The following is a 121718-nucleotide window of genomic DNA, read 5'->3' on the forward strand; positions in this document are numbered from 1 at the left end:
TTGAAAATTAACTACTTTGTTAGCTCCACCTCTCCAACCATGAAAGGGTGCTCTCAAATTTTTTTTCTAAATAGGTCTGGAGACCCCTCAGTTATCTTGAAGCTGTATATCCACAGGACTATTTTCCTCTACTTCATGTTGATAGGTTGCTAGACTCCGGAAAGTTCCTCTGGCTGTTTGATCAACTGAAGATTTTAAGTGCCAAGGTGATAGCAATGAATAGTGTGAAGGCAAATACGCTGGCACACTTATACAAGCAGCTGAAAACTATCTGGAGCCCACCAGCAGTGCCAGCACAACTCTGCAGTCTGGCCACCTGCACTCGTAAAAACAGGAATGATGCACGTAAGTGTATTTCATTTTATCAAAATAGTAGTGGATACCTGCATAAGAGAGGTGCAGAGGCACAAAGACAACAAATGGAGTTAAGTGTTGCTCGTCTTTCTTATTTGTCAGCTAGCCAAAAAGGGAAATGTGAGAATGTGACTGAAAGGCTAAAGGAAAAAAAGAGTGAATAGAATAAGAGAAACTAGAGATAGAAACACCTTATTGAATTGCTTGATTTATCTCCATGTGCAGGATTAAAACATTGTTATTTTTGCTCTGTCAGTGTTATTGAGTTGTTAGTGACTTTCATTTGTAACTACAATGAAGTAACATACTGTACAACTACTACTTCTTAACTTTGTCCTGCAAGGTATTGCTGGTTTCAATGAAAACTATATTTATAGGTGTAATTCACAGCAGATTTAGCACAAAGTCATTGAGTGACTTTGAATTTAATAGACACTACAATCTTTAATTTTGAAAATGAGGGCTAACAGAAGTACAAGTCACAAAACTCTCCCGATGTGGTGTACAGGAGAAATACAATGAGTCACTGCCTGAGATGCAGGACACTACTGGAAGATGTCAAAGACTTAGTTATCTAAAACACTGATTAACTTATCTACAAATAAGATGAGGCCAGTCAGAGACGGCATGTCTACTTGCCTGTGTGCAGATAATTTCAGCTGGAGCAACAGTAAAGAGTAATTTTTTACATCTAGGAAATCCTTTTCTTTGCTATTTTTTTTTCTCTGTAAAAAAAGAGGAAAAAATTCAGTTTACTAACTTTTCCCAAAGAACAGCCAGATTCCTCCTTGAATACTGAGATGTGATTCCCTTCCATTTAAGAAAAGCTGAGATCTCTAGAACCCCACATGTGATGGAGAAAGTAATTATTTTAGGCTTACCACAAATCCATTAGTTTTCAGTACAGGGCTAAAGGATGCCGTATTTTTTTTGCTGTGGATACTTGTTCATGGGGACCTGTACTGAGAATTCGTGGTAATAAATACTTCAGGAAGAGATCATATAAGGCTGTTCCATCCTAAGACCATTGATGATTAAATTAACTACAATAGCTATCTAACTCTTTTTACTCACATTCCTCTTTTCAATTTAAGGCAGATGTTATTTATTATTTAAGTCTTTCTCTACTCCATGACATTCATGCAGGAAATGCCAAAACAAACAGATTCAGGAAAACACTATCTTTGGAATGCCTGGTTTCGTCTGCCGGGGAATAGACACCAGATCTGAATAAGCCAACCTGTGGGTTCCTCCATCTGGTGGCTAGACCCTGTGCACAACATGCATTCAAAGCAAAAAGCACATTCAATTAAATTCCACTAGTCACAGCTGACAGTACAAACAGCCCTTTCAGTGACAAAAACTTGATCAAAGAAACGGTAAAATTGGACTATTGAGCTCTTAGGTAATGTCTTCAATGTAAAGTTCACTATTTTTCTGAACTTCATCTCTTTTATCTTCCTTCCCTCACCCCTCCCACTCACAGAAGTTGTCTCTCACTGGGCTGGGTGGTGGATTCTTTCACTTGGCAGTTAACTCAGATGTTTGCTGTGAGGACATAGGTTAAACAAATTGAAGGCTGACGCTTCCCAGTACCTCTTCTGGATTCCCCTTGTGCCCCCGCAAGGACTAAAGTCTTTTTCTGCACTTCACTGGGAAAGAGCTGTAGAAACATTGCTGAAAATCATGGTGTGTGTATAAAAAATGTCTAGTGACATGGGGTGCTGCAGTGGATGTCTGTACTAAGCTCTGTGGTATCTTGTAACAACACATGAAGGCAGTGATCTCAGACACCTTTTAATACAATAGAGAGGGAGCTGCTAGAAATGCTCCTCCTAGGGATTTTTTTTTTAAGGCTATGGAGTATACTCTCACCCTAGTAATTATTGCCACAGCAGACCTGAATATCTTTTTTTCTTTCTTATCCTTTTAGAAGGAGTTACAAGAAAGGCAGAATCCTTCAAGTTTTGTTTTTTTTTTTTTTTAAAGAATGGTAGAAGTACAGCAATGACACACAACCGAGGTGTGCCATCTCCAGGACTGCACACACAATTGCAGTAACTACACAAATTGTCCATGAGAGATCTTCTAAGCCCTTTCCATGCTGAGTTACTAAGCCTGCATGCATAATTTTAGCAAATGTTTTTATACAGAAAAGATAAAGCCTCTGTTTGCTTTACCTTGCCAACTGGAATTACCTCCTCCTTATCGGGACTTAGCCTCAGCCACTGCCTTCTCATCCAGGCTCCTATCTCAGCCAAACATTCTGGAAGCAGAGAAAAGCTCAGCATTTCACAATCTGCTGCTGCTTTCCTGTTGAGCTTAGAGTAGCCTGTCAGTTACATCCATTTGATAAACAGTCCAGTGCTTTTTATCAATAAACTGGCTGACATCACAGCCCAAATCTGACATCAATTCAGCAGAACTTTCAACACCTTGTCAGGATGGACCTCAGCCAGCCATCGCTGCTATCCTCCAAAAATCTTGATTCATACTAAAAAGCTTCAAAGAAATCAACCTATCTTGGATTTCTTCTGTAATATTCAATCCAAGTGGCTGAAGCAGAGCCATGGCCCTTTAAAGTTTAAAATGGTTCTTTATTGAGTTTCAACTGTATGTTTGTTTTTATTTTTCTAATTCAGAATGTGTTGCTACGGAAAGCACCCTTGCTTAGGATAAAAACATATTTCCTTCAAGTGGGTGGGGTTTCTCAACTGTTCCCACCACACTGTACTCCCTGTTTTACTTCAGAGCTGGGTGAAGCTTGGTTGAAAATCCCTGTGTAAACAAATCAAAGTGCTTTATTCAACAGGTCATCTTTGCTTTTTCCTTTTTTAAAGATTAAAACTGTAAAGACTGAAATCCACTGAAGCTGAGTCATTTTACCCCTCATTCTTACTTGACAAGTACCTAAATTAATTTTCATACTCTTTCTTCTAATTTTGTAACCCATATGTGAGAACCCTCTCCTCCCCAGGATACTTAAAGAGAATTTAAAAATGAAACATTGGAAAATGTTTTGTCTCTAAATCAAGTTTACAACAGTTTAAATTGGCAGTAAATCCTTTCATTTAACTGAATTTATTTTGGACTTTTACCATAGAACTGTAGCCTTCAAAATATTTTCTTGGAAATTGTGTTATGAATTATGATAACCCAGTAATATACACAACCTGTATTTTCATCTGGATCATGAATCCCACCCCACAGTTTTTGATACTTCTATCAATGCTAAATGAACTTTTTAACAATTATTCCAAACAGACCTGTTAAAGCATCCACAGCTGCAATTAATTATAGGAAATAATTAAAAGGATTGGAACTATTTGGATGACTCTATACATCTATTTCAGCTGGGAAAGGTAGGAAAAAAACCACAGTGCGAGTGTAAGAAGCCTCCAAATACTATAAAATTAAATGGAGCATCACTGTGTCTGTCTGGAAAGTTTCAAAAAAAATAAAATAAATCAAACACAGATTGGGTCTGTTTGTGGCGGAGCTCTTTTCATGGGTGACACATCTTGGTCATGCTTCTTGTATTACAATATTTACTTTAACTGCTCTGATAGTACCATGGATACGTATGTAACAAAGGTAAACAATAGACTAGACCCTTCCTCAGTGAGCTGATCCTAAATGAGGCATGCATAAAGCAAAGTGTGCAAACTGCATGTTACCTTAATTCTTGCCATTCTCACCTTTTTTTTTTTAACTGCACATTTGAAAACAGGCCTAGTCGATGAGGTTTCTATTTCTCTTCCTGCACAGATCCTGTATCACTTTAACTCATCCAGTAGCTCAATTGTCAGATTTCTGGTTGTGGTGTTCCCTATACACAGAAAGCATTCTCCGCTCAGGAACAACAGAGCGCGTAGCTGAAACCTCCCAGATGGGCCAGAAACATAACCATTTTGGAAAAACGTGAGAACAACAGAGATATTGTAATTCTGGCTGCTGCTGTTCTCTCCGGCTAGCTGCATGAGAGCCACGTCTCTTGCATAAACCACCATCTCTAGCTGGGACGTGGCCAAGGAGAAACTCTGTTTCTGGAATGGTCCAGAAAAGAAGATTTTTGGCCACACTAAGTGCTCAGTATAAGATTTAGGCCTCGTGTTTTTGCCTTTCTGTCTGTGATTTCCAAAAAAAACATCTCACTGCCACTGAACTCGTATTTTGAAGGGTTTCTTTAACCTCACAGAGAAGAAAAGTTGTTTTTTTTTTAATTAAATGCTAAAGTTTTACTGAAATTTATGCTCAGTAAGAAATAGTATGTACATGTAAAACCAGATGCAGATTCTGTGAATGATTCAGAGGAGAAACAAGTGTTGCAGGTCAAAGTTATTTCTCTTTAGTTTTGCACCTGAACAGACCATCATTTCCGGAAGCCTATGCCATAAGAACTTTCTTTTGGTTGTGCTGTTCAACCCACAAGAAATGGCTCATTTTGTTCAGCTTAGTAGCTCTATAACAATTTTTACTTTTGCATAACCTTGCAGGATCAAATCCCTAAAAAGCTTCACAAAGTTTGGTCACCTTAATGCCAGCATGTAAAGCAGTGGCGTTTGAGGCTTTTTTCTTCAATTTCTTTTAATGTAGAGAAAAGTGATAGTTGAACAGAAACCAGGTTATGCTCTGCAACAGTAAGCATCTGCACTATGATATAGGGCCTATAGTTAATTTGGTAGATTTGACTTCTAAACTGCCCAAGATTATCAATTCTATCTACATGACACATCACAGAAGAACAGAACATCAAGGAATTACAATCTTGTTTTGTTAGTAGATGAGAATAAAACCCAGTATTTCTTGTTTATGCTCAGAATTAAAATATCTGAAGTTATGTCTGAGCTCCCTGCTGCAATAAGCAATTAAGCAATATGAGCTGTCTTTGTGACCAGGCGCTACCTATTGCTCATAAATAGTTTCAGCAACAGACATGTCTGACCTGTGCTAAATACAGTTGCCTAACCAAGATTGATAGACTATTAAACTGTGATTAGGCCTGAATGAATAATTATTTTTAGGAGCAGCAACTGTTTTCAATTTCATCGAGCATCTATATCTTCTTTTAAGTTATAGGGTGCTATAGGTTAAGCATACTGAGGTTAGCCATCCTGAAAAACATTGAGAGTTAAACCAAGAATTCATTATGTTTGCAATTGAATCCTACTACACAAAAAACCAAGACTGCACTTTAAAGAAAGCATATCTTGTGGGAGGGAGGAAGTAAAATGAAATTTAAACCCAGGTTTAACATCCTAAGGTCATATGCTGTTTGTCTTTGTACATCTCTTGACCTGTTTTCTGATCACGTAGCCCCCCAAAGCAAATCACTTGCCAGACTTCAACCTCCTCTTGCTCAACTCAGGAGTACTTTAAACATGTTATACTGTGAACACAATGGAAATTTCTCAATATTGTAAACTAGAGCAAACACTTCTTGGTTGGCTCAAGCGAGTCTTGTCTCTGTTTCAGTAAAACATTCTCAATGCTATGCCAGGTTCCTCATGAAAATTCAGAAGTACTCACCCCCTAACAAGGTTAAAAATACCCAAAAGGTAAATGCAGATTTGCAAAATGATTTTAAGACAGTAACCAAGAAATCTGATTCAAAGCAGGTGGCAAGATGAAGGCTCGGAGCTGAGGTGTGGTGTTCTGCTCCTGGCTGCCCAATGGACACGGCAAAAATGAGGACACTTACTTCATCTTCACACTTTCCCTGACACTGTGAGCTTTCTACAGGCTTCCCTTTTAGCTTTGTGTTCCTCATTGGCAGCTGTAGCAGAGAAAAGGTGCAAGGATTAACCAAGGTTTTAACCACCTTTGTTTCATCGAGGCCTGCCTCAATGGGTGTCAGAAAAACACTAGTTCAACTGGCCCCTTTTACGATGCCGGGGTCGGCCTATTCTGGCCTCCAGACTCGTGGACAGAAGCATAAAGTGGGTAAAATGACCATAATGTTAGTTTTCCCTAACTTTTCTGTGCAGTTCGGGGCAGGGACCCTGCTGTGCCAGGGCCACCGGTATCTCTATGGGAGAGGGATCCTGCTCCAGCCCACCTTCAGCTGGGGAGAAACCGAAACCTACTTGAGCAAAACTAACTACACAAGAATAAATGCTACTCCCCCAAGGGGTGTAAGCAAGCCGTGATGCCATCACCCTGAGAGGAAATAAATTTTTGGCGTGAGTCAGGCCCAGGGATTAGCTTGACCATGGGAAATGGCAAACACACACCCACAGGGAGCTGTGGTCTCTTTTCCAACGTTGTCACAGGATAAAATGCCGGCAAAAGCCACTCCCGACCCACCCCTGAGGGAAAAGCGGCCGGCTGGGCTGTGGCCGCCCTCCCCGCCTCGCCTCTGGCAAAGCCACGGCCCGCTCCCCTGAGGGAGCCATGGCGGCGGGGGGGCTGTGCCGGAAGGGGCCGTGCCGGCCCGGGCTGGGCTTGGCTGGGCGGTGGCGCCCGGCGACTCCACGATCTCCTTCGAGATGCTGCTGCCGCTGCTGCGCCGGGCTTGGGTGGCCGCTGCCTCACGGCGGGGGACACGACGGTGCAGCCTGGGAGCCTGCTGCTCCTACCGCCTGCGAGACGCCCGTGAGTGCCGCCGCCCTCCCGCGCCGCCTCCCTCACGGGGAGCCGCCTCCCTCAGGGGGTCCGCCCGGGGACGGGCTCCCTCAGGCCAGGGCCGCCCTCGCCCCTCGGGGCGAGCAGCTCCTGCCGCCCGCGGAGAGCGGGTCGCTGCCCCGAGCCCTCCCCGCCCCGGCTCATCGTCCCCCGCCCCGAGGGACCCCCGCTGCCCGTCGCGCCCGCCCCGGCCTGCCCGGGGCCCGGCTGAGGGGCCTGGGCACGGGCAGCGCCCATGTCCCTCCCTCGCTTCTGAGAGGCCTCGAAAAGTTTGTGTGGAAGAGGCGGGGACGCCAAGTTCAGCCGGGCTTTGTCCGTGACAGGTCCTCCGCTGACACATCAGGAAATGGCACTGACAATAACAGCGGTGGTGCTTCTGGAGAGTATTTTGCTCCCCAGCTTCTGCCGTACCTGCCCGTGGCGACCTCGCGCAGGCCGATAAGGTTTGCCCCTTACTGAGGAAATGGAGAGGGAAGGTTGTTTAGCTGCCTTTCGCATGAGTGGTTTGTTAAAGGACTTAATTTCTTTCCTTCCAGAAGACCCCAAGTGGTTGTATCTAACGAAGTAGCCAGTAACGCCGTGCGTCAGAGACTCTCAGTTTTGGGTTCAGAGGGTGGGCAAAGCAAAAAAACCTTGGTCTGCAGGTTGTTGACATTGAGAGACGGCAGGTGAACAAGTGCTCCCCATCCACACAGATCTCCGTTCTGTTCTCAGAGTAAAATCCCATGGAGACCGTGTTCATCCATCTGCCCTGCTCGTGCCGGTTTGAGACACCCGAGCTGCCCCCAAAATTGGTAGTTCAGGATTTTACAAGTGTGGGGATGATCGGCTTTAGGTCCCGACTGCATGACGTAGTCTTGGTCAATATTGGTATGGGTGCTTCAGGAGCACTGTTACAGCCTTAGCAATGGCATGACCCTTAAGCATGCCTAGGCAAAAGACCAGCACCTTCAAGATAGTGTTTTTGCTTTCTAGTGGGAGTTATCCTGCGTCTGGTGCAGTCTGGCGTCAGTTGATGGTACTGGTGGATAAGGAAAGCTGAAGTGGTGTGCTGAGACTCTGGCAAAGCTGTGAAACAGAACCCACCTTAAAAATCAATTGGCAATAAAAGGGAAACAATTTTCTGGCAAATAAGGAGACAGAATCTCTTTGAAGAGCGTTTTGCAAATGCAGGAAGGTATCAGCACAGTTGTAAGTCAAATTAGACAGGGAAATTGTGGATGCTCCATCCCTGGAGGTGTTCAAGACCAGGCTGGATGGGGCTTTGAGCAACCTGGTCTAGTGGGAGGTATCCCTGCCCATGGCAGGGGGTTGGAACTCGATGATCTTTAAGGTCCCTTCCAACCTAAACCATTCTATGATTCTGTGAAATTACTGCACTTCCCTGTGTAGCTCTGAGTCATGCAACTGGAATGTATTATTATTTTACTTGCCTGTGTATCAGCTGACTTGAATTAGCTTTTGGAGCCAATATGCCAAAGCATCTTCTCTTGCCAAAAAGTTCTGAAGTGTTTAGTTGGAAATTTTCTACCGTGCATTAGAGCCTGACTCTCTTCATCATCTTCCAGTGCATCCACTTTGGCAGAGTCCGCTTACGATTCCTGGTGGCACCCGACAGTCTCCTATCAATATCCAGTGGAGAGACAGTGTTTACGACCCCTTTCTGAAGCCTCTGAAAATCAGCTACGACCCAACAACATGTCTTCACATCTGGAACAATGGATATTCATTCCTGGTTGAGTTTGATGATTCAACTGATAAATCAAGTAAGCAAAACTCAGAAAAAATCAGTTTATTGTTTTAATGCTTAGAGAGGAGAAATATTTGCATGGTTTAAAACCTTAGGACAAATGTTGAAAATGAGTGTGAAGTAAAAGAATGCTTTAGCTACACGTGGGTTTACAGTGATGGGAGCTGTAATGCAGAAGTTCTATATAGGTCTCACTTTTACTATGTACTTATTGCCAGGGACATTGTGCCCAAATCCTCTGTTGTAGATTGAAAATTATTCTTATTGCACAAGCCTTAATGCCCTGCCTTTTGATTAGGCCTTGTAATATCACAGTTTTGTCTATATGAGTCAATCTTCAGTCGTATATATATGTATGTACTTAATTTTAAATGAGATTCCTATCTAAGTAATCTGCCACTTATCTCTTGTGGTGTTAACACATATATTTAATGCATTTGAAATAATCGGCAGCAAAATGACTTTTGGTTGGAAAGCATATATACTTACCTCAGTAAGCTTTTGGAGAATTAAATAATAGTCAGCTGCTACCACAGGGAGCAGGTGCGTGTGTTCCTGTTGTTTTAGTATAAGCAGGAGTCCGTGCATGCGAAATCCAATTATGGATTCCAGCAAGTTGTTGTGAATCAGCTCAGTGTCAACTCAGTTGAGTTTACCAAAGGATGTTGCTGGTATAAAGACAGTATTTTGTAAAGGTGGCTGAACTGGTAGCAGTTGGCCAGGGATATTGTGAAGCACATGATTCATGTCAGTTACTCATCTTGTCCTGGAGGGAAAAATTGAGGGACCCTGGACAAGTTTGAACCTGTTTGATTAGAGTAATATATGTTTAAGGTTACCATAAGAGTTACTAGATCCTCACAGGGGATTTAGTAATGCTCTTGGGAAAGAGGTTTTCAGCATGCTAATACATACGCTTTGTCTCTGCTATACCAGTATTTTTGGTTGATGTTTGGAAAGAGGCTGATAAAACAGTGCAGCAAAAACAGTAGTGGTGGAATGCATGGAGCTTTCAGGGGCTTGTCTAGCGTTTGGGTTTTTTTTTGCTTTTATTGCTTGTAACTCTTCACCCAGAACATCAGTTTCCAGCCAGGGAATATTCTTGCCCTTGTTCATTTGAGCGCTATGATATGTAGTGGAGAAACCAAGTAGTGCCCTTCTGTTTTTATAGTACAAACTGCTATTGCGTTAGTGAGGTGGGGTTAGAGGAGAGACTAAGATGGAGACATCACATGTTAGCTTATCAGTGGTTTTTAACTTTAGATCAGTTTTGCTCTTAATTTAGCAGTCTTTTACTTTATACAGCAATACCCTGCTATCTATTGAGGATGCGTTCCTGAGAAGTGTAATGTTTTGCGATTCGATGGATACCGAAGTAATTTTTTTTTCTTCAAGAATTGAAGTAATGGAGGGGAATTGCCTGCAGAAGGTTAAGAAATAAGCAACACTTAAATACACAGGGACAGTTTTTGTGATATAGAAGAATGGAACCATCAGGGCTGTCAATTAGAGGGGAGCTGGCCTTTCATAGGCTAGCTATTCAGAGCACATCGCAGCTCTGAAAGATCTTATCCGCTTCATCTATAAGACCAAACGCTTGAGATAAATTTAAAGTGTGAGCATTCTTGCTGCCTCTTTCTGGATGGCTGCCTTTTCATCATCATCATCATCTTCCTCAAATGAATTAAAGTCAGTGAAGGGTGATGATGGCTGGTGGAGGATGGCATTAAACGATCAGTGGCAGGACTCCAAAATGGCAGAGAAACAACAGATCATGGGATGTTGCTGTATAAATAGCCAGGTTTTCAAGTGCCTGCCTCTCTCTTCCACCTTTCTCTCTTTACTGTTGCTATTTCTGATTTTTCTTTCTGCCAGCTTCTGTCTAAACAATAATAGAAACCCAGAGAAGGAAGCTTATGAATAAACAAACAAACAAAAAAGCAACAAAATTGAAACAGAAGATGAAAAAGACAAAATGAAACATGCATCCAGGATAGACAAAAATGCCCAACTTCTGAGATGAGGCAAAACAAGACTTGGGCAAAAGATGAAGGTAGTGCTGCCGTGGGGTGTTTGCTTGTGAACAGAGCAGGAGGATGAAGAAGAAAGAGGGAGGGGAAGGTACGTACAGAATGTGGTCCCGTCTGTGTGCATGAGTGCCATCTGCTGCAAGGAAATGAGACTGAAACAGAACTAGGGCTACAAAAAAAAAAAAAAGCCGATGTGATTCTTTCCTCTGGTTGTTGTTAGAGTTCCTTTAAATTTCTATTTGGTTTTGAAATTATTGAGACTGGTAAATTGAGAGGAAATAAAATGGCAAAAAGGCTTGTGAAGGGACTGTAAGTTCCTGTTTGTTTCCTGTCACTTTCTAATGTCCGCTATAGAATCTGATTTGCTACATATGTGTGCCTGTGCCTAACTCTACTGGTGAGGTAAACCTTCAACTGAATGTGATTATTAACATGAATGTAGTCACTTGTGAGTTTACGTCATCACATAATCAGGAATGGATAGTGTTAGAGTGCAGAAACTTCAATTCGGAAAGAGTTGGCAGTGTAGGCCATCCTATCCCTGAAAGTTACCTTTCTCCAAGGTGATTTTTTTATTGATGGTCAGTATTGCATTTATGTGAAGAGCTCAGCAACACTGGATGAAATTAATTAAATGTCAGTTTGCTTAGCTTGTTTTAGCTTAGTCTTTTATCATGAGCTAGCCTATCTAGTTAGAACTTCAAAACTGCTGTCTGACTAAAGCTCTTAATGCCTCTCATTTTCTCCTTAGCATCAAAGTGATTAACTTTTTTTCAAAAGTGTATTGGGATTATGTATTTTATACAGTGGTTTGCTATAAAATTTAACCATGAGGTACAGTTAAGTAAAAATTAGCAAATGGGTCTCTACAGCCACGTATTTGTCATTAGCCCTTTGGAAGTAATTATGGTCTCTCATTTATCTCATGCTCTGATGTAATAACGAGTAAGATGACTTTGCAGGATGTTCCTGCTTCAGTTAGGAGGAAATGAGTAAAAAAACCCAACACTACACAAACTAGGCATAGACTTTTTCATTCATGTACTTGCAAAATGATGAGATGCCTCCTGAAATCAGGAGAGCAAATTGAATGGTCACTCTTACTCAAGGCTAAAAAGTGTATTAAAGCTTCCATAAACTCAGAATCTTGCCTACAGGCGGTCTGTATGTTTAGATGCTTTGTGAAATTAGCTTGAACAGTTTACAGTAGACACAATATTAGCATATTTCTGGCTGTACAGGAAATCTTTTAACGTTGGTTATGCAGTCTGAAGGCTGCATCGAAGCAGAATAGTGTGTTTGGATTTTTGTAACTTAAAGCAGAACTGAACGTTTGACACAATGTACTGATTCTACTGGCAAAATTGGATTTTTGAAGTCTTGTATTGTTATAGAAAGTTTAAATATGTTTTGTAGATATTGAGGCTGCGCTGGGATGTCATTTAATAGATGCATCCATTGCTTTATCGTATGTGTTTCTTCTGGCGAGGCAGTTCTCATGCCTGTTCAAAGAGAAGACCATAGAGAGTAACATGTAATCACCATGACTCTGCCAAACTTTGTGAATTGGAAAAAACCCAATAATTCCCTTGAGGGGAGAAGGATGAGGAGACTTAGCTTATAATCTTCAATTTGATATAATTGATTCAAACTGCAGGGAAAAAGTGTGATGTATTTGCTTAAACAATTTTGTCATAGCAAAGTGAATTGTAAAAGTAGCTGATCAATAGGGGACTGTTTCAGTTAAGAGAGTTGCTGATTTCTTCCCTGGGCAAGCTTAGTTCAAGCAGGATCTTGCTGTGTTACTTTTCTGGACAATTCTAAATCATGTTTATGAATATATGTGTCTTGTTTTGTTTTTCAGTAATCATTGGAGGTCCCTTGGAAAACCAATACAGGCTAAAGCAGTTCCACTTCCATTGGGGAGCCATAAACGAGTGGGGTTCAGAGCACACAGTTGACAGTAAATTTTACCCGGCGGAGGTATGAGATAAAAAGCTGAACGATGCAAATACTTGTGGGGACTGGAGGTTTGGTCTCGGGTTGTCTGTGTTGATACTGCATGCTGGAAAACTCCCTATTTGAAGAATTGCAGCTTTCTGTTAAGGATCAGACCTGGTAGGTGCCACAGCTCATCTACCATTGTATTAGGAAGTTTATACTCACTGTATTTTCTGGAGAAGAACAGAGTCTTAAAATTGAACGTTGGCCTCATTACTGAAAGTTTCAGTAATGTTTTCTTCTCCCTGAATGTCCCCTGGGGTAGCTGCTGGACAAGCCAATGGCAGGCAGCAAAGTGTCATTGCTATTCCAGCTCTGTCTGGATGGAGTGGCACAACTCTGCTGGTCCTTCCCCCTTTTAAAGGGGAAAAGGATGAGACAGAAAGCAGACCAAGGGCAAAATCAAATCTTAGTGAACTCCCAGGTCCCAGCTAATGTGGTGCGGATCAGGTGGACAGGAAATACTGAGGTAAATGTGCAAGCTCAGATCTCAATTTAAAAAAATTAAGTACTTTACCTCTGAGCTGTGGTAAGTTAAGAGTTCACAACACGTAGGATCTGTTTTCTTGGGAGTACGGTAAATGCACTGCATCTCAGCTTCAGCCTCTAGTGGACCTCCAAATCTCCTGGTCCTTACTGCTTTAAAATCACTTTGTTTATTATAACTAAACGCTTGCAGAGAAACAAAGCACATACTAAATACTCTTTTTTTTAAAAAAATATTTAAAGATAAAATGGAGGAGTATTTAATTCTCACACCCATACCTGTAACTCAAGAAGCCTGGTCCTGCTTACTTTGTATGCAATAACTGTCTTGTGTATGTGACCCCAGGGCTTTGGCTAGTGTTAGAAAGTTTATTCCAGTTATCAACAATGGTTTTTTTTTGTGTTTCTTAAAGTTATTAAAACAATGTACAGCAGGGTTCTGTGGTAATATAGTGGTTATCATGATCACTTAATTTTCTGTTTTCAACTCGTAAGCAATTATTAAAGTAGCAAAACTTTTGTGATTAAGTAACTACTACTGCAGAAAGAGAGTCAATAAAAAGGATGGGGCCAATGGGGAGAAATACAGATTAAGTTGCTCAGAGAGGAAGGTGTGACAGGTATAAACATAGTTATAAGCCAGAGATGCAGAATTTGAAAAATGATTCTTGCATATTTTTGAGAAGACATTTATCTCCTGTTAACATGTTCATAATGATGCTTGTCAGCTTGGCAAGACGTTAACAGCAAGACTGTATGACTAAGTTTAGAGACTGGTGCTGGCTATCTATTTAACACACAAACCCCCTGAATTAAATGCTTGTATTAAACTGTAAGCAATGCAGAGGAAGCTTAAGTGATATGCAGGAGATTGTTCCTTAGCAGAAAGGTGTGCTCTGTTCTTCCTCTTCAGAGATGGAAGAGTCCTTCAGTTCCAGGTACACTAAGCCTTTTTTGTGTCTGTAACTAGCATTCCTGTAATCAGTCTCCCACAGATGAAATCCCTTTCATATGTGTGAAATGTAGTTCTGTGGGTCTTTGGCTATTGTTTAAGAAAAGGGAAGAGGAAAAAAAAAAAAAAGAAGGGAAGTACCATAATTTTCCAATAAAATTTTGGTCCTCATTTTTGTGGTGTCTGATTGCTGAGGTAGCTCACTGCAGTGTCTCAAATTGCCAAGGACAAAGAGATCAAAAGTCAAGTTTCTTGGTATCGTTGCTGTGCTCTGTGCATGTGTTGATTTCTCATTCGTTTATGTTTCAGTTGCATTTAGTACACTGGAATGCCGTTGTGTACCCAACTTTTGAAGAAGCTGTAATGGAAGGTAACGGCTTGGCTGTCATTGGAGTGTTTTTAAAGGTAATTTCACTTTGTGTGATAAGCTGTAATGATGCCTTTTTATTTTCAGTTTGTTAAAACCGATTTAGGACAGAATACCTCTAGATTTTTGTTGTTTTCAAAAAATACTAATTAAGGTATATATGTAGAATGTCAGCTTAATGATTCTCTAACTCCTGCCTGTCTCCTGCAGCTGGGAGCACATCATGAAGGGCTGCAGACACTGGTTGATGCCTTGCCAGCGGTTAAACACAAGGTAAGTATTTTTAAGCGTCCCACCAGTTAATCACTCAGTGTAGCTAATGCAGTCATTCAACCCAAGGAATACTTTGAGAATAGCAAAACACTAGTAAGTGCTTTCTTCCTTAAATGTCACTAGGGGACCTGGTTGACTCCCTGGGTGAATTGTTGATTATACTGAAGGGGTGGAAAGCTAATTTTTAAGGAGGAATTCTATACTTTTAGCTTTCCAAACCTCTTGGTTTAAGAAATGATGCTCTTGAGATTGTATCCCCTTAGAAGGGCATGCACATGTTTAATGCTTGACCTCACTAGAGCTTGCCCTTCTGCTTCTATGAAAACATATGCCACTGGATTAGTTTGTGTATGTTGTTTAACTGGGAGGAGCTTTCTGTACTGTGTAAAGTGGTAGTTTATTTCTTGTGGAGTTAAGACTTTCTTATTTTTGTCTGATCTTTGAGGAGGAGATTACTTTTTGCCTTTTTTTTTTTTTTTTTTTTTTTTCTTTAAACTAAATTTTCTGCTAGGGCAATAGGACTTTCTCCATAGCTGATTTCTGACTTCTGCCAGGAGAGGGAGTGTTGCGTCTCTGATACTGCTCAGAAGCAGCTCATTCTCCTCTGGGTGCCTATGCCTTTTTGAAAGTACACACAAAAAACACACATCAAGAATTTTGCTGGCTTGTGAGCACATCCAGTTGAAGTCGCTGTGCCATTATTTATCGCAAATAAATCCAAATAAAACAAATATTTATGGCAGTGCAGTGAAAATTCCTCCAGATAGATGCCAAGCAAGTCAGTTCAGTGCCAAAAAAGACCTATGAAGGTCTGTGAATATACATCCGTTATGAGAAGATAATGTTTTACAGCATATGAATTTGAAAGAAACTAAAGATGTTTAAAAAAAAAAAAGGAAAGTAGTATCAAACATGTTCATCAAGCTGCATGTGGGCTGCTCTGAAAGAGATCTCATTTCCAAAGGGTGACAGTCACCCAGCAACTCATCAGCACTTGGTTTAAAACGTTTGAAAACTGTTGTTGCCTTGCCAGAGTTATCACTGACTAAAGTACCAAACCCTGAGGAACAGCACCCTGGTGAGGAGGAGGAAGGCCAGATAACACCTATTCTGATGTCCTTGCACCTTCCTCTCTTACATGATGGGTGGAAGCTCCCATCTAGAATCTCTTGTCCAACTTGCTATTTTTGAAAAATTCTTTACTGTAACATTTCTCATTCTCAGCAGGGAACCAATAAAACCTATCTAAGGCAAAACAGGATCCTCGTTTCCTGCGTTGCCAGTATATCCTGGAAGTACCCCAGGAGTAAAATGTTTGTGTAGGAAATCTGGGCTCTGAAGCTCCTACATGCTGTCTGGTATCTCACTTGTGGGAGCGCACATTCTGGAGACAGGAATATGTGATGTGATTTAAATAAAATTTTAGTCCTCTTCCCTCTCCCTGCTGCCTAAAATCACGTGGTGAAAAATAAAAGAACTATTGTTTGCAGTCTATTAAGTATATCTGGCAGAACTACCTGAACTTATTCTGCCACTTATTCTTTCTTTTTCTTGTTTGCTTCTAGCTCCCACAAAGATGTAGTCAGTTGCTCGTTCGTACTCCTCCTTTCTTCTGCACTGAATTCCTAATGGCTTGTGGGGACAACAGAAATATTTAAATTTTGTCTACTCACTAGCTGCCTCTTATTCATTAAACCCAGCTTACCAATTTTGTACAAGTTTATGGGGTTTTAAATTACTATTTTATGTAGATCATTATTAATAATAGCAATATCTAATTTTGCATATGCATATATAACCCATACAGTATTTAATCTTATTGTTAAGATATTTTTAAATCTTCTGTCATTTTTTTTTCTCAAACTGCAGTTTTTAAAAATAAATTCTTTCTGCGGTTTAGGATACTGTTGTCGAGTTTGATGTCTTTGATCCTTCCTGTTTGATACCTTCATGCCCTGATTATTGGACCTACGCGGGCTCTTTGACTACTCCCCCGCTTACCGAGTCAGTCACGTGGATTATTAAGAAGAAGCCAATAGAGGTTGATGAGAATCAGGTAAAACGCATGCTTACATTTCAAATTATACCATACCTGTTTGACTGTCTGCTGCTGTGAAGAGGAAGATGCACAGAAGTTGTTGCTTACCAGTAATTCCCTGTGAATACACAGAAATCAGTGGCTGCTTCACCCCCAGGATTTGTTTGGGGAGGTATCCTGACATTCCCAACAGCTAATACTGAAAGACTTAAGACCTCTTCAGTAAGCAGTTTAAAGATGCTTCTCCAGCTCTTCAGTAGAGTTTTATCTTGATTAACAAAGCTTTACACTGGAAGCTGCCCCTTGAAAACTTCTAAGGTTATTTATTGGAACACTGCATAATTTTGCTCTCCTTACCAAGATGCAGCCCTCTTTGTGGTAGGGAGGGTGGAGACAAGGCATGCTTTGTGAAATTCCAAACTCTGACCTTTTGTGCATATTCTCGATAGCCAAGTGCATTTGCACAGAAGTCTTGCAGAGGCTGCAAGGGCTAATCCTCTGTTCTTCCCTTGGGCGGGCTCTGAGGGTACAGAAGGGGATTGTGGGTGGCTCTAAGTCCTTCACATGCCATTCTGATGGTGAGCGACAGAGTGAGTGCCTGCTGGATTTTCTCCTTTGCCTTTTGTAGGCATGTTTACTCTGCATTTGGCTGTGCTGTCCTTGAATTCCTTTTTTTTTTATTATTATTATTCCCCTTTAAAAAGCACAGACAAACAAAGATTTTAGCAAATGTTTGTATTACAGAAGTTATTTCAAGTGGAGAAGTTTGTGGTCCATAGTCTGTTTTGACACCAACCCAAACTTCTCTCCATATGCCCTCTACTGCTTTTAATTTTAGTACTTCATGTTTCAATGTAATGTTATTCCTTTCTAGATGTAGGGACAAGTAGAAAGTGGTCAGGAGGAGCACTCACTGGAACTGTACTACAATTGTGGATTTTTTTGGAATTTTTCAGGATTTTTTTTTTTGTCTGTTCAAAGAAGCGGAGTACTTTGAGCAGCATTACACCATAGAAAAAGTCTTGGAGATTCTTGCAAAGCAAGTAAAAAATGAACAATGCCAAAAAGTCTGCCATTTTTTCATGGTTTAAGAGGCATTGAAAGTTATCTGTGCATTGTCCCTGGTTTTCGCGGCTTTGATTAAAAATGAAGTGTGAGACCAACCACATGAGGCAAAATACTGATTTTTATTTTTTGTAACACAACTTTTGCGTGGAGCTGATCCATCTAGAAAGTCATGCTCCAAACAAACACTAACTCTGAAGAACAGGCATGTACATGATCTTGATGTTTTAGTTTACTTAAAGGAACAGGACGGGAAGAACTGAAGATCATTAACAGAGCAGAGAGAACTGAATGCGTGGTGGAACATTCTTCTTTTCAATTGAAACTTTTCCCCCCTTTTTTTTTTTTTTTTTTCCCCTTGGCTCTTCTTGTCTCTTTCTTTTATGGCATAGAAAGGCTCGTAGTTTACTTAACATTGTAATGCCCTTGTGAGCATTAAAAGCCGATCTGCTGCATACTTTATTTTAATCCTCAGTTATAAATCACTAAGAACAACAACTGTGTAGATTGTTGCTTGTTGAGGTTCTCTCTTTTCTGGGTGCCAGCATATGCGTGTCTGTGTAAGAGAACAGAACTCCAGGAAGGGTGTAAATTAAGAAGGTTGGAGAAACTTATTTAAAGATAGCATATGTTCCAGTGTTGGAACAGGAATCGGTTCTGTCTCAGACATGCCACATTTGAGATTGAGTTTGCTTAAAGATGGCAGATGACAGACAATTCCTCTTCTGCATTGATATGGATCATGATGTAATCTTTACCAGCAGGTGATGAAGATGTGGCAGAAGTTCATGCTAAAATTTCTCAGAATGCAAATATAATAGTACCTCTGATTATTTTTTTCCAAGCGTGAATGATTGTGTTTTGTTGTGAACTCCAATAATTCTCCAGTTAGTAAAGTCACAAAATTGGACATTTCTCATCCTCAGCTGGAGGCATTTCGGATGCTGCTCTTTACTTCAGATGGTGAAGAAGAAAAGAGAATGGTAGACAACTTTCGTCCTCTGCAGCCATTAATGAACAGAACCGTCCGTTCATCCTTCCAAAGCAGGCATCTCTTGAATACTGAAGTACAGCCCAATGACCACGCTGAGCAGATCAGGCCGTAGAAGGTCCATGAAATGTCAGTCCAGACTGCAGTACCTGGATATAACTGACATTATTTTTTAATTATTTGTCCTTTTTCTGCAGTGTGTGTATGCCGTACAGTTTCACAGCCAGCCAGTTGCAGTTCTGCTAAGTGCCATTTGACCTTCAGTAGAGAAGTTGTGGGTTTTTTTAGATTTTCTTTTTTAAGTAGTAAGTGATATTAACCCTTAACAAATTGGCTTACTTTAAGGGATCAATAAGGAATTATTTTGACAGTTAAAGGGAAAGTAAGGGCAGGTGATCTCTTCCCCTGCTTCTTTTCTGAATTGTTCTGTGTCTCTTCAAATGCTCTTTCAGTGACTTGCATGAATTAATAATCCCAACTAAAAACATGTTAGCAAGCAGAAAGTGGGAAGAAGTGAAAAGTATTAATTCTAATCAGGTCCTTTTGGGGAATTGTTTCAGAGGTTTGGGAAGAGAAATAGATTCTCTAGTCACATATGCGGGGACATTTTATCTTCTTCCTTTTTCCTTGGTACTTAGAATGAAAAGAGAAGGAAGAAATTGGCTTATAGAATCTAACCTCTTTCCATTCTATTGACTGCCTGATCCATGTTTGATATGGCTGCCACAAAATGTCCACTTTATCTACACCACAAGCCAGAAGACTTTTTCTAAAACCTTATGACAATTGTAGAAGCTTTTAGCTTTGGCAGCATTTACTTTTCTGTGTTAATAATGTACCAGGAGAAAAGTGAGCAGAAGAGAATTCACCAGTATCTCAAGATTGGCAAGAGCAGCAAATTAGGCAAAAATGTCCAATTGATCCCAGGAAACTGATCACATCAAAGGAAAGCTAAATTAGATACACCCCAGCTGACCCTCCCAATGGGATTTTGGGGGGGGGGGGGGGAGGGGAACCCAACCAATTTCTGAAACCCAATCCAGTGCTAGGAGACTATGGACAAAATGCAGCATTCAGTAACTCATAGAGCACCAGTGCACTCTCCTCAAAGTTTTGTCTTAAGATGCACTTTTTTTTATGGAAATAGTTACCTAGCTTTAGGACAACTGGGGACCAGATTCTATTTATAGCACCTTATGGTAATGAAGTTAAATGGTGATTGCAGTTTATTTGTGGACCAAATGAAATTGTTGTGTGAGCTCCCAGCTCTGGAGCCTTATCCTAAAGTTACGGTCCAATTGCCACAAGTATTGTCTACCTCTGAAGCATACTACTGCTGGCCTTAATTTTCTCTCAAGCACCTTTCTCACTGGCTTTTTAAGCTTTATTGTATTTAACAGTGTGCCTGTGCGTGAAATTCATGAACTAAATGTATGGTCAGATTTTCTGATGAGAAGCAGGTCTGTCTGTAAACTCACGATATGAGCTTGATTGATTGTATTTGAGGAGTCATCTTGGAGAGCAGATGTTACTTGGTCTGCTTCTCCCAGTAAGCAAAATCACTGGTTCCTGCTGCGGTTCAGCACAAGTGATGCCAGGACACTGGCTTGTCAATGCTAAATTTGGAACTTCAGACTTGATACTTCTTTTTAAGTCCAAGGGTTCAGTCTAAAAGCACTTTAACACTTTTTAGTGTGGCCCTGATGACTTTAAGGCTTTTGAATGTTCTCTTTTAACCAATTAACTGCCTAGGTCCTGCCTTTGCTTCCTTAATAGTTCTACCTCAGGCTGTTGTTATGTTGCAACAGTTGTGCCTTTCTCCTTTGGCAAATAGAAATGTGGCCACCTAACTTTAGAGTGACTCTACATGATAAATGAGACAAAATCTCTCTTCTGTCCCAGTGTAGCCTACTTATTTTTACTATGTAGTATATTTAACATGGCCGTATATATCTTCAGTTTCCTTACCTCTCCCAAGCCCTTACTGCTCAGTTTAACCTTACCATGTTGGTTGAACTCCGTAGAACTATACTGTCTATACCAACTTGGTTGAACTATATAGTCTTTGGCATCGTCAGACAGACTTTTTATTATGTTCCTGGTCTGCAGAATCTATGCAGACATAAAATTAATCAGTTTCTGCACTGATTGTTTCAAATATCCGGAAACAGGGTCAACGTAGAAAGAATGAACTTCACTGAGCTACAAACATAAGCTTTACAGGGATTTTCTGTTACAGTTGTTTTGCTGGTTTTGAGTCTTGCATTTATGTGTTTTAGCACCTCTGGTTAAGAGATTTTGGTTGCAGGGTGGATTGTCGTTGAAATTAGTGGTCTGGGAATTTACAGAAAGGTATTTTGGGTTTTGGGGGGCGACTTTTTTAACTTCTATGTTACAATGACTGTGCTGACCTTGTAAAAGCTAGCTTCAAGAAAAATAATACTGTGTGCCTGCGCGCGCGTATGTAAAACAGGAGATGGGATAGAATTCTTTTGCCTTATTCTCTGTTGTGTGTGGGGAAATTATTTGATTTGATTGTTGGACTACAGCTAATATATGTTATGATATTGCACAAGTTAAACTCTGTTTGAAAGGTGTCTGCATAGGAATTTTAAGGCTCTTCTTTTAGATGGTACAATACAAAAGGGTCAAAGCACACACTTATATTTGTTCTTGCATAGTAGTCACTTCCGTTACTTAATACTGTACTGGGAGGCATTCCTGTGACCATAAGTACTAGGAATTAAAGACTGTAATAGAAATAACTTTAAGGAGAGCTTACTGAAAAGGGAGCAGAAGGTTTTTGAGCGTAGATCTGCATTTGTCTTGCCTTTGAATATTTCTGTTAAATATCGCTGTTATCAGAAGTCTCGTTCTTGGTGACTTCATAGCTGGAACGACTTCATTTGGCGTTTGAATGTTTGATCCATACTCCTACGTTCCAGAACTTTCACAACAGTGCAGCTCAGGTGTACACCACCACAGCTGCCTGACCAGTCTTTTGTTGTCTTCTGTCATGGGTGGTATTTTTACATCATTGTTATTTTTACCGCAAGTCTGCCAGGAGTGTATCTTTTGGCTTTGAAAGCTATAGAAACGGAGATTGCTTTGATCTCATGAAAAACTGCTGGGTTTTAAAGTACTGGAATTCTACATGGCTTACTTTTGAGGAAAGGTCCCTTTTTCCGTTCAACTTCATAGTCAATAGTATTTGCTTTAAAAATTGAATGCCTTAATTTTGAATATCTTAAATTGTATTTCTTGGCACATCTCTGCTTTTTACTTTGCGCATCTTGATTTTGTGGCAGTTATTACATTGTGTACTTTAATGTATGTTATCTGCCTAATCATAATTTACAGAAATAATTGTCTTTGCAGACAACATATGTAACAGGGACTGCCTTTTGTTCTCCTGGGATACAGGCCTTTTTCCTCAGTTTTTACCTGATACAAAGAAACTTCTAGCTGCTGGATTTTAAACTGTTATATTAGTGTGCGACTATGCAATAAAGAAACACAGAGAAACCTGTGTCTGTATCTCATTGTGTAATTAAGCTCTTCAAGTTAAAAAGTAGAATTTTTTTTCTCTCAAGAAAATAATACAATTCCTCCTTGAGAATGAAGCAGTTCATTATAAATGGAGTCTACTCAGATCTCAGACATTCTGTGATACTTAAAAGCCATGAAAGACTCTGCTGAACTGTATTATAATTGAAATGAAAGAACAATGACCTCCCTGTTGCCGCTGTACTGATGGAAGGATATCTAATTTTTTGTTACATTCAGCTAGTGCTACATGCTGTCTAAAATGGGATTCTGAATTTTGAAGATCGTTGCTAAACTACTTCACTTGACGCTGATCATTAAACTCGACCAATTTGACTAAGCTCATTTTCCCACTGTGTAATTGGTCTTGATAAAACTGAACGTTGATCCGATGTGGGGTGTAACTCTCAGGAGTGTCAGATTTAGTGGTTGGGGCTACAAGAATCTTACTGAGTAACCTGAAAAGAACTTTGAGTAAAAAAACTTGCATTTATCAGTAAAAATTGGCTAATCAGGTGAAATAAGTGTTAATTTCTCAGTCTCACTGCTTAGCCATGCTTAAAGTCTAAGTGTCTCTGAAGGGAGCCTACAGGAGAGCTGGAGAGGGATTCTTTGTCAGGGAGTGTAGCGATAGGACAAGGGGAAATGGTTTTAAATTGGAAGAGGGGAGATTTAGATTAGATACTAGAAAGAAATTCTTTACTGTGGGTGTGGTGAGACACTGGAGCAGGTTGCCCAGAGAAGTTGTGGCTGCCCCATCCCTGGAGGTGTTCAAGGCCAGGCTGGATGGGGCTTTGAGCAGCCTGGTCTGGTGGGAGGTGTCTCTGCCCATGGCAGGGGGGTTGGAACTAGATGATCTTTAAGGTCCCTTCCAACTCTAACAGTTCTATGATCATATAGATAGGTTATGCTTAGCTTGTTTCATTCAAACAAGTTTCCACTTCTTTTGATGGGCAAAGTAGGAGATTACATTCCTGGTTAAGGAATTTCCACCCCCTAAAATAATTATAGGCAATACTTTTATATAAGTTCTCTCAAAATGTGCTATTTGGTGCCCTTTGTGGTAGGGAAGCCATATGAAGAAAGAGCGGCACAGGTTAAGAGTGAAGCCAGCTCCACTATGATTGCTATTTAAGGGTTCTAGAAGCTACCACCGCTTCCATTTACCCGATACTAATACAAGACCTTATAAGCTTTTTAATTATTAGAGGTGTTTGCTAAAGAAATGGCTTATTTGGTTCCAGCGGGCTGTCTTATTTTGATCAAGGCAGCTCTCCCGATAAATGGTTAAGAACATACACATTACTTCTAACAAATGGCCAATTTACTTCTGATATTGGTAATTATTTGTTTTTCTGACAAATAATTCTTTCCGTCTTGCTTTTTGATGTGACAAACTCGAAGTGCCTGAGTATTAGCACATGGAGAACTGATTGTATAATCAAATAGTCTTCAAAGATTCAGCGGAATAACTTGGGGGCCTGAAGAGAGTTAATGTTCGTGCTCAGAACCGATAATAATACTTAGCATTTGTGAAGTGCTTTGAAGATATAAAGCACTATATGAGCAGGTATTTTCTCAGCAATACAAATGGAGAAAGAGTTGCAGAAGTAACTCCGACTGATAAATTTGCAAGGCGGTAAAGTACGTGGTTGACTTTAAATAAGTCAGTTCAGTGGCTGCTACTCCACTGCCACTCGATCCCAGGATTTCCAAATGGGAATGCTGTCAGAACTGAGGCTGAAGTCTGCAAATTCTTAGCTGTCGGTCTACTAAGAAATTCCCTTTTGGAAGAACTGGATGCAGAGAGAAAAAGATAACTTGGTCCCATTCTTGTGAAAGCTAATGGAAATTTCTGTCAATTAGCTTGATACCAGGTGTAAAATGCTAATCATCAAGCAGTTAATTTATTTGCCTTAAGGTAAGAAGTTAGTCTAGAGCACTGGTGAAGTAAATCCACTGATGACTGTTGTTGTTCACCCAACTGTACACCTGAGTTCGAGCATTCATCTGAAAATACCGTTTCAATTCCAATCCTGTCTGCTGGATCCTGATGTAATGAGGTCAACACAGAGGCAATCCCGTATCTTGCAGGTACATGGTGGGTTTTTTCCTGATTTTTATGGCCCTGTGAACATTTTTGCCTCGGAAAAAGTATGAAATACAGTAACAAATAAATGCTGGTAAATCTTTGAGAAATAATCCGTTTAGATTACAGCCATACAGCCCCTGCGATGGGGCTGATGTTAGGCTGGGTGGGCTAGAGAAAGGCTTTTGGGGTATTAGGAAAATTGTATGTTAAATATGTTTCGCTGATTACTTTTAATTAATTTTTATAGTCTTTGCAGTCTCTTCAAGGATCCCATTTCTCACTGAAAATGAGAAAACCGTGCTCGGCGCAAAGGTAATTTTTGTGTAAGCTTTCTTCCTAAATAAGGCTGCTTATATAAATGGAGAAAGGCTCAAGGTGGTGTTAAGGCTCTGGGCTGTTGTGGGGATCAGCCACAAGGGGTCAGGTTCTGATCGGCGCTTCCAGGGGCCGCTCAAGCTTCCTCTAACGGTGGGAAGCCCTCATGATGCCAACTACTAGCGCGAGGCGCCTGAAAATGTGACAAAAATGTGACAATCTTTCCCCAGAATGCAGATTTTCACGTTTTCTCTGAGGTTTCTTGCAGAAAACCTGACCCACCCTACAGCTTGTACTGAAGCGTGTCTGAAACTTGCAAGGAAGCGGATGGTCCAGGGAGGAAGGACGCCGACCTTGGTTTTCAACTCCTTGTGTGACACCAACTAATCCCTTGCTGCCAAACAGCTCCTCAGAGGTACCACTTCCCCCTCTCACTGGGAATGATTGTTGTTGGGAATCAGGGCTTCCAGGCTTTAGCCTCTGAACTCATCTCCTGTCCCACAAGGACAAGAAAGAATCTGAATTTGCTAAGAAGTGGCTCCTTGGGCACTTGTGTGAAGTATCCAAGCCTCCATGGACGCAAAAAACGATGTTTTTGTTGAGGTAGCGTGATAGAAGTTGTTCCTGTTGCCTGCACACTTGCCACATAGTGAATTATTATTTATTATATTTTTTTTTTTTTGGCAAACCAATGGTTTTGGCGATTTTGGCGTCTTAAAATGACAGGCGGATTTCTGCAGTGCCCCTGGGGAAACGCAGGCGATGCAGCAGCCGGGCCCTGGCCTGTGTGTCCAACAGAAGAGTGTGCGGTAAGTGCCCCGAGATGGGATGGGGCTGGGGGGGGCACTGAGAGACGCAGATTTTGTAGAAATTCAGATTTACACACACACACACACACACACACACGCGGAGACACAGCCTCCTCTGTAAGAACACACGGCCCGGTCTAGGCAGGAGAATGAATGGCAACAAACCCTCCCCTCCTGGCGACTGACACCCGGGAGCCCCCCGGGAGCCGGCAAAGAGCCGGTGGGGGCCGCTTTGGTCCCTTTGCCCCCCGGCTCTTTTGGGGCGCGGGGGGGGGGGGGGGGGGGGGGGCGAGCTGCCCGCGCCCCGAAAAAGCTCCGCCAGGGAAGCTGCTGGCGCAAACCAGGGGCATTGCAACACCCACCCCTTCTTCCTCCTCCTCCTCCTCCTCCTCCTCCCGGAAAGGCGGCCGGGCCCTCGCTCCCCGCCTAAGCGGGAGGCGCTCGCCGCACGCCGCCCACCGCCGCCGGAACAAAAGGGGCGGCTGCATGGTGGCGGAGGAGCGCCCGGCCTCGCCCGCCCCGCTCCGCTCCGCGCCCCGCTCCCCTCCGCGCCACCATGTCGGGCAGCAGCGGCGGCGGCAGCAGCAGCAGCGCTACGGCGGTGAAGAAGAGGAGCCCGGCGGGCTCGGCCTCCTCGCTGGCGCAGGAGGAGGAGAAGCAGGCGATGGAGAAGATGCTGGAGGCGGCGGGCGGCGGGGCTCAGGAGAACGGCTGCGCCCGCTCGCCCTCGCCCTGCGCCTCCGCCGAGGGCGAGGGGGTGACCCTGCAGCGCTCCATCACGCTGCTCAACGGCGTGGCCATCATCGTGGGCACCATCATCGGCTCCGGCATCTTCGTCACCCCCACCGGCGTGCTGCGGGAAGCCGGCTCGCCGGGGCTGTCGCTGGTGGTGTGGGCCGTCTGCGGGGCCTTCTCCATCGTGGGTGCCCTCTGCTACGCTGAGCTGGGCACCACCATCACCAAGTCCGGCGGGGACTACGCCTACATGCTGGAGGTCTACGGTTCCCTGCCCGCCTTCCTCAAGCTCTGGATAGAGCTGCTCATTATCCGGCCCTCCTCGCAGTATATCGTGGCTCTGGTCTTCGCCACCTACCTGCTCAAGCCCATCTTCCCTACCTGCCCGGTGCCCGACGAGGCTGCCAAGCTGGTGGCCTGTCTCTGTGTCCGTAAGTACCCGCAGACCTTCTTCCAGGTGCCCACGTGGCTGCCCGCTCACCATCGCCTTCCCCAAAAAGTCAGCCCAAACGGCCAGCTTTGTAGGAGGTGCACCATCCTGTGCTGAACTGGCAGCATAGCGGGGTTTTTGGGGGGGCTGTTTGGAGTAGCACGAGTAGGAAATGTGGCCCCATCCCAAATAAATTGAGCAAAAAAATTTCCAAGCTGCCGGTTACGGGCTGGCGAGCCTCGCTGGGTTCTGGCGGGGCGGCGAGCAGCGTGCGATAAACGCAGCCTGCCCTTTGCCCGCGGGCTGGAATGGGCTTTCTCGTGCCCTACGGCAGGAGAGGGTTGGGGCAGGGGAAAAATCCCCCCGCGGTGCTGGGGGGGCTGCGGTGGCTGGGGATGGGGGTTTGTGTGCAGGCACAGGGGAGGGTAACGGGGTGAGGAACACGCGGCTGGGAAATTGCCTGTCATGAGCAACTGGTGCTGAAGGTGGCCTGTGCTGCATCAGCGCCAGGCTCTTTTCAGCACCAGTTCTGAGATGAGACCTTTCTCCTGTGGATGTGCACCCATACTATGCTGGAAACCCATCTGGGTGGTTTTTTGCTGGCAAACATCGTATCTCATGAGGCGTTGCCTTGCAGAGGAGTTCAGTCGTGCTGTGATGAATTTAGGGCCACTGATGCCTGCTGTGGCACGTGGTCTCTCTTTCTCCTAATGCAGTTTTTATCGTTTCTCTAGTATTTTGAAGTCTGCGGTTTTGCTGGTGAAGCCCCATTGTTCACTCTTCCAGTGACAGCAAAATAACCCCATCCAAATTCCTCATTCTTTAAATACAGGACCATTTTTTGCCTTTCTCATTTCATAATCAGTCTGTGTTCCACTCCGCTAATAGTTCTTGTGCCACTGTGACGGTGTATATTGTGAGAGGATACAATTTTTTCCGAAGACTTTGGAAAGCATTTATTTGCGGTAAAAAGTTACAGTCAGGTGATCTTTTCATTATTGTTTCTTTTTTTTTTTTTTTTTTTTTTTCATTTTGAGGTTGTGAAGGGAAGTCTGCTTGTTCGTGCTGTCCAAAGGGAGATTGTGTTAGATTCCTTTGCCCTCTGAGGATTGCAGGCATTCAAAAGTTGCAGCACATGGTCGTTATGGGGAGATATATGGTCTGTAAATGTCTTCATACACAAACTGACCGAGTGCATCACATGGCTACTTAGCAGATATAATAAGATAAGTAACAGGGCAGCAAATTGTACTTTCTTTGGGCAAGATCTAAACTTATTCCCCAGGTAAGTTTTTAGGAACGTCAGGGCAATTGTATGGGTGTACAGAACATAGTTCTGCTGCTGGGTTTCTTGCATCAAGTGGGGCTTTGTGAAAAATCTGGTTTTAGTGCTTTCCTGCCAGTCTGCAATAGGGTTTCTCCTTTATCAGAGAAAAGGGGCATGTATGCACGTGGTGCTGACAGTATTTACTGAGCAGCTAACAGAGTTGATTAGGTGGACTTTCTTACTGGTTTATGTCAAAATTTTGCTGTTCAAGAACATATTGTAGTTGACAAAACCTTTGAGAACGTGTTTCTAATAGTAAGTAAATTTTCATCTGCAGGAACTTTCCCAAAGTAGTCGGGATGAGGTGTCTCTGTTCCCATTTTACAGATCACAAAACAAATAGAGGGGAAAAGTAGACTTGCCCATGGCCAGGTCTGTTCGGAGACAGAGTGGATTGCAACACAAAATTTATTGATGCCAGGTCTCATTCCCACATATGCTTCTCCAATAAGTAAGAAAAGTGTCTCCAGCTTTCTTTTGCTAGCAATTAGTAGTTTTCCTGAAGCAGATTTTGTTCTTGGACCTTTATCTTGAAATGCCAAGGAAAGAGTTGCTGGTTCTACAAATCTGCGTCATTTCCATGTGTTTCTTCTTTAAACTTTACTCCCCCCCGCACCGCTGGCTACTATTTTGTTTATGCTTTGAGTTAAATTTTTGTTTGTCTCCTTTGGTACAAAAGGTTAGTTCATCGTGCATTGCCTTCAGCAAGTTAGTTTACTGTAACTTTGATTTTTGGAGTTAGCTTTTCTACTATCTGGTGCCAAAACCACATCATGAATTAGGAACAATAAATGAAGTAAATCTGGTGCAAGGACTTAGCGAGTCGCACAAAACTTCTACGGACTAACAAGTGGCTTTGTTACACGGTTCTTCCAAACATACCCCTACCCAGTGGGATGATATTTTTCTCAAAGAGCCTTAGGGTAGGAAAAATGGCTTATTTAAATGTGCATACGCTCTAGAGCATACGTTAACGAGTTATCTCAAAGAGACGAAGAAGGGTTTAGGAAGCAATAGGGAAACCTGGGGCCCCCGGCTGGAATACAGTTGCCTTATTATGTAGCCAAAATCCAGCCCTCTAGAACAGTACCGGCTGTATTCTTTGCAAAGTTTGTATCTCAACATAAAATTCAATTGACTGCATGGTTTCTAGTAAGAGGAGAAAGAACAAAAGTTATTTGTTTCCGCTTTGAGTGTTGCTGGTGTTTCAACAGTTGAATAAATAATGTGTTGTTCCATATTTTCCACCATGAAGTATAGAAATGGAATTCTTAGGCATTAAGATAAAATAAATAAATCACAGTCTTGAAAGAAAGGAAAAATCATTGGAATAGGGAATTTTGTTCCCCTTACAGTGCTAAAAAACCAAGGTGGGTGGTAAGTAGAATTTAACTACAAATAGGTATTTTCTGCTCTCAAGATTGTAATCTACAGGTAATTGGTATGCAAGGCTACCTCTTCCATAAGACAACATGAAAGCTTGTTACAGTTGCCAAATAAAAGCGTGGGACCTCACTACAGGGAAGTCTTCCTGTAGCAAGATGGGTCAAGCTTTTCATTGTTAGCATGGCTTATTTGATGTTCACCATGAAACAGCCAGTGCTCCCCGGTTGTAAGAATTTGCAGGTAGTTTGGCTTAATGCTTTTCAGGCTGCGGGTTACTTAGGTAACTCGTAAACTGCGTGTTATTTTATCTGTAAGATTGGATGGCTGATGCTTTTAGGACTGATAAATCGTAAAAGCAAATGCTAAGGGATAAAAACACATAAGGTCCATCTGGTATCCAAGTGTTTTTTAAACAGAAAAAGAGAAAGTTAATGAAGCTGAGAATTTGTGCATATGCCTGAAAACCCAACAGTTATTTGAATTCCCCCAAATAGGATCTCATCTAAACCAATTTTACACCTTCTGTAGAGGCTGGAGGGACAGTTACTAGGTCCTAACTTTTCATATTTGGTGATATCTCCATTACAGTATCAGTATTGTACATGGCAAAGAATTAAACTGCTAAGGATTCTGTGCTCTATGTTTCAGGTGCACATTTGAGGCTATGTGGATAAATGAGAATCCGTTATATTTGTTGTTTGTTCCTCTTGAGAAGGCCTCACAGTGGAACGCACATTTGCACTGCGCTTCCAACATACGTCTGTCTTTTTCTGCAATTTTCTCCAATTTGTTTTCACTTCAAATTAAATGCACGCTTTCTAACAGAATATTTAGGTAGCAAGTGTAGTTTTGAAAGAACTTGTTGTTTATATATGTTACAGGACTGTCTTCACATAGCAGAAGGAGCATCATGTAAAACTGTTTAATCCTGTCTTTTTTATCCTGTTGAAGAGGTGGTGTCCGGGTGGTGGCCTGAACAGTGACATGGAACAGCATCCGACCTAAAGTGCATCTCTGACGGCCTGTAGCACTGGCGGGTCAGATTCTCTTTTGCAGCTGGCTGCCACCTGTGTTACACTTCTTATATCCGAACTGATAAATCTCAACAAAAATCATTAAAAATGCACAGAGCGCAACGTAATACGCAGTGTATGTTCTAGAGGTGGCTCACGGATGGAAAATTCCAAGTTATCCGGTTGAAGATAACATGCATATTCTTTATTTCCACCTGTGAGTTTGCAGATTTTCTACACGTGAGAGGTCTTTGAATTGTGGTGCAGTAAATTCCTGGTAGATAAAGGAGACAAGGGATAGTGCTGCTTCCAGACCCAAGCTGGTTCTTGCTTGGTGTTTCACAAGAGCTTGGGCTGTTCTTTCTACACACATTCGTAACCGCAGCCTGCCACACACCCCCTGTGTGCTACATAAAACAGATTATTCTATCGTTTTCCTATTTCTTGACAATATAAGCTGCTCCACAGAAGCTTGAGAAGCTCTGCTGGTTGCATATAATTTTACTCTTGATCTTCAGTGTCAAATCAGTGATTTGATTGTTAGCTTCTGAAGCCTTTTATCACTTGTTAATTATATATGCTAATCTGGCACTAATAACCCCAATATTGCTGCATCAGTATCTGCTACCTCCACAGATAGTGTTTTAATCTTCTTTAAAAATTCTTTAAACTTCCTTTGCTGCTCCTGAAATATTATTTTGGGTGCTCCTCCTGCAAGCGTGGAATTCCATTAAAGTGATCACATATTTCTCATTCGTCTCTTTTGTTATGAACAGCCCTAATAGTGGAAGAATTAGTAGGAGTCAGTGCAGAACTGAGTCGTGCTATTGCACATGTCATAGGGAAGCCCAAGTGCCTGACACCCCCCTGAGTACGTTGCGAGTTAGAGGAGGAGAAGGGTATCAAATCCAGGATTTGGCAAGTGTATACGCATGTGCCTTGAATGCTTGCCAAATTATGGCTGTCGTCCATAAGTGAATATTCAGTGTCACTAGAAACCATTTATGTTGAAAGCAGGAACATCTTTATTTAGTATTAAGGTTTTACTTTAAATCTGACAGTTTGGCTGTTTGACCAGCTGTTTAAAGCAAGGTTATGGGTAGATTTTGAACTCATTGGGTATTAGATGGTGAGCAAGGCAAGCAAAAAATACATCTCATGCTTTTCTGTTTAAGACGGGTTTATTCTCCAGCATACTTGGAATTAATCTGCCAGGACAAGCAGGGTGTGAAGCTTTGAAGACTTTTTTTTTTTTTTTCTCGTTCAGATAGGTGGATTAAATTACTGAGGTGTATCAGCAAATATGCATTTGTTTGATCAGAGTGGAAGGAAGGGGTCTTTGTAGAATCCCTGCTGTATGGCTAATGCTGCAAGACTGAGATTGCTTTTTTAAATCCGTGTTTAATTAGAGAGAGTAGCATTAATGAAAATAGCCTCTGACACTAGCAGGACTCTTGAAATGGATGAAGGTTTGGAGAACTCTTGTAACACAGCAAGCAACTATTGCATTTCTTGGCACCCTTGTCTTGGCTTTCACAACAAATGTCCCATTAAATGTTATTGTATTTGAATGATTTACACTACCACTGAGCTCCCTCAGAGCCTTTCTTTTCTGACATGGACAAATGGGGAAGACTTTTTCAGAGAAACTCGGCATGGTCAGTCTAATTCGAAGCAACATCACTGGGTATTTCAAGTATTCCAGTAGGCTCATAGTCCCGGTGTCAGCTGAAGCCAGTGGATCAACTGCAATGGATGAGAAAGCAGTTTCTTGCCAGCCAACATGCAGAGCTCAATTCTGACCCTCTGCATGGCATAGGTGGTATGATTCAGACTAAAACCTGCCTGGAATTTTTCACAAAGCTCATGACCCAGGATTTAGCACTCGGTGCTGAAGTTCAGCCACCTTCCTGTGGATTTGTGGAACCTAATTCAGTACAACTGTGCGAAGGTACTTCTCTGGAAGGGAGCAACATTGTGGGCCAGGTGAGATGCCATGTTTTGCAGGTCCAGTAGCTGACCATCTGGCAAAGATGGTGACTTCTCTGTTGGGCTTAATGTGTACAAAAAATATTAGCAAGTACTTCTTGCTGTTAGGAAGATACTTCACATGAGGTGGGCATGGTGGAAAAGTTGTTTAGCTCATGATAGTTATGGATTCCTTTTAATTTGCTGGGAATGGAAGAAATATACCTCTTTCTCCCATTGCAAAGTCTACATTTTGTTTGTCTTCCTATGCTAAAATGACTAATTTTGTGGAATTGCTGCATGAGGTAATCTAGAAACTTCAACAGTAAAAACACAAGCTTCTTTCTAAGGAGACAAAATAGTAACTTCTACCACTATCTAGGAGTTAGCTCCCCTAGCATTGATAGAAGTCTTTGCAGTTTTTCCTGTACCACACAATTTGAATAGTGTAAGCTGTGTCACTGTTGTTATGGTACCTTGGTACCAAAGCGATAGGTGTATTTACAGAGGCTTGAGATCCAGCCTCTGCGGTATCTGCAAACCACGACATCCTTCACTGAGCTCTTCTCCAGGCCCTCCTGGTGCTGCCTTTTGGCCCTGACTGAGCTGCACTGCTTGGCAGAGCTCTTGAGAGAGAGGTGGCAAGCAAGTGCTTGTCCATTTATTCTTGCAGAATTTGGGAAATTTGAGGGTGTGGATGCTCCTGGGAGCTGTGGTACACGATGAAATGCTGGCATCATCCCGCTTTGCGCTAACTTCTCTGGCTCCCAGCCCGTTTCAGCACCAGGGGCTCTGTGGAGCTGAAAGCCAGCGGAGAGATGGAGCTGTGACACGTTCTGGGTGTCTCTGGCAGTTTCTTGGAGACACCCAGAGTTCGCGGTCTCAGTTAGGGGGTCTGAGATGATCCCTCTTCTTAAACTCTAGTGCTAGGGCAGTCTTTGCCTTCTCCTTTCACCTGTTGTTTGTGGATGTGCCCACTCCCTGACTCCTCAACATCAATGTTTTGGGAAGAAAAATTCAAAGGAAACTGTAAACTCTTGCCAGGTGTGTTTATTGTTATAAGTTGATCTTAATATAGACACATTTGCTCTGGGGCCAAGTGCTCCTCTCCAACAGCCTCATGTGCCACTAAGCGTTTCCCTTCTACAGACTGGTTGCCCTGGCTGTTAAGTTTCTCCAGGGACTTGTCCTTGAAGAAATATCTGCTTTCCTTCTGCTTTTTCTTTTTAGCACCTTGCAGGGCACGAGTCTTATCTCAATATGTATCAAACTGAAATTTCCCTAACCACTTTCTGTGTACGTCCTTGTAGCTATTTCTCAGGTTAGATTGTGCTATTGGAAATAGACAGCTGAGATTATTGGAAAACATTGCAGCATCACAGCTACCTGAATATAAAGTGGGTGGTTTTAGGCCTTAGTGAATAGCTAAGGCATTGATATCCCTGTGGTTTAAGGCACTGTAGAGTATAGCAAAATTCCTTGTTTGTACTGAGTGGAGTAACTCTTTATTTTCAATGTGTCTGATCTCTTGTGGGCTTAGGCAGCAGTTCTCTTTAAAGCATGTGGACCATTTTGTGTCTCTGCCATGCTCTGCTGTCATCCCTGTGGTTTGTTTCTTGCCTTGACTCTGTTTGAAACCTGGTTGCACCATCTTTGGTAGAAGAGAAAACTGCTTGTCCGTCATCTGCACTTTATGAAGAGTGAAAGGAGCAGCCTTTGCTGTAGGATGGGGCGATAGAAAGGAGCTGACAACTGTTCTGTAAGTAACTGTGAGAAGAAAATCGACATCGTCCAGGGGCAGGTGGTAAATGGAAGCATCATCTTAAAAGGGAAATGTGTGAGTTACAACCTGGAATCATTGCATGATTCATCCTCTGTGTGTGGACACCGTTACAGTCCCTGTTTTGCTGGTGGGGAAGCTGAGGTGAAGGGTTTCCCTTCGTTCTTTCCCTTCCTTTCTGCAGGTTCCCTACCCTACTATGCATTTTCATTCTGGTCCTGTAGTACCATGATTAGGAATCCATGGTTAATTTGCGGCAAGTTGAGTTTACTTCTTTGAAGCAAGGTACTTACACACATTTGTCCTCGTTATAGAGGTGTACACTGAATTATGTAGGAAGCACTACAGGTGAAGACCAGGGAAACCTATAGGAGATGAAATAAAGGACCAAAGTGACATTGTGCAAGGCTCCCAAGGTATGCAACCTCACATGCAGCATGAATGCAGCTGTGCCAGTACCTCAAGAATTCCTACACCCGTTTCAGAAATGTTTCACCTGAAAAGCTGCTAAAGTTCTTGGGTTGAGCAACCCAAGGTTACATACACTGCCGGAATTGGACCCTTTTTTCTCCTGTGAGTGAGGATGAGTGCGCAGAGCAGCCGATCGGCTGCTCGTTTGCTTTTTCTTTTTTCAAAAGGAGTCTCCCTGAGCGCTGTCTCTACTCCATTTCCGATCCATGGCCACGTTCCATTACCCAGGAAAGCTGCAGCCCTGCCTTTTTTTTCCTATAGGGTGGTTGCCAAGACTGTTGCATCATAAATGCCAAGCCCCGGGTTACCTGCGTTAGGGCTCCATTCACGTACTGTTTGCTTTGGGCAGAGCCACGTGGCCGCCGGGCGGCTTTACTACATCCTGCCTTTCCTTTGTAAGCGCAGGAGCTGTTGTTACATATAGTGTGTTCATCACGGCCTTGTTCTATGTGGGGGTTGGTGTGATCCCTTTCCGTGTCTGCTTTGTGAGGATTTATTCCTACTGTCATCTAGAAATCATGTTTGGGAGGGATCTTGGAACTTAGGACTGGGAGATCAAAGGAATACGCCCACAAAATGTGAAGGGAGGGGGGCAAGGTTCTGGGTCCTGTGTTGTTTTAGTCGGTTTATCCTTGGTCCCTATCAGTAATGGTACCTGACTCTGCAGGGGGGTGCCAGCGGAGCAGGTTCAGTGACATGCCTGAAGCCAGTTGGGACTACTAGGACGGAGAAAATAATTGAAGCTGTTGGCTTCATAAAGCAAAAATCCTCTTTGTGGCTTGAGTATCTTGAAATGAAACTCACCTTCTCACCAGAAGAGGCGAAGGGCTGAACATGTTCTCTCTGCAGCAGCCAAAACCCAGTATCTTTCCTACTTTTGCCAGAAGTAATAAGTAAATAAATAAAAGCACCCCCTCTTACATCTGCAATCACTGCGGCTTTCTAGCTCCTATTATCCCAATTATGTAAAGCCTTTGGAGAGGGGCTGCTGGATCAGACAGTCTGTGTCACGTCAGGTCGTGCTGAAACCCATATTCCTAGAATGACTCCCGAGAACAGCCCTGATGGGTCACGCTGAAGGTCTGCCCCGCTGCGTGGCTGGCTGCTGACAATGGCCAGCGGCTGTAGCCTTAGGAAGGATGCTGCAGAAATCAGGGCAGCGCCGTCTGGTCTTTCCCTGCGCTGTATCATTTCCCTGGTTTCTAGTAAAGCTGTGGCTGCGCAGCTTTCCCCCGTTGTTCATGTGGAGCGGTTCATCCGAGGTGAACGGAGCGGTGCCAGGAGCCGTCCCTCAGCCCCTGCTTTGCAGGGTAGCATCTCGGATCAAAGGAATAAAACTGTCTGCTTTAAGAAACCCTGGCCCTCTGGTCTCCTGGGAAGTTGAGCAGCCACTGGAATTTGTCTTGGAGTTTTACTGAAAAAGCACTCGGTCTGTCTTTTCGTCTCGGTGTCTGTAGGTTTTTTTCTGGTGGGAGAGACTGGGGTTTTTTTAGCTATGTTGAAAGCATGTAACCGTAGTAACTCCACCACCCTCCCTTAGGAAAGACAAATATTATTACACGGTGGGAAATGCGAAGCAGAGAGATTGTGACTTGAAGGGCTCTGAATCACGACTGGTGTGGAAGAAGCTCCCAGCCGTTTTCAGAGTCTCTAAGTGTTTTCTTATTTTTATGGAGCCTGTTTATCTGGCACCGATATGTTTTTAAGGGCTGAATACAGGAGCTTCCATTGCTTTTCAGCTTTGGGCTGTGTAGAAAGCTTTTGCCTTTTATGTACACCACTGCTGTCCCACGGTCCGGCCAGCAGACTCCCTATCGAACCAGAACATGAAAAACGGCCCCGAGTAAGTCAGTATTTAATGTGGAGGCTGAAGCAGCTATTGTCAAAGAAACAGAATGCCTAAATGGGGAAGGGAATGTCACTGTCACACCTCTGAGGGCTGTCTTCACTAATGGGAAAAGTGTGCTTTTGGATGCGTTAGCTCATCCTTTAAATATCCCTCTGTAAACAAGGAGAGTTTTATTTTTAGCATAATCACTGGTCGAAGGGAATCCTGGATCCTCTGCTCCCTCCCCATCCTCCCTGTTAGGATTCACTAGAGGTGCTTTTAGCAGCTGAATTGTGATCTGTGCTTAGTGATATTTCACTGTGTTTTCTTTTCTCCCCTTCACCACCCCCGGTAGGACAGAAATGCTGTAAGCTGACCTCGCTAACCTTTATTTTCTCCTTCCCTGTATATGTGGACGACGTCTCTTTTAGCGTCCCGGTTGGAGCAGATATATCGCAATCTTGCTGCAGGGTGACAGAGTTGTGACCCTGCAAACCGTCGATAATGCTGGGCCCGATGCTTGATGCCGAAAAGCTTCCAAGCCCAGGAACGCTGTGTCTTTCTAGTTAGATGCACCATATCTGCCCCGAACAGCACGGGGTGGAGGGACCCTGGGACAGGGGGTTACGTCTGGGGGAGGTGGCGTGGCAGGTTTGTCGGCACGGTTCCTCACCGCTTGCTTTTGGCTGGGTGCCGAGGCAGCTCAGCCAAAGCCCAGCTCGTGCTGTCCTGTGACCTGTGCGAGAGCCCGCAGGGTGACCTGCCCAATGAAGGACAGCTCTGGGTCATTTCGGTCTCACCCATCCCAAAGGGGCTTGAAAGGCACGATACAAAAAAAAAGTGAATCTGAAATTCCTTATTCACTTCTGGTTTTCGTTCTTGTAGGATAACATGTACTTTTCTTTGCGAGGATGTCCAGCTCTTTCATTTCTCCAGGCTTTAAATGCTCTTGTATGGAGATGAAACTAGATCCGAGCAGTTTGGGAGGGATGGTGTCCTGGGTTGAGACACACAGGACTAACTTCTAATGCTGGGGAAAATTGCACTTTTAGAAGACTCTAGTGTCTGAATTTGTGAAAATATTTACTTTATAGCCAGGCAGGCTCTGTGGGATTCAAGGTTTTAGTGTTTTTCAAGCCTTACCAGATGCAGGGACAAGGAGGAGCAAGGTTTGGGCATTTCACCCAGGCTGGCCAACAGGATTATTTCATACCATGAACGTCACATTTAATATAAATTAGAAAAGTTTGCTGTGTAGCTCTGTCTCCCTTGATGGCCGTGGTCCAGACAACTCCTTGCCCCGGTGCTGGACCCCTGAGCCTTTCCTTTCCTCCCGAAGCAGTTGCGCTCGCAGTGTCCGACATTTGCTGTCCACTGCTGGGAGGGCACAGCTTCCTGCTGATAGAATTGGCTGAGTATAATTCCTGTATATCTTATATCAGTATCGGCATTAATACTGGTTCTTTAGTATTATTGTTAATTATTTAGTCGTAGTCTATTAATTCTATTTCAACCCTTGTGTTTCTTTGTGTTCCCCAATTCCCCTTTCCGGGTGGGGAGGGGTCATCGTGTGATAGAATAATTGTCTAACGACAATAGATTGTTACGGGTTCTCTGAAACCATAACAGATGGGGAGCCAATGATCCTGAAAGCAGGCATCGTATTCTGGGATGCTCCACTGGGGCTGGCTTTGCTCTTCCTTGCCTAAAGGTGCCCTACAAGCAGCCTTCAGCTGAGCAATATATGCACACTTAAATCCTCTCAGCCTGATGCCTGTTGCTGTCGTGCTGTGGCCGTAGCGGGCTCTCCCACCCCTCTGAATGAATGATGCAACTCGTGTCCCTTCTTGCCTGCATGAGCTCTGAGTCACCGGGAAGTCCTGTCACTCTCGCCGCTCGCTCGAGCGGGAACCCGAAGTCTAATTGTTGCTGTCGGACTCAGATACTGCCGTCCCTGAAGACCGAGCTCTCTGAAGCCAGTCTGTGGGTACGTCTGAGCCTGTCCGTGCCCATATGTTCCAGGAAGGCTATTCCCGGCTCCGTGTGCGTTTCCCTGAGCTTTTCCCGGTGCAGTTCTTCCTCACCGGCAGGGCAGGATGCAGGGTGGCAATGAGCCAATAAGACTCTTCAAATGCCCAAATACTCCTTCCTCTTCCCGTGCTTTTATTTCTCAGTTTGCAGTTTATTGTGCCCTTGCTGGGAAGCTGCGGGAACCTGCCTTTGCTCCGAGCTGGTGAGATGTGAGCAGCTCTGCTGCGTGGTCCTGCCGCAAGCCGGGGAGCAAAGGCAGGCACTGCCGATCCTGTGCGACCGACTCCTGTCGGAGGTGGGCTGGTGAGTCCACGGTGTGCTGGTGCTTGTGTCCTTCACGTGCATGTGTGCTCTTAGGGTACCTCGACTGGGTACCGGTCTGCAGCTGGGAGGTGACCTTGCTTCAGAGTAGGGGCACGTTGTGGTTTTCCCTGTGATGCTCCGTGTCTGTTGAGGGTGTGGGTGCTTTTGCTGGGCAGTAACCAAGCCATCCAAGTACTGGTATTTTTGTCTCCCACCTTTATCCATCGCCTTTCCCCCCTGTTCATGGGGCTCAGCCTCATTGGGACAGGTTTGTGGCCAGAGTCTCCACTGGCAGTCTCCTGGAGAGACCAGTGACCTGATGAAGGTGCTACCGATCCCCCTCATTTCTCTGGGGGTTCGACTAAGGCTGAAGTACCTACATCAAATGCTCTGGGCTTTAAACTCTGAGTGTAGATCTAGTCCGTAACCTCAGGAGAGGGTGATCTGCATCTGAGCTGAATATTTTGAGGAGCAGCTGTTTGGCTCTGGTCGAGGCAGTGGGGTCCTGTGAAAATGAGCTGCAGGATGTGGGAAAGAGCCTTTCCACGAGGGCAGAGGCCAGCCTGGAAAGGAAATGGGCACATGGAGGAGCAGTGGCCAGGTTTTATTCTAGCACGTCCTGTAACAGCGGCAGTGATTGCCTCACTCTGCCCTGCACCAGCTTTAGAAAAACTTGCCTGGCTCCTGCGGAGTAAAAATACAAGCTGCAACCTGAGCGGGAAAGGATCCCGCAGGGAAAAGCCTCCAGCTCACGAGGAAAGGTTGAGATCGCTCCTCCCCGAGCTGCTCGGTGACCGGTCGGCTCCAGGGGCTGGTGACAAGCTGGCGTGGGGGCAGCGAGGGGTGGCTCAGTGCAAGGGAGACGAGGAGGAGGAGGGAAGGGCATCCAGCACATGGGACACTGTCATTCTCTGCCTGACATTTGCCCGTCTCTATAACAAACAACAGGCTCTGGGGAGTGAGCAGGACACGAAAATAGTAAGTGATTTGGAAGAGCAGTAAAGGTTTTAGCCATTATTTTCTCTGAAGCAGGTGAAGCTTGGCCAGTCAGCAGCTCTGTGCCTCTAGGCAAGCCCTAGTTGATGCTGTCCCTCACCTGGTAGGGGTGTCACACTGAATTAGTGGCAGGAGCAGGCGATGCAGAGGAGAGTGATGGGGAAACAGGGCCCAAAAAGGTAGGAATTTAGTCTTCATTAGCTGCATTAACCACAGAGCAACTTGTGGGTGGTGGGAGTTTCTGGGCAAGCAAAATGCTGTGTGAGGCGGCAGGGTAATCGAGCACGAGAGCAGCCACAGCAGATCTGAGGCCACCCTTTGCAGCCCTCGCTTCCACCGCTGCCCTGTGCGGTGAGCATCTCTGCATCTCTCTGGCACTGCTGGTCGAGAGGGTCAAGCAGAGGGTGAGGGTTTCCTTCCATCTGGCTTCTCTTCCCGTCTGTGCCTCTGACCCGGGGGCCTTGTTTGTCTCCCAGCTCGACGAATGGGTCAGGACAGGGACGTCCCTCCCTTTATGTTCACACAGCGGGCAGCGCGGTGTGACCTCGACAGCCTTTTAGGTGCTATTGTTCCACAAATAACTATACATCAGCTCTGGAAATTCGTCCTGACATTTCTATGGTGTTTTCACTCGACTGCAGCATTACGTTGGATCAACTTAACGGGGATCGCAGCCGATGCTGGTGGTTGCGGTGACCGCTTTTATTTATATGCCCTCAGAAGTGTATTTTCCAGTACAGCAGGGCAGTTCCTCATCCCGAGGAGCGCGTCCACTGTTCAAGCCACCTGTTGCCAGGACGAAAGACAGAATAGAGAAATGTGTGCGCCGGCAGAGCCTTGCTTTTCAAACGTTTCCATTTTAGGAAGAGACTCTTTGTGTTTGCTTCGGTTTTAGCCAAAAAAAAAAAAAAAAAAAAAAATCAAATGCCAATTCGTCATCGTTTGGTTTGCGTTTTAAATGTTTCACTGAAAACTGATGTCTTTCTTCTTGTCCCTTCCCCTCAGTGCTCCTCACCGCAGTGAACTGCTACAGCGTGAAAGCTGCTACTCGTGTCCAGGATGCCTTCGCTGCGGCAAAACTGCTGGCGCTGGCTCTGATCATCATTCTTGGCTTCGTGCAGCTTGCAAAGGGTGAGTATGTTCCCTTTTTCTTTTGAAGGTGGTGCGCAGTTAAAGCAGAATCTGGGAATTAGGGACAAAAGCCCAAGAGTCCTAACCCGAGCATTTCGGAGCCAGCAGAAGTGCTTTACAAGCATCTTTTGTTCTCGTGCATCGCTTGGGTGGTATTTCCAGCTCGCGCTTTGCAAAGAGCTGAGTGCTTTTGTGCATTTTATTTATGAGATTTTTGTATTTACCTGGCTGAAGTTACGCTGGATTTCACGCTGCTGGAACCCAGCATATACCACCCAAGGTCTTTTCCACTTAATTCAGTCACTGTGCATCCTCTCGCTTTGAGATCGCAGAGCTGCCAAGCCTACAGGGAATGGAAATTCTGGTGCTACGGCTCTCAGAAGCCTTTTCTGTAACCGGCGGCTGGTCGTGGCCATTTGCTAGTAGAGAATTATCTGCTTGTGCAAACCAACCCCCAGTAATTTTCCTTCTTTCCCAAACTACCTCTGCACGTTTCCTTTCTTCCTGCTGCAGGTACGGAATAGGTTGGTCGGGTCCATGGGGTCAGACAGGGATGCCTGGGTCAGGTGAGGCTGCAGAAACCACATGATGAGCAGTTGATATTAGGGCTCTCAGCTGACACGAGCATGCGCGTCTGTCAACTAGCATCCAAAAAAGAAGATAAGAATGGGAAGATAAAGCAAATTTTCTGGTGGTTCTGCTTGTTCTCTTCACGCTACACCTAAAATCCTCTCAAATTTAGGGAGATACTTTGTTCCAAATCCGTCTCATTAACTATTCCGCACAGATAAGATTTACTGTGTGCTTTTTTTTGTGCAAGTTTTGTGAAAATAAACTTTGCTTAGGAAACAGTACAGACCTTATTTGTTAAATGTGGATAAAAGTCTATAGATAGTTTCTCCTCTCTCCGTACTGGCGAGTGTATGTTTGTGTGTGCACGTGGGTCTTCTTAATTCCTGTCTCGGCTATGGGAGCCAGTGCTGTCTTTGCAGAATTTCTTGCTTTATCAGAGGTTTTATTTTATTCCAGCTCAGTGCCTAAGCTCAACAGGAACATTGTTTGAGACTTATCACAAAATATACCTCCTTCCTCTTTATATCTCCCCAGGCTGCTTTGCTGAACTTCTTTTCCTCTCTTAGAAGGAGAAGGATAAGTAAAAATAAATCTCTGTTGGTGCTTTAACATTTTACCAATAAAAGGTCATTACGATTATTTTTTGCTTGCAGGTAATAATCTTAATTTGCTTCTTCAGAATCACCTTCCCTCCCTCTGTACTGTTCTTTTGTCCTTTTGTTGAGGGTGAATCACTTTCTGCCCTGGTTCCTCAGGTATAAATACATGATATTTCCATTGACTTATATCTGTAACCAATAAGAGATTTCAGTTTTGTGTACAAACCCCCCTGTCCTATACTCTTCTGTCTCGGAAGCTTTTTACCTCCTATGAAGCACAGTTTCAAGTTTTTGTAGGTCTGGAGAGGCACGACTATGACTTGTGTGCATCTTGCAGTATAGCTCATTTCATGTGACACTTGAGTTTCCTGCTAAGCCACCTGGCCACTGCAGGCAGAGTGAAAGGTAACAGGATCAAAAGCAGTAGTTAAATGATAACATCTGAAGGGAAAACCCTTTTCTTCCCGTCTGGGCTCACAACACTCAATGCAGAGCAGGCTGGTTCAGAGTGGCAACCTTGGGATCTGCAGAGGATGCTCCTCACAAAGCCCACGTTTACGCCTTGCCCTAAGTGACACACTGCTGCTTGTTTCTGTTTTACAACGTGCTGCCTGGGATTCTGCCTGTGGTCTAGTGTGGATTTTCTTAATCTCCTTATGGAAGTTGCAAGCTCTCTGGTAAGTCCTTAAGAATGTGCAAGCTCCTTTCATATGCCCTTCCTTAGCTCCCACATACATGTTGTGACTTTCTCAACTTTTCCTTAAATCATGCCAGGTAACTTGATGCTTTTACATAGCAGGGATAAATCAAGAAACTCTTTTTTTTTTCTTTTTTTTCCCCCCTTCTTTTTTCTTCAAGGAAAGCATACTAGCATCACCTAAAGCATACTGAAAATGGGGAAGCGCTGCACTGTTCTCCATCTTCGTTGGGACAAGAAATGATGGGTGCAAGCTGTGAGGCAAGGGAAATTTAAATTAGCCATTAGAAAAACACTTATAACTGTAATGCAGAGCTCAAGTAGATTGTCTAGGGAGGCTGTCTCACTGGAGAGTCACAAGAACAGGTTAATAAACACCTCTTGGGAATGATTTAAGTGAGACAAACCTGCCCTGGAGCAGGGGGACAAACCTGGTGCACCTGGAAGCCACTGTGTCCATGCTCTGCGGGGCTGCACTGTGTGGTAGCAGAGCAGTACAGGGTTGATGGATCTTCTCCAGGCAAAATACTACAGACCCAGTCTTTTTAAGTGCTGACCGAGGCTTTCAAATGTGTAACTGTTTTCTAAAAAGCTGTTTAGCCTCTGAGTAGGTGGGTGATCCTGTGTCCCACACATAACCGCAGTGCCATGCCTTTACTGCTCCTCTGTGTGCCCTTGTTTTCTTCTATACCAGTTCCAACCCTCTTTGGACAAAGAGGACTCCTACCACCGCCAGCTCGGTAAACCCAGTCTTTATTGGGGTGAAATACACCCCAAGTTGGTTTGTCTGGGGCTGCGGTTTCAGCGGTGAAGGGATTGTGTGTTCCCGTGACACTCCGGGTAGTGCCTGGGCAGTGCTGATTAACTTGCTTTAATGGTTACTGTCCCATTGCTGGTTTATGTTTACAGTATCCATAAACAGAGAAGAGGAGCAACACCACGGTTCCTTGCTCAAATGTGGGAACTTCCGAGACTTCGCAGAAGTGTGTCTTTCTCTGTATTGACCTCCCGCCTCCAGCTTTTGGCTTTTTTTTTTTCTTTTTATCCTTTCATTGGATATTTTCATTATTTTCAGAAAAGCAGCAACATCTCAAGACAAAGAAATATGTGGCAATATTACCACACAGAAAGTAGCGTTTCCTTGTGATCTCTCTGTGGACAGCTGGTTTACATCACTTCTTTCCTGAAACTTCAAAAGGAAGGGTAGGAGTTGGTTTCCTACTTCGACAGCCCTTCAACTGCTTGAAAGTTGACTCAGTCTAGTGACCCGCTTGGGATGCAATTATTTTACTAATACAAAAGTTACACTTTCAAAAGCTTTTGTGGGGCTACGGTTGTGTTGCTTTAAAAGTTCAGCGTCCTGGACTTAGTATATTAGTGTGTAAAACCTTATATATGGACCCCGAACTGTACAGCCCACCAGCCTGTAGGACTTAGGTAGTAGAAATAACTTATAGCATAGACAGGATCAGGATTTTTTCACTCCACTGTTATAAAAACTAGGTTTATCTTTGGTTCTGCTGTTTTACCAGCTTTGAGAAACTGCCTTCCCTTCCTGCCAAAAATGGTATTTTTGGGCCATATTCGTGACCTGGTGGTGAGCAGGATGCCTGGGACTAGATCGTGCAGCCGTTTGGGGCAGTGGCTGCGCGGGTCTAAGGGATGTTTTCTGCGCTGGGTGTGACACAGAGCTCTGCGGTGAGACCTGCAGCTGTGCTCTTCATCCGACCACCCCGCACCTCACAGTGCCTTAAAAAATAACCTAGGCATGAGACGGTAAAAAAAATATGCTGATCTTTAAGGACATGCTCATGCTTTTTACATGCGAGGAAATTCAGGAAAGGTTTCAATGTAAAAAAAAATTCTAAAAAACCCCATATTACAGACATGTTTCAGATACATTATTTTCTGTTGCTGATGTCCTAGGGTTTCTGTAAATGTTTATCTGCCCTTGGGCGGCTCGAGCAGCGAGGTGCCGTTCCTGGCTGCTGCGCGTTCGGGGAGTGCTGCGGTGCCGGGCTCCAGCCCTCCCTGCGATTCCTCACCAGCACTTCTGCTTAATACAAAAAAAGAATTGGGCACTTGGGACTTAGGGAAATAGAATTTAACACTCGTTTTATTGAATTAGTTTTATTGAACTTATTGTTCCCTTTCCCTCTTAATGCCTGATTTCTAATCTTAAATTTCTCGTCCGCGGTGCCTCGGGTGCCGGTTTGATGGCAGCAGCATTATTCTAACTCCCTTCATTGGGCTCGTCAGAGACCAGCGGTGTTGCATCTGCTGAACAAGCACGGGGTGAATTAAGGACAAAATAGGCAGGTTTATCTCCAGACATTTGCCACGGAGAACTTAGACTCGGCAGAGAGTTTTGGTTTTAATCTTGTGGGTTTTTTTTTTCTTTCTGTAAATAGATGTGTACAGCATCACCCGGCACTGGCACACACCCTGCCCTCCCCCCAATATCATTTGCTCTTTGTAAAAAGGTATTTAGAGGTGTAGTTGTGGCTGGCAAATTCTGAACTCGACACGGGAGGGTTTGTGAAAGGGCCGAAATGAAGATTGAAACCTTCGTTCGTTAATTTGTGCTTAGCACGTCTGTGGAGCCTCCTAAAAATACTACCTAAATACTCCAGGTGCGAGGCAACCCCTTGGCGCTGTGGGGGTGTGTGCACATCTGGGTACTACTTTCAGTTATCACATCCCTTTGTCTTTTGCCAGAAAACTGCCATTTGGTCTCTGTCTTTCGCTGTGAGAGTTACTTTGGTAGTTCCCCGTCAAAACAGTTTTCTTTGCCTTTTTATTTTTTCTGAAAAATCTTGTGATTAAGAAAGACCTGAGGGAGGGAAAGCTTACTCACTCTTCATTTCCTCCCAGATTTTCTTCTCTGCTGCCAGTGGCAACGTCAGTTGAATGTCCCAAAAAAGCCCCTTGAGCCGGATGCGGAGTGAGAGCCGGGATGAGCTGCGTGAGAGGCAAAGGCGAGGATACGGCTGTGAGCCTGGGGAGGGCAGGGCTGCTCCGGAGGGGTCCGGCTGACAGGGCAGGAAAACTTAATTTTGTAATTAGAGTCTCAGGCTCCCTCAGGTCTCAAAGCACAATGGCACACGGGCACTAAGAGAAAACAAGAGCGGTCGTTGTTTGAATTACCTTGGGTTTGAACCTACACTTAATCACGCTCGGCCATCCAGAGGTGGATGAGCATCTGCCACGAGTTCTCCTTTGACCTGATCCCATAAGCCCTCGTGTCCATAGGGTGAACCCAAGAACGGACCTGATCGGCAGGTTGATGCCGAGGAGTTTGTTTTCAATTGATTTGGTTTTTTATTATTATTTCCTGCCACATCAGTTGTGACTTCCTAACTGAGGGCAGATGCAGCAATATCTTTGTGCGCGCTGTGGGTTGTCGCACGCAGCAGGGTAGCCATTGCACTGCTGTCTGTGCCCAGAGGGACCAGCTCACCCAAGGGACTGGCGCTAGGACACGAGAATCTACTGATGGTGGAGCTGTAGGTATCTGAGATGAGTTTGGAGCCCAAAGCCGAAGCAGATGGGCGTTCACCCAGCCAGCCCACGACAAACTCGCACAGTGGATCCTCTTTGGCAGGCAGGAGGCAAAGCCTATGGATAATAAACGTCCCTCAAGCTTTTCAGTGTGTCCCTGCAAGTTGGGGCTGAGGCCCGTGCACAAAAGATTCCAAGAAAGCATGCCCTGCAGCTGTCCGTGCTGTTTCTTGTTACGCTGGCGTTCAGAAATGCCACTATAACATGATTTTCCAGCCGTGAGCTTTGAAGGCGAGCTATTGTGCTTCCCGTACTCACCCTCTTGTTGGCAGAGCACATGGAGAGTGGAAGACTGTACCGACGGAGAGCACGAACAAGGAAGCTGGGAAAGCTGCCAGCATCCTGCACCTCTAAATCATATCAACCACATGTTGGAGATTAATCAGGCATCTTAACGCTGGAGAGCTGATACAACACAATTATGTTTTATGGGCCTCTCGCGCTCTAATCTTTGATTTCTTCCCCTGCCAAAGGTGGATGCAGATGCTGGGGGCCAGGTGGGCATGGCAGGTTAGCGTGCTGTGCAGCTTGCCCGCTCTGCTTTGGAGTCAGCGGTGGTTCATTTCTGCTCAGACAATTCTTTTCTTGCCCTCTGTGCCCAGAAAATTTTTGGCAATTTATAGATTCAAGGATAGAGTTCAGCGTGCTGGGGCTTCTGCATTTTACAAGTGCAAAGTCGCCTGTCCAAAAATAAATAAAATGCATTTAATTGTAACAACAACAGTAGCAACCCACAAAAAAAAACCCAAAATCAAAACACAGAAGCAGTGGGTCAGTGACCTGTGCTTCTTGCTATGATGAGTGTGAGTTTGAGTGGCTCTCTGTGCACACGCTGAAAGTTTGGCCTTTAGGGATGATGTGAACTGTTGTTTGTTTAACGTCGCGTATGGAGGCTCGTGGCTGCGTTAACTCTTCAGGGTGGAAACGTGCCTCGACATCTGAAAAGCTGCTTTATCCAAGGATTTGTGGGTTGACGCGTGGTGCTAATTTTTGGTACCCTGCTTGAACTGCCAGATGCCGACTGGTTCAAGGCAGGTGGCACTGGAGGCTGAGGAGAGCATCTCGGACTTGCCGCAGGGAACCCTGCTCACCGCTGGTGTGGGCTGAGTGGCTTTTAAGGCAGCTGACACGAGAGGCTCTGTTGGCTTCTCATTTTTCCCAGTGCAGCTATCCCAGCGACGCAGACATATTTAACTAGAGAGCAGTTAATACTTTGGCATTTGCTTCTTTGCACTTCTGTCTGGCTCACCTCCCTCTGTCTCTCTGAGGTCTTTGGTTGCAGCAGCAGCAGCAGCAGTCGTTCATGCCTAAGGTGTCTCAGAGCAGTCAAGAGCTCTGATTGTGCGTGTCTACACCTGTGCTATTGCCTGCATTTTATATCGATCCTCTCCCAAAGCCTTCAACTGCTGGGCTGAAGTTAATGGCCTTGCCTGTGGCGCTAGAGGTGCGGGTGACCGGCAGGAGGATCTGCCCTCCCAAATGTTCTTGGCTCTCCTGCACGTACGTCAAGCTGGTTGGCTCTGGTTAGCCCCTCCAGAGCCTGGCCAGGTGGTGGCTCACTCTTGTTTGTCATTCTCAATCACAGGTTTCTATGGATGCAGGCTGAACCTGGTGTGCAGATATGAAAAGGAAAAAAAAGACACCAAGCTTATGGAAGTGGCTGGAAACCCGCTGGGTGGTTTGTTTAGGGTTTGCACCTTGCTGTTAATCTGCCCTAACGTGGGGGCTTTTAGGAGACAGTTTTTCATGCTGTCCCGAAGGAATCAAAGGGACCCTGTTCATCCAGGGTCTCTCTGCTGCCTCTGTGCTTTCTGGCTCCTGGAGAAGACACAGCATTTTGCGTGCTGTGCCATCACCCCAGGGCTCCTGTCGCTGCTACTGGATCTGCTGCTTTATTTCTCATCGGCAAACATTACGCCGGCAGACACGAGGGGTGCGAAAATCGGGATGTGTTTGCTTGGGAGGAGAAGGGTAAAAAGTTTTTTTGGCGATATCTGCAGGGTGCAGAGGAGACGGGAAAGGTAACAAAACGCTCTCTGGCCTGAGTAGTGTCCTGCAAAAGGAGGAGCTGTGAAGCGAGTAGTGTGTGGGGTGAAGCAAATCCAGGAGCCCAGACCCTTGGGTTCACCCTGGGGGAGAGATAATATTGCCAAAGCTTCCCAGCACTGGGAGGAGAGGGGAACTTTTCCAAAAAACAGAAGGAAGTCGTTGAAATGAGGGGAAGTGTCACAGCCTGTCCACAGCTGGTGGTGGGAACCAAGGACGTAACTCAGGAGCTCTGGCTCCTCCTTGGATGCCCTCTCTGCTGGTCCCGGGTTTCTGGACCAGAGAGACCAGGTGTCTTTCAGATACATAAACTCATCTGCTACGGGACCCAAGTTTAACAGCTACTGTTCAAAACTGCTTAATATAAAGCTGTCTGCGGAGTGGCAGTGATCAGAGAGGAGCAAGGACCTAACGTGGCTACCGAGCGTGCGTTTCCTGGAGAGTCCATGAGCTGCTGAAGAGATGCTCTCCTGACCCTGGCCCCTCTGTGTTTCTTGCCGTCTTGTTTTTCTGACTCAGTCGATTGAACTATTGCTGCTTTTCTCAGGAAATGGCTCAACAGCTGAGTGGATCTTCTCCTCTGGGGTTTTCATATATACAACACATTTCTCCCTGGCTTGGTTTCTTCCACAAGCGAGATGCGCTGAGAGCCCCCCCCCTTCTCTCGCTGAGCTCTCTAGATGGCTGTGTTCCCTCTCCTCGCTGTTTAGGCAAGTTAAAAAATATTTAATTATCATTAAATGCATTCTGCAAGAGAAGATTGCTGTGCTATTAAAACCGGAATGGACATGACTGGGGAGCAAATGAACATTTTTAAAGAAAGGGTCTGAACATGCCCTGCATGGACCCGAAATAGGTCCCTCCCGCAGAAAGGCCCCGGGTGACCCATCGCTTGCTGGCGCAATTACCAGAGTCTTGGCAGCTGGCAAGATCAGCAAATGGGGTTTATGTCAGAGCTTGTTACCTTAATTTGGTTAATTGTAGAGCAGAGTGCAGTTGAACAGCCAGTTCAAACCAGGTTTCAGATGGCCGGGGTGCCGGGCAGGGGCAGGGCAGCGGCTGGGGGGGACAGGGAGCCGGGAGGGTGGGCAGAGCGGGGTTTTGCCTGGGATGCTCTCGCTAACGGACCTCTGGCTCCGTGGGAGCAGTCGAGGCCACGCTTGGCAGCCTCACCCGCAGATTTGTAACCCTTGATTTGATCCAAAGTCTGCAATTCAAACTTCCAGAGTCCGGAGGCTTGAATTGCACCTTCAGGCTTGAAAGAGGCCGTGTCTGGAACCGAGGTTCATAGGTTCATACCTCTATTTTGAACAGCAGGTCCTAACGAGCATTTGTGTTAGAGGAAGGAGGTGAGAATGGTGGTGCTGGACCATCCTACCCAGTGTCCCCAGTCTCCAGCTGGGGCCAGTAACAAGCATCGGGGGGTAAGTGTAAGAACAAGGGGGACACACAGTGCTTCCTGGACACTTTCTCAGGCTCCAGTGCACCTCTGGGGCCTCTTTGTGATGGATTTCTGTTCCGAGGATTTGCGGGTACAGTCAGAGCTCACCCCACTGCATTTTACAGCTTGACACGTGTGGGGAAGATGTCTGGGATGCCTTTCCAGCATCGCTGCTGGAGCTTGGCTTTCTTGCTGCAAGGCACAGGATGTGGTGCCGGTTATGTCTGTAAAGGCATCGCTGGTGGGCACAATTTGTTACCTTTCCGGTGGTCCGGTGGCCGGCAGGGTGGGACAGAGCCTTGCTGTGGTGATGGAGGGAGAGGACATTGCTCTGCTGGGATGTGATCTTTGGGGGGGTGTTTGTTAAGGAGCCCGGGCTCCTCTCATGCAACCAGGAAGCGATAAAGCATGGAAGAAGCGAACATTTTGGCAAAGGGGCATCAAGCGGACACCTGGGGGACACGAGCTTGTCCCCTTGGAGTGGGAAGAGATAGATCTCAGCTCTTCCGGTTATTTAATCGTGTTCTGACGTGTTGCTAAATCCATTTTACAACGGGAGCATGGAGACGTGAAGTTTAGCAACTCACTGCAAGTTTTTGGAGAGGTGGAACTCTTGCTGGGTGAGGCGGGGAGAGGGCAGCGAGGTGTCAGCTCCCCGAGTGCTGAGGAGGAACAGAAAGCCCCTTTCCTTCCTGCCTGGTCTCCTTTCCTGGCTGCCTCCACCCTGACTCGCCGCTCCTTTGCCGGGAGCTGCATTTCAGCGCTTCAAAGCGATGGGTTAGGTGTGGTGCGTGCCGCGGCGGGTGCAAGAAGAGGTTTGTGAGTAATTAGTCATGTCCCACCCACCCATCCATCCCTCCGTCCATCACCCCCGCCCACCCACAGAGCAATGAAATGCCAGGCTTTGTCTTCATTTCTTTGCTTTGCTGCTGCTCATGGAGCTCTCCTGCCTTTCCTTCCTCTTTACTCATGTGGCCTGGAGGGCAGGCGGTTCTCCTGACACACAGCCAGTGTTTCTACAGCCCAGCAGGCCACCCAGTTGGGCTTGGACCCTTCCCTGCCCACAGGCTGAAGATGCCGGCGGTTCCCAAGGGGTGGCACATCCTGAATCCAGGCATGTGGTTTGGGTCTGGGGACCACCGATGCTCTCCTCCCCTCCTGGCCAGCTGGGCCAGGGCAGCAGCTCAGCCCTTCCTCAGCGGCACCAGCGCACGGTTTCTGTGGGAGGTTTGGGAAGAAAAATGAACATTTGGCCTGAGAGCTTTTTGCCTGTGACAAACCGAAAGAGGCTTTTGGTGGAAGCTGGTGTCTGGCTGTGGACAAGAAGTGGAGGTGTGAGCCCACAGCACGATGCTGCTTGTGCCCTGGCTCCTCCTGGATCAGAGCATCCTCCTGACCTGGTAAAGGTGGTGATCCCTTGGCCTGGGCGGGAGCTGGGCTACTGGCAGAGCACGAGACCTTTGAGAAAAGACATCCTGATGGATGTTTGAAATGCTTGGAGAGCTCTGCTCGTCTCCTAGTCCATCCGTGTGCTGTTCCAGTAGCTAATTACAGTCACTGTTAACAAAAAGTATATCTTATTCCCATAACAAAAGACCTGGAAAGAACTAGACTGGTAATTATTCAGGAGGGGCAGAAAATAAACTCAGGAAAGCTGAGCCTGAGGGATCCAGCAGAATGTGATACCGTGCACACCCACCTCCTGCTCAGCCTTTTTATTCAGCCAGACCAGGGCGTTAATGCTAAATTAAGACTATACGACTGAACCTATAAGCTAGGAATTAAGGTTAAACTCACAGCTTTATATCAGTCTCTTTGCATTTCCTGGCTTTCCTGTTACAATCTGATGCACATGTTCTAACCTCACCTTTTAAAAACGATTGGTGCATTTTGCTAAGGAGTTTCACTGGCTGGAGGGGCATTAAATGCAATCAGCATATCCCAAGGTGGATTCAGAAGAGACCTTCCTAGTGCAAGGAGGTGCTGAGAGAGAGGGACAAGGCAACACTAGCCAAGAACTGCAATGGGATCGGGACGAGGAGAACTTTGCAAACCTGCTGGACGTAACTGCTCTGGGTTTTCTGGACCTGATTGCCCAGCGCATGAGCTGCTGCTGTGGTCCCGGCTCTTTTGCAGCTCACACCCACAGCATCCCCTTGCAAATGGGACAGGAACTGGCCAGGGAAGAAGGCAGAGGGATGCTGGTTTCCTGGGGAACTTTGTCAGCAGAGAGCATTTTGCACACTGGGTTAGGGAAAATCTTTTTTCCCTGGTTAGGATTCAGCAGGAGGGAAAAAGGAGGTGAAGGGAGCAATGCCCAGGATGGAAAGGCTGGGGACAAAGCTGGAGGGTGAGGTAGAGAGGGGGAAGGACAAGATTTAGCTCTCCCACACGCACAGGGAAGCTCCATGTCAGTGGCACAGATTTGGAGCAGTCCCTTGCGAAGCCCGATGAATGAAAGATGCCCCAGCAGACCAATAGTGCTGTAGGGAAAACTTCCCCTTTCCCACGGCTGGAAAGAGAGACCGAGGCATTAAAAGGTCTGTGCATCTGTTATCTGTTACCCAGCCTCTGTAGAAGTGGCTTTTGGTGGCATAGGGGAGTGGAAGTTTCCAGCGTGAGAAGGGAAGAGAGACCATCCAGAGGAAAAATGCCTGGTATGTTAATGTCCCTCTCCTTTCCCCAGATGCAGGACCTGGGTACCTTGTTCTGAGTTGAAGGGTTAAGCTCCATCCAGGCCCTGCTGACTGCCATGTGATGCAGTTGCTCGGGCGATTAGTAAAGATCTATGCCCTAAGAGGAATCACATGGGCTTCGACAGGGCGCCCTGGATGCAAAGAAGCCCTGCCGAATCCTGCTTCGCTCCCCACGTCTGTCCTCGCTCCCCACTTCTGTCCCCCAGCCGGGTCCGGGGAGGGGAGCGTGGCTTCAGCATCCCAGACCTGCACCCAGGCTCCACATCAAAAGACAGGGAACAAAACAACTGCAGAGCGTTTTAAAGCAAAATAAATAAACCCTTGACTGCTTTGGGAGAGTTCTTACCGAAGGTACAATTGAGTTGTCTATTTATGGCTCACTGTTTCAAAAGCAGATGCATAACAGGAACTTTTGATATTCAAGTCCTAAAGAAGCTAACTTCTGATGTTCAAGCCCCAAAGAACCTGACTTCCCACAATCAAAGGGATTGCCAGAACCTTCTGCTTTATCAGGTGGCTGGTGGGACAAGAGGAAATCCTGGGTTTCTGCTTTATTGGGTGGCTGGTGGAAGCGGAGGAAATCCTGGATTTTTTATCGAATGAAAGCAGCTTTCAGTTGAGAGGACAATGTGACAATATCTGTTTGCATAGCATCTTCCAGCAGGAAGGTCCCCAGAATGCTTTCTTCGTGGGGAGAAGGTATCTGGGAGATTACCTCGGTGATAGCACGTTGCAGTGTGAGAAAGTTTTGAGGACTCAGTAATGGCCAGTTGCTTGAGACAAGTGTATCTGGGACTGATTCTGGTGCATTACTCTGGAAGAATTAAAAACACTGTAAAACTAGAGGAATCAGCCCAATAGAAATATGTACTTGGGCTCCCTAGTGTAACCCGAAATGCTTCAGCATGATAATTAAGTATCCTAAGAGCAGCTTTTGCCTCCAGGTTTCTCAGTTTCAACACCCACAAAGGCCTTTGGGGTTCACAGCCCATCTGCATTGATCCTTTCTTGTTTTTGTTTTCTGCAGGTGATGTGACAAACCTGACTCCTGAGCACTCCTTCGAAGGCACAAAAGTAGGCGTGGGGAACATCGTGTTAGCTTTGTACAGTGGTCTCTTTGCCTATGGAGGATGGTAAGATGCAGCTCTCTATCTCTTTTTTTTTTTTTCAGTGCTAAATACTGTGATCTGGAATCTGTAATTCCTTTTGTCCCCGGATTGTGTTTGCAGGAAGAGTGTGGTCCAGGACTTCCCATCTTTCTTGTAACCTGGGCAATGAGGCAGATGCTTTGGGTTTGCCTAGTAATGTTAATAGTCATACTTCACACCCCGCTTCCAGCCAGGACATAGAAGCACAAAGAGGTGGAGGTGGTTACGGGGTTTAGAAGAGGCAGCAGATGACGGGTGATGATGCACCATGATGCTTCTAGGTGGTGTTAAGAAGCAGCAGGGTGGGTGATCTGGCTAGCAGAAGAGGGTTGTGCTACATGCCAACAGATTGCTTTGAGCACCAAACTGAAGCTCTTGGAGGGCTTCTTTGAGCACTTCCAGGCACAAGGAGACTGCTCAATTTGCTGTGAAAACAGGCCAGTTGCAGCCATCCTTATCGCTTGAAGGGTGGCCCTGTCACTCGTGGGTCCAGCTCTTCACCTGCCGTCATCCCTCCTCTTGCAAGGAAGCTGGCAGTATGGTGTGCTACATCCACCAACACCATCCAGGGCTTGTGGATTGGGCATCAGCCATCATAAGTTTTATGGCAGGTGTCAGGTGCTCCAACCCTCCTGAAGTTCCCTTGCAGATGAGTAAGATGAAAGGGTTCGTTTATTCCATGGATAAACCAGAATTAACTACCATTCTTTTTAAATTACAGGAATTACTTGAATTTTGTTACAGAAGAGATGATAAATCCCTACAGGTGGGTGTGTGTCCTGTGATGACTTCCCCAATAGGAACGCCCCTTCCTTGTGTGTGTAACAGGGGTTACTGACCAGCCCAGAAGTCAAGGTCTTTTTCTGGGGAAATAGAAAACGAGATAAATTAATGGCATTGTTCCTCCGTGGAACAGGGGAAGGGGAATAATAATCTCTGTATGAGAAGGGCTGTTGGTTGCGCTGCCTTCCTGTACTGCTAATATTATCAGTGTTGTTGGAAAGTCCTGCTTCCTTGGCATGGCACCTCTCTGAATTACAGGCGAGGAAGAAGGACTCGTGGCTTTATTACAGTCTTGGATAAACTTCCACAAGAGTATTTGTTTCGTACATATGTTTGTCAGGTGCTCTTCCTGTTCTCTTGAGCAGTAGCCGCTTTCTGCACTGCTCGTGCCTTCCAGGGTTATGCAGGGGACCTGGTGAGGTGAGGGTGGGTCACACCAAAGCAGGACATGGCTGAGAAATCATTTTTGCTCACAGGGAAGGTGCCTGTGAGGCACGGTCGATACGAGCTTCAGGGTAACTTGTGCAAGAACCTGTTCCTGGCTGACCCAGGCAGTGATTAGCCCCTGCTGGGAAGCATAAGATTTGATACGCCCTTTCCTTGACAAACACAGTTATAAAAAGGTTTTTGCAGTTCGCAATTATTTTCTTGTCCTCTGAATGCAGTCATGGTATTTGACTCTCTCCTCCTGGGGCTTTGAGCTCCGCTAGACCAATTATACGTGGCATCAAGCAGAGTTTCCTTTTTGAGTTTCCGTTCGCAAATGAAGTTAGATTATTTGGAAAGGCAGATTTGTACCAACACGGCCTCGTCTTTACAGACCCACTCAGACTGCATCTGAACTCATTTTCTTTGAGTTTCATCAGTCCAGCCAGCTGCACAGAGTTAGAGCCTAAAAACTGCCCACTAAATCCCTGATCGTTCCACCTCCCATGAGAAACCCACCAGCACAAATGCTTCTCCTTTGCCCAGAAGAGAAGGTATGTGTTAATGCCACTGGCTAGCAAGAGACACGGAGGGCTATTTTTAATTAATTGCCTTTGCAGTGATCTTGAATTACTGCTTGCCCAGACAGCCGGAGTCTCTCCACGCGAAAGGTTCCTTCTGCCATAATCCTTCCCTCTACATCTGTCAGCCCCCAGGCTGTTCCCGTGTGGGCATCCTCTCCTCTCCTAGGGGAGCAGCCCGTGGCTGGGAAACTGGAGGTGCTGAGGAGCCAAAGAAGAGCAGAATGGCTGGAGCCAGCTGTAAGCGAGCGCAGGAGGGCTGCAGCACGAGCCACCGATCCCTGGCGCCGGCAGCTCTCCTCCCTGAACTGCAGCGCTCCGTTAACAACTGATATTCTCTTCCTAGAAACCTGCCTCTGGCTATCATCATCTCGCTACCTGTAGTCACTTTGGTTTATGTGCTGACAAACTTGGCTTACTTCACGACCCTGTCGACGGAGCAGATGCTGACGTCCGAAGCCGTGGCTGTGGTAAGATGGGTGCATTTCTGATGTGACTCATCATCTGTTTTCCAGGGCTGGTTAAATCGGACTTACGATCTCTGCGTACAGTCCCCTAGTTCCTTCCGTGCCGATCGTGGCTGCGTACAAAAAAGCTGATGGTTGACAGGAGATAAAGAGCAACTGTGACGGGAGGAGGGAAGAACAGTGTGATACCAAGTGGGATTAATCACAGACAATAGTAAGGGTGGGCAGACAGTTAACGCTGCTCTTAATTCGTAAATATGCAAGGTTGCTGCTGGCCTCGTGACTTATCATCAGTTACCAGAGCATGGTATTTATGGGAAAAGGTCATTCAGCCAATACTGCGCTAGATTGTCCTCTCTCTGTATCTTCCTTGTTTTAATCAAGAGAGAAAAATAATTCTTCTATTAATTCAAATGCCACTGAGGTCAGAAATCCTGATTGCTTCCGAAGTGAGCAGCGTGGTATGACCTTGCGAGCTGAGCGTGACCAGGATTGTTGGGTGCCTGAAGGGGGATCTCCCGCTCCGGGATAAGCTGGTCTGGGCCATTCGGGTGACAGCGCTCCATCCTTTGGGTTAGTCCCCAGCCCCGCTCCAGCCTGCATGTACGCGGGGCTGAGCTGTTGGAGATGCCAGGCTTTGCTGCGTTGCTCTAGTTGTCTAATGCCTTTGCGAGTCTTGGAACCAATGTCATAGCGTTGGCATAAAACTGCAGCGAAGCAGCGCGGGGTCAGTTTGTGACACGAAACTCCAGCTCCAGGTCTCTGCATCTCCAAGGGGCTGTGTCCCAGGTCCTTACTCAGCAGTTGGCAATAGCTGCCTGTCTGAATCTCCTCCCGGTTTCCGTTTGGTCTTGAACTTTTGGGTAGCTTTTCTCATTAATGTTGTGTCCTGACTCTGGGGGAAGTGCTTTCTGCTGTTTTGTTTTGTTTTGTTATATTTTTTTTTTTTTGCAATTCCACAATATGATTCTCCAGGATGGAGGACCAGGACATGGCAATATGGAAAACTCCATAACACCTTCAGCACTAAGCCATGTCATTTGTTCAGATGTCTACAACTATTAAATCTTTGTAGGCAGCTGTGGGTTCTTTTGGGCATTTTGGGTGTGAACTGTTTGTCTTGTTGCCCCCCGTTTAGGATTTTGGGAACTATCACCTTGGCGTCATGTCCTGGATCATACCCGTCTTTGTTGGCTTGTCGTGCTTCGGATCTGTTAATGGATCTCTCTTCACTTCTTCCCGGTAGGTTTCTTGCTCAATTTTGTGGTTTTTGTTTACAAGCCATGCTTAATGCATCTTCCTTTGGAGTTGTCCTCCAAAGAGTGACTGTGGGTAGACACAAAGTCTAAAGGGTCTGGAGACCATGTGGGGAAGGCAAAAAAAGAAATTTTTTTAAGACTTTAAAACCATATCCAGTTTAAAGGAAACCCTTTCAGTGGTCTTAGTCTTCTCTTCCTCAGGCAAAGTCCTGCTGAAGTTATTAGAACATAAACAAACACAGGCCTGGGGCTTGGTGACGTCGCCTGAGAAAGTGGCTTTAATGAAAAGCAGAAACTTAGGAAACTTCAGGGCTGAGAATCCCTCCAGAAAGGGGAGAAAGGACAGGGCAGGATGGGGATTGTTGGAGGTTCCAGCTCTGACACACATCTCCCGGGTTGTCTTAGGAAAGTCGCTTAATTGCTCTCTCTGGAAAGGAGGCTATAAATACATCTTTTCTTGCATTCTTTGTCCGTCTCCAGCCTTTCTTCTGAGACAGGGACTTTCAGTGGTGTATGTGCAGAGCACCTCGTGCTGGGGTCTGACCCTGGAGGGCCCCACTCCTGCACCAGTGCGTAGCCAAAGGGCACAGCTGGCATCGTGCAAGGCACAACGAAGGTGGAAAACCTGCGTGGAGCCTGGGCGTTTCAGTCTTGCTGCCTCGGCACTGTCTAGGCTGGGCTTGGGCTGTCCCCGCTTGACTTTCGCTGAAGACAAACCCCAGCCCGGGGCTGAAGGTGGTAACTGCTCTGTCTCCCCACCTCAGGCTGTTCTTCGTGGGATCCCGAGAGGGACACTTGCCTTCAATCCTGTCTATGATTCACCCCAGGCTTCTCACTCCTGTGCCATCGCTAATCTTCACGGTAAGCACCCGTGTCTGTGGTGGCGTCCTGGTATTGAGAAATGGGCTGGGGGTAGGATCCCATCAGAGTGGTTGAAGGGGGGCTACTTGGGCACCATCTCTAGACACAGCCATTCCTGCATGCAGCTACAGGAGAGGATAGACCCTTCTCCTTCTCATCATATCCTCATATTCCACTTCTGTTTTGAAATTGCTCCAGGCACCAATTGAAAATAGCTTAAATAAGTAAAAAATAATCAACGTGATTCTTGTCCTGGCAGATAGTTCTTCTGAAATACCTGTATTTAATGTTGTAACATACATGGTTTTGCCTACTCCCTTTGCTAATGGCTTTTTTTTTTCTGGCTGCAGTGCGTCATGACCCTGCTCTATGCCTTCTCCAACAACATTTTCTCAGTCATCAACTTCTTCAGCTTTTTCAACTGGCTGTGCGTGGCTCTGGCCATCATCGGCATGATGTGGCTGCGTTACAAGAAGCCAGAGCTGGAAAGGCCCATCAAGGTGAGAGCAGCGTGGTAATCGTGTGGTGGATCCTCCCTGAGTCCCTTCTCAGCACCGGGGGAGGTTCTGCAAGTACGGCTGCTCATCCTGTACGGAAGAGGGACTGGGATTGCCAGCGTGCAGGGAGAATGTTGCCTTGTGGCTGAGGCAGGTGTCCCTGCTAGACAGAAATCTGCCGAATGCGAATCAGTGCAGGAGGACAAAGAGCTGCCGTGGCCCTGGGGACATCAGAGTGAAGGAGGCTCTGGGTGTCAGAGATGCGGGGTGTTCTGGTGGGATAGCCCAGCGGGGAGCTCTGGGTGACTAACATATTCCCAGGGCAAATCACAGGCTGTGGGTCTCGGTGAAAACACTCTGTACCGTCATGGAATTCACTTAAAATAGTTTTTTAATAAAGCAGACAAACCCACGCCTGCAGAGAGGAGAACTTTGTTCTCTTTGTCCTTGGCCAGCTTGGCAGTACCGTGTCCCGTCTGGGAGGAGGCCAAGATCATGTCAGCCGCAAGCATGTCTGCCTTCCTTAAAGGCATGTTTCTCACTCGTCCCCCTGCACGCTCAGGTCTCTGCCAGGCAACAGCCAGCCAGAGAGAAACAAACTGGCAGACCTGTACCAGTGCCCTCCCAAAGTAACTCTTTGCGGGGCGTTCCCGTTGTTTTTTGGTTTTTTTTTTTCTTCTGAAAGCTGGGCTGCTCTCAGCGGGTGCCCTGCTCCGAGCAGCGTAGCCGAGTCCCCTGAGAAAGTGCAGTGAAGATGCTGCGGCTCGTGCCGGGGTTGCTGCTGAATTTGATGCTGTTGGTGCGGGAGCTTTTTATAAGGAATCATTCCAGTGCGGAATTGGGGTAAAAAAACGGGTGCTGAGAAAGGTTTACGCCGTCTTGGCCAGCCACATCTCCTTACTTTGTTTGGCTGGTATTAAACGTGCGTGTTAGGTGTTGCCTACTTCCAGTTTCTCCAGGATTGCTGAAGGGCGCTGCCAGAATTGATACCTTCCCCGTGAAGGTCACGGTCCCCTTTTTTGGAGCACTGGGACAGAGACGAACACTGTCCACATAGGGTCCGTGGTGCAATATGGACTCCTTCCCTCCCCGGGCTGTATGGCTAGATAAAATTCACTGGAAAGCATTCCCTGTTCCCCCGATACAACTTCTAACCTGTCCTTTGGGCCCTTGTTTAGGTGAACATCTGCCTGCCCATTTTCTTCATCCTGGCCTGCTTGTTCCTCATTGCTGTTTCCTTCTGGATGACGCCAAAGGAATGTGCGATTGGCTTTGCAATCATCTTCAGCGGGATCCCTGTTTACTTCTTTGGAGTCTGGTGGCAAAACAAGCCCAAGTGGGTTCTCCAAGGCATCTGTAAGTATAACCAGCCCTAAAAATAGCAGCTTCCCGGTGAGCGCGCTACAGCTGGTAGCACTGGCTCTCCTTCCTCTCGTGGAAGCTTCCAGTGTCTTGGCTCTGATCAATTCTTCCGTAACGGTAACAAGTTCTAACTTGATGATTACCTTATCTACCAAGCACCCAAAACGCACGCTGACGTGCAATAATCGCAAAGTTTGGGCCAAATACCATTTATGGTTTTCTATCGTGGCAAACAGGTGGTTGTTACCCAGTGGAGCGCACGGCTGCCCCTCTCCTGCCTCCTGTAAAAGCGAAGGGTCAAGCCTTCTGTCGGCAGAGAATCCCTTTCTAGTGGTGTAGGAAGGGAAAAGAAGTAAGAGCATAACCGTCTGGGCACAGTTGGCCTCAATTTGACTGCTGAAAATTCGGAATTAGCCCCAATCCATCTCTTAGCCAGTGCTAACGTTTCTGATCCAGTCCTTGGCATCAAAATGTGGCAGCAGAGCAGAGGGAGGGGAAAATCCCCTGGATGTTTTATCTTACAAGGTTTATTTCTAAGGTATCTTCATGTAAGGTTTTCCAGCAGCTGACCATGACCCCACGGTGTGTTCTGAAGGGGTGGGGAGGCTGTGCTTGGCACATGTAACCTCTGTCTGAACAACTGAATCAAGAAAGTCAACCCGTGTTGTCCAAGGAACTAAACCATCTGCCTCCCAGCTCTCGTACAACAGGCTGACCTAGAAAAGCAGACGAGTAGAAATGCCCAGCCGTAGCTGGATGCTTTTTATGAAGAAGAAAAAGGCTTTCAACAGTGCTCAGCACTTGTTATTCTTTTTTTTTTTTTTTCCCCTCTCTCTCTCACACTCACTTTTTTATTCTGAGTATTAGGCTCAGTTCCTGGAAAAGCCATTTTCGCAGTGCCTGGGTGGCAAATTACCATATTAATTGTTTTCCACCACCAAAGGCTTGTAAGGAGAATATAGAAAATATTCTGGGAACACAGAATGATAATCCTGCAAATGTCTGGTTAGAAACATATGAACTTTAAACATGTGTGTATATTCATATATTGCGGATAATTCGATCACCTCCAACTGATCCGAGTTTGAGTGTAGTTAGAATTAGTGTTAGCTTTACCTGGCCAGACTGTCTCATGATCTCCAAACATGCAGAAAGCAGCAGAAAGCACAGGTGTGTTTGGGTATCAGCCACCGAAACCAACGGGTGGAAAAATAAAGTGACTTCACTTTCGCGCCTTTCCTGTGCCAACTTGCATCTGAAATTTCACTGAATTTCACTGAATTTTTAGAGTTGGAAGGGACCATAGAGATCATCTAGTCCAACTCCCCTGCTGAAGCAGGATTCCCCAGAGCATGTCAGAGCATGTTACTCAGGGCTGCATCCAGGCGGGTCTTGAAAATCTCCAGAGACGGGGACTCCACACCCTCCCTGGGCAGCCTGTTCCAGGGCTCTGGCACCCCCACCGTGAAGAAGTTTCTTCTCATATTTGAGTGGAACCTCCTATGTTCCAGCTTGTGCCCGTTGCCCCTCGTGCTCTCACTGGCAACCACTGAAAAGAGTCTGGCTCCCTCCTCCTTCAACCCACCCTTTAGATACTTATAAGCATTGATAAGGTCTCCCCTCAGCCTTCTCTTCTCCAGGCTAAAGAGTCCCAGCTCTCTCAGCCTTTCTTCATAAGGGAGATGCTCCAACCCTTGAATCATCCTTCGCTCTTCACCTGCTCTGTGCAGGGCAGTGGACTCTGCCTTGAGTTCATTCTGCTGATTTGGGTTTGTCCTGGGTACTCGAGCCTTTAAAGAAGCTGCGTGCGCGTACAGCCCAGGTTTTCAAAACTGGAACTAAAAGCATCGGCTCGTATTTTCTGTGCCCGTTCCCGCTATTGTGCCTGACTCAGTTCTGGCTGCTTGCAGTCCTGGCATCCAAACGTAGTTACCGTATCACCATGCAATTAGAAACTGGCATCACAAAGTACCGGAGCCTCTCTGGGGGCAGTGCGGCATCCCTGCGGCATCTCAGGGGCAAAGCTGCCGGTGTTACGTGTTTAAGTTCTGGGCGTGAGCAGAGAGTAGCCCGCGGCTCATTTGCTTTCAAGTCTTAAATTGCCTTTGGGCTTATCTTGCTCAGAACCACGGTGGGGAGGCAAATGGGTCAGCCCTTTTGGGGCAGAGTGTCACGAACTGAGACCGAGATACACGGTGGGCTCTCTGCGTGCCATCTCTGACCTGTACTTCGCTTTCTTCCCCGTAGTCTCCGCAACAGTCCTGTGCCAGAAACTGATGGAAGTGGTTCCGCAAGAATCGTAAGCGGGAAAAGCAGAGACATTCAGCTTGAGGAAACGCACAATATTATTTTAAGACGACACAAGGAGAAAACGCTTCTGATCCCTCGTAAACGAAACCCAGGCACTGGAGCACCCCCACGTCGGAGCTGCTTCATGTCTGACACCATGCCCCCGGCTCTGCCTTGCCTCCTCCAGCTCCTCCATCCACCACCCTTCAGCCCGGCAGACGAGCAACCCTGTGATGAGAAGTTCTTGGTACGAGCGTGGGCCAGGAGGAGGAATTCCTGCCGGCAGCTCCAAAGGGGTCCTGCCTGCCCGGCAGCAGCGAGTCCGCTCAGCCTCTGTGTGTGTGTGTGTGTGTGATACTGAGGGCTGTACTTCAGCTCTGTGTAGGATTACTTGGTTGGGGTCTGGGATCCTCCAAACGATGGGGGATCTGCTTGTGAGCCCGGTTTGAGTGTTGCCAGCCCTATGAACGTGGCTGTGTCCAGGGCTGGGACCGTTGCAGAGCCGCAGGGTGGTCCTCCGCCTGGTCCACCTGCCTTACCTGGTCAAGGGAGGGTGGTTGGGAAGCAAAGGTTGGCTGATGTTGACTCACACACTCACACACACACAAACTCATACCAAAATACGTACTGCTGGATGCGTTGGACTGTCCACGGGCAGGGACTTAGGTGAGACAAGGCAGAGCAGAATTAGTGTCAGAGAAAAGATGTGGGGAGGCCTCATCTGACTCATTGCATTCCTGACAAGAGCACTCCGGGTCCCCTGCTGCTGCCTGGCTTTTAACTCTCAGATCCAAGCCATCTCCCTGCTATTGAGCCAGTCCTCCGGGATGCTCTTCACCAGAATGCCCATCCGGTGGCCCTGTGAATTAGCACTGGGGCAGGTGCAGGCCTGAGGGTGGAGTTCCTCCTGATAAACCCAGGGAATTGCAATTAGCAGAACATCCTTGGCTTGCTCACTCTGTGTGTTTCTGTAGATAGGCTATCCAGCATGGCATGAGCAACATCATGCTCTCCAAATAGCCCTCTCCATTGCCCTTGGTGTGATTCATGCTTGCCCCTAAACCATTTGCAAAGAGAAAATACAGGTGGGATTCTCTTGGCTCGTTCCCTGGGGTCGGTCAGTGCATCGCCTGTCACCGTGCCTTTTGTTATGCTGTGTCTCCTCTAGAATGTGTGGTGGAGATGGGACCAACTGGGTCTGGGGGTGCAGAAAGGGGCAGATGTCCCCGGATGGCTGGAGCCTGGCTTTAATCTCAGTCTGCTGTAGATGGTCTGTTTTGCTCTAAGAAGCAGAGACTGGGGGCCTGTTCCTCCTTCATGTAAAACTGCAGCATCAGGCTTGGCCTGGTCACCCAGCCAACATCCCTCACCACCACCCTCCCATTCTGGAAGTGGTCTTTGAGCATGAACCACCATCCACATGTGAAAGCTTGTTTTGCTGTCATGGGTGATGCAGCCCCATCCCCTGAGCCTACCCAAAATTCCTCTAGTTCCCGAGTAATCAAAGCTGACCTCTAAGGAACACGTTGCTTTATTTGGTCGAAAGTATCACCTTTTCAGCACAACTGCAGTTCTTGAACAATTTGCTCATAATGCCTCTGCGCTCGAGGTGACTGTCAGTTGGAAATCAAAAGCATCTTTTTCCCACAAGTGAGCTGTTACAGATCTTTGTGCTTGTGCTTTGTGCAAATGGGTTGTTGAACTACTTTTTCTCCTCAATATTTTTGTGAACTAAGCTGTTTGGAAGCCAGGATCCTCCAAGAGCTAATGCTTTCTACTGGATTCTCCTCTTAGCATAGAGTTATTTTGGATGAAGAGGCATTAAGGACACCAATGGTACTAGCTCATGCTTTTGTCTTTCTAAAAAGTTCTTTAGCAACAAAAACAAAAAAAAAAAGTGTGTCTGTTGTAGCAGGTGGCAGTTTCTGTTCAAGTGTGTGTGACAGTGACTGTGGCTACGTCAACGAGTGTCTCTGTGCAGTTCTTTGCTATTGCTTCGCCAACCACACGTCTTTGCTTTGAGGCAGTGCAGGAGGAATAGGTGAGACAATCATCACACTGAAAACCTTTGCTGTCGGGTTGCTTCTTCCATGGCAGCGCAGTGTAGAGACACCCAGGCCAGCTCAGGTGCCGCTTCACACGTGTCGGTGTTGAGCTCTCCTGGAGCAAAGTTACCCTGTGGAGATTGGGTATATCTACTGTGCAGAAGAACCCAAAGTTGTGGCCAGTGCTTGGCTGTTCAGGGACCTGTGCAATGAATTGGAGCATCTCAGATCCAGTGCCTGTGGAGACACATTTGCATAAATAAGGTCGTGAACCGTAAAATCTGAACTCAATTTTTGGAATCCTCTTCCAGCTGAAGGCTGAGATGTTTTGACAGGGCAGCGATGGGAAATCGCTGCTTGTGCTGGACCTGTATCATCAAGGCAGAACCTCAGTCTGTCACCTTCCACTTGGCCTGCAGCTTTTTGGCTGTAATGGTCTCAGGGCCAGTTTCCTGCAGGGTCTGGGTTCAACACAGGGGCTCTCAGTGCTACTATGTACCAGCAGAATTACTTGTGATGCAAAGGAAAGGGATTTTAACTCTCAGCCACCTCAATCTAATTTAAATTAGCACTCAAGTCCAAGCCACAGAGAGCTCAGAAATAGGTCCAAATCTCCCAAAGGCGTGGGGTTTGCTTGGTTTGGATACTTCTTTAAATGACTTTCATCAGTGATGAAGATGATCACTACACGATAATCCTCTTGATGAACCTTCCACACTGGTTTTAAGAGGAGATGTCACACTGAGAAATATTTTTTTTTTTAATTAATTGACTGATCTTAATTAAATCCTTAACTCGCTTGCTCTTGATGAATTTTCATGATTCTTCACTTGCTGCTAAAGATCTTTCTCTTGTACTAACCTGCTGGCTCTGGCATTGATACCATATGGTTGGTGGTGATCTCACCAGCGTCTCCATGGCAATGGGGGTATAGGAAGAAACTGAACCAGGTACCAGCACGGAATAACAAAAATATTAAATTTGGTCAGCCACAGCTCATATCTCAAACTTTACCTTTCAAAAACCTGATTTCTTTTATCCCTGATTCATTGAGCCTGATAGTTCCCCTCCACCAGAGCCTGGTGACATGGCTGTAAGAGGTTGGGTTTTAGTTTTTTTCCTGGATGTAAGGGAGTAAAACTGAATTTCATTTTATAAAGAAAACACAACTAAAGTAATTTTCACTCTTAGGGGTGACTCTGCTGCTAGCAGCGTCAGCAGTAAAGCTTGTAACTCAGATCAGCGACCAGGAGTGTCTTTTGCCCTCAGGGGCTTGCCGTGTTCAGCTGGATTTCGCTATGGAAAAAGAGAGAATACATCCCTGTGAAAGACCTCCTTGCTGCTTGTTTTCCTCAAATGTGGGATGGGATCTGTCACAGAGAGCGAGGGGAGCAACAGAGACTGCACAGAAAATTTCTCGTTGTTCCAAGCACTGGGATTTTTCTGTTGTTTCTCTGTTTGTTTGTGCTCTTTTGAGCCCGTGATCAGTCATGCCTGTTGGGAACCACCGAGGGAGATAAACCCTTCCCGCAAAGGAACACGTACAGCCGCAGTGACTGTGCCTTTGCTTTCCTAAACAGTAGCTACAGTTAAACCGAGGTACCGTGTGAATCTATTTCATATGACAGTATTCAGCGAATACAGCCAGAGCAGTTGTGTCGGTGGAATCATAGAATCATTTAGGTCGGAAAAGCCCTTTAAGATCGTCGAGTCCAACCGTGGAGCCGTGGCTGCGTAGCTCTGCAAGCGACGGCTGTGTCCTAGTAGTCCCTCAATCCTTGTACTAACCCCCCCTCTTCAGTTATTGCTCTTCATAGTTTGTTTTTAAGTATTTAGGCTCCCAGGCAGTCTGTTGTTAGGGGTGTTCATGGAATAGCATCCCGCAGGGATTGCTAAACAGTAGGGCAGGGGCCTGCAGGAGCCGGCGGCGGGCGCTTCCTCACCCCTTGGCTTCCTCTTTCCAAATGAGAAACCTTCTTCCCAACTGAGAGGGGAACCAGCCCTGCAAAACCTTCCCGGCCAAAAATAGGGGGTATTTAAGTCATCTTAGGTGGGTTATTATTTTTTTCTTTTTTTCTCTTTTTCCCCCTTTTTTTTTTTTTTAATATTATTAACTTCCTGCAGTGTTTGCAGTGTTTTCCGTCTCAGATACGGTGTTCTGGTAAACAGGCTTTTGTTTTTAATGGCACCCCCTGTGAATGCGAAGTTCAAAGGGACTCTTGTCGCTGTTGAACAAACTTTAAAGACCCTTCAACTGGATTGAAACTCGTTAAGAAGCGGCTTTGTTCTCCGAGCCCTCTCCCTGTGGGTGGCTCAGGCAGGGGAATAAATGTGAGCTTCTCCTCCTGCTCCTCCGCTGTGGGTCTGCCCCCAGTGTGGAGCCCTCGAGGGGCAGCGGCGTTGCGGCAGAGCCCTTCCCCAGCCACAGAGAGATGTTTGCAGTGGCAGAGACCCGGTCCGGCTGCGGGCAATCACAGGGAAGGCTTCCTCTTAGTCTGGGAAGGTGCCCGTGCCTTCAGCCGAGGCTACAGTGTTCTCGGGCTTCAATAAAAAAGTAATAAAATAAAATAAAATAAAAAGAAGGAACCAGCCAAATGTTGTCGTTACACAACGCTCTGGCTGTTTGGGGCTATTCTTGCGGGACACCAGCTTTTCCATCAACCGGTTGCACAACTCCATTTCTGATGACATCAAAGGGGAAGGCGATGTTGGCCATTGAGAAAGGGCTGGAACACGGAACAAAGCTTCCTCCTGGAGCTTGGGAAAGGGCAGCCCGGGGGCCAGATGGCTCCGGTTCCCCCTGGGGCTCATGCTGAGGTCTGCCGGCCGGCGCCACCACCTCGGCAGAGCCCCACGGAGTGAATTGCAGCCTTGTGCTGGCCCTGGGAGCCCCAAGAGCATCTCCAGCCATGGGACGGCAGCACTTGGCTGCTGACCAGGGAGCGCGGCAGCTGGCTGCCCGCAGTGATAGGAATCTGCTCCCGCGCCTCCCCCGGGGACCCTGCCCATGCCAGGGCATCCCATGGGACCTTGGCCTTGAGGGATGCTCCAGGGGCTCTCCATTTCTGGTGGCTTCTTGAGAAGCTACAGCCAGCCACCAGCCTTACGCTGGTTTTGCTTGTACTTGAGAAGTTTCTTCCCAGTTTACACGGTCTGAACTGGAACTAGCAGTTGGGGTTGGGGGTGTGTGTGTGGGGGGGGGATGCTGCTGGGAATCAAAGCCAAGTGCCGTTCAGCTGCATGTAGGAAACGTGGCTTGGATGAGGTCATCCCTAAGGAACTGATGTCCAGAGGATTATTTCTTTGCTTTTAGCCCCGTTCCTTGCGTGAGAAGGGGTGTTGCTTCCTCCAGCTGTTGAAGTGTTGATGAGGAAAAAGAATAATATTTTTTTAAATACTGAATTAATTTTTAAATGGCCTAAAAGAGACTTTATATCTACGCCTAAATTATTCCCGTTGGGTGACGTTCATCCCGGTGCAGGGGCTCTGTGAGCGCTCGGATGCTGTCCCAGGCCCCAGTCGGCGGGATGTGGTGCTGCGGGGCCGGGCTGCGTCTCCTGCCCCGGGATGAATTCCACACCTAGGGAAAAAATCCTGATTTGTTCAGAGGACGAGGTGAGGTCCGTGTCCCACCTAAATCCTTGCAAAGGAAAAGTTTTAAGTGGTACCCAGACCTTGCGCTGGCCCGCAGAACAAAAGGAGGGTGAAATTCACTTCTAGTGAATAATCTGACTTTTCAGAGATACCTTTCTTCTAAAGTTCATATTTTTTGTTGTTTTTTTTTTTAAAAACACAGAAAAAAAGAGATCTTAACATACAGAAGAAAATCTAGATCTGATTTACAATTTTGTTATATTTGGTTGCTTTAAAAATATTTTACTAATTTAAATGTTGCTGTAGATGACATTCTATTTATTTTAAGGGGTAAATATCTTTTAGTCTTAATACTTCTACAGTAAGCGCTGTCTATTTACAATGTTTGTGTTCCTGTCAACACAGCTATTCCACGACTGGCCGAGTGCTGGTCAGCCAGTAGTAACTTAATCAAATTGCCTTGTAAAAGAAGATGTCTCCTGCAATGTATTTTTTTTTCTGGTATTTCTTGATTCTTTTATGTCTGTGGTTAACAAATCTGTTAAATGTTTGGGTTGTTCTATGTTTTGGGTTGTTGTTTTGTTTCGTTTTTTTTTAACAAAGAAAGCTGAATTACAACTCTCTTGTTGCTGGTCTTTGCCTCGAAAAGTTTTATTTTGCCAAAAGTTGCCTTGTTTATCCCACATCCATCAGCACCCGAGCCCTGGGTTTCTCTTGCAGACAGGTCCAGGAGCGCAGCAAAGCAATGAGAACATCCATTCCTCAATCACCATCCTCCTTTTTAAAATTCTAGCTACCGTTTCTGGTTTTGCCTGTGTTAAAACCAGGGGTATGGGGAAGTGGTTGAGCTTTGGGCAAGAGGTGGGAGCAGAAGGCGGATGTCCCAGTTCCCAGGGTGTATCTGCATGGTTATGTGGCAAAGATGCTGCTGGTAAGAGCTTGCAGCCAAAAAAAATCTTCTGAACAGCAGGAAGGTATCAAACTTTATATGGGGAAAGTGCTCCTCTGCTGCAATCCCTCTTCCCCTTGTCTTTCCGTGCTAGAGAGAAGCAGGAGCCCTGGCTGGTGGGAGGGGAGGGGATGCTCAGGCATACGGAAGAGTGGAGGTGTGGGGGTTGCATGAAGATTTGCACTTTTGGGTGGGCAGATGGCAGAGCTCAGTTTTCCTTCCTAAAGGAGAGATGGGGAGGAACTCTATCAGGGAGTGTAGTGATAGGACGAGGGGAAACAGTTTTAAACGGAAAGAGGGGAGATTTAGATTAGGTATCAGGAAGAAATTCTCTACTCTGAGGGTGCTGAGGCACTGGAACAGGTTGCCCAGAGAAGCTGTGGCTGCCCCATCCCTGGAGGTGTTCAAGGCCAGGCTGGATGGGGCTTTGAGCAACCTGCTCTAGTGGGAGGTGTCCCTGCCCATGGCAGGGGGGTTGGAACTCGATGATCTTTAAGGTCCCTTCCAACAGAACCATTCTGTGATTCTGTGATGGTGCTGAGACTATTCTGTTAACACAATCTCCCACCACCCAGGAGGAAGAAGCGGCCATGAAATGCTAATGGAGTTTAGGAAGGCTGCAAAGAAAACCTAGTATTAAATGGAGACTTCAGTGATGCCTACATAGGCTGAATAGATGTTATACACAAAGTTCATGCTGAATTTTGGGTGCTACAGTCAACTGATACCTTGAACAATGAGAGAATTCACAAGAAAGAGGCAATTCTTGATTTAGGCTCGAGCACTGTGGCTGTTTCAGAAAGTAACGCTGGAAGAGAGGATCTGCAGCGTTACACGCTCAAGCCCAAGCCCAGCTACTACGGTAACATTTAACTTTAAATATACACATATAAAAAAAGGAAGAAGTTAGGGGTGCAGAAATGAGAGCGCAGTTACACGGGTAATGTGTGTGACAAGGGCCAGGAGGCTCTCCGACACGGCATTAGAGACTCTTAGTGGAGGAATTAGAGTAATCTAAGAAAAACATCTCCAAAAGCCAGCGTGGCTAAACAGCAGAGTAGCCCGTGCCATTAGCCATTTAAAAGAGATCCTTCAAAAAGTGACAGCTGTGGCCAAAGAAGGAAAACAGAGGAGAGGAGAAACTCTGGCGAATTAAATACAAAACCTCAATAAGACAAAGTCAACAGGAGGTTCACAAGCGGGAGAAGGGCTGTGACGCCCGCAGGAAGGCTGCCAGGGAGGCGCGGGGCCCCGTGCTGCGCTGCAAAGCGCTTTAGCAGACAGATAAGGCAGTAGCGCAGGAACGAAATGAGTTATTTGCATCCGCGTTTGCTACAGGCTTGCTTGGAGAAGTTCCCGTGCCGGAGCCTTTCTTCACAGGGAGACAGCCCAAGGAACTGCTGCCAGAGAAAGCATGGTGTTTGGGAGCAAAGCTCCAGCTGTGGGATTCAGAGGCCTTCAAGGGCTGCAAAGTGTCCCCCACCAGACTAAGTGCTACCAGCAGGTGTGTGCAACCGGCAGCACAATGATGCCCGGGGTTTGGGAGGTGGCAAACAGGGTGCTGCTACCGATAATGGGTACAGGAGTAGCCCAGACTGGTCAGATGACCATAAGCCAACAATGTGCCCTTGTGGCCAAGAAGGCCAATGGCATCCTGGGGTGCATCAAGAAGAGCATGACCAGCAGGTTGAGAGAGGTCATCCTCCCCCCCTACTCTGCCCTGGTGAGGCCCCATCTGGAGTACTGTGTCCAGTTCTGGGCTCCCCAGTTCAAGAAGGACAGGGAACTGCTGGAGAGGGTGCAGCAGTGGGCTACAAAGATGATTAGGGGCCTGGAGCATCTCTTTTACGAGGAGAGGCTGAGGGACTTGGGTCTTTTTAGTCTAGAGAAGAGAAGACTGAGGGGGGGATCTGATCAATGCTTATAAATACTTAAAGGGAGGGTGTCAAGAGAATGGAGCCGGTCTTTTTTCAGTGGCGCCCAGTGACAGGACAAGAGGAAATGGGCACAAACTTGAATGTAAGAAGTTCCACCTAAACATGAGGAGGAACTTCTTTACTTTGAGGGTGGCAGAGCCCTGGAATAGGCTGCCCAGGGAGGTAGTAGAGTCTCCTTCTCTGGAGATATTCAAAACCCACCTGGACAAGTTCCTGTGCACCCTGCTCTAGGTGGACCTGCTTTGGCAGGGGGGTTGGACTAGATGACCTCCAGAGGTCCCTTCCAACCCTGTATCATTCTGTGATTCTGTGAAGAAGCTGCTGTAGAGGATACAGTGAGCAGAGGGATGGAGAAGAGCATCCTAGGGAGAAACATGCAGCTTTCATACAGTGACGTCAGTCCTCAGCAGACCATGAAGCTTCCAGTGCCTTGTATCCTTGGGTCTTCAGCAGGCTCACATCTCGCTAAGCTTCCCATGGGGTTTGGAAGAAGGAATTCATTTCAGTGATGATTGTTTGGGAGAGCGAAAACACTGTCAAAAGCAGTTAATAGTGGAGGGAGGTGGTCTGCAGAGCTGGCATGTGGATCTTTACTTGGTTCGGGACAGTTCAGCACACACAATCTGGGAAAAGAGATGGACAAAGGTGGCAAAATCTCCTGGAGAATGAGCATTTTCAGGCTTATCAAATATAAAGTTGACTGCAACAAGGGATCTCCTGGCAGGGCAACAAAACTGCAGATGGGAAGAGCATTAGGAAGCCAGAACAAAAAAGAAAGATTCCAATGACACCATGTCATGTCACTCCATGTGCCTGTCCTGAGGGCTGGGCTGGTCAGGACACCCCCCCAGAGCTGGGGGCTGCAGGAGGGGGAGCGGGAGAGGACTCGGACTCGCTGGTCCCACCAGCATGGGGCGAGCGCTCAGGCGGACGGGCCGAAACAAAGGCAGGAAGTGTTTTTTCGCACAGGGCAGCATTAATCACACGCTCAGTGTCAGGGGATGTTGTTGAGACAACTTTTATGTGTGCATTAAAGTTTAAGAAAAACTCAGATAAAAGGGTTTGTTATTAACTGCAGGAGCCCGGGTGCAGCCCCAGCCTCAAGGAGCACTGTCCTTGTGAGGTCAGGCTGGAAGGGCAAACCTGGGAAGGGATGAGACCTCACGTTTCATATGAGTTTTCCCTCAAAAATCATCACTGATGGCTGCTGCAGAGGTGGTCCTTTGGCCATGTGTTGGCTCTTGGCTCTCCCCAACTTGTCCTTTCCTTTCGTGCTGCTGCGGCAGTCATGTCTTCATCTCCAGAAGATGAACATCAATTCATCCATGGTGGCAGGAGAAGCCCCGCAGTGGTAGAGGAAGCCTCATGCTGGGCTTTGCCCGGGAAGGACTCGCTGCATGGGAGCCACATGTGGACCCAGCGTGGTCCCCAGGCAGCACTGAGCTGTCTAGAGCCCAGCTTCGGTCTTGTGGCTGCTGGTCTTTTGTCCTGATGGCTGGAGGTTGCAGCGGTGATGGGAGGAGGCAGGCGTGGGAACACAGCCCTTCTGGAGGACACACAGGCAGCAAGATTGATGTTTTTCCTCCCTTGAACCAAAAATATGACTTTTTTCTCCCCAAACCCAGGAGCACCTATGTGTTGGAGTGGCAGGGAGAGAGGCGTAAGGGTCTGCCACCAAAGAAGGGTGAGCCCTTGAAGCAGCAGATAGAAATGCCTCTGCAAACTGGAGGCAAGCCCAGCAAAAAGCAATAAAACAGTTGTTTATTTGAAGATTTGTGCAAAAGATGAAAGGCACTAAATATGTTTGGGTTGGGAAGGAGCCACTAAGGGTGGGGTGTGACACGGGCTGGGAACTGCTTCAAGGCTGCAAACATAAATGAAAGCAAGGAGCTGACGAGGAATTGTGGACAGAGCTAATAAAGGGATCCTCTGAGGCAGATAAATTAATACACCAAAACCAAGATACAGGTATGAGGAAATGTAATAAAAGGAGAACTGATGTTGACAAACTTCCTTGCAGCAAAATATACCTGACAACAAAATTGTCCCCTTAATATTGAAGCAATGGAAGTTCTGTTTGGAAGTTTTTTTTTTTCTAAAAAAAAAAAAAAAGAAGTTGCTAATATTTCGTCTGTTATACAAAAGCCACAAAACAAAGATATCTCTCCAGAACATGGTAGTCTGTCCTGATTTTGCTGGAGACCTTTTTAAGGCATCAGAGCTCAGCAACACTGGATTTAGAGAAGAGTGGGTGTTATAGATCTTTAACAAAGGTTTGCCTCCAACCCCCTGATCACCAGACCTTGAAATGTAACAGAGGGGGTTTTTTATAGACTTTTATAAGGTTTTTTCCCCTCTGAGTATTTACTGAATATGCAATTTTTCTGCCTATCTCAGACTGCCATTCCCCTCAGGCACAGATGACAGAGGAGATAGTGGTGTGGTGGTGGGGGGACACCTGGAAATCTGGGGTCTCCTCCAGCCAACGACAATTGTTCCTGGCTGTGCCTCAGTTTCCCCAGCTGTGAACGATCTTACCCACCTGCTAAGAACGGGTAAAAACCGCTGCCTGAATCAGATGGGGCAATAAGTGCTGGAAATTCCCCTGGTCTTCATCCAAGCTGCACAATGAGAAAGACAAATCCACATTTGAATCCCTACATGGAATTAGAAACCAGGGAAGTAAAAAATAACAACTCCTCTTGCCTGAGCCTCTCTTTCCTAATTAACTACCTTGTCCTTCAGATGCTGTCCTTCAGGGGCCACCGTGCAGGGCAGCTTGTGCTCACGTGAAGAACTCCGCCAGCACCCTGACCCCTAAAGTCAGCTTGCAGTCAGGGTTTGCTGGAGCAGAAAATGTACCTGTTGCCTTAGTCTTGTTAAATACCTGCCGTGGGGAGCTCGTCCCCGGGTCTGGGTTAGCCGAGAGCCCTTTCAGCACAATCCAATTAGCCACCATGGGCACTAGGAGCCATTGGCCAGCAAAGAGCTGAGCAGGAGCCCAGTTTGGATGGAGCTGGCAAGGCACTGAGCAGGGGAAGGATGCCGGCGAGAGGGACAGTGCCTGAGACAGCGGAAGCAGGCAGGATGACAGATCATGTAAGAAAAACAATTCTTTTTTTGTATTAAGAGCTCTTTTCAACACCTCCTTTTGGAACTGATTCCCGCCTCCCCTTTGCAGCCAGGGCAATAAGCGCTGAAACGATCCAGCTCGAGGATCCGATCCTCCTCTCCCAGCTCCTCTGCATGGCTTCTCATCACTCGTCACTGTGTCCTTCAGAGGTAGAGCACACCGCTGGCAGTGGAAGGGACATGCACAGGTTGCAAAGCAATTTCGGTGAGTAGGGATGTATTTGTCCACGGCTGCCTCCGAGCAGACCAGCAGAAGGTCTTTCTATGTGCTCTGCAACCACGTTTTCTGTCTACGCATTGTGCCAGGCTCTTTGCACAGTCCAAAGCAAGCTTGGAGCAGGGTATCATCAAAGACCTCTCCAGATTTCTGAAAATGAGGTACTGTCTGTAACAGCATCGAGTTATGAATCTCACAGCCTCCAGAACAGTCAACAGTATTATCACAAAAATGAGTAATAAAAATAAAAGGCACAGAGCTTTGTGCACGCTAAGTACCATAAGCAAATCCTAAGGATGTGGCAATCCGCCTGTACAAACCCGAAAAGCATAACTGCACGGTGGGAACATGAGCGTGTTCTCCACTTTGGACCAGTTTTCTGGTTTGGTCAATGTCTCCAGGAGCCAGGTTCTGGATTTCAGTGAGGTGATTTCTGCTCTAACTCGCCCTGGAAAATCACAGGCTCCCCCCTCTCCCCAAGCAGCTCCTCGCCTTGTGTAACCGCTGTGGGCTGCCAGGGCAGGAGAGCTCGGCCCTCGCAGCCCTTGGCTTTGCAGAGCTCATAAATCAGGTCCGGGCATCTCAGGTATTCGGGAGGTTTTATGGTGTAAGGAGCCCCACGGAGGTGCCGGTGCATGTTTTATATGAGAGCAGTGTTGCTGCAAGGACAAGAGATTATTTAAAGGAAAAAAAACCCAAACTGATGTCTGGAGGGGATGGGTTACCTCTGCCAGGGAAGGGCTCCTGCTCAGTCGATAGGGACTAAAGCCCCGTAAAGCTCCCCATGATGAAGGATATGCAAAACACATTTGGACCTGCAAGGACTTGAAATGAGGTTGCTGCTGGCCCTGGCTTTCATTAAACAAAAGTCAGCAGACCGATTGCACGTAGATAATAAAAACAACAGTACGCGTAATCTTTCTACATCTTGAGAAAATTAGGCTGAACGTTTTGGGGTTGTATCAAGAGCAGCTGGGGGGGTGGCTGTGTGGCCGCGGGGAGATCGGGTCGGCCAGAGACGTGGAAGGAGGAGTTCAGTTTGCAGACATTACTGCAAGGGCTGAAAAGGATGCCCAGACTTGGCCGTCCCCCCTGTCCTGCCCCTCTGCCAGGCACTGGCAGCCGTGAAAGCTGCCTGCAAGTCACCGTGACGTGGGCACTGAGAGCTGGCTGGATCAAGGAAAAAGCCACCGTATGCCACAGGGACCCAAAGGGAACATGCTCTGGTGACCACAAGCTGCCCGTCACGCTGGGCATTGCCACCTTGTCACTGCTTCACTATTTCTTATGTGTTTGAAGTCAGCCAGTTGTTCGGATCTTGAGAGGATTTCCCAGATATCCTGATGGACTTGCAGGGCTGGGAAGGCTCGTGCCCAGCTGAACTCCCTGCTGGTATCTGCAGTCTCCTGATGCTGCGGTGGCCACGCATCCATCCATCCATCTGCAGCGCTGCTCCTGCTAAATGGTGTTTAGCCATTTGCCAACACTGTGTTTGCATTAGGGGAAAAAAAAATTAAAAAAAAATAATCCAGATTGACAAAGTCGCTTGAAATAGTCTTTTCCAAGAGGCCCTGGCTTTCCACAATGTAAAGAGTTTAAGCTCTCACATGACACGTCGGGTTGTGCAATTACTGCAGAAATCAGCGCTGGCTGGAGACAGCCTGGTCACAGGGGGGGAGCAGGAACCCCAGAAAGCAGCCCCAAGGAAAGGTCTGAGCTGATGAGCTGCTAATTGGACAGTCCTTCCTTAGGTACAGAAAATAATTGCTTCAAAATAAAAATACCAGTTCCTAGAAGAAAGCCATTTAAAGCCACAATAATCCCAGTCTCAATAAGACCCTGTGAGTAACCAAAAATGACTATTGCTCGTCACCTTTTTTCTTTAGAGGGAACATTTGGGGATGGAAAGATCCTTTTGTCACTTGTAGATGTTTGTCTTCTTCATATACAGCTAATATTTTCTGGAAAAAAACAGAAGTCTGGCATTATCTAGTTAGAAAGCCTGCCAGCCTCAAACCTCTCAAGCTTTTTCCTTTTAGCTTCCATGATTAATTAAAATTAATACTTTAAATTAAAACATAGAAAACTTAAGCAAAAATAGTCTGTCTTTTTTCTAGTACCCAGTGGAGTTTCTGAGCAGGTGCTATTACTGCTGAGCAAAGGTTAAATAGGTCTGTCTTATTCATTAAAGCAAACTGGAGAGAACCTCCTACACCCAAGTCAAACGAGATAAATCCCCAAACCTTGCAAAATATTCTTTATGGGATTTTCTTCTCACTATGTGGGTCAAATACCACCTGGATTTCTTCCCTGCCCTCAGCACAGAAAAATAAGCCTGCAAAACTATTTTTACACCTGCCTAATTCTGGCCACGGGCTTGCAGCCCCTTCGGTGGCTGATGCAAGACCCTACCAAGGGTTGTTGCCTCAGAAGAAAAAGGCAGGAGCCATTTCACAGCCATTTTGAGCCACTTTGCAGCCATTTTTAAGCCATTTCACAGGATGGGAAAGCATCCACAGAGGCACAACTCTGCCCAGTCTTCCCCTGAAACTGAGCAACCCGGTCTGGTGGGAGGTGTCCCTGCCCATGGCAGGGGGTTGGAACTGGATGATCTTTAAGGTCACTCCCAACCCAAACCATTCTATGATTCTATGATTCAAAACTGGGGGCTCTAGCTGCCTTCCTCGCTCTTTTTTTGCAGGAAAGGAGCCTTATACTGAACCCAGCCGCCACGAGGCTGCTCAGGGCAGAGCCGTAACGGTGTCTCAGAAACGGGCTGTTTTGCTACAGAACAAGATCCCCGACAGAAACACAATTTAGGGCAACTATCGGTGATTTAACCACCTGCTTGTTGCAGCCTGTTCTCCACCTGTGCGCTGGGGAAAAGGCTTCAGCCCGAGAGCTCTTGGGTGCTGCAGCCAGCTCTGTCGATTCATTTGATTTTCCTTGCCCTTATTAAATGAATTCCAGCCTTTCTGCGGGTTGCACACCCCTCTTGGTGTGCCACGGTCTCCCAGGAACCAGTCCTGGTCCTGCTGCAAATCCCGGTGGGGCGAGTGCTGGGTTGGTGTTTCGGTGCGGTTTGCTCCAAGCACTGAGGGTTGTCCTGCTGCATCCTCACCCTGAGAACCCTGCCAGGATGGGGAGCTGCAACCCGCAGCCCACAGCGGCTGCACGTTCAAACCCTCTCGGAGCCTGTGTTGGGAAGAAACCACAGACATGGGGGAAACTCCTCTTCCATCTCTGAGAAAATAGCAGGGAGATGAAAGGACAAAACTAATCTCAAGGCTGGTTAACTCCAGCCAGGTGTGATGGAACCAGGGTTTAGGAAGAAATGGGGAATTGGAGACAAAGAGGAAAACTGACCTGGAATGAAAAAGGGATCTTGATCCTGCATTAGAGCAAAGAGCAAAAGGCACATCAGGAAGAGCTTCCCTGCCGGGTGCATGGTTTGGTGGTGGGGCAAGCGGAGGAGCTGGCAGTCCTCCCCTGTACAAATAACCCCAAAGGGGTGGCAGGAGGGATTGGGCCATCACCTTTCAGTTTGGATTGCAGCGCTTTGGGAAGTGAAGGGCTCTGAATACTATGGCTCAAAGGCCAACCAATCCCAGCTCCCTGCACCGTGTGGATTACATTCCTCGTGTTTTCAGACTGATGGAGTCACCACCCAGAGCTAAAGGATTTTCCCCGGCTGGGTTTGGTGAGGTTCCCCTCATGGCCTCGGGCGCAGGCAGTGCTTGGCTCACTGCCTCTCCCCAACAAATAACCACTGGCTTGTTCAAACCCCGCTGCCCTCCAGGTGCAGTGGATAAAGGTGAGGGATTTGGTAGGAATGAGGAACCCCAGCACCAGCCCATGCCCGCCTCCAACTAAGCCTTTTGCCAGGCAAGTCTGTGCCTGGGGAGACCCGACAGCCTCTCCTGGTAGCTGCTCTGCAGTGCAGAGCATTGCCAGATTGCTTTTTTTGTCTTTTATTTATCTGATATGTACCAGTTGCACTGATAAAAAGCTGTAATATGGCTCACGTGAGCTAACAGCTCAGTGCAGAAGAAATGACCTTCCTGGCAGACCTCTCCGCTGGATGTCCCATGCCAGCGGTGTGGTACAGAAGGACTCATTGCCCTGTGTGGGCTGTGCAGCATCTTTATTTCATGGTGTCTTGAAATACCTGCACTCTTTTTAGTGGACCAGCATCTCCCAGTGCCACAAGTGAGCAGGAGGAACCTGTCCCTGAAGGCAACAGCGGGGAATGGGCAGCTTCTGCAGCTGGCGTTGCACAAATACAGCCCCCGTGTCCTGCTCTCCCTCCTGGTGCCTGTCCTGGTCTCTCACTTTGTACCTGGAGACCAGGGAAGAGCAATTGTTTTATAGAATCAGAGACTGGTTTATGTTGGAAGGGTCCTTAAAGATCATCGAGTTCCAACCCCCCTGCCCTGGGCAGGGACACCTCCACTAGACCAGGCTGCTCAAAGCCCCATCCAGCCTGGTCTTGAACACCTCCAGGGATGAGGCATCCACAGCTTCTCTGGGAAACTTGTTCCAGTGCCTCACCACTCTCACAGTAAAGAATTTCTTCCTAGTATCTAATCTAAATCTCTGCTCTTTCAGTTTAAAACTGTTACCCCCATCCTATCGCTCCACTCCCTGATTAAGAGTCCCTCCCCATCTCTCTTGTAGCCCCTTCAGGTACTGGAAGCCTGCTATAAGGTATCCCTGGAGCCTTCTCTTCTCCAGCCTGAACCACCCCAGCTCTCTCAGCCTGTCCTCATAGCAGAGGTTCCCAGCCCTCTGATCAGAGCTGGCCCTTCACACGGGAGTACAACCCACCACTCCCGCTGGCTGGTTGCGGACACCCTGGGCAAGAGAAATAGCACCGGAATGGGCATCCTGCAGCCCACCGGCTCCAGGCACCCGGCCATGATCCCACTCCCTCCCTTGTGCGGCTGGGTTGCTTCTCACCTCGATCCCCTAATGTGACAGTTTATCTTGTGGGAAAGCGTGAAGCTGGCCCGAGTGTCAACAGCCACCATAGAAACCCAGTTTGCACTCCTGATCCTTGCCAGACAGCACTGCAGAGCAAGCAGCAGATATCAGAGTAAATATTGGTTTTCAAATGGGACCTAATTCCCATCTGCCTCATCAGCAGAATGGATCATGTGTGGCATGTCAGATTGTTTTTCACGTGGTTATCTTAATAATAAAGCTATGCTTTCCATTCAAACAGCACAGAGAAAAGCCCGCTGTGACATATCACCAAGATCTGGGTTTTGCCTTCCTGTGTGACTCTTTCTTTTCTAGAAAGAGAAATGACATCACAGGTCAGGAAACCAAGATGGTTATTTCCAAAAGAAAACAGTACACGTTACAGAGATGATAGGAAAACTGTTAACGGATATTATTTTCACTAGGATTGCAGCTTGAGGTTAAAATTAAACCTTTTCTTTAAAAAAACCAAGTCAGTGATAGATAGACAGATATGGGACAATCACCTATTACATCATGTCTGTAGAAACACCCTGAAACATGTTCACAGGTAGATGAGATATCATCTCTTAAAAACTAAATGCTGGAGTCTGAATCTATCCAAACAGTCACTGCGGGAGAACAGTATAGTGATAAGGTGGTGGGCTTTGTAGATGACACATGGTATTCTGCTGGAAGGAAAAAAGGAAGTTTTATCTACATTTTCATGGCTCCTAAATTGAAAACCAACTCTAGGGCGTTTGCTGAGTTTTTTGGGGTTCACAGGGAAGAGTGAGAAAGAGGCAAGTTGATATAATTGCAACCATGGAGCACGCGTCTCCCATGTCTCCTGCTCCATGCAGCATTTCTCACACCCACCACAACCAGCACAATCACACCAAAGCACAGACCCCACTACAGCAGTGCCTTCTCCTAAAAGCTAATGCTTTAGGAGGACATTTCTGCTCATGAAAGTTGTTAATATACTCAGATGTACCTTTTTAAGCCATTAAGACTAAACAAATATTTTCTTTTCTTTGCAAAACCACAAGGAATCTTGCCAGGGTCATTGTTTCCTGAGGGTAAATGTTTAGCATGATAAGGGATGTATGGAGCTATCTTTACTGAGGGGCTAACAAAACCAGACTGAACTGGAGCAGGAGAACATACCAAATCCCTCCACAGTGCATTGCTCAGACCGGTAAAGCCTTGTTGAATCAAGGTGACAGCAGCAGGCACAGCAGTAAGGAGATAATCTGATCCCAATAGCTGTCACAGCAACACCAGGAAAAGCAAATGCCCATCAGTTGTGGAAAAACCTACTCACCCGTCAGGATGGGGTCAGTGGCTTTTTGTGAAGATAAAACATAATTAATTTCATCAACGTCACTGTTATCAGGGCTGAGATAGGTAAAAATCAAACACTAAGGGTCAGTCCCTGTCCTTTGCCTCCTCAGCTGTAAAAGGTTGTTGGGAATGGGAAAACAGTGAGAAACAACCCTGTCCACTCTCGCCACTGGGCAGGTCGACTCGCTCCAACTGCCTTTGGCCAACATCGGCCTCACAGGGTCTTAGACACGTCTTTGGAAATTTCACAGCCTCCTCCCAAGACAGTCTGTTCTCGTGTCTCACTAGCCTGGTAGTCAGGCAGGTTTCTCTAATGTGTAAATTAAACTTTTCTCTGCTAATATATAAGCCAGCCTCCTCACCCTACCTGCCATGAGATCACAACAAGGTCCCTGCCTCGAGAGCAAGCCGAGCGAGCCACCGAGAGCAGGTTGATGTGCTCCCTGATGAACTAGCAGAGGAAAACCGGTACTTGAGAGCACTTGAATGAGAGCATTGTATCTAGCCTGATTTTTGATTGCAACAAAAGCCAGGCGAGATACTAAACCCTGCTCTGCCACAGCCTGCCTTCATGTTACAGGGGATATCATTTGCCTCATGATGCAGGTGTTTCTTTCTCCATTAAAGTGAAACACTCCTCTCCTCTATAATATTCTGAGATCTTGTGAAGAAGGGCTTTGTCATGGGAATGGAGTGTTGGCTAGGTGTTAATAGAGCACCGATTATTTTTAAGTGAACTTGTATCTGCCTACCGAGGGAAAACAGGACCAATAACCATATGCAGTGGCTGGTCCCCTGCATCCAAGAGAAAGCAGCACCTGGAAACCCACTGCGTGCTCCGGCTCTGGAGGTGGTGTATCTCAAAAAACCAAGCGTGGGCTGTTCAGGCACCTCATGGCAGAATAAGTCTCCCTGGGTGAAAGAAATGTGCTTGGACTTGTTCTTAGGCAAGCAAAAACATCGGATTAATACTGAGTTCCCGCTGGAACCGCTTTCTCCGTCACCTAATTCCTGAGGATTTAAGAAGAGGGAGGCACTACCTGAATCAGTGAAAACTGGAGAAACTGAAATTACAGAGGATTTCTTCATCTAAAAACCTCCGTTCACCTGAGTACATTGTGCTGCTTTTCCCCTGGCATCCTGAAGCCTGGCCCTGGGCTTGGTAATCCGTTTCCCACCAGCAAGAGCTCTGCACCTCCGCAGATGATGCAACGTCTCAGCAGTTCTTGCACCATGGTGCGGTGGGAGCCGGCTCAGGGCCCTTCTCTGCAGAGGAGCTGACATCTGGTGGGACACGAAAGCCATTACAAGTCTTACTACATTCCAGTCCGGGTTGCATCAGACTTAGAATGTGAATAATGAGAGGGGAAAATGGTGGTGTACATAAGGGCAGGGGATTTCAAGGCATTTTTGGCTGCTTTGCTCTTAGGAGCAATATGACCTTTCCCAGCCAGAGCTCACTTCTCATCTCAGACTTTCTGGGGTTTCCTTTTACTCACTTCTTTTCTACCCAGTACACCCATTTATTTATACTTCCCTTTAGAAATGACAAAGTGGATTGAAAGATACCTGGGGTACTGTGAATGGGGCTGAGCCCCGAATTGTGCACTTGGATCCAATCTCTCTACAAACCCCTGTCCCCAGGAGAAGGTGAGCCAGGCACCAATGCGATGACATTGGCACTGAAGAGGAGCGTTTCTGCATCACCTTGGTACATAAATGAGTGGAAAAATATCTAAACATGCTCATAAATAAACTAGGAATAGAGCAAAAAAAGCCTAATGACAAGTAAGGAAAAGGTTTCAGCTGGTATCAGCCAGACTCCATCCCTGATATTGTGAATCCTGTGAAGATTAAGCATCTCTAAAGAAGCTTAGGTAGCCTAATTAATGGTTCACTAGCCTAATTAATGAAGATCCAGGACAGACATAAAGGCAGTCTAACATTTCTGCTTTCTCATCACTGTTCTGGGAACTGGCACGCTGACTTGAGCAGATTGATAGGGGCCAATGTCGCAGCTGGACAATATGACAATAGCTGGGCAGAGATTTTTCTGTGCAGCTGCTGGAGCATTTTAATCAGGAGCAGCTTCAAGGCTGGGCTGGTAAATACTGCCATGGCTCAGTGACACCGTGGGCACCCTACACACTTGAAATACCACCGTCAAAGCTGCTCTGATGAAATAGCGAAGGCAAAGACCAGTCCCTGCAGCAATTCGTGATGTCTGAAAAAGGACAGGCAAAAGAAGGCAGTGACATGTGCAGAAGAATTCGGCTGCTCTACGAGGAACTTTGCAGAGGCTGATTGAGCATGAAAACATTAGCTCCTCCAAGAGTCCCATCCTTCTGTGCTTACTCATATTTGTGTGCATGCACGTGTTGCTGTATTAACTTAGTAAAACCTTTCTTTGAAAAGAATTTCTGGATTCTGGCACTTACCAGCTTGGTGGTAAATTGGAAAGACACGTTCAGTAAACGGTGGGGGCAGACCTTTCTCATGTGGCAGCTGTTCAGGGTGAACAGCTGGAATAATTCTGCAGTCTGGGGCTGCTCGCTGGAAGAGGAGGTGCGTGCCCCATGAATGGGATCCCTTGGCAGGACGAGGCGATCAGTGTTCGCTCCTCACCCTTGTTGGCAGTTTCAGCTGCTTTACACAAATCAGAAAGTATATAATTCTCCCAGTACACAGCCACCCTTAAAATGCCGATCAGCCTTATCACTGAGCTGGGTATTTTACTACCCTGAGAAGGCTCCTCTGTTCCATCTTCAAGGCTAGAACCAGGTGCTTGTGCAAAGTGACCTTGTTTTCAGACCTAGAGCCATCTTCTGCAAACGAGCCTGGTGTGAGGCTGAAGAATGAAACGTTACAGCAGGAACTACATATTAATGCTTCCTGCTCTGTGCCTGCCACGCTTCTTGTCCGGGCACTTTGACTGTGAGTAAATTCATTACGAAACGAAGCGAGCACAGCCAGGCTGGGCAAGCTCCACATGTGCAGAAATATGGTGTGGAGGGGCTCGGTTTGCTGTTAAAACCAAACTGACTATTTTAAGCATTAGCTGCTCATTTTACTGCTTAGAGGGAAGCATCTGCATTTAAAGCCTGAGCTCAGAGTGGGGAGAGGCATCCTCATTTGCTCTGGGTCAGCGGTGGAAGCATTCTTACTTAATTGCTGTAGATCAGTTGTGGATTCAGGTGAGAATTTATTTTACCATGTCTGTGGGTTTTTTTAGCTGCAGGTGTTTTCTGTATGTTAATTGAAGCCGCCATCTTCATTATTACTGGTACTGATGTTAATAATTAGTGCTATAACACCAGAGTGCTATAACATCCTTATCCAGAATATGTAAGATTGCTGCACCATTATTAATGATCAGAAATGTGACTTTCTAAACCACTCTCCTGCTCTGTCTTGCTTTTTTTAGTTTTTTCTCTGCAGTTTTCTTTTCAAAAACGCAGAAAACTGAAGGAAGTCCCACTGGAATGGCAAAAGTAAGGGCTTTCGCAGATTCACTGAGAATTTGTGGCTTCGAGTGTGACAATTTGCTGATGGATTTAGATTGATGTCCCTTGGGATATGTATCTGAATGAAGCCACGCTTTGTACTTCCCTCCAGGGAAACCTCTGCCTTCCTCTGCTTCCTCTGTTTTCAAGATATTAAAGCAGCAATTTCAAAACAGAAAATTCAGGAAGCCAATTGAATGGCCGTGAGATATTATCAGCTTCTGGTTATAAATGAGCCTGAATGGAGCAAAGTGCTGTCTCTGACTTGCAGCAGCCGCCTGCCTGGTCCAAATCCTGTTTCAGGTGCTGCAACACACATAAGCAGGGGCCGAGGGGCCTCTGCTGGACTGTGAGCACAGCCAGGATAAAGCCCCAGACTTGCTGATATGAGGGACATTTTCCAAAACAAGCTTTGGCTATGCATGTGCCCTTCCTTGACCCTCAGCTGTATCTGCCTTTGGAGGTAAGTGACTTTGAAACGCTGCCACCAGAGCCTAGGGGGACTTTTTTTTTGGTGATTTTTGTGATTTTTTCCTTCCAATTTCATATGTGCAGAGGAGAAAAATTGCAGTCTGAGCCTGGAGCAGACCGAGGGACCTGTTTTTTGACTTGTTACATGAAGCTCTCCTGAATGAGCGATACACCGCAGAGCATTTAAAGAAAATAATTTTTCCTGGGCATCCTGATGTGTCCCAGGGCACACGCGGCACTCGGAGCCCTCAGCCGGCTGAACCCAGCTGTCCCTTCTCCCAACAAACTTCCAGAATCTTCTCCAAAACACTGGTGTGTTATGCTGGGTGTGATTTTGTGTTGCCTTGCAGCGCTCCAGAGGCCTACACCAAAAAAACATCCCATTGCAGTGGATCCCAGTATGGCTGAAGCGGTCCCCACTCAGCAGCCCCACAGTTCCCTCTGTTTACAGGGTTTATCTTCATTCTCATCTTTCCATAAAGCCAGTGTCAGTATACTCTGACACACCAGCTCTTCCTACAATTGCAATCCATTTTTTGGTTGATTTAGTTACTGTGCTGTCAGCATGTCCCGCCGCTTAATCTGTATCATTAATTCCTTCCTTGCTACTGGCTTCAGAAAGCACTAACAAGGGAAAAATAAATCAAGTGTTAGAGCACAAAGAAGACTTGTGGGAAAAAGCTTTTGAGCCTTTTCTGAAGCTTTCATGCCTGTTATTCTTTTTACTTTGCTGATACAGCTGGATTTACCATCCTGTCGAATGAGCATATTCCAGACTATAAAAAAATAACAAAGCAAAACCACGTGCTCTTTGTATAGGTCAGAACCGGAGACGGGCTGCCAGATATAACAGTATAGGACGACTTCAGAGCAGTAGAACGAAATGTGCAAACACAGGCAAAGTCGAGCTTACGCTACGTTCCTCAAAACAAAGCGGAAACAAAAACTTGACCCATAACAGAAAAGAGAGTGTGAGGACATCTGTGCGTGGGAGCCTGTGTGTGTGCGTGCCTGAACTGGGCCCTTGTTGGGGAGCACACATGTGTCTGCCAGCTGGGTGGAGATGTTTGTGTGAACATGTAGGAGTACATCCGTGCATGCCATGTGGGAACGTGGAGCGGCCTCTTCCCCTTCAGGGTGATGGGAAGCCTGTGAACAGAGCTCACCTTAGTCAGTTTTGGAGACTTAAATTCATGTTTTGGGACATTGGTGCTCTCATGGCACAATCTTTAGTCTCATTTATAGTCAAGGTGCCCATCAGATCCCTTCAAGGAAGACGTATCTCTTAACAGTTACCATCAATTCCTACAGCAGGATTTCTACACCATGGTGGAGCAGAGGTATATTTATCCCTGAGAAGTTCATGCCCTATTTCATGCTTATATTTTGCTTCATGTTCTCAAAGTGCAGTGCAAAGTTTTCTCTGTCCTTTCATCCTCTTTTTTCACATAAACCATGAGAAACCAGACTATACAGTTCAAGAGATCAAAGAACTCACACCAAGAATGTTCTACCCCACGCAGTTCCCCATGTGGTGGCTAGCTCCAAATGACCCCGAACATCTGAAACTACACTCAGAACTATGGAAAATAAAGTTTTGAGAATGCAATTTCAGCTCACAGAGCTGAGGATCTGTGCACACTCAGTTACGGAATATCCACGAATGATGCAGCACCGAAAAGGCCGATGCAAATGGGGGCAGGTGGAGCAGGGTGTGCAGGAGGTTGAAGACTCCTTGCTCCTGCAGTAAACCAACGCCTGGTGAAGACTTCAAGAGTGGGTTTCACAAAGATGCAGCCCTTTTCATGTCAAAGTCCCCCTAAAAAGAGTTAGAAGAAGATCTGGTCCCAGGGGAACTGGTGATCAAACCCCTGTGGACATCAGGAGGGGATGCGTTTTCACACACTGGTGTCTTTTTGAGATTAAAGACCAAGAAGCAGCAGGGAGACTTCCTGGCCTGTGTGTAGCACCAGGGAACTCAGCAGAACTCCTGCATCTTCTGTTGGCTGAGAAATCGCCTCACTCACTTGACCTGGTCTCTCTGTAGCTTTCTGTTCGCTTCCTGCGCGTAAACATTGACGCGCTGCAGCTTTAGTTGTAACCGCAATGTTTTTGGAACAACCAGGCAAACAAAACACTGGTCGGGACGTACATTGTCTGCAACCTCAAAGTATTTTCCCAGCTCTTCCCTTTGTGCTTTGGGGCTGCGTTTCCAAGATCTGAGGTTCGAGCGTAGGCGGACGTTCAAAGCATAGGACCCGTCCTGCAATTTCCACGGCACGTACTGGATGTTTGGGTTAATTTGGTGGCCATGGAGCTGTACCTTCGGTGGATATCCTCGCTGGTTTGGGGTTAGGCAGTGGTTTGGACAGTGATGGAAACCACCCTGCTTCTAGGCAACGCAGGTTTTTGTGGGAATTCAGTGAAAAACATAATGTTTGTACTCCTTCCCTGTGAGTGAGAAACAATCACAAAGGCAATTTTGAAGTACAGGGAGATGAAGAGAGACTCACAGCTCAGAGATGTATTTGAACTCATATTTACAGTGTACATGCTGGTTATGTGTTGAAAGTTGGCGTTTTCCCAGGAATTCTGCCCAGGCTCAGCATCTGCGTGAAACATCACGTAAAAAGCCGAATCGTTGTTATTCCTTCCCCACCACTGAGGGAAAGAAGCAGCTGCTTGGCATCGCCTCGCAGTGCCCGCTGTTTCCTTCAGCTGTGACACCTCCGAGACCAGCCTGGATAAACCCCATTTCCAAACCCTTGCGTCTGAAAATGAAAACACTTGTGCAGCCCCCAAGTCCCTGAGGTTTTCAACCCGCAGTTCATTTTTATTTCTGCGCAGGGCCTCCCCCCAGGCCTGGCTAATGCCTTCGGGCAACCCCTAGGCCCTCTGCTTCCATGGGAGGGGCCATTTTGTGTGAGGGGAGGGGGCCATTTTGTGGGTTCAGCGGTCTCCTCCGGGCAGGAATAAATGGGAACATGAACCAAAGGGGGTCCGGCCACTCAGGACGTGTGATAGGGGGTGTGTGGAGCCGTGTTAAGGCCTCTCCCCAGCCCGGCGGGGCTCACGGGGCCGAGCCAGGGCAGCCCTTGCTCGCAGCACTCCCTCAGCTCCGGCCCGGAGCCAACAACCGAGGGAGAAAGGGAGCGAGAGCGGCGGGCCGATACCGGCCGCGCCGAGTCCTCCGGGCCTGCGGAGGGCCCCCGCGGCCGCGCCGCTCCGGCAGGAGGCGGGCCGAGGCCTGGAAGCGCCGGGCCGGAGCCGGCGCTGGTACCCGCCCCGCGGTGCGCCCGGGGCGGCCAGCGCGGCTCGGCGAGCGCGGTGCTCCCCGCGCGGCCTAGCCCGGCCTTTCAGCCATGGGGAAGAAGGGGAAGCGGGAGAAGAAGGGGAAGGGGGCCGAGAAGACGGCGGCGAAGATGGAGAAGAAGGTGTCCCGCAGAGCCAAGAAGGAGGAGGTGAGGGGCGGGAGCGGGGGGCTCCTGTAGCCCCGGCCCGCGGGGCCTGGGCCTCCCCTGGGGCGTTGCGGCGCTCCCTTGGGCCCTCTGCGGGTCTCGGGGCGTTCTGTGAAACGGGGCCTGGAGGGGAAACCGGCGGTGAATGCACAGGAGGCCGGAGGAGTGGGTTGGAGACAGGGGTATTGCAAGTTGGAAGTAAAGGAGTGTGTCCAAACGCAAGCGGCTGTAACTTGCTTAAGTCCCTTGGGTGCCCGCAGGTCAGGATGTGCGGGCGGAGGGGTTTGAGGTCAGTGCACATCTCCTAAAACTTTTAGGGTTGCTGTTAAGGCCGTCCTGGTGAAAAAGTGCTGGTGCTCACGCCTGCGGGTCAGCATGTGGCAAAGGGCTGTGGAGCCATCAGCGCCTGTGTGCCAGGGCACTCAAGGGGAAAAGAGGATGAACTGCTCCCAGGAAGACTTTCTCCATATTGCTGACAAGCTGGAGCAGTCTGTGACAGCAGGTGTAAAAGAAGGACAAGAAAATGCAGTTTAAGGGTTCTTCCTGCCTTTTTATCTCCTCCATCCTTTTTGTCTTGTCTTCAAATGGAAGAGTTTGTTTCTCTCTCTCCTGGAGTGGATGCTTATATTTAGGCCTCAAAGCAGCTACCTTTCCCTGGTCAAAATGTGGTCTTACCAGCATAATGCAAAACTTAAAGACATGGAAGGTGCCACTGTGCGTGTGTATTGGCTTCAGGGAGAGCTGATGCCATGGGGCAAAGGCAAAATCCCTAGATTGTGGAAATCTTCTGCTTTGACTGCACCTTCAGAAAGGTTAACTGAAGGGAGGTGGTGAGCAACAGGGGTTGACTGTGGATCAGAAACTCCCCTTCGCAACAGTCTTGCTTCTGCCCTTGCAACTCAGTGTATCTGCAGTGTGGAGGCACATTTTATCTTTAATTGACAGAAACTGAAATGAATAAAAATATTTGCAGGTTTCTCTCCAGCTAAAGTATGAGCTGGGAATAGAAGAGAGTTTCCACTTCCATTTAGGCGTTTTTCCATTGCAGACAAAGAAGAGGACTAGCTGGCTTGTAGCATAGAGTTGCTCATCACTTTGTTAGGGCTTAAATGATTTGCATTTACTCACTGATTTGTGCAGTGTTTCTGCTGCAGGTATAGCAGGTGTGCACTTGATGCACTTTGCATACTATCATTTTAGGACTCTTCTGAGCAAATTGTGTTTTAGGGGAGACTGATCCTTAAAGCGTATGTGGAAGTACTCAGCATTCGCTTCTTTTAATTCAATGAAGGGAACCTAAGCAGACAATGTTTTTTTAAAAAGGGAAATGGTGAGGGTGAGCGCTGGTTTCATGTGGTCTGCAGGTGGCTCTGTGCATGTCAAGGAACTCACATCTGGCTTTCTTTTTTCAGGAGGATCTTGAAGCCCTGATTGCAGAATTCCAGAGTTTAGATGCTAAAAAGACCCAAGTAATTGAGTCATCTTGCCCACCCCCCTCACCCAGGTAAGAGATTGTATGATACTTTGGCCATCACTTACACAGCAGTTGATGGTAATTTTAATGAAATTTATTTAGGTAAAGTTATCTCCTGGGAGTGGAAGTCATGATATTTGGCATAGCTATTTGGCATAGCTGATATCTGGAGCTATAAAGTATCCGCTATACTGAATCCCTGGTTAAAGGGACCAAAAGCTTTTTTTTTTTTTTTTTTTTTTTTTTTTTGGACTTAAAATGAGGGAAAGCAGGGCTAGATTATAAGACTTTGAGGAAAAACAGAAGAGAAAGTTTTGCATTTGGACTAGAAAGCTGAAAGGACTTAATAGACAAAAGGATGTTTCATGAGATACAAGACACTTTATCAAGTGTTGCTTGGGGTCCACATACTTTGAGGTTCTGTATTTCTGTTTTCCGTGACTTGTTAAATAAATGCCGTTCTCTGTGATACCTGTTTTCCTCTGTGTAGTGGGACAGGTCAGCATGTTACTGTTAATCTCACAGGGGTGTTAACAGTGGTCAGTTATTTCCTCCTTGGGAGTGGTAGTGACCTGTCTGCGCATGGTGCAGAACACTTTGGTGGTGTGTAGATGAGCAATGACCAGTGGTGACTGCAGAATAATGACGCAGATGAGTTGAAACGAGACAGTCCACTTCTACCCATAGTTATGTACCCTCATAAAACTAATTTTTGTTCTTGACACACCAGCATTAAAATTCAAGAGCTCACGTCAAAAAGTGTGTTAAATGACAGTGTAACGTGTGCTCCTAAAATAGGAGAAGATTTCAGACGGTGACAAATTAATCTTGCTGGAAGTTTTTAAGAAGTTAATTTCTTTGAGAAGTTTTTAGCCCTGGGGTGGATATCACAGCCTAATAATTTGGCAGATGATGGAGAGACCTTTGTAGCTAGAGGGCAGAGGTGCTAGTGCTAGCTGAATTAAAGGCTGCAAGCTTCTGTGTTTTACAAGGCTCTTATACCTCTACTGTTTTGGCCATCCCTCTTTCTTTTGCAGGCTGAATGGCTCCCTCTCTGCCCACCCTGAGAAAGACGAATTGATCCTATTTGGAGGTGAATATTTCAATGGCCAAAAAGTAATGTATACTTCCATTTTTTCCTTCTTTATTCTACCCTCTCCCTGCCTTTTACTGTAATTTGCATGAGTCTCATTTGAAGTGAAATTCAAGGCAGCAGTCATAAAATATGTATTTGTCCCTGAATGAGAGCAAAATAGCCTTTTAATTCTGCCGTGATACTGTCTCATGCCTGAACAGTTGACAGGAAGGAGACATGCTAGAACCCATTAAGAAGTCAGAGTGATTGTCTCAGCATCAATATTTCAGGGCTTCATAATCTCTCCAGACTTAATTGCAGCCATATCTGCCCCTCATTTTTGATAACTATTGAAGAATCTTTATCTCCTACTTTTCAAAACAAGATAGTTCTGCAGTTTGGCTGCTGGCAAGACGTTGCCTGCCTTGGACATGCGTACATACAAAATGTTTGCAAGTGGGCACTCTTGTTACTGAATTTGTGCAAGTTGCAAGTGTTTATTGTGCTCCTGGAGACAAACTTATTTTTATGACCCTGAGAAGTTGTATGTGCTGTAGCTTGAAAACTCAAGGCTGCCAATGATATTTGGCCACCTTACGATCGCACAATGTGATGTGCTAAACCAATTCTGCTTGCTTTGCTACCTTAAGCTGCTCCTGTCTCTAGAGTTAAGCAGCAGTTTGGGCAACTTTAATCTGCGCATCTTCAACTTAAGTCCTCATATCTCGAGCTATCACAGGCTTAATCAAGGGTTTGGGAAAGAACAGTCCAGTCCAGTGGTTTGCTCTGAAGAAGTTGCTGACTCCCAGTCTAGTGGAAGAGGTTCTTGTCCTTCTTCCCTGCCCATTGAGGCAGATGAGGTGTTGCTTTGCAAAGCTGGTGCTGTGCTCCCTCTCCCCCAGACTCAGAGATAGCCCTCAGGGGTGTCTGTACTTGGACAGACTGACCCTGTCCAAAGGAGAGCTGTGGTCATGTGTATTTTCTCTTCCTCTCTAACAGACATACCTGTATAACGAGCTGTATGTCTACAACATCCGGAAGAACAGCTGGTCTAAAGTAGAGATCCCCAACCCACCACCACGGCGATGTGCTCACCAGGTAAAGTACTGGGTGCCAGAGCAGCAGCTGGAATTGTTCTAACACTGGGCTCAAGATGGATGGGAGTTGATTATTTTCCCCTACCCCCTGAGGGTTTCTGGCTTCTCTGCATTCTCCTTATAATGGGCTGCCAATGGTGTCGCTTCACCTCTTGTGCTGAGGGGTCCTGTACAAGCCTGTCCAGGGTGCTTGTGCTCTCTGATCAGTGGGTGGCCTCTGGAAATACTAAGCGTGGAATGAAGATTTGAGGTTGTATCCTTTTGGTCGGCAGGACTCATGGGAGAGACTTTTTTTTGCAAATGAACTCTCTTTACTGCATTATATAGGGGCCAGCTCAACCATCTGTATTCCCAGGGTGGCATTGAATTTTCAAAATGCTGGTCAGGGTATAACTTTGAACTTGACCAAAGTGCTATGGATAGCAGAGTTGCTGTGCACGATTGTTTTCTTAGTGCCCACAGGCCTACATCTATGGGCATTGCAGATACTGCCACTCCAGCAATGTGAAAGCCCCATTACTGTAGGGTATCCCATGTAGCAGTTGGGCTTTGCCAAGTGTACCAGCTGTACAACACGATGGACCGCTAGCACTGACTCTTGTGTCCTGCCTTTGCATTGTGATTTTTATTTTTATTTCTCCTTGGCAAATGGGCTGTTTTTCTTTTGTCTGCAAAGGCAATAAACAAAGTTGTATACGTTGTTTCTGAGATATCATGACACCCCCCTAGAATTAACCTCTCTGGTGCCTGTGTCATTAAGGTCACATTAAGGTTGTGATGATGGATTTGGGTTTGTTTACTTTACGTGAAGGCCTGCGCATCAGAAACCGGACCAAAGACTTGTATTTTTTGCAGGTCTTTGGCCCTCGCGAGCTGTCTGATAGATTATCTTACCTGTCGCAGCAAGTGGCTGGGTGACTGGTACATTGCAAAAGCTGCTGTACAGGATGCGAATGTTATTTTCCTTCGCACGGCCAAAGCTCGTTAGACCTTCTTGGTAAGATCCAGTACCCTCGTTAGGTTCATATACCCTTGTTATGCTACGCCTAAATGCCAGTCCTACGCCAAGTTGTGTGTCCTTTGTTGAATTGAAAGCTTCTGACTTGATTTTTTGGGCTACCTTGTGGTGCTTAAAACAGAACTTGATTTCAGAGGCTGCATTCCACAGGGAGACCATAAATTCAAACACTCGTTTCCCCGGGTGAAGAGGAGGTTGTTTTGTGGGTGTGGAGTTGTGAGGCGCTTGTTGGGGTGTTGGTAGCCAGCAGGTGGCTGTCTAGCAGCTGAATCTGAGCTGAGCAGGCCCGCTGTGCACCGGCGAGCTGTGGCTGGGTTACAGCAGAAATAAAATGAGAAACCCATCTGAGGAGTCTTGCTTCCACAATAAGTTTTCTCTCTGATAATTATAGTCGCACAGGAGACAGTTCAGCCTCATTAGTTGACTGGTATGTCCTCTTCCTTGTGGCTTTCTTTTTAATGCATATTTGCATTAGCTCAAAGGTAAACAGAAGTGTGTCCGTGGGTTTGTATGTGCATGTTTTCAGTCTTATTTGTCATCTCTGGTCTCTGACACACAATCCTTTGTTTGAGTTACACTGGCTTTATTGCATCAGCTCAACAGAGCTGAGGTGAGAATAGCTATGGATGGGTGTTGTCAGTTGTTTAAAGAAAAAGCTTGTCTATGTAATGAATTTCGAACCAGCTCTTCAAAAGGTCACACACAAATATGAACAGGCTGTTGTATGTACCCCCTTTAAGCTTCTAAGCACTAGATACCCGTGAAAATCGGGAATGTATCCCCTTTGTTTAGGTAACCTCATGTTCCTACAAATCCTGCTTGCAAACACACCCTGTATTTTCTCACGTGTTTAATCGTTGCATGTACAGGCTGGTTTATATCAGGGCATTGTCATGTGTCAGATGTTAAAAATCTTCCTTGCTGTTTGCTGGGAAGATAGGCAGGTAATGAAGCCCTTCTGAAGAAAGAGGTCATTATACAAATGTTGATCTGTGATAGGTACCCCGCAAAAAAACACTTGTGGAAGACTTTGTTTACAGTGTAAACAGCCCAAGAGGTCAAGGAAGAAATTTGCATAGTCACATAGTTTCCTCTCTGGGATTCCTTTCTTCTTCCTTAGCCCGTATGCAGATGATTTTCATGAAGTAGAGTCTTAACTCTTCTCTCCCTGCTTCTGTCAGCTTGCATCACAACAGTGTTTTGGCGCTGCTCTGTGTGAAAACACCAAAACCAAACAAGACGCTTTGATACTCTCCTCTCTGGTACTTGCCCTGTTCAAAGCAGTAACAGTTGCTCTTGTCCAAATACTGCGCATTTCCTTCTGTGGTTGGGTTTTTTTTGGTTGGGGTGGGGTTTTTTTTTGATGGCTTTATTTTTTCCTTCAGGGGGAGCAGTAATGCTTTTCAGGTCTTGGGAAGCGTCAGGTTTGGACTTGTGCTGCAGCTTGGATTCTGTACTCTTTATTGTTTTATAATCTACAAAAACTGCAAAGGGCAATTGTGCCCTGTTAATGGCCTTTTTCAAAAGCCCTTTCCCTGCATTATGCTGCCTGCCCAGTGCTGAGCTCTTGGCTGCGTCTCGGAGGCAGGGAGTGCCCCTGTTTCTCCCATGGCTTAGAGTTCATCAGCCCCAGTATGTCTTCTGCGGGATGCTATTTATGTGACTAAAGGATGTGTGAAACGTCATTGAGTTTTAGCTGTGGAGAGTTTTCCTTTTGGTGAACAGAGAGATTTGAAAAAATGTTGTTAAACTAAATCCCAAGATGCTTCCTAGGGAACTTTGAATTTGTAGAACTGAAACTCAAGATGCTAAGAGGTGGGAAGAGCCCAGCTCCTTGGCTATCTTTCCTTTGTTCTAGGGAAGATGTGCTAGACAATGAGTAACTTGCATTTAAAATTCCCCTTCCTTCGTCCCCAGAGAGCAGCTGTTGTCAAGCAAGGCAGCAGCAACCACTGTCACTTGTCTGGTATTTGGAGGCAGCTGCACATTTGACCGACAAATTTCACCTGTCTCTGGTTCCTGAACCCTTCTCTGATCCAGCTCTTTCTTCTTCTCCTGGCAGGCAGCAGTGGTGCCCACAGCCGGTGGGCAGCTGTGGGTATTTGGCGGGGAGTTTGCATCTCCCAATGGGGAACAGTTCTATCATTACAAGGATCTCTGGGTCCTGCATTTGGCTACCAAGACCTGGGAGCAGATCAAGTAAGTGATCAGCCATCTTGTCTAGACTTTGCTTTTGCCAGGAAAGGTTGGACCAGATGATCCTTGAGGTCCCTTCCGACCTGGTATTCTATGATGTCTGAAGTCAATGATGTGTTCTGAAGTCAATGATGTTGACCTCATGAGGAACTGTGCCAGCATGATTTGAGTTTGGTTCCTGGTGTAGTGCTGTGATTTTCCAGTGGTCTGCTCATCTCTCCCTTGAGTACAGAGGTGCCCATCCTAGAAATGCTGGAGAGGACAGCCTCTAGAATCATAGAATAGTTAGAGTTGGAAGGGACCTTAAAGATCATCTGGGTTCAACTCCCCTGCCCTGGGCAGGGACACCTCCACTAGACCAGGTTGCTCAAAGGCCCATCCAGCCTGGCCTTGAACGCTTCCAGGGAAGGGGCATCCACAGCTTCTCTGGGCAACCTGTTCCAGTGCCTCAGCACCCTCAGAGTAGAGAATTTCTTCCTGATACCTAATCTAAATCTCCCCTCTTTCAGTTTAAAACCGTTTCCCCTCGTCCTGTCACTACATTCCCTGATAAAGAGTCCCTCCCCATCTCTCCTGTAGTGCCCTTCCGTGTACTCAAAGGCGTTATAAGGTTGGAGCCTTCTCTTTTCCAGACTGAACAATCCCAACTCTCTCAGCCTGTCTTCATAGGAGAGAGGTGCTTCAGCCTCATTTTCGTGACCCTCCGCTGGACCCGTTCCAACAGGTCTAGAAAGAAGTGGAAATGAGAGATGTGTTCCAAATCTACTGAGACTAAAGCTCTTTAATTTAATACATGATTTTTTTGGAGTATGAGTGTCCTTGGGTGTTACTTAAGGAAAGAGTATCATTAACAGCCCTCTGTCATCCCAACCATGGTGGGTGTAGAAGTCCAACTTCAAAACAGTACTTGTTGGTCCATTTACCTGGGCTCCTCCTGGCTGGGCTGTTACAAGACCAGTACAAGGATCTCCTGATTTTGCCATTGCTTGAGAAGACAGCTTGTACCTAGGAGAGCCAACTGGCATTTGCTGTCATAAGATTCCTTGTGATAAACAAGCCAATAATTCAGACCTGTCAAAGTAAATAGATGCCAAAAGCCCTGGTAGTTTTTGACATGAGTTAAGATGTCTAAATATCCTTTGTGGATCTGGCCTCAAGCCCTCTGCTGATGTTTCTTAACCTTTGGTTTCTCAGTTTTGCTGCTCATGTTTATATTTGCATGAGAGCAGAAGGCGTCTGGTGGGTCATCCAGTGGACCGAGAGGCAGGAGATGTGACTTTGGTTCTGACTTAGACAGAGACTTTCTCTTGGACTGTGGGATTGTCCCAACTGTGGGAGTAGTCAGAGCACAGCTTTGGGTGGTCTGAAACTCCAGTGCAGCTGACCCTTGAGGTGGCACCGGGGAAAGCAGCAGCTTTTGAACACTTGCTCATCTGCTGTTTGACCTGTCGAGCTTCTGGTTGTGAGCTCCATGTCCTTCCTTCAGGTGGGAAGCCCTAAATCTGCCTGAGTTAAGCACTTTTCACCCTGCTTACAGGGTGTGGGTGCCTGTTGGCTGTGTCTGTCTCTTCTTGCACAGTAATTGAGAGGGTGGTTTAGGACTGAGCTGTGCAGAGATGGATACCCTGGCTCTGCTTTGGCACATGCCTGAGGCCGCACAGTGAGTCATCATGCCTGTCTGCCTTTGTCCCCCTCCCTGCAAACTGGGAGCGTTGGTATTGCCTGACAAGCGGGAAATCTGGAGGTTTAGTTTTACTAATGTTAATGTAGTACTGAAGGGACTCTGGTGTGGAAGGTGCAGGGGGGCATAGAGAGCCAAAGTACAGAAATCCCAAGGAGTAAAAAAAATCCCAAGAAGCCTAAAACAGGCTGGGTTAGAAGGATGCTTCACGGCACAGGATCCCAGCAGCCGACTGCTCTGCGAGAATCCAGGGTTTGTCCTTTTGAGTTGCCCTGGGAGGCTGAGAGAAAACAGTTCAATTCGTAAGCAGCTGGTTCCTGTCCATCAGTGTGGTTCTTGGCTCCAGACTTGGCAGTGTTAATCTAATAACGGCTGTAATTTGTCATGTTACAGGAAGCCAGGTTTTACTCTAGTGAGACCTGCTTGTCTTTGACAAGTGGGGGGTGAGAGAAACCTTCCGAAATGATGGAGGGCTCTTTAAGAGGTGCAAGGATTACAAAGACCTGTCACTGTGCAGCTGATCTGCCTATTGTTGTTAGGCAGAAGCTGACGTAAGGGCTGTGACTGCACCCCTCCCAGCTCCCCCAAAATAACTTCTGATTCCCTTGTTCAATCTCAGCCAAATATAAAGGGGATGAACTTGAATGTGTTATGTCCCTACCGGTTTCATGTAAGCAGGCGGTGGGGAGGAAGTGATGCTCACCATAGAGTCCCTGCTGAGAGAAAGGGTTGACATTTCAACCAAACTCTTGGTTGAAAAAATTCCTCACCGGAGAGCAGCGTTAATACCAGCTGCAGGGAGAGCGAGGGCGGGAGATTGTTTTTTGTGAGCCATCGGAGAATCCAGATGAGGCTTCGTTAGCTCCACCACTGATGGCGCAAATTGTTCTCTCGTGGCTTTGCAGATGCGTTGCTGTAGAACTGATTTAGGGTTTTCCACTCCCAAAACAAATGCTGCGGTACCTGACCTGCCTGGGAAGAGGAAATAAGGTGATTATGAGGCTCTGCTCATCCCGCATCTTATCCCCTGTGTGAGAGCAGCCTTGGGGATGCTGAGTGTAACTTACACTGCAAAAGCACCTATTCCTTCCCTGGAGCTGAGCATGAAGTTTGCATGTGCTGCCAGTTACAGGATGTCCCCAGCAGTTCCAGCCCCTAAAACCATGGCAAGAGATGTTGTTGTGATGGATTGTGACAGTTAGTGGGCAGGGAGCCAGACTGGTGAGAGGAGTTCCTGGTTCTACCTGGGGAGCAAATTCTAGGTACCATGCTCTTCGAGCCACCCAGAGCTACCCTCCATCCCCAGGTGTTGGCTGTCACATGTCACCTTGGCTGCCATGATACTTCATTGTTTCTTAGTAGATAAAACGATAGATGTTTTCTAAGTGAGCATCATAAATTATACGGGTGAACGTGCCCTGGAGAGATGATCTTTTCTCTTTCCCTGCTCCATGTGGGATCTACTCTATTTGAGCTTCCTGATGTGTTTGGGTGCACGTCTGTCTTTCAGTCTTGCTGGAATTTTGAAAGCGTCTGTGCCCTGGTCCCAGTGTTTGAGTAAAACAAAGTGCCTCTCCTCCCCATCCTTGGGCAGAGCTCCAAGAGCTGTATTAATGAGGCATCTGGCGGAGGAGGCTGGGAGGGGATGTCTTTGTTTTAATGCTAACCTGACTGAGTATGAAAATCAAGTTTCTGCTGCCTCTTTGCTTTTCCATACGGTATCTTGATTACAGTCTGCTTGGAAAGGGGAAAAGGAAAGGGCAGAGATGATTGTTGAGTTGTACGAGGGATTTTTTTTCCCCTGTTTGTTTTAACACTCTGACCATAACGTGTGCTGCATTTCCCTTACTTCAGCATCTTGCTTTTCTTGCCAGGGAACACCATTGCTGCTGTCATTTTTCCATAGTTTCTCATTTCTGTCTGAATTCAAGCACTAGCTTATTTTGGATTGCTATTAGCCAGCTGGGATGACTGGTGACAGTGGGGGTCAGCCTGGGGGCTGCTGGTGTTGGGAGAGTGAACGTGTTTGGGAAGACTGAATGGAGGGGGCAGATTGTGTAGGTCTGTTGGGGTGATGGTGGGGCACCAGCCCTGGTAGAACAAGCCTTCACATAGCAGGCCAAGCAATAATTCCGTGTGTCCAATAGGGTAGCAGCGTTACCTGAATAAATGCCTGGTGATAGACGTATGGGGTACAGACTGGTGTCGACTAAACTCAGTTGGTTTTGGAAGACTTCATTTTAGTGCAAATGATAGAGTAACATAATTATTCATTAAGAAATATCGGGACAAGAGAGGCAAAGTTTCTGTTTCTGTTCCACATGGGAAGAATCACATGTGCTCTATTTCAGGTGGGTTTGAATGTATTGGTTTGTGTGGATTCAATAGCTGAGATGACCCTGCTGTGATCTGAACTTGCAGATCTAGGAAATCTAGTTATTCCAGCCCCACAGCTTAAATTTCAGACAATTATGTTGTCCTTCCTGGCCACAGACCATCTTGGTGCCGTAAGAGGCTTGACTGTAAAACACTTTTGAAGAGAAAACCTTGAATAACTCATTCCTGTGAATAACATCCCTGTTTCTGCAAAGGCTGCTGGGGAAGTGGATCTCCATTATCTCCTAGCACAGAGCACAGTGGTGCCAGTCTGCTTGACAGACTTAAAAATAGCTATATTTAGCTGTATTTACTTGCATTTTGCATGCACAAAGATGATCCAAACACAGCAAATCCCAGCCCGTTAGAAGACTTGCCAGCAACTGACTTTGACTTATTGGAACCACCTTACATGTGTGCGATGCACAAGGTTGCCTCAGAGCATGAACTTTTTGTTACTCTGCCTTAGAGCTAAGCAATATTTTAACCTAATTGCCTCATTCCTTCCTAGAGAGAATGTTCTTACTCAGCTCTGTGTGGCCCAGTGCACTCCCTCAAAGAGAGACAGGGAGCATCACGCTTTGGGGTCGTGCTTGGGAACTGGCAGATTGCTCCTCTGGGTAGTTCTTTGTCTTGCTTTTGAGCCTGTATAGCTCCCTTCCCTTTAATACTGGAATGTTAATGATACTTCCCATAACAGTTTTGTGAAATGTGGTGCTATAAATACTTCAGGGTAGTGTTTCACAAGCGTGTGTGTAATGCTGTTTACAGAGAGAACTGGAGCAGTCACTGTAGTGCAGGATGCCTTTCGCATAGGCCTGTTTCTGATTAATGGCTCTTCTTGCTCCTGTGCTGTCACCGGAAAGATTGAATTCTGCAACATGAGGTGGAAGGGTGCATTGGTGCTTAAAGAAAAGAAGGGTATTTTGATGTACCTTTGAGTAAACTTTCACTGTCGGCCCAGAAGTGAGCCTTGTGAGCTTGTTCTTTGGTAGATCAGGATCCAAATGTACGACTGTTGATTTACTTTGCAAGGGATTTGATTTTGGGGATTTTATACCTTGTGGCAATTTCATATTCACTTGTGTATTTCCTAACCAAGTCTACAAACACATGGGTACACCTCTGTGTGTGCCATTGAACAGAACACTCGTTTGCACTCACAACTGTAAGATCTAAAACCAAACACTGAAGTCCTGGACTTCAGCTGCCTTGAGTACTAGAGGATAAAAGTGCTTTGTCCTGAAATGCCCCTTTGATGGGATGTTCTATGCATCATCACTTTTATGATTATGGAAAGGTTCCGAGATTCATCTGAACATCCTGTGGATGAAGGAATGAATAAAAGGTAACTCACTTGTGCAGTAAGTCTTTAATTCTTGAATCTGGGGGCTGAATTCAGGTCTGCTATGTTACTATAAGTCCCAGAGTAACTCCACAAGGAAAAGCAAATTCCTTATGGAGCAGTTCTGATCAGACTCATGCTGTACATGTGCAGAGCCAGTCCTTATCCAGACTTATCTTTTAATCTATTTTTAAAAAAAGTCTGGAGAATTTACAGCTCTCTCCCACATGTCTGCTTTTTGGTGTCAACCTCATGAAGTAGAGTACTAATCATAAAGCCTGTGAAACCATTTCCAAAAATGCTTGGCTTGGACCGTGAGCAATGATACAGGTAAAAGGAGACAGTTTGCATTTGGGAAATGAGTCTTTGAGCTTGCAACACTTGCCTTCTGGAGTGGCAGCACAGTTACACATCACTGCCAGTCCTGCTTCGCTATGCCATTTGGTTTTTCCGGTGTTGTGTTTGGAGACTGGGGGGTGAAGGACCTTGGCTGTATGAATAGCTCTATGTAAAAAGACTTCCTAAGAGCAGTTGTAAGTTTAGGAGGGCATGTCCTTACATCAAAGGCTATAAACTTTCCTTTATAGGTGATTCCTGCATGATACCTGGGCCCCAGGCCTTGGGAACAAAAGTGCAGGTTGATTCAAATACAGACCCACCATCAGTGAAGAAGGAGTTGGTTTGTGAACTATTACAGGAGCTTGACCCTTAAAAATCAATGGCTGACGTCATCGTGAGGCCACTCTCCATAATCTTTGGGAAGTCGTGGAGATCAGGGGACGTCCCAGAAGACTGGAAGAAGGCTAATGTCACCTCCATCTACGAGAAGGGCTTAAAGGAGGATCCAGGAAATTACAGGCCCATCAGTCTTAGTTCAGTCTCTGGTAAAGTTATGGAACGAATGCTCCTGGGGGCCATCACAAGTCAGATGAAGCACGTGATTGGGAAAAGCCAGCACAGGGCTTTAGTGCCAAGGGCAAATTGTGCTTGACAAACCTGATCGCTTCTATGACAAAGTAACCTGCTCAGTTGATGTGGGGCAAGTGGTGGACATTGTCCACTTGGGTTTCTCCAAGGCTTTGGATACAGTTCCCTACAGCCTCCTCCTAGAGAAGCTGATGTGATAGGGTCTAGACAAGCGGTCTGTGTGGTGGGTGGGGAGCTGCCTGACAGGCCACACTAGAGGGTGGTGGTAAATAGCTCTCTTTCAAACTGGCAACCTGTCACAAGTGGGGTCCCCCAGGGACTGATACTGGGCCCTGTGCTATTTAATATCTTCATAACTGATCAGGATGAGGCCTCCTGGAACTGTGTTTCAGCATCTGCTCTTGTAGCTTGAGTGTACCGGTGTACACACTAGTATTGCTCGTCTAAAGAAAGAGGAGAACAGTCTTGTGATTGAGAGCAATAGTGCTAGTGCCAGTGAGACTTCTCTGAATTCAGATCAAGCCCCAGACTGGATATCTACACTCGTGGGAACTTCTTCATTAAAACATACATATCCTTGAATAAACTTTTTATTGTTAAGAATTGATTTTTGACTTGGAGGAAACCTGTTTGAGAAGCAGAGCAGAAGATATTATCTGAGAGCAGGTTTTTATTGCTAATGTTGATTTTTAATTCCTTCTTCCCTTTAGAAAAAAAATGTATTTTAAAAGGTGCCATCCTCTGGAATAATAATGTGGGAGCTTTGTTACAGAAGAGAAAATGATGATTTCAGATCTTGATGAAATTAATACTAGAGGTGCTATTCTGCAGGGTGGTACTTAAAAATCCAGTAAGTGCCTAGAAAACCCTACTCTCTGTTAGAATAAAAAGTCCAAGCAATCAATATTAATTCAGTCTTACCCAAACGCTGCTGTTCTGCTTCGAGTTTTTCATTATGACTGGTGTGAGATTGTCATTTTTGATGGTGAATAAGGGCCCTCATTTTCTCCCTCCACAGAAATCTATCACTGCTCTTTATAGCTACCTGCTGCCAGTTAAAGCGTAGCAGTAGGGTTGTGGGTTTAGGTTTTGTTGTTGTTTTCAACAGTGAGCGGGTTTCTTGTTTATTTAGGCCCTGATTCTGCAACCACTTAACACGTGTTAACGCTGCCTCTTTGAGAAGTCTTGCTGAGTTCAGTGGGGCTCACTGCGTGCACTTTGGGAGACTCCTCAGCGAGAGTAAAAATGTGATGGATTAATCCATGGAGGCAGAGAACACACAAAGCAAAACCCTGTTTTCTCTGCGGTTTGGCCTAAAGTTGCCTTTGTTTTGAGAGTTCTTGAAGTTGTTTTTGTTCTCTTAAACGATGCTCAGTCTGTGGGTGAACATGAAGGAGGGTGCATCTTCATTGCCTCTCAGGAACGTCATTGCCAGCTGCCTGGCTTTGCATGAAGCTTTTGGATGTGACAGATGGGGTGCTGTTGCTTGTTCCTGGAAATGGAAGTGGCACATTTAACTGAAAGGTCAGGAAGGCTTGAAAGCGAGAACAATGAGCAGAGCTGCTTTTTAATATGTAAGATAATAAGGGTGACTTGGTTTGCTGCAATGCCTTTGTTCTTGAGGAAATCTAAGTAATTTACGAAGTCTTCTCGCTAGTTTGATGTTATATCCTAACTGCAGGTACATGAGTGAAGATGGTATGGGTACATGATTTCCTAGGACATTGAAGGAGGGTGGATGTCAGAGCCGGTCTCTGGCTCTCAGTTGGTACTTGGAGGGGGGGTGTGTGGAAATCTCTGTCTGGAGTGCCTTTCTTCCAGTTGTGGGAGTTAACTGCGGTTCGTTAAACTCTCCTGAAAAATGAGCTCCTGAGTCATAGCAGAAAAGACTTCAAAAATTTGGGTGCTGTTAGAGCCTAGATGGCTTATCACTAGGAATAAAACTGTAACTGCAAAATACCTGTGTTGCAATTACAAAGAGTTACAGGAAGCGCGCGCGTACCCTTCTGGAGAAAAGCTTACATATGTATTAGGGCAATGAAATTCCCCATGGTTTCCCATTCCAGGAGAACTGAAGTAGCCCAGCTGCCAATGACTTCAATAAAAATGGACTGATACACTAACAGGGAAGAGAATTTTGCTGATAAGTGAAATTTCTTTGCATTTCAGGGCATCAGGAGGTCCTTCTGGACGCAGTGGACACCGAATGGTTGCTTGCAAAAGACAACTGATCATCTTCGGAGGTTTCCATGAGAGTGCGAGGTGGGTTACTGCAGGATGGCTGGTGGTACTGAATTCTGTTAAAAAAAAAAAACAAAAAAAAAAACCAAAAAACCAAACAAACCAACAGAAAACCAACAGAATTTCACCAGTAACAGAAAGCTGGGCTTTAACAGAAGGATTATCCTCAGCACTACTGTTACTGAACCAGACTTTCATATTAGAAAGACAAGTGATCTTGATTTAAAGTCTTCAAGTGTTTGAGAAACCATTGTACCACTTAGCTAATCACTGAAGTAGCTACTTGTCCTCGTAGCTGAAGCTCAATACATCACTTTTGGCCTCTGAATCTTGTCAAAGAGCCTTGTCTTCCTAGAAACGTCTCCAGCAGGCTCTCACAGACTAGCTGAGGTCACAGCTACACCGTCACAGGGACTGTGAAGAGAGCTGAGCTATGGATTGTCTCAGAGGCAGTAAGCAGCATAACGGCAGTCCCTGCGAGCGCAGTGCAAGTTGCACAGCCCACCCTAGGTTTGGCTGTGCCCTTGGGAGTTTAACCTGTTCAGAGTATTTTCCACTAGCAGTGTGTGAGTTGTGTAGTAGAAAGAGAACAGGAATATATGTATATTTTTTTCTCTATACCTCTAGACAGACATAGGCCTAATCTGTTTTGATGTTTTGTGTTCTGGTTTAAGTTACCTTGGATCGCATTAACTGGACAGAGTTGATGAAACCTCTACTGTAGTAAGGAATGATATAGGTAAAAAAGAGCCCAGAGAGGTCTTGCTCAATGGAGCTTTGTAAAATGCCAATTATTGCACTGAAATAGTAACTTTCACCTGAACAAATCTTCTGTACAGTGCTATGGTTATGGAAGGAGAAAAACGATAAATGCAAGGAGTTGAGTAAGGTGCTGCATCCCTTCGGAGGTTCCTGGTGCTGTTCCTGAAGTGATATTTTATCCTGTCCTAAATGTTGACCTGTGATGTGCCAATTTGCTCTCCTTAGAGATTACATCTATTACAACGATGTGTATGCCTTCAACCTCGACTCCTTCACCTGGAGCAAGCTGGCTCCATCAGGGATTGGGCCTGCTCCAAGATCTGGGTGTCAAATGGCTACCACTCCTGAGGGCAGCATAATCATCTATGGAGGCTACTCCAAACAGGTAGGAGAGACTTTGTGGTAAGCAGGTAACTGTTTCATGGATGCTAAACAGAATAGTTGATGTGAAAACTAAGGGGTGAAAGTGAAAACTAAAATGTGACGAACTCAAGGTGCCAAAGTGGGGTCAATGTGGTGGTCTTGACCTGTTTTGGCTGTGGCTTTAGAGCTTGGCAAAGCAAAACTGAGATTCCCCCTGCTTGGTTTTGCAAGCCTTGTCTCCAGTGCAAGATTTGGTGATCTCATCACAGAACTGCTCGCTACTCCGACTGACGATGTTTCCGCATGTCAGGCAGCTGCCAGATGTCTAAAACCCACTGGTAAGGAGAGAGCCTGTTAGCCTGTGGCCACGCCAGCCTGCGGGGAATGTGGAGTTGTGCCCTTGGATTGTTCGTACGCAGAATGGTTCAGGCTGCTCTGAATCAAACCAAAAGAGGCGTCTTGTCTTCTAATTGTCCCTCTCTTCATGCAATTGTGTGCTGATTGAGGAGCTTATATTGGTTAAAATGAATTTTGTATTTTCTCTGCTAATTAATTCAATATAAGGAGGTGATGTCACAGAAGTAGGAATAAATAACTGGGAGAAATGGCAGTTTTGGCAACAGCGGTCATTACTGCTAGCTTAAAGCATTCTCAGGTAGTACTCATCCGTATTCTAGCACTTGCAGGTTGAAAGCAGCAGCTGCCGGGAGACTTGTATTTTCCTGCATCAGTGAAAGGGTTAAGGGAACAGCACTAGTTAGCAAACTCAATAAGTCAAAGAAGACTTTTGATGAGCACCAGGTTTCCTCTGCTCTGCTTCTTGCTTTGTTAATCATGGTAATTTATACTGGATAGCCCTTTAGACCGTATGTCCTCATTGACCAAGTATCCCTGTCTCCATGCTGAGCGGGGGGAAGTAAATATTTCATTGAGCAAAAAGCTCCTGCAAAAGCTTTTAATGTTGCGAATGCAGACGAGACCCGGATCCTGCTGCTGCTGTCTCAGTGGAAAGGCATCGCTTCCAGCAGTGCATTGCTGGGGGAGGAGGACGCGTTGTTCTTCTGATGTGAATAAATGAACAAAGAAGAAAATCAGGGAAAGGGAAGAGAAGATAGTCTGTCTATATATTTAGAAGCATTTGTGCCTCCTCACCGGCCTGCGCTTAGGGCTCTATCTCATCAGATGTGCATGTGGTTAAATAGCAGTAATAATACAGAGGCATTTTCTGCCCAAAAGGGCTTTGTCCTCTTCCTTTCTCTGTCCTGTTTCCTCAATCTTGATGGTGGGAAGGAAGCACGAGCCTGCATGCTCTGCTAGATGTGATTCTGTCATGGCTACTGAAAGCAGCTGGATTTCAAGTCCTGAAAACTTATTTCAGCAAGATTTAGTTCCTCTTGGAGAAACACAACCTTGTTAACGTGTGGCTATCTGCTTATAGCGAATTGTTGAGCTGAGTCTCTCTGGGTTTACTTTTGAGTGAAGAAAGCTTGTTTGGCTTGTCTGCTCCTCCCAGAGGCGTTGTCTGGGGTACTCTTGGGAGAAATAAGAGGTAGAAGGTAGAAGAAACAATACTTAATTGGAGCTGGGCAGACAAAGGAGAAGACCTATTCCTTGTCTCCAATTAGAGAGGCAGATGCTACATTCAGGAGTGCTATGAAGAGATTTTTGGGCACATGAAGACATTTTTGCATATGAAACCAGGCAGGTGTCTAAGTAAAGCGCCATTCACCAAGTCATGTAGAGACTTCTCTTCTAATAAGAGGCAGGACTAAGTTGCACATGTGCTGTAAAAAAGGTACAGATCTTGTGGAGGCCTCCTGAGGCCAGAGCTGCTGCCAGGCATGTATATGTGGAAATCTTAATAGCTCTTCTGTTTTAGTATTGGCATGATGTGGCTGTCACACTGCTGGAGGAGAGCTGTGATGTGGTAAGGCTGCTTTCCTGTGATGGGCAGTTCGGATGCATTATATCCTGTGGTCCCCTTAGCCCGTGTAAATCTGCTTTAAAGTACTGTACCAAAAATAGCTGTGCAGTGTGGTATAATGCACGTTGCCTAGGGCAAAAAGAGATGTAAGCCCAGGAGCTTCATGGTTATGGGTGGAACTGGTAGGCATCTCTGTACCCAGCTGGCTTGGGGCTCTCTGAAGCCTGAGCAACACTATCAGCTTGCAGCCAGAGTTGTTCCCCTGATCAATTTGTCTGTCCTCAGTCTGGTCAGCAGGCATCATGAGCTGGGAAGGCAGAAGCAGAGAGATTTGGTCCCTGCTTTGATTTTCTGGGCTTGCATGCAGAGCCGAGTGTGGAGGGTCAATGTTCAGTAACATCTGTCAGTCCAGAATTCAGTGTTGCTGAATTCCTTTCACATGACCTGAATAATCACAGAATCATAGAATGGTTAGAGTTGGAAGGGACCTTAAAGATCATCTGGTTTCAACCCCCCTGCCATGGCCAGGGACAGCTTCCACTAGAGCAGGTTGCTCAAAGCCCCATCCAGCCTGGTCTTGAACACTTCCAGGGATGGGGCATCCACAACTTCTCAGGGCAACTTGTTCCAGTGCCTCAGCACCCTCAGAGTAGAGAATTTCTTCCTGATACCTAATCTAAATCTCCCCTCTTTCAGTTTAAAACCGTTTCCCCTCGTCCTATCACTACATTCCCTGATAAAGAGTCCCTCCTCATCTCTCCTTCAGGTACTAAAAGTCTCTTTCAATGGCTGGGGAAATAGAGGTAGAAAAGATCAAGTGACTTGTCTGAGGCACTCCAGTACTTGTGTGCAGAGCCAGGACAAGAACCTTGGTACCCAGACATGCCTTTGGCTGTGCCAGCCACTAGATTTTGCTGACCAAGTGGTGAACAACCAGGATGCAAATGGTGAAAGAGGAAATTTACAACTCTGGATACAACTAAATTGAGATGTTGGTGCACAAATTGACGAGAGCGTGCCTGGTATTTTAAAAACGCACGTATCTTAGCAGAATGGTGTCCCTGGGTTCATCTGTTTCTTCTTCAGCCTGGAAACGATAAAGGCAACTTCTGTGATCCCTTAGAGAAGGGGATGTTGTGGACGTTGTCAGCTCTGCCTAAAATGTACCTCAAAATCCCACAAGGAGCTCAGACTTGCTCTCCTGCTGATCTTAAAGATATCCTCGCCCATTTCTTGTGCTGGGGATGGGGCTTGCTGCAGCAAGCTGCGTTTTTGGCTGTATAAAGCAATGAGACCTCTATTGCTAGGCAACATGAGCGCGCTGTGCCTGACTGGCACGGCAAATGCAGCCGGGAGGTGTTGGAGGCTAACGCTGCTCTACCTTGCAGGTGCAGGCAGCCCACAAGCCATGGGAGGGCTGGCATGACATGTGTGTGCAAGGCTTTGGGATGCCAAAGAAGACTAGCATGTGGGGTTTTATTGGTTTTGTGGGTGTTTTTTTTAGTGGCAAGCTTTGCTAAGATGAGTTGGATTCTGCTGGGAGACTGCTTGTGGCAGGGCTGAAGCGTTTGCCTGAATTGCAAGATCTGGTGGGACCGGTTCCCTCTGTAGTTCTGTCTGCTAAGGGTTTTTGCTAATTGGATGTATTTTGCCACTGTTGATCTCTTTTTTTATCAGACGTTTTTAGGCCATTATACATGGGGAATCCTGATTGCCCTTCTTCTGAAGATGAGCTCTCTGTGCCTCACTTTCCTTGCTCTTTGAAGGGGGAGAAAGAGGTGTTTTGCTGTCTTGTCAGTGGAGCTGGGTTTTTTTTAGCTAGTGCTTGTAAAGGTCTTGTAAGTTGCTAATGTACCTGTATATGCAAACAACAGGCTGTGGATATCCAAGCCAGTTTTGTGCTTGAAAGTAAACACCTGGAACTTCAAGGCAAGAAGGACAGTGGGGGGAACAGGAGCTTATTGTGTATGACAGCGATTTGCTCAGGGCAGGTAGGTGTCCTGGGTGCGAAGGGCTTGATCTCTCCAGCAGAGTGTACTTCTTGCTGGGGAAGTGTCTGCTTTTGAGCCAGTGTGAGTTGGAGAAAACAGGCATCTCTTTGACAACAAATAACTAACTCCCACTCCACCTCATTGGGGTTTTCTCAGCCCAAGAAGCTTTGTCATGTTGCATACGTCGCATGTTTACTACAGGGAGCCATGTGGTTTTCAGGAGAAAAATAATGCAGTTATTCTCCGCAGCTTGTGCGATAGTGAAGCCAACTGCTCTTTTGGTATTTACTCTTTCCCTTTCTTTTGAGCAGAGAGTGCACGTCTTGCTGTGTTCCTGCACGCTTCAGCCTGTGTGTCCCCTGCACATATGAGTGTGTGTTCCGTCTGGCATTTAAGGACAGACTGCAGTCTGCCTGGGACTGGGGAGGAAATAACCACCATTTCTGTTATCGTTAGCAGACAGGCACTTTCCAGTCGCTGGGGTGCACTTTAGTGCTATAAGATGTGAAGGCTTCTGTCTCTCTCCCTCCCTCTCCTCTGCCTATCCACCCCTGACAGCTCTTTGCTCAGGTAAGACTTGGAGGGGTGTTTGATTAAGGTGAGGGACAGACTAAAAAGGCTTCTGTTATCTCAGCTGTCCACAGCCTGCAGCACGTTGGTGACTTCTGCTCTAGACCTGTGTGACAGAGACAGTGAAGTGTGACATTGCCAGAGCGTGGCACTTGCTCGGCACGGTGACTCACAGCCCTTTGGACTTGAGAGTTACTGCTGTAGATGCCACAATACATGCACCGCCAGGCTATGAATTGGTGTCCTCAATACAGCACCTTTCCTAGAAGGCGTTTCTTTCCCTTCCTGCTCTGGCAGCTCTCTCTCAAGGGTCTGTTCAAATTTGGCAGCTCACAGCCCTTCCAACCATTTTTGCGACACCAGAGCTCAGTTAACTGTGCCTCAGAACCACTCACCAGTACAAAATCTTGTCTTGCTTGTTTTCTGTGTGCTGGAGAACTGGCAGGAGGCTGAAGGAGACATCGCTGTATAACCCTTTAGTCATAAAACAGGACTGTCACTGATACTTGTTCTTATAGGCTTCCTGTCCCTTGTGTGCCTGATGCTCTGTTACTCGAGGACAGTAGGTGGAATAGTGCAGTTTTTGACTTCATTGAAGTGGTTGCACAGAAGATGATCTCTCCAGTGTAGACATCTTGTCTTGAAGAGCATGTGTCTTTCAGTGTGCTAACAGACGTGCATGTGGAGAGCAGGAAGACACGTGAGCCACAGCCCCAAACTAACAAATTTCCCACAACAGCCCTACGGGCAGACCCTGGTCCTTAAGTTAACTGAAGCTTCCCTTTAGCTGCACTGCAGGCAGAGTTCTGTTTCCTCTGGCGCTTCGTTATTGGCCTTTCCCAGGGCTTGTCAGCGTCATCCAGGTTACAGTGTTGCTGTGCAGTGCCTCAAACGCGCTTTGTTTCCCTTTCCTCTCTTCTGCCTTTCTAAGAATTGAATATGGATGCTACGAATTGGATGCCATCCAATAACAAAACCTGTCCAGTGCAGGGCACTGGGTTGGGTACAGCAAGAACAGGACAGCACCGTGCTGTTGTGCTGTCAACTGCACCCAGGCCTTGCTCATCTTCCTGAGGATCTCCTGGGATCCACTGCCTGCATCCTGGCAGGAGTTACACAGCATGGCAATGCCATTGTCCCCAGGAGGAAGGGAATTACAAGGAAGTAGGAGCTCTGCATGAAGGGATGGGTGGATAATGACATTATTAAAAGACCTCCTACAGTGGTGTTGCATAGTGCTGCTTTCAAATGCTGCATGTTGCTATGAGCACTGGAGCATAGGGGCTTATGGTGAAAGGAGCAAGGGAAAATCACATTTAAAATGATGCATTTAATTGCCTCAGCTGAGGCTTGTTCCTGCTCTTGCCGGTGTCTTGCTGTTGCCTTTAGTAGGGGTGGAAGTGGGGCTTCTGTTCTGTTTCTGTTTAGGAGAAAAAAAAACCAACTGTTGCTCGAGGCTTTGTGGGACCCTGAATGCTAAAAATGACAGCTGTAGTCAGGCTGTGATGTAGAGAGAGAGCTGTCACCTCTGCTTCTCTTGTAGTGGGATGGAGATGGGGGGGTGGCAGGGACTGAAAGTCTGTGTGCTTGTCACGGATCTGTACCTAAACTTGGGCAATTGATACAGTACAGACACTCTGAGCTTCTGCTCAACATTCAAGGGCAGAATCCCAGAGGACCTTGCAAGCCCTGTGGAAAGTTATCATGTGCTACTTTGGTGGAGTGGGTATCTGCTCTCCTTTACAGCTACAGGAGCAGAGGCACAGATGTTAAACTAGTCCCTTGAGAGCACCTGAAACTGTCTGTGGTAGAGTAAAATGCAGGACCTTGCATCTCTTGTTTCCTTGGTGCTGCCCATCCTTCCTTTCTTTCACAAAACAGTTGGGTTTAATCCCTTGTGACAATTTACTTCTCTTGATGCCAAAATCCCTGCCCTTAAACTGCATTGTGTAGTTTTCATATGGCCAGGAGTTCCAGGATCTGTGTTGCGGCTTGGTTGTCACAGGCAGGTTTGTTGTGGCTCATCACAGGAAGTATTCTTGGTTTGAACACTATGGTTGTGAGATACCTGATGCTCCAGAGCCACAGCGTAACTACCTGTGTGGCTTCTCCTTGCCCCAGTCACAGCGTTTGTGTTTTCAGCACAGGAATGTAGAGATTCAGGCTGCAATTAGGCTTATTTGTGGGGTGGTGAGTTCAGAACAGCACATACCGCCATTCTGGTGCGGGTGACTTTCTGAAGAGTTGGACCCCCGGTGTTTTGAGCCACTGAAACTGTTTCACTGAGCATCCCTGTCTTCCCCTTCTCTGCAGCGAATTAAGAAAGATGTTGATAAAGGCACCCTGCATACAGATATGTTCCTGCTGAAGACCGAAGGTGCGGGCAAGGAGGAAGGTAAGCTACTGCCGCAGCTGGGAGGGCACTGCTGGAAGTGATGCTGCAGGACTGTGAATACAAATCCTCTCTGTTCCCTTGAATAACAGACCAAAAAACCCGAAGCCTAGAACAAAATTTCCCTTTCAATGAAAAGCACTGCGCCCAGTGTTTGCTTTGGGGCTAAACACAGTGGATGAGTTGATTTAAAATATTTTTTTCTTCCCAGGAGCGGCTAAGCGCGCTTGTATACTGTGACTCTAGCTGAAAAAGAAGGGGGCTGGGGTGAAGGAAACAGCAGTTGCAGGGGGATATTGGAGGAATTATGTCCTCCTTTTTTGTTTATGTGTGCTGGAGAAGGAAGACGGGCCATCACACATGCAGGCAGGATTCCTCACTGCTCCGCTCTGCAAAGGGAAATGGGAAGTAGGCGCTTGTTGCTGCAGCAAACTGTATGCTGCGCAGCGGTTCTGTCCCCTCCTCGCACTCCCTTTTACAGCCTGAAAAGATGAGGCTGTGACTGCTTGCCTGAGCAGAGCTTTCTGGTTAGCTGAAGGCTGTAAGGAGTCCTGGTTCTCAGCTCCAGGTGACTTGATTTCAGAGCTAGTGTAGATGGTGGCTCTGACACAGTGAGACACTGGGGAATGGGAGCTGGTGGAGAAACTGGCAGAGCTCTAGAGGAAGGCTGGGATATGCTTTTTGTCAGAGAATCACTTATAGCTCACAGCATCATTTATGTTGACGCCTAGTTTGTCCTGGAATAGTCTGGGATGGAGTGAAGGGTCTCCAGGCTCCTTGCTTAACTACATGGAAAGCTCTGGCCTGCACAGGCAGCTTCAGAAAAAAATAGAAGAAAAGATATTTTAGGGATTTTTTTTAGTTTGTATGTGGGAGGGAATTAAACCATCTTGAAATTCCTGTTCTCTGGGACATTTTGATCACTTCTGTTTCAGAACAGAAAATCTTTGGGATTTCAGAATTCTGCACACTGGAAATTCCTGTTTTGACAAAGTCTCTTTGGTAATTGTCTCACTTACAGACTCTTAAGAGAGAGGATTGGGATGTGATTTCATTAGATTCCCTAGTGCAGGGATATTATCAAGAGTGGGTGTTGGTTGGTTGGTGGTTTTATCTGTGAATGTCCCCAGAAATAGGAATTCCATCACTTTCCTTAGGAGAGAATGTATTTTATCCTTAGCTCAGGGAATGAGACCATCTTCTTTGAGCTGAGTTTCTAAAATGTTAAAATTGTGATTGATTTCTTTAAACCTGACCGTGTTAAAAGTGGAATTTGGGGAGGAGGGTTGGTCACTTACACTGTCTGGATTCCAGACCCTGCTTGCATTGTGTCCTATTTATAGTTTATCGTGTTGAAATTGTGGTTCCTTCGGGAACACAGTCCCTAGCCAGTGCATGTGCTTCTCCTGGCCTGCATTTTAAGGATTTGCTTTAAATCCAGAGTGGAAAAGATTGGAGTAAAAGCGGAGGGTTTAGAGCACAAGCCTTTTCCTGCTGCTGAGCCCTTTTTTAAAGTGTGGTTGGGTCTCCTTACGATGAACTGCAATTATTCTTGGGGTTAAGGCGGTGGTGGAAGTTGACAGATCAAGTAGTAAGGGTACTGTGGAGAGAACTGATGTAGAGTGGGCTCCATGGGATAACCGAGGTACATTTCTGCGGTACTCAAAGGCTGTATACAATCAGTCGCTGTTTGAACTCCACCCTCCTGAAAAGGTGTATATACAGAAAGCACACCCTGAAGGTTGCTCTCTGCATTTGCTTTTATTGAAGGCACAGCAGCTTTCTAAGGGCAGAAGGGATGGGTAGAAGGCATGTGCAGATGAGCTGTGTGATAGAAGTGGAAATGCAAGTGGTTCTGATTAACGTTGTTGTTGAAGACGTGCTGTGCAGTCCTAAGAATTTCCAAAATGGCTCGTTGAGTTACTTGCTGGAGTACTGAAGGGCCTTGGAAGATCTGAAAACAGTCAGGGTTCTCCCTTGCTGATGTTCATATTTGCTTTTATCCATTACCAGACAAGTGGGCATGGAGTCGGCTCAACCCATCCGGAGTGAAACCCACTCCCAGGTCTGGCTTCTCTGTGGCGATCGGTCCCAATAACCGTACCCTTCTGTTTGGAGGCGTGCATGATGAGGAAGAGGAAGAGAGCATTGAAGGGGACTTCTTCAACGATATTTATTTCTATGACATGGGAAAAAACCGCTGGTTTCCTGGACAGCTAAAGGTTAGTGTTGGTTTTTTTTTTTTTAAATTACACAAATACATTCATTTCATTCTCCTTGATCATTGGACACATGTCTTTTGGACCTTTTTTGGCCTGGTACAGATTTCTCGCAGTGTGCAGGAGGCCTCTATTTCTAATACCTCTGGGTGCTCCAGAAGCTGAGCCACCAGGTGTGGCTGCTGCTTTGATCTGTGACCCACTGATTGTGAAGAGGGCGAGAGGCTGTAGGAATTAAGCTGGGGATGTGCAGCTCTAACAGGTTTTTACTACCAAACCAACTGAATTCTCTAACTTTATGCTGCCCCTCTCCTTCCCTGTGCTCTCCATGCCCCGCTCCCACAGTGTGATGCAGACTGAGGAGAGAGGAAACCTGTGAGCCCTGGTGGTTGGGCACAGGTGCACGCTCCCTGTTGATGTGTAATGCGAAATGAAATAAAGCAGCATGAAAATACAGTTATGGTGTTTTACTGGAGGCCAGCTCCAGGTAAGACGTGTAAGTCTGACATGAGATAGTTCAGTATAAGCTACTGTAAAAAGATCTGGTGTTGGGATCAAAAACCCTCCCTCTTCCCCATTCTTGATGAGCTACTAGAAAAGATGAAATATTAACCTTGGCTCATAAGAACTTCAGAAACGTGACCCTCAGATCTTTGATTTTGTTTGAACCACTCTCAAGGGGAAAGTGAGGTGCAGGTGACCTAGTTGAACTTCCTTCTTTTCACCCCCACTGTTTCTGGCTTTGTTCTCAAAAAGGAGAAGTCAATCACATAATAACAGGCAAACATGCACTCAGGTGTTTGCTTCTGCCTGCCCAGCTGACTGTTTTCCAGCCCTTTCATACAGTATCTTGAAGACCTGGAGAGCTTCCTGGTAATGCACTGTAATTTAGCACCCAGCAATTGGTTTGATTTCACAAAATGCTGGGTTATTTTCTCTTGCTCTTGTCACAGACCAGTGGACTCTGTGTGTGTTTGTGTACACGTGCAAGACAGAGAGCAAAAGAGCTGTTTTCTGTCTCTTCAGCACGTGCTGCCGTTAATAGAAGAGGAAACTCCACGCCGTGTGTTCTCCAGGAGTTTCATTGCTCCTTGTTTTACGTCTTGTAAAAGTCCATGCTGAGTGGGAGGTTGTACCTATCACTTGAGACTTACAATTCTAGTGAAAAATAATTGAATTCTCCCTGCTCCCTCCCAGCAGCATCCATAGTGTTTGTATTAACTGCTGTACATGCTATTAGGTGTACACAATTCACACACAAATCTCCTTCTGTTCCTTGTTCCTGTTAACAGGGACCAAAATCGGAGAAGAGGAAGCGAAGACGTGGCCGACAGGCTGAGGCAGAGGGTGCTGAAGATGAGGAGATGGAGAAGCAACAACCACAAGGCCCAGTGGAGATAGTCAAAGAAGTGGTGACAGAAGATGGGACTGTCATGACAATCAAGCAGGTGATCTCTGGACCTGCAGAAGAGAAGGAGAAGTCTGAATCGGAGGAGGAGGAGGAGGAAAGTGGAGCCTTAGGCCAGCAAGTGGAGCCATGTCCACGTTCCAATGCCATGTTGGCAGTGAAGCATGGGATTCTCTATGTGTATGGAGGAATGTTTGAGGTGGGCGATCGCCAGTTCACTCTCAGTGACCTCTACAGCGTTGACCTACACAAGATGGAAGAATGGAAGGTGCTAGTGGAAATGGATCCAAGTAAGCTCTGAGGATGGGATCTCTCTCTCTCTCTGCCTTTAGTGTAGCAGCCCCTAGGATATGGTTTCCAGTAGTGCTGTATTTTAGAGGGGGGGGTGGGCTGCAGGAAAGACTGTGGCAACTGTGGACTTTCCTCAAGGGGTGGTGATGAACCTTTGAGTAGTGTTTTTTCCTGGACAGGAAGAAGCTTGGGAGTCTGTGAGTGTCTTATGGTCAGTCTCTGCAGAAACCTGTCTGGTCCAGAGTTTTGCGATCACTGTAGCGAGTGAGCTCTGGTCTTTCTACTCTGGAAACCAAGACATGTACACAGAGCGTCTCTGTTCACTGGTGGCAAGTTCTGGCCTGGGAAGTCCTGCTGTGCCATGCTTGTCCACTCGACAGAAGACAGGGATGTGTGCTCTTGCCTGTCCTCACCTTCTCAGGGCAGTGAGGGTCTTGGGTACTGAAAAGAATATGGGCATTAGCTGGGGTTCTCTCTTTGTACCTTAAATGTGTAGTATGTTTGCCACGTGCTCTGACTACTCTGCTGGGCTGTTCCCAAGCTGGGAAGGGTAGCTCAGGGGATGTGGCAAGCATGGAATTCAGTTCGCTGAATTCCTGGCTACAAGGTCATTACATGAGTGTGTTGGTTGGTGTTGCAGAACGCATTATCTGAGAGACCTCATTGAAGATGAATTTGATATGTTTTCTACTCATTATTGAATGAAACTGTGGGTCTGTCTTAAAGCAACATATCTCTTATGGTAGTGGGTAAGTGATTCAGCCCAGGCCATGTGGTAGAGACTGTAGAGAGACATTAAAAGAGGGTGTCCCTGCCTTGGAAACTCAGTCTGCATGTTCATAATGAACAAAGGGCAGAAAGGAAGGAGTCCTGCTCATGATCATGGAGCTGTGAAGTGCCAGGGAGGAGAGTTGACTCTTGTCAGCATCGGCACTAACCAGCTTTTCTTTCATAGCTGTTCTGTGATGTTCACTTCTTCCTGACTCTGTCTCATCTCTTCCCACTGCTCCGCATCAGAGCCAGGCCCTGTACAGTGGGTGGATCTGGAGGGAAATAAAACCAGCAGGGGTCTTAAGGAGCTCATCTGTCTGACCTTGCCCTGGCATCCTCCATGACAGTTCTGGGTGTAGGAGCGGGAAACAGATTGTTACATATTTCTTCCATATTCTTTCTCATCAAAGAAGCACAAGAATGGCTGGAGGAGTCAGAGTCGGATGAAGAGGAGGATGATACAGAAGGTGCAGAGGGAGGGGAAGAGGAAGAAGAGAGCTCTGAAGAAGAGAGTGAAGATGACGGAGGTAATGATTAAGATAAATGTTGTCCTCATACTAATATAAAGTGGGGTTTGGTACAATACCTGCTGGTTCTGCTGCCAGCCTGGAAGGCCTCACTGCCATCCAGGTGAGTTTTCCAGTAAAAGTGAAGTTTTCATAGTACACTGACCCCAGGTAGAGGAGAAATTTCATTGGGAGGTCTTTAGGCTATTACATTTAAATACTAAGGTAGCCTTGGACGGGTTGACACATGGAAGAGCAGATTGCCTTTGTTAGCTGTTTGTGACCTCTCTTTCTGTCTTCCCCCCCATTGTGTACCAGGAGAGGAGCAGCACCCGTCTGTTCAGCCTGGTGAGAAGCACGCGGACTATCTCTCCAGGACGGAGCAGTACTGGATTAAATTTGCCCGCATCAACATGGGCCCGGATGCCAAGGAGAAGAAGGTGGTAAAAGTGGCACATGCCATGGCAAAGACTTTCTATGAAGATTCAGTCTAGATGTTGTTGGGGCTGTTCCATGGGTGAGGAAATGTGCTGGGAGCAGTGGTTAGCTCCGCTGAGCTCTGCCCGGTGTGCCAGGCAGTCAGCATGTCCAGAGGGCATCCTGGCACTCCAGCTTTTGCCTGCTCTGAGTGCCTCTGGGCTGACCAGTCTCAGCGTGCCTTCTCGGTTAGTGCTCTGGATATGCTGTTATTCCCCTGGAGGTTGTGGGAGGGCCTTCAGGAACAGGATTGCTGTCCAAGCACTTTGTTCTGCTGAGGCTGGTATATGCAATACTGTCATGTTTTTGTTCAAAAGTTGGTTTGAGTCTGTCAAGACAAATTGCACCTCACAATGGTTCATTGGTCCCAAATTCTCTACCCTGACTGGGGCCAGAATATGTCTCCCAAGGGTTTCTACAATAAACTTATTTGGTTACAATCATCTTGGTTTTCTCAATTAATGCCATTCTAGCTTTTCTGCTTCCTTTTCTCCTGCTGTGGAAGAGGGATCGCTGTTCCTGCTGTGAAATGCGCAGGTAGTGGTTGTAAGATGTACCAGCCCTCCTGAGATGTGGCTGCACAGCCTGGAGAAACCTGGGAATCCTTTCACACCTTACCTGTATGAGAGCCACTGTAACCCCTGATGCATGTAACAGGAGAAGTCTCTTCCTTTTTAATGTTACCTGTAGCAGGTTTTGCCTTTGCTTGTGGAATCTCCCAATTCAGTTTCTCACATGTTGGCCAAGAAAGCTGTTGTCCTACAAGTGAACTCCTGAGGACCAGTGAAATGTCCTACCTTAAGACCTGATGGCATGTTGAGGACAGGAGAGAGTGGGCTGACACTCTCAAAGGATTTTTTTTCTTTTTTACCCCTTTTTCCTCACTCAGCCCCTCTCCTCAAGGCATCGCTTTCTTTCCGGCAGAGCAGTGCTGTGGTCCATAGGGACAACAGATGGGATACAAGTGTGTCTGTTGCAGCAAACAAGTGATGACTTGGGGTGACACCAGAAGGCGCTGGCTGTCCTTGTGCAGAGAAATCCAGGGTGCCCTGGGTATTGTTTTGGCGGGGGAACCAGCTCTCAGGAGAGCAGTGCTAGGTTTTGCAGGGCTAATTAGAATGCGATAAAGATTAAATAGAGCAAGCTGCCAATGTGATTTAATTGTCAAGATAAAACTGTGTTTGATGGAGAGGTTCATTCACCGTCTTGTTTTGTATCGGCAATGCTTCTGCTTTCTTGCTGCAGCAATACCATGGGTGGGTCCAACCACTTCTAAACAGCCCGGAGCACATTGTGTCTGTCAGCGAGACAGAGAGGCTGAAGACACACGTGTTCTTAAAAACAGGTCTCCAGGGGACGGGGAGTGGGAATGGGAGCACATCAAATGCTTTAGCTGGGAAACAGCTGTTGGTCCAACAGCTGCAGCATCCCTCATCGCTAACCCACAGTTACTGAACGATGAGCAAGAAAAAGAGCTTTGAAACATGTTCCATGCTGAAGGGGCTGGGGAGCAGTGCTCCTGCTGCTCACAGAAGTTAATCTCACTGCTCTCCCTTCCAACAAGACCAAGCATCTGATACCAAAATGCAGCTGCTGCTGGGGTGGGGGCAGCTGCTCTTGGGGAGGAGGTAAGGGGTTGGGTGTTGGTGTTCTTATCGTGGTAAAACAAGTGAGTCTGAGCCGTGCTAAACCATCAATGTTGTTAGCAGTGTACCCAAATTGGGGCTAAAAGGAACTAGGCAGATGATAAGGAATGTGGGTCTGCTGGGTAGCAGTAGAGTGGAGCAAATGACACCTGAGTGTGAACATTTATCTTCTATTGGTGCCTCCAGACGGGAATGTGGAACCCACCACAGTGTTTCTAAGCCAGCCATCCGACGCAAACTTCTGGGCAATGCTTGGCAACTCTGAACATCTACAAAGTGCCGTAATGCTATGGAGCATGACCTCTGAGATGCTTCCGATGAAGGGACACAGCTCACAATGTGTCCAAGTTACACATTCAGACTTCTGGGCACTGATGAGTAGCCATGGGGGTTCATTGCCTGTTGAAACTCCCAGGTTCAGCATGGTAATTAGCTGGTTACACATACCCTGGAAGAGCAGGTTGGTGGCAGCACTGAAAGCAAGTGCCTGTGGGATAATAGTAGTCGAAACACAGCGATAAAAGGAACTCAGGAGCTTGAAATGCCTCTGAGGGAAATGTGGTCCTGGTGGATCTTACTCAAAGGCCCTGTATCTAGTGCTTGCTGTGCTTGGAGTTGTCTTCAGCGATGGTTGGAGCTGATGCCATTCATTTAGGGGCTGTGCGAGGAGTTGACATGTTCCCCTACACCAGGAGAACCCGTCCCCATGTCAAGAGTCTGCAAGGCCCATCTTCTGTGTGAATGACTTACCCATGTGCAGGAGATCCAGCCCGGTCTCTGCTCTCTTCTGCTTTAGCACAAATCTCTGGAGCCAACCTCGCCCTATGACGGCTTTAAAAAATTCCTACTTTTCCATCCTCCCTCAACTTGCTAAAGCCTGTCGGGACATCTAATTAGTCCTTGGGTTTCAATTAAGCCCTTCGTCATCAAAATGACATTATTTCTTCTCTCGCCCCTCCCCTTCCGTTGCAGTCTGGATTTTTTTATGGTGGTTTTTTTATTTTTCCCCCAGCAGAACTGAGGCTTCATCGCTCCACACAAGGTAAATAGATGCCGCAACAGCTCCTCGTCTCTGAAAGATCGAGCCCTGGAGAGTCCCAATGCGCTCGGAGAATCTAGGTCTTGGGTACAAGCAAACCAGACGCCAGATGGGCTGGTGAGAAGCTGACGTGGCAGCGGCAGGCGGAGGGGTTTTGTATTCCTTCCTTCTTGCCGTCCCCAAAGACGCGGTGTCAAACCAGCCGGTCGCTCGCACAGGTTGGGAGCGGGGGGACTGGCCGGAGGACCCGGGTGTCCCCGGGGAGGGACACGTGCCCTTTTCCCGGTGGCTTTACTGAAGGGGGCTGGTTCCTTGAACCCCAACCCCTCTGTGTGTTTCAGGTGGTGCGTGTTCCGCTGTAGGAACATAAAAATACCATCGCAGCCCAAAAAAAAAATGATATAAACCTTCAGCTGTTGGCGTGCATCTGTCAGCGTGGACATAAACCAGCAGGTACGGACAATTTACATAGATTTATATGCCACGGTGATAGACATTTTAATATGCCTTAGGTAGATATGCAGGAATCCAGGGCTCATAAGACAGGGAAATACACTGAATTACCTTCCTCTCTGGGCCACTTCTCAAGAATATTTCTGGCCTTGGGCAAAAGTGAAAAGCCCAGGACTAAGACAAATTGCTCAGCTCCCCGTGATTAATAAAGAAATCATTATTTTTAAACACGTGGTTTGGGAGCCGATTAATATTAGTCTCTGGGTATCTTCCATGCTGAACAAAGCTCAGCTCGACTGAGGTTTTATCCCGTGGAACAAAGCGATGGAAAATCCGAGTTGCATTTATGTCTGGGCATAACTGCGGATACCTGGGCAAGGGCAGGAGGAACTGGTCGGTCAGTGTGAAAAAACTAGTCATGAAATCACTAGTACTTTTATTTGATCGATAACGAGAGGCATTTTTGTGCTGTTTTATATATATATATATATATATATCTCCAAATATCGTACTGTGTTTGCCTGTAACTGTTTAACCTGCTCCTGGCTGGGACCTTTGTGTCACACGCTCCAATGTACAAAAAAAAAAAAAAGTCCTGGAGAGTCTTTACAAAGGGTTGCAACCGGAATTATAAAACACGTGGATGAGTTCCTAGGGCTGCAATCATAATAGGTCCTTATTTGGTTCATTTCAAGCATGCAGCAACCACTCAAGAGTAAAAAAAGATGACTAGGGACCTAAAAAGAAATTAAAAAAAAAAAAAAAAAAAAGAGGAAGAGGTACGAAAATGATGGACAGTTACCGTGGGAAATGAAATAAAAAAAGTTACTGGGGTCTCGCTGCCTTCAGTTATCATTTACCCTGTGCACCCATAGCCCTCTGCCTGGAAAGGGAAAGGAAGAAAAAGAGAAAGAAAAACTGCGACAGGAGGGAATAAGACCATGTAAGGAAAAGAACTGAATTTAACTGGCACATGCTCTAATCCTTAGTTTATTTCTGGTTAAAAATATAGCAATCCAGTGCAGTGTAATAAGAAATCTGCTGAAAAGGTAGCAGAGAAACAGCTAAAACAGAAGCAAAGCAAAGCTGAGTCCGCAAGTCAGGGCTGTACCCAACAACTCTGGATGTGAAACGTCAAGGAGGATTTTTTCCCTCCTCCCCCGTCCCCCCCCCAAATATTTCCGTATGTGGGTTTCATCCCACCCTCGGGTTCCTGCCACGCTCACCCCCCTCCTCCTGTTGAACGGAGCTGCAGTGGGTCGAACTGAGGGTGGAATTTGGTCCCCGGATGTACCAAATCCCAAACGAAAACCCTTTGAACCGTACCTGGTGGTGGTGGGTCACCGGCAAAGCCGATCTCCACGGCGGGGAAGGATAGCACGGGGAGGGGGGGAAACAGTAGAATGGATTTTTTGAGAAGCGAGGGGACGTCGGCCACTTCCAAGCGATCGAGCTAAGACCACACTCTGGTGATTGGGACCAT

At 46.4% G+C, this 121718-nt stretch overlaps 3 protein-coding genes across 4 annotated transcripts; all 3 read left to right on the top strand.

The window, feature by feature from the left end:
- Window positions 1–215: 215 nt before the first annotated feature.
- Window positions 216–22436, top strand: CA5A (carbonic anhydrase 5A). Of its 2 annotated transcripts, none has more exons than XM_074157914.1 (7): window positions 216–345; window positions 8547–8744; window positions 12623–12741; window positions 14507–14602; window positions 14775–14837; window positions 16738–16893; window positions 18867–19046. In XM_074157914.1, the coding sequence occupies exons 1-7, from the start codon at window positions 216–218 to the stop codon at window positions 19044–19046; spliced, it is 942 nt and encodes a 313-aa protein (XP_074014015.1). The 2 variants fall into 2 exon arrangements, with proteins under 2 accessions (XP_074014015.1, XP_074014016.1); XM_074157915.1 differs by lacking the exon at window positions 216–345 and adding an exon at window positions 6796–6948 and having other exon boundaries at window positions 18867–22436.
- A 3813-nt stretch (window positions 22437–26249) lies between these two features.
- Window positions 26250–62392, top strand: SLC7A5 (solute carrier family 7 member 5). Its single transcript, XM_074157837.1, has 10 exons — window positions 26250–26859; window positions 40967–41092; window positions 53733–53838; window positions 54575–54619; window positions 55990–56113; window positions 57249–57352; window positions 58134–58230; window positions 58581–58730; window positions 59906–60083; window positions 62337–62392. The coding sequence occupies exons 1-10, from the start codon at window positions 26250–26252 to the stop codon at window positions 62390–62392; spliced, it is 1596 nt and encodes a 531-aa protein (XP_074013938.1).
- A 25441-nt stretch (window positions 62393–87833) lies between these two features.
- KLHDC4 (kelch domain containing 4) lies at window positions 87834–117539 on the top strand. Its single transcript, XM_074158026.1, has 12 exons — window positions 87834–87996; window positions 89406–89497; window positions 90505–90583; window positions 91542–91640; window positions 94720–94856; window positions 103352–103444; window positions 104411–104570; window positions 111347–111428; window positions 113439–113647; window positions 114937–115342; window positions 116525–116641; window positions 116939–117539. The coding sequence occupies exons 1-12, from the start codon at window positions 87898–87900 to the stop codon at window positions 117112–117114; spliced, it is 1749 nt and encodes a 582-aa protein (XP_074014127.1). The 5' UTR covers window positions 87834–87897; the 3' UTR covers window positions 117115–117539.
- Window positions 117540–121718: the final 4179 nt, after the last annotated feature.

The sequence above is a fragment of the Numenius arquata genome, chromosome 13 (assembly GCF_964106895.1).
Source record: "Numenius arquata chromosome 13, bNumArq3.hap1.1, whole genome shotgun sequence".
Lineage (NCBI taxonomy): Eukaryota > Metazoa > Chordata > Aves > Charadriiformes > Scolopacidae > Numenius > Numenius arquata.

Excerpts from the sequence above, each read along its gene's own strand:
- KLHDC4 (XM_074158026.1), top strand. The coding sequence starts at position 87,898 with ATGGGGAAGAAGGGGAAGCGGGAGAAGAAGGGGAAGGGGGCCGAGAAG. Across the intron at positions 89,498-90,504 it reads TGCCCACCCCCCTCACCCAG|GCTGAATGGCTCCCTCTCTG; the intron begins GTAAGAGATTGT and ends TTTCTTTTGCAG. Across the intron at positions 116,642-116,938 it reads AGAGAGTGAAGATGACGGAG|GAGAGGAGCAGCACCCGTCT; the intron begins GTAATGATTAAG and ends ATTGTGTACCAG.
- SLC7A5 (XM_074157837.1), top strand. The coding sequence starts at position 26,250 with ATGTCGGGCAGCAGCGGCGGCGGCAGCAGCAGCAGCGCTACGGCGGTG. Across the intron at positions 58,231-58,580 it reads TGCCATCGCTAATCTTCACG|TGCGTCATGACCCTGCTCTA; the intron begins GTAAGCACCCGT and ends TTCTGGCTGCAG. Across the intron at positions 58,731-59,905 it reads AGCTGGAAAGGCCCATCAAG|GTGAACATCTGCCTGCCCAT; the intron begins GTGAGAGCAGCG and ends GCCCTTGTTTAG.
- CA5A (XM_074157914.1), top strand. The coding sequence starts at position 216 with ATGAATAGTGTGAAGGCAAATACGCTGGCACACTTATACAAGCAGCTG. Across the intron at positions 8,745-12,622 it reads TGATTCAACTGATAAATCAA|TAATCATTGGAGGTCCCTTG; the intron begins GTAAGCAAAACT and ends TTTGTTTTTCAG. Across the intron at positions 16,894-18,866 it reads TAGAGGTTGATGAGAATCAG|CTGGAGGCATTTCGGATGCT; the intron begins GTAAAACGCATG and ends TCTCATCCTCAG.